At 40.9% G+C, this 144,179-nt stretch overlaps 3 protein-coding genes across 3 annotated transcripts; 1 reads left to right on the plus strand and 2 right to left on the minus strand.

Annotated features, from left to right (window-relative positions):
• Nucleotides 1-8,082: 8,082 nt before the first annotated feature.
• ZC3HAV1L (zinc finger CCCH-type containing, antiviral 1 like) lies at nt 8,083-21,666 on the minus strand. The gene is made up of 4 exons (XM_061165887.1): nt 21,177-21,666; nt 19,882-20,017; nt 13,966-14,224; nt 8,083-12,338 (listed from the first exon to the last, which is right to left on the minus strand). The coding sequence occupies exons 1-4, from the start codon at nt 21,563-21,565 to the stop codon at nt 12,202-12,204; spliced, it is 921 nt and encodes a 306-aa protein (XP_061021870.1). The 5' UTR covers nt 21,566-21,666; the 3' UTR covers nt 8,083-12,201.
• Nucleotides 21,667-25,790: 4,124 nt separating this feature from the next.
• On the minus strand, nt 25,791-81,314 carry ZC3HAV1 (zinc finger CCCH-type containing, antiviral 1). Its single transcript, XM_061165888.1, has 13 exons — nt 80,572-81,314; nt 54,399-54,534; nt 49,245-49,497; nt 46,347-47,102; nt 45,194-45,292; nt 42,100-42,223; nt 40,054-40,228; nt 38,124-38,244; nt 35,015-35,117; nt 33,042-33,132; nt 31,351-31,481; nt 30,845-30,975; nt 25,791-28,852 (listed from the first exon to the last, which is right to left on the minus strand). The coding sequence occupies exons 1-13, from the start codon at nt 80,877-80,879 to the stop codon at nt 28,590-28,592; spliced, it is 2,691 nt and encodes an 896-aa protein (XP_061021871.1). The 5' UTR covers nt 80,880-81,314; the 3' UTR covers nt 25,791-28,589.
• Nucleotides 81,315-102,619: 21,305 nt separating this feature from the next.
• IFT56 (intraflagellar transport 56) lies at nt 102,620-141,426 on the plus strand. The gene is made up of 18 exons (XM_061165892.1): nt 102,620-102,741; nt 103,240-103,377; nt 106,058-106,150; nt 107,767-107,881; nt 110,109-110,158; nt 111,833-111,978; nt 112,932-113,103; nt 122,830-122,904; nt 126,926-127,028; nt 128,324-128,379; nt 129,579-129,632; nt 130,727-130,790; nt 132,230-132,318; nt 132,537-132,620; nt 134,104-134,173; nt 134,965-135,071; nt 138,294-138,427; nt 139,844-141,426. Exons 1-18 carry the CDS (start codon nt 102,739-102,741, stop codon nt 139,953-139,955), a joined length of 1,665 nt encoding a protein of 554 aa, XP_061021875.1. The 5' UTR covers nt 102,620-102,738; the 3' UTR covers nt 139,956-141,426.
• Nucleotides 141,427-144,179: the final 2,753 nt, after the last annotated feature.

Raw genomic sequence — 144,179 nt, forward strand, 5'->3', positions numbered from 1 at the left:
AACAACACAGATTTTATTTACTTTTTCATTTATTTTTTAATTGGTGGAAAATTGCTTTATGATTTTGTGTTGGTTTCTACTATACAACAATACAATCAGTCATAATTATTTATATATCTATCCCTTCCCTCCGGAACCTCTGTCTCCTCCTCACATCCCACCCCTCTGGGTCATCACAGAGTGCCAGGCTGGCCTCCCTGCAACACAGATTTTAGATGAAGACAGATCTGACTTTGAATACTGTTTTGTCATTTAATAACCACATAACTTTGAGAATGACTTTTCTGAGCCTTGGTTTCTCTGCCTAAAAATGAAAAGGTTAATACCTACTTCATAGTGTTGGATGAAAAAGATAGAGAATTGGGTAAGTCACTCAGCATTGTTACCGGCATCTAATTATATACAGTAATTATTGTTGCTCAAGTCTTTGCTAGAATTTCATTGAAGAATGTTGTAACCATGTTCAAAATTGAAATTGGCTTCTAATAGAATTTTTAATGAATTTTCCTTATCAGTTTTAAGAATAGCACCTATTTAATGCACAGAATTAATTTGGGATTATGCCATATTTCTCACTTTTCAAAAAATAACTTTAATTTTTTATTACACATTGCAGAAAAGGCAGAACATACCAAAAAGCAAAGTTATGCCCTATAATCTCACCACTCCAAAAGAAGCACCATTAGCATTAGACCAAATATTCTTCCAGACACTACAAATGCATCTGTGCGTGTGCGCATGTGTGTGTGCACACACACACACACACAATACTAATATAAAATTGGGATCACGCTGTAGATAAAATTTTGTTTCACTCAACAGTATATTATGAATATCTTCCCACCTTAGTAAATACTTGCAGACATAATTTTTAATGGTGGCACTGTATTCCCAGATATGAACCTAAGTTGTTCAGGAGTTCCCTAATGTTGGATATATAGGTGGTTTCCAACATTTTACCATTATAGGCAATGCTGCATCAGACACTGTGGTCAATATTTTATTAGTCCATGTCCATCCTTCCCTCTCCACCATGCTATTTGCTTCAGGAAGCTGACCTTTGCCAGACTGCATCTTTGACCTTCCTTTTTCTCTGGCCTCCTGTGGGTTCAATCAATGGGAGCAAGAAATTAGACAACAGAGAAAAGGAAGACAAAGGTATTTATATCCGCAGGTCCTCCCTAAAGGGCTACTAGTTGTTCACGTCCATGAGTGAAAGAACTTGACTGTACCCGGTGGGAGGTTCTCTCAAGTGGCTACTCTCCCTGGGTTCCTGTAACAGGCCCTCGCCCCGCACCCTCATGCTCAGGTTGGTACCCTCATCACCGCAGGCCCATGTACCCCACCAACCCTGGTAGGTTTCCCTTCACCTGACCCATGTCTTTGTAAATAGTCCTTCATTAAATTCGCCCCACTTATCCAGTTTAAGCGTGCCATGTCTTTCTCACCATGACCCTAACAAACATAAACAACTTTGTCAGTAAATCCCTCTACATATTTTTTTATTATTATCACATGATAAATTTCTGACACTGAAATTATTTGATCAATGACATGTGTATTTTTAAGACCTTTTATGAGCTTGCCAACTTGTCTTCCAGTGGACCCTTTCCCCGCAGTGCCTGAGAGTGACAGCCTTCAAGTCCCTTGTCCAACTGAGTATTATAATTTCTTTATCTTTTGCTGCATTCATAAACGTTTCTATAATATGGAGGTCATCTTGTCTTTGAAAGTGTGTGTTGGGGTTTGAGATTACCTATTAATCATTGCAGTCTGTTTGTTTTGGCTGTTCTTACGTAACTTTCTGTGTTTCCCTCTGCTACACCTACTATAAATTGACATGCTAGCCCACAATCGGCATTTAAGAATTTGTTAAAATGTATGTGATTTCATCTTACCCGTTTGGGTAAGAAATGGGGGCCATTTCTGCCACGTGCTCTTTCAAAGGTGAATTTGTTTTTGTGTCATGTGTCTCTTTGCAGAATCTTGTCACTCTTTGGGTTTCAGTGAAGTTGATTGACTTGTGACCACAGCTCTCTTACGAGCTCAAGAAAGGTTATGGTGACTCCCTGGTGGTCCAGTGGTTAAGACTCAGCTCTTTCACTGCCAGGGGCCCAGGTTTGCTCCCTGTTTGGGGAAACAAGATCGTGCAAGCTGTGTGGCACAGTCAAAAAAAGAAATGAAAACTTAAAAAAAGAGAGAAAAGTTACGATTTTGTAGGTGATCTGACTTTTTCTTGTGACTTTCTGCATCATGAAGTGAAGTGAAACTCCCCATTCAATTTTTAGTTAAATTTAGTTAAATCTTAAGGATCCTTTATTTTTTTTTTCCTTTATTTTTATTAGTTGTAGGCTAATTACTTTACAGTATTGTAGTGGTTTTTGCCATACATTGACATGAATCAGCCATGGATTTACATGTGTTCCCCATCCTGATCCCCCCTCCCACCTCCCTCCCCATTCCATCCCTCTGGGTCTTCCCAGTGCACCAGCCCTGAGCACTTGTCTCATGCATCCAACCTGGGCTGGCGATCTGTTTCACACTTGATAATATACATGTTTCAATTAAGGATCCTTTAATAAAAATAAAACATCAAACTATTCAATACCCAGTTCAGTGTGCGTGTAATGCCTAAGGACTCAATATCTTGTCTCATATATTACATAGAAAACTACTTTATAAATGTTGAAGAGTAGTATGAATTGTTTAATAATGCAAAATGTTCCCCAGTCTCTGTGTGCACTAGCAGCAAATACTATTTAATTTGTGTCTGCAGAACTGCTGATTGGAACACAAAGAGGAAGGGAAATGGACATTGGAAACTACTGGGAAATGTTATTTTATTTCGAAAGATTCTTTCACATCCACTCTAACAAGCAGGACTTGACAAGTTCGTTTGTTTTTGCTTACCTGCATGTTTGCACCAGTGAAATCCTTTGCAAAGCCTAAAACCATACCTGTCTCCACTGTTGGCAGGAATACAACCCACAGACCTGTACAGCGTTCAGAAGCAATCACTTTGTTTTGGCTGCGACAAGTTAGTTGCTGCATCCAGGATCTTTGTTACGTCCTGAGGGATCTTTCGTTGCAGTGCCAGGATTCTCTAGCTGTGGCGTGTGGGCTCCATTTCTCCTCGGCATGTGGGATCTTAGTTCCCTAGCCAGGGATCAGACCCAAGTACCCTGCTTTACAAGGTGGATTCTCAACCAATGGACCACCAGGGAAGTCCGGCGATCACCTTTTGTGTTGAGGACATAGTTTAAGAGATGTAGAGAAAGATTTTCCTGGGACCTAAAAAGATGTAAATCGTCAGCAGAGAGGAACTTCTAAAGCCAAGGCCCAGCGCAGCGACCCCCTTGCCCGGGTCTAAGGGCAGTACTGATCTAACTCATCTCTGTTTGGATAATTAAATAAGGTCGCCTATTTAAAGAACTTAGGGACCTTCCCAGCCAGTCCAGTGGTTAAGACTCCGCACTTCCAAAGCAAGGGCGTGTGAGAACGTTAAGCCGCTTCAGTCGTGTCTGACTCTCTGCGACCCGTGGACTGCAGACTACCAGATTCCTCTGTCCAGGCAAGAATACTGGAGTGGGTTGCCATGCCCTCCTCCAAGGGATCTTGGTCAAAGTTTCAATCCCTAGTCAGGGAACTAAGATCCCACATGCTGGGCGGTCAAAAAATAAATCAAATATGTTTTAAAAAGGACTTAGGACTTTCCTATCACACAGGAAAGGTACAATGAAGGGAAGCTGTTATAAGTATCACTATTTCTTATCACCGATGAGACCCATTAGCTCAATGTATCTTAAAGATCCTGATTTCAGTCCCTGTGGCCTTTTATTTGCATTTCAAGTCCCCAAATAATTCTATTTGATATTTCTTTCCATGTTATCTACCCCTTCTTGGTTGCTTAAAGAATTCTGTATAAGTTCAGCAAGTTAAAATATTTATTCAGGTTTCTTATTTTAAATGATAGTAGTTGACAGGACCCCAGGTGTACTTTTGAACTTCAAGCACAACTTATTTCTGTTTCTAGCCCTAGGAAATGCTCTTCTATTACAATGCTGTTTATGCAGCTAGACTAGCACTTCCTCAGAAATTCTTTTGAACCTTCAATTGTATTTCTGTGTCTTGTTGCCTAGTTTTGCTAGTCATACTATAACTCTTCTTACTCAATCCCTCTGTCTTGAATTTGATTTTTAATTAATATTTAGCATTGCTGATTAGATATAGTATAGGTTTAATTATATAGTTATATACTTCTACTAAGCACAAAACAATTCAGTATTACCTTAATTTTTACAGCTCTTACAAATACATTAATATATTTTTCATCCTAATCTGTTTTTCCTCTAGCATTTTCATGAGATCCCAAGTAGATCTAACATTCTGCTTAAAATTTAATACTTCTACAATTAGTTTGGGTATTGTTCTTTTTGTAAGATAACTTTTTCCCCTCAGGCTATGTTCTCCCTTCCCTCATTCTTTGAGTGTTTTTCTACTGCTTTTTGATGTTGAGGTTTTTGTTTCAAATGCTTTCACTGGTATTTTAGGAGATCTTGTCAGTTTCAGCAGATACCACAAAAAGAGTGTCCTTGCATTTTATCGGTAGGGCACCCATTATATCTCAGAAACAAGCTTAAAAAATGTAAATTCACATTTAGGGCATCAACCATGTTAGAAGCCTTCAGTTCACATGATCAACCTTTGAGATTAAAAAAATAGTAACAAAAAAATAATAATAAAAAAATAAATAAAATAGTAACAAACGTAGAATCGTTACTGTATTGTTCTTCTTAATATTGACATAATTAATTCTATCAATATCTTTATAAAGTATTTTAACTAAATGAATATGAACCAAGAAGCACAGTTTATCAGTCAGCATCATTTGAATGAGGCAAATATTAAGGGAAATGTTTTCAGCTCTTTTCCTTTTAAGAACAGACTTAGTTCCAGAGAACTGGCTCTCTGTGCCACCTACTTGCACAAGAGCTTTTCCTTACTGAGAAGTTTCACCAGTAATTGGCCAAATATCAGACTGATCTTATTGACCTGTGGAAGGGTAATCACTGAGATAAATCTCTGTGTGCTCTTTGTGAACATCCTCGTTCATTATGCTCAGTAGACTGTGACTGCCAGCATTATTCTGGGTTTGGTTTCTTTTTTCCAATTTCATGTCATTAAAAAAAAAACTTTTATTGTGTTTATCAAAGTAATCATTATTATTTTTTTAATCATATAGATAATAAAGTAATTGAATCAATAATGAATAGTCCTCCAAAACAGAAAGCAAGAGACCCAGAAGGGTTCATCGGTGAATTATACCAAACATTTAAGAAAAAAATGATGCCAATTCTCCACAGTCTCTTTCAAAGAATAGAAGCAGAGGAAATAATTAGTAACTTATTCTATGAAGCCAACATTAACCTAATACCAAAACCATATAAAGATAAGAAAACTTCCTGGATGGCTCATTAGCTAAAGAATCTGCCTGCAATGCAAGAGATACAGGAGACTCAGTTTTGAGTCTTCCCTGGGTCGGGAAGATCCCCTGGAGAAGGAAATGGCACCCATTCCAGTATTCTTCTTTGGAGAATCCCATGGACAGAGGAGCCTGGCAGGCTACAGTCCAGTGGGTCGCAGAGTCGAACATGACTAGGCGACCTAGCACACACAGATCAATATCTCTTGTGAACGCAGATGCAAAAGTCCTCAACAAAATATTAACAAGTTGAATGTCCAAAAATGTCCAAAAAGAATTATACACCATGACCAAGTGGGATTTATCATAGATACACAAGACAACTGGGTCAACATTTGAAAATCAATTACTATAATCTATCACATTGACAGACTAAAAAAGAAAAATCATACTATATCGATAAATGCAGAAAAAAAATTTGACAAAATCCAACTGTCAGTAAACTGGAGTAGAAGGGAACTTTCTCAAGTTGATGAAGACTGTCTACAAAAAACCTACAGCTAACATCATACTAAATGGTGAGAAATTCAAAGCTTTAAGACAAGAATGTCCCTTCTCAGCATTTCTTTTCAACATAGAACTGAAGTCCTTGCTAGTGTGGTAAGGCAAGAAAAGGGTGGTACAGTCACTTTGGAAGACAGTTTGGTGGTTTCTCATAAAACTAAATATTCTTTCACCATATGATCTAGCAATTATACTTCTTGGTATTTACCCAATGATGTTGAAAAAGTATGTCCACACAAAAACCTCAACATGGACTTATTTAGCAGTTTTAGTCATAATTACAATTGGAAGCAACCAAGATGTCCTTCAGTAGGTAGATGGATAAACTGTGGTACCTTCAGACAATGGAATATTATACAGCACTATAAAGAAACGAGCCCCCAGAGACATGGAGGAACCTAAATGCATATTACTAAGTGAAAGAAACCAATCTAAAAAAACTATGTAGTGTACAATTCCAACTATATAACATCCTGGAAAAAGCAAAACTGTGGAAACAATCAAAAGATCAGTGTTTGCCAAGTTGGGGAAGGGAGATGATAGGCAAAGCACAGAGACTTTTCAAGGCAGTAAAAATATTCTGTATGGCCCCTGGTGGCTCAGACGGTAAAGAACTTGCCTGCAATGCAGGGGCCGCAGGAGAGGCAGGTTCAATCCCTGGGTCAGGAAGATCCCCTGGAGAAGAAAATGGCAACCCACTCCAGTACTGTTGCCTGGGATATCCCACGGATGGAGCAGCCTGGCAGGCTACAGTCCACGGGGTTGCAGAGTCATACACAACTGAAGAGACTGAGCACACACACATTATTAATATAATGATGGATATATGTTATTATACTTTTATCTAAACCTATAGAATATACAACACTAAGAGTGAACCCTAAGGTAAACTATGGACCTTAGATGATAATGATGTAAATTTTGTTGTTGTTTCAGTCTCTAAGTTGTGTTCAACTCTTTGCGACCCCAAGGACTGTAGACTGCCAGGCTCTTCTGTCCATGTGGTTTTCAGGCAAGAATACTGGAATGGGTTTCTATTTCCTTCTCCAGAAAGTAGGTACATTCTTGCTAAAAAATATACTGTTCTGGTAAGTGATGTTCATAATGGGAGAGGCTATGCATGTATGGGAGTGGAGGGTATATGAGACATCTCTACCTTCCTCTCATAAACCTACTCTAAAAAAAATCGTGTCCTAAAATGTAACAAATAATAAGTGCCCGACCATAGAACTATGATTAAATAAATGATACCTTAAAAATATAATGCAGCTACCAAATATGAGTGCTTTCAATCGTGTGGGGGAATGCTGACAAAATAATATCAATCCAGAAGTGATGGATATCAATCAATATGAAGTTGCACTTATGGTATACTCTCAATATTTAAGAGTATGTACATAAGGGACATCCTTGGTGGTCCAGTGGTTAAGAATCCACCTTCCAAAGCAGGGGATGCAGGTTCAGTCCCTGGTGGAGGATCTAAGATCCCACACGCTGCAGGGCAACTAAGGCTGCAGGCCACAGCTGTTGAGCCCATGTGCCACAACTAGAGAGACGCCCCTGCTACACAACAAAGAGCCCACGTCCCACAACGAAGGCCTGAGGCAGTCAAATAAACAAAGACTTTAAAAAATACTGTGAAAAAAGATTGAAAAAATATCCTAAATTATTAACAGTGATTGTCTCTACACAGTTGTATTATGGGTGCTTATGACTTCTCTCCTACTACTTAATTCCTGTACTCTCCAAAACTTCTACAATGATATATTTTCCCCCCAAAAAATCTTTTGGAAAAATATTCCTAATGATACGGTAATACATTATTTTAAAGTTAATAATGAATGTGAGGGGATGGATGTGCTAACTAGCTTTATCGTGGTAAACAGTTGGAAGTATATACATGTATACAGATGAATCAGATCATCTTGTACATCTTAAACCAACACAATGTTATACGTCATTCCATCTCAATAAAGCGCGACAAAAATTTTAATAAAAATTATAATAACATTACATATCAATTTACAAAAAGTCAAAACAGTACCTAGAATATTTTTTTCAGAATAAAGCAATAAAAGGAACTTACTACACACACATAATATGTAAATGAACTTTATTTATGAATGTTTAGATGTGTATACTTGAAAATTACCAAATAAGATAAAGAATACATTAAAAGGATATATACCATTATCAAGTGGAGATTACTCAAGAATTTAAAGATGTTTTAATATCATGAAAACCATTAATATAATCATATTAGGTGATTTAAATGATTAAAATTATGATTATATCAAAAGATACCAATTCCTACCAAAAGCTTCCAAGAAACAAGATAAAAGATGCTATTTCCCTTATCATAATAGAGAATATTTATTTAACACCAGCAATTAACTTCATATTTAATAAAGAAATATCCAAAATGTGCTATTACAATTTTATTTCACCAAAGATATAACAGAAATACATAAGAAAAGATAAATAAAAACCATCTAATACTGTTAGGATGAAGACAATTCATCTAAAGACAAATATTTTGAAAATCAATAGCATTCTAACGATAAAGAGTCCCATACTGAGTAGCAATACTGATATATTTAGCCAGGACAGAATTCATGCAATAAGGGATATTTAAGATCTAGACAAAAACATGAACAAATTATAAAGAAAGAAATCAAGAAATATGTCAATAATGTAGACTTTAGTCCTTGATGGAAGGAATTAGTGTCATAAACATAAGTCATAAAGAGTTAATTTTAGACCTAGATAATTCAAATTGAAGTATCAAAAGGATGTTTACTTTATATAAGACATTCCTTACGGGAAAAATATTTTTTTAATATTAAAAATATGTGAGGAGAAAGAGAATCAATGAAGAGCCATATGATACTGATTCAACAGATTAAAATGCAGAGTTTAATTCATTATATGGCAAAAAATATTTAACCACCAAGTGTATAATTTGCAAGAAGAATAAATAATGTCTTTGCTCAAAGCCAGGGAATAAAAACACAAGCACTGCAATGTAATGTAGTAAGCACTAGAGCCTGGAGAACACAAGGAGAACTGCCTGTCTTGGGGTCAGGAAAGGCTAACCTGGAATCTTAAAGAACCTAATTTCGCCAGGTTTTGGGGCTGAGGAAGGAAAGAGCATTACTTAGAAGGAGCATCACTTACAAACAGAATCACAAGATAAAATGGCACATTCCAAAAACTGCAAGTAGGTCAATTCGCACGATATTGACCTGCATTTTAAAAACTCAACTGAAAGTCAATATTTAAAACTCAGCAAACTGCTCATAAGAATTTCTGGATTTTTGGCTTCTTTTAACAAATTGGATGATATGTCAAATTGGGTCCTGCATCCCTACGTGGAAGCAGGTGGCAGGTGCCCCTTTCAGATGGGACAATATGGCACAGCACTTCCTCTCTCCTCCCATTCCTCTCACATCCATCTCACGTTGTCCATTTACCTCAACTGTCTAGTCCCTGTAGGGATTTGAGTTTTATGACTTCTCTCCTCCGTGATGGGGACTGATGAAGGGTATGGCAGAGAAAAGCGAAACCATTAGGTCTGCATTTTCAAAAGGTCAACCAGACAGCAAAGGGAGAGAAGGGTGGTAAGGAGTTCAACGACATCAGCAAAGGCCTACTATATGAAAAATTACAATGGTGCTACCATCCTTGAAGTGCACATTACAATGGGGTTACCAACTCCTACCACAAAATTCTAACAAGACATGACTTGAAAACCATGGAGTTATCCATCTCTAAAATAAATACAAGAAGTGATGAGGGCTTAGAAAAAGGCAGTGGGTTGGGGATGCAAAGAAAGGGGTGGAGAAGGACAAAAATTTGAGAGATTTTTTTTTTTTTTTGAGAGATTTTTAAGGTGGAAAATTCTCCAACACGGGGTAACCAATCTAACAATTTCTCCTAATAAGGAGAAAGGAAAAGTATAGGAGACTTTACAGGGTTTTCACTTAAGTCATTTGGTGGGGACACTTCAAAAGTAAGAACAAAAGGAGGAAGAAGTCTAAAGGAAAGTCAGTCATTCAATTTAGGGTATTTGGAGTTTAGGGAGCCTATAGATGTGCAGCTTCATCTCATAAGCCCTGATGAATTGCCAAAGAAAACTCTAAGCTGATAACTCTCCAACAGCTGACTCATCAAGATGAAATAAGAGAGACAGGTACGAGTACATAAAATGTTTATAGAGAATGACTACTAATGGAACAAAGATTAAAATGGAATATTATAGAATTGAATAAAATATTGCAACAAAGATTAGAGAGTCAATAACTTCATATATAAAGGCTTAATCATAAGAGATACAAAAATAAAATTTTAAAAAGGTATACAAAAAGAACACAATAATGTAAAAATCTACCAAAGATGTAAAGAATATGCTTTTATACGCTACACTGTTTCCATTAAGGATTTAACATGGCTTACAAAAGAAATAGTAAAATAATAAAATGTAAGTGATAATAAAATGTGAAAATTTTTCTTAAAAAATTACCACCAGGAGAAATCATAACAAAGAAAAAAGAAACAAGATATGCAAAACCTAAGAATTTTCAGAAATACTGTTGTTGGCAATCAAAGTGAAGGGATTAGCATAAGTTGCATGGCTCTTATTGTCCATCAGAAGAAAACACAGCACTTTCTCACTTTACAAAGGACATATTCACTCATCTCCCTCAACGGAAAAGAAAAATTTTCATGATTAAAAATTTTCTAAATTAAATAAATTTAGCTGGATGAAAAGCGCACCACTTTGGCCTATTCCTCAAATGTTATGTTATTGCCAGACAGTTAAATTAAAAAAAGAAAGAAAGAAAACAACTTTACACACCAATATTTGGGCTATTACTACAACAAACACAGGAAAGAAATTCACAAAGCTGATCTCTGTGGTACCCCTTCATGAAAACAAAGAATTAAACATGGGGTGTAACTCAACAGAGAGCTGGGTAGACAGGGGCAGAGAGAAAGGAGGAAGCAGGAAGTCAGTTCAGAATGGGCAAGGTATTTAGATTTCTGATGGTTCATCTTAATCACAGAAAGAATGGACACAGCTAGGAGGAATGTAGGAGCTACACTTCCTTCACACTATAGGAATCTGAGCTTTGGTAAAAGTTTAATAAGAAATGGAAAGTAGACAGAGTGAGGTAGAAATCTCTGGTGAGCACCCAAAAGTTAAATTCTCTGTGCAGTTGGCTGAGGGTAGATTCGCAAGGGCTGGATATCATATCATATACAGTCATCATCCTTTTACAAAAACTTTAAGGAGCCTAATTAAAGGCCAACTCACAGCAGCACAGAGGAGGGCTCCGGCAATTCAAGGGCACATACAAACTGTACAAAATAAAGACATAGAGAGAGAAGACACACAGAAAAGTATTTACTGGCATACAGATATAGACAATATATTTTTTACTCATGCCCCCTGCAGTGGAAACACAGAGTCCTAACCACTGGACCACCAGGGAATTCCTGCATATATTTTTAAAGAAATGAAAATCAATAGTATCGTTCAGCAACTATATAGGTGAAGCAAAAGCAAAGAATAACTTAAAAATTAATATTATGTGGATTTTAAGAAGAGCTGTATTCAAAATTTGTTGGGAAGAATCAAAATATCCCAGAATAATGGAACTAGTGAAGCAAAGGATGATATATGAGGGTATCTGTGCATAAAAATGATGATGCTTGATAAATGTGAACACATATGCAGAAATGCTTATGGACTATTAGAACAGAAAAAAAAAAGCAGCATAAAGTGTGTGTACTCTCTCAACACCACAAGATGAACTCTGTATACGGACGTATAGATAGGCACTTGGTTAGGTTCCAGAACAGGTCAGCAGGAGTCTGTCTCTTTAAGGGCTCTGGCCAGCTAGCCTGGGTAAGCTCTCCAGAACTGCAGGATATGCCCAGGACTGACCTCATCTCCCTCCAGGTTTTACCCTCTCTTATCCTGTTTAATGTCCAACCTCACCCCTAACCACTCAGCCCCAATTTCATCCTCCCAATCTGACATTTTCTCCTTTCCCATCTTCTTTCATTCTCATCACAACCTGTGAGGTAGGTATTATTATGGCTATCATTAATCAATGATTAAGTGAATGAACAGTTACAAACCAAATCTCAACAGAAGCCTTGTTTTCAGACCTTCCGACTGGACACTCTTCTTATCCTGCTGACGTCCTTTAAGGTCTGCCAGCACACGGCTTCTTGGCCGATGCAGCAGGGCCAGAGACCAGAGGTCGGGCCTCTGCAGCCCCAGCTACGTGCCCTCCTCGTTTCTCAAGGCCCTGGGAATGCTCAGCAGGAGAAGCTGAACCATCTAAAAAGAAGAAGAAAGAGACGAGGTTTCCTAAGATACTCCTTTATCACTCAAAATTTCATTTTATGTTGGGAGCATCAGCCCAAGTTAGTCAGATCTGTGATAAAACTCCCAACGCTCGGGATTTAGAGAGTTCATGTCTTCTGGATTAAAAAAATTACACATGTACTTATACGTCTCGACAGCAAGCAGAAAGTCACATTTCATAGTTAGGAGAGACCCATTAAATAAGACCAGATGAAGACAGGGGCAGGCCCTACTCATCATATAGGTTGGGAGGTCCCTGCCACCATTTAGGGACCCACTGACACAGCCTCTGAAACTGATACATACAGAGTCCCCCCTACCTTCAAGCCACCACTCATCAAGTCAGTCTCTACCATCCCAACACAAGGAACTTCCATGTTAAAGCTTAGAGACTCTGATTTTGGATATCTGGTTTTTCCGTCAGCAATTCTTCCAAGCCTACTACCCTCTGGTTTTCAGCTGTAAGCAAATCTCATGGAATAAATACCCTCACACTATAATTAAAAGAAGACCAAACTACACTTAGTTGTTGTTTAGTCGCTAAGTTGTGTCCAACTCCTTTTTGACCTCATGAACTGCAGCCCACCAGGCTCCTCTGTCCATGGGATTTCCCAGGCAAGAATACTGGAGTGGGTTGCCATTTCCTTCTCTAGGGGATCTTCCCGACCCAGGGACTGAATCCAAATCTCCTGCATTGGTAGGTGGATTCTTTACTTCTGAGGCACCAGGGAAGCCCACACTTTATAGACCTTAAAAAAGGACAGACTACGCAGCAATATGGGATGATATGTATGATGCTGTATAACATGAGAACAAAAGATACTAAACTGCTACAGACTCTGACCACCACTGGACTGGTATTTTCTAGTAATAGGACTGAAGGACCTGTAATTAAATGGTACCAATTATTGTGGATTAGAATGAGTCATATGTGAGTTTTATTTCCACTCTCTATTTTCCAAACTCTTCTGTAGTGTGCTTAAAATTTCCTAAAAATTTAAGAAAAAAAACTTCAATTTAAAAAAAGAAAGCCATCTCTACATTATCCTTATGTTTCCAGTATGGATAAGTATATATGTTTCTAGCCCACCTTCCTCCTTTTTTTTCCTGGTGGTTTAGTCGCTAAGTCATGTCCGACTCTTGCAACCCCATGGACTATAGCCTGCTAGGCTCCTCTGTCCATGGGATTCTCCCGGCAAGAATACTGGAGTGAGTTGTCATTTCCTTCTCCAGGGGATCTTCCCAACCCAGGAATCGAACCCAGGTATCCTGCATGGCAGGTAGATTCTATGCCAACTGAGCTACGAGGGAAGCCCTCTTTTTTCCTAACAAAGAGGTTAAGGTTGCTATTCCAACTTCCTGATCCTCAGCTTACCAAGAAGCTACACTGTCCAAACACTTGGGGGCAGTGCTGAAAATAAACTCGAACCTGAGCCTCCCTCTTTTGGTTAGAAGCACAGCTCAATATCATAGAACACTGACTGATGAAGCCTCCCAAGGACCCAGTAGCCATCAACCTATGAAATGCTTTTTCCCCAGACTCACTTCCAGCTCAGCATTACACTGTGGATAGTGTTTTGTTCATCTCTGATAGTCTCACCTTTGTTTTCTAGCATCTTGTGCAGCTTCATGTGCTTGTAGGTGGAAATGATCTGAAAATTCACAACACTTGAGATCTCCAGTTCTTGGTCCTGCAGCAGCTCCAGGGACGCAGCATGAATGAGTTGATGGGACCGCTTGCATTTCTGCAGCCTGCACTCTCCCCTGACGAAGGACTTGCACACGTGCAACTTGGTGCATTTATCCTTGAGGTTGCAGTAACCATAGAGGGCTTCACCTTTGTTGTAGAGCAAACAGACCTGGTACAGAAATGAAGCAACACTTAGGATGTTTGTTTTCACTGTATCTCAAGACAGTTAAGGGCAGTCTCTCTAAATGGCACCCTCTGATCATCGATGGCTGTTAAAGTCCCCATAGGTGAAAGGCAGATGGGTATATAATAGTTCCTCCACTCACATCTCTCCTGTGTGTACTCAGTGGCTCAGTCGTGTCTGACTCTTTGCCACCCCATGGACTGTAGCCCACCAGGCTCCTCCATCCAAGGGGTTTTTCAGGCTGGAGCAGGGTGCCATTTCCTGCTCCAAGGGATCTTCCCGACCCAGGAATTGAACCCACGTCTCTTGCACTGGCAGGCAGATTCTTTACCACCGAGCCACCTGGGAAGGCCCACATCTCTCCTAGTTCAACTAACATTCAGCTGCCCCTCTCTGACCTTGACTCTCAGTTGGCCTGCCCTCCTCTCCCGAAGCCTGTAGCCAATGAGTGACTTCTATGCAGGTACAAAAGGCTGGACTCTGCCTCAAAGCTAGAACCTCAAAGCTAGTGATATTTGCTCCCAAGCCTGTGTGTGAATCAAGTCAGGGCCATTCCATCTTGCCTGTAGCTCTCCCCTCCCTCTGTTTTACCTTACAGATTTTTCCCAAGGATCCCTCCATCAATATATCTCACGCACCTCAATCCCTACGTCAGCCTCTGCCTCCAGGGAAAACAATCTGGACAGGCAGCATGATTAGATAATTTATTATCCAGACAAGGGCATTTTTAAAGGAGCAATATTAATATTTGCATTGGGACCAGACATTGTATACCTCCTGACAATAGGAAATATGACTTTTTAGCAGGAAAGTCTGACAAGCCTGGAAACCCCTCAGTCCCAGGCAAATGGGGACCATTAGTCACCCTCACAATATACCACATGTACAAAAAATTCTTGCTACATAATTCAAGCCTAAATCCAATCAAAGCTCCAGATCAATCAATTTACAGTAAATTCAGGGGACAGAGGAACATGTTAAATGACACTAGAGGAACACAGCCAAACCTAAAATGTGGGCAGTTCTACCGGACACAAATGACCAGATGACCAGAGACTGATACCACAAATGGAATCAAAGAACAAGGGGGTGGTTGCCCAAGGACAGAGAGGTGGAGGATGGGTGAAATAGCTGAAGGGAATTAAGAGGTACAAGCTTCCCATCATAAAGTAAGTCACACAAACATAATATGCAGCAGAAAAATATGGTCGATACTGTATGGAGTGATGCCATCCAACACATCATTGATTCACTGGACATGAACTTGGGCAAACTTGGGCTCACAAAGAGTCAGATACAACTTGGCGACTGAACAACAACAACAAAAATTGTATGGAGACAGACGTTATTTGACTTACCATGGTGATCATTTCATAATGTATTTAAACATTATACATGTGAAACTAACTTACTACTTACTGTACATCAATTATATCTCAATCAATAAATTTTTTTAATGGCTTCCTACTTGCAATTGTGATGCCAATTTTCTGAAATGAACACACAATTTTAGTGCAACTCCTACTTCCCCCAAAGAATTCCTATAAAACAGTTTTAGGAATTTAAATGATTGCAAAAGCTTATCTGAAAAAGGAAACAAGTGAGAATGGATTAAAGGGAAAACATTTGAAAAAGAGTAAAGGCATAGAGACTCATCATATCTTAAAATATAACATACTTTCATTAAACAGTGTAATACTGGTTCCAGAATGTACAAGAGATCAAAGATCCCAGATCCCAGATCCCAGATCTAGCTCCCAAATCGGAATAATCTATTCCTTCAAGATATGTTAAAGCTGAGCAATAGATCCGTAAGAGCTTAATACTCTCTTGTAGAAGACTTACCGAACATTCTGATTTTGTGAGTTTTTTACATTTTTATTTGAATGCTTTTATTTAAAAAAAAAAAGATTCTGGTTTCCTATTTATTCTTGAATTAATATTGACTTGCAATATTTTTCTAGAGATTTGCCCATTTCATGAAAGTTTTCAAATGTATCAGCAAAGTATATTTTCATATTTCCAACATGTGTGTTTTCCAACACCACCAAGTGATTCTCAGCTGACACTGAAGAGGCATCCCACAAATTTAACTCAATTCTGACATAATCTCCAGGAGACAGACTTTGAATGGCATCAGATCGCACATGTTAAGGCCTAGGGCTTGGTCCCACAAGCCTAGGACTTCCCTGGAAGCTCAGTTGGTAAAAAAAAAAATCTGCCTGCAGTGCAGGAGACCCGGGTTCGATCCCTGGATCAGGAAGATCCTCTGGAGAAGGGAATGGCAAGCCACTCCAGTATTGTTGCCTGGAAAATCCCATGGAGAGAGGAGCTTAGCAGGCTACAGTCCATTGGATTCCAAGAGTTGGACACGACTTAGCAATTAAACTACCACCCACAAGACTGCCCTCACTTCAGATACAAATCATAAGTCCAGGTTGACACCTGTGCTTCTGATCCTCCAGCTACAGATTAGAAGTTCCCACAACCCCTTGCCTGTTTCAACTAATTTGCTAGAAAGGCTCACACAACTCAAAGACACATTTTGCTTGCTAAATTTCCAGTTTATTATCCCTGCAAACTGCAGCCTGCCAGGTTACTCTGTCCATGGGATTTCCCAAGCAAAAATACTGGAGTGAATTGCCATTTCCTTCTCCAGGGGATCTTCCTGACCCAAGGATCGAATTGGCGTCTCTGGCAGGCCAGTTCTTTACCACTAGCACCAGCTGGGAAGCACAAAAGGATATAACTCAGGAATGGCTGGATGGAAGAGACACAAAGGGCATGGGGGAAGTGTACAGAGTTTCCAGACTCTCTACGGCCACCACTCTGCCAGGACCTCCATGTGTTCACCAGCCTGAAAGTTCTCTAAAGCCCATCCTGTTGAGGTATTATGGAGGCTTCCTTGATTAAATCACTGGCCACTGGTAACTGAACTCAACCTCGAGGCCTTCTACCCTCCCACGACTGGGGATGGAACTGAAAGTTCCAACCCTCTAATCACGTAATTGGTTCTTAGGGAAACCAGTCCCCATGTCACCTAGGGACGTTGCAAAAGTCATCACATGAACATAATAAAAGTAATGTTTTATTGCTCTCAACATTCAGGAAATTTCAAGAGTTTTAGGAACTCTGTGCCATAGGCAGAGATGAAGAGCAAATATATATTTCTTATTATAAATCATAATATCACAATATTTGGGCTTTCCAGGTGGCACTAGCAGTAAAGAACCTGCCTGCCAATGCAGGAGAAATAGGAGATGCAGGCTCCATCTCTGGGTCGGGAAGATCCCCTGGAAGAGTGCATGGCAACCCTGGAGAATCCCATGGACAGAGAAGCCTAGCGGTCCACAGTCCATAGGGCCGTACAGAGTCAGACATGACTGAAGCAACTTGGCATGTCCATGCACACTGCGCTATGTGCCCCCTGTTTTTTTGGGGGGGGCATATGGCATGCAGGATCTCAGTTCCCCAGTCAGGGATGGAACTTGCGCCCCTTGCAGTGGAAGTACAGTGGAAGTCCTAACCACTGAACCACCGGGGAAGTCCCACCCCTTATTGATGTCTTACATACACTGGACCTGCACTATGTACTGAATCTTTGGGAGAGGGGTAAAAAGGGATCATCAGGTATTTTCACACATGAGATGCGAGGTACCGTTTCTGCCTCACCCAGCTGCTTGTCCATGGTCCCTGCTGTCTAAGTGGCCGTGTTTTGTGCCGCATGACTGTGCTGTGTGCTAAGTCGCCTCAGCTGTGTCCAACTCTTTGCGACCCCATGGACTACAGCCCCCCCAGGCTCCTGTGTCCATGGGATTCTCCAGGCCAGAATCCTGGAGTGGGTCGCCATGTCCTCCTCCAGAGGATCTTCCCTACCCAGGGATCGAACCCATGTCTCATTATGTCTCCTGCATGGGCAGGCGGGTTCTTTACCACTAGCGCCACCTGGGAAGCCCCCATGACACACACCACCAGCTTCAGATGATCAACCTGAAGGCAGGCTCCTGTCATAAATGCAGCCAACCCATCACCTGTTCACAGAACACTGACACAGACTAATACGACAAAATGAGGCTGGACCCGGGACACTCGGGGAGAAGCCACAAAGAAAAAAATTCAGTAAGTTTAACAATATAAAAACACTAAGTTTCTATTAGTCGAAAAAAAATCCATGAATGCTAAAGGTAAATAAAAGTGGCACTGTCTTTTCTCTTGGAGACAGGACAGACTGGACCCTGTCCCACAGGTGCCGTATCCTCCTCTCCCTTCCTGCCAAGAACCTGCTCCAGCTGCTGCTGGGATTGCATCAGGCAACATTGCTGGAATGAATCTGGCTCATGACATACCAAACCTGGCTTCAGAACCTGAAATCAGAAAGCACACGGATGCCAAGTAGAAGCCTGTCAGCTCCTAAGGCTGACTACAGACTTCTGAGTATAGACTGCTGCCTTGAGGGCAGCCTCTACCAACTACCAATTTTTTAGCTACCAAAGATTCTAGCTCAAACCCCTCGCCTTCTGAATTTCTTCCCTGTAGACGCTGAAATTACTCTGAGTTAAAGTGGGACCACAACCATGAGCTACTCTGTTTTCCTAACATCCTCCCTTCTTCCCATCCCCTTTCTGGCAAGGTGTGTGCGTGATAAGTCGTTTCAGTCATGTATGCTCTTTGCAGCCCTATGGACTGTAGCCCATCAGGCTCCTCTGTCCATGGGATTCTCCAGGCAAGGGTACTGCAGTGGGTTTCCATGCCCTCCTCCAGGGGATCTTCCCAACCCAGGGATGGACCCTGTGTCTCATTATGTCTCCTGAAGTGGCAAGCAGGTTCTTTACCACTAGCGCCACCAACATAGAAAGTGTCTATCATAGAATCATTGTGCTAGATTAGAAAACTCTACTTTTAATTGGAGGCCTCTTGTAATATCTTCTTTGGTGATTCCAACCCTTCTGTTTGAAAAATTCTTTGTGTATAGCTAAACAGATACAAGTGTGCTAATTTTGCCATTGTAGCAGTTATAATGAGTACTTTGTAAGCATTTGAAACTACATTATGGAGTTGCAAAGCAATTAAAATATCTAAAGCCCCCCAAAATAAATGGGGGCGAATACTTGTAACAAATGTGACCCAAAAAGGGATTTGTCGTTAAAGATACCTTATGAATTAACAGAAAAAGACAAATGCCTGGATAGAAAAATCAGCAGAAGTATAAACAGGTAATTTACAAAACCAAGGCTTCATAATCAGACAAAACGAAATTCAAATCTGTCATTTACTATGTGACCTTGGGCAAGTTATTTAATCAAACGTCAGTTGCCTCACCTGTAAAATGGGGACAGGCATACTTCAATCACCGGTTACTAATAGCTTAAGACAACTGAACTATCAATACTTAGCATTCAGTAAGAACTAAAAAAAAAATCCATAAACCATTATTATTATTATTTCTATCCCACACAGGTCCATCACTCCTTGTATGTCTAAGTGTATTAAAGCCCAATAAAATCAGAGAGTCCAGAAAGGTCACCACTGTCCACACCTGCCCCCTTCCCCTCAGGCTGTCTTGGGCAAGCAAACATTTGATGTTCTTCCCTGACTTTTTTCATGGATTCAGGCAATATGAGGGCGACTGCTTGGTGACTCACCTCTGGTAGAAGGCAGGGGTCATTCTGTAAAAGCAGGACCCGAAGCTGGGCCTCGTTGAGACCAAACAGTCCCTGTTTTTTCAGAACCTGGATGTTGACAGGCGTGTGGATATCATGAGAAAGGGTGCAGGTAGACCTAGAACCACAAAGGTCTGGATCAGAGGCCCAGATGAAGATGGAGCCAGATTGTCAAATCCCTATCCTAGGGTGGCTTTCAACTACAATCTAGTGTGTGTATCCTGTGTGTTAGTCACTCAGTCGTGTCCGACTCTTTGCAACCCTATAGACTGTAGCCCGTTGCCATTGCCTTCTCCAGGGGATCTTCCTGATCCACGGATCGAATCCGCGTCTCCCGCATTGCAGGCAGATTTTGCATTGCAGGCAGATTTTGCATTGCAGGCAGATTCTTTACTGTCTGAGCCACAAGAGAAGCCCTGGACCCCCTTACGGTCTAGTAAGCTCTGATAATAAGAAAGCTGGGATAAAGTAACTCCCCTCCCAAAGCCATTTCACGCTGAACAAAGACACTTTACGGCCAAGGGGACCCTCTCCCCCAGTCACCTGCTTTAACAGAGGGTCCCAGCGGGTGGTGTCGGCAGACGTCTGCACTGGCCTTCTCCACCCCAAACGGCTGCCCAGCCCACCATCCCCCAACCTTAAAAAGAATGCCTGCCTCCTCCCCCACCCACTTTGGGGCGCTAGAGTCGACAGAGGAAGACTGGAGTCAGGAGGCAGACTCAAAGGACCTCACACAAATCACCCCACCCTCCGTTTCCTGACGGGGGTCGACCTAGATCGCGCGTTCTAAACCCACAGAGCACAGACTCTCTTCTGCTAAAACTGTGTTTAAGTGGGAAGAGCCGATCTTTTCAACAAAGGATCCGTGAATTCCACGGGGTCCGCAAATGGCCGCAAAAGGGCCCCTGGAGGAAATGAACTCAAAAGTCCTGATTTATCCCGGCCCCGTTGTGGAGGATGGGGGGCGGGGAAGGAGAGAAAGCTGCAAATTTGGCGCGGGGGGAGGCGGAGAGAGGTGGTTGAGAATCCCAAATCGAGACGATCTTCCGTCCCGTTCCGCAGCTGGGAACGCGGGGGAGGCCTCCGCCCGAAGGACACGGAGGGGCCCCTTCCAGGGGCTTCCCTTCTGCCCTTCCAGAGGGGGTCGTCCGGCCCGGATCGACGACCCCCGTTCTCCTTTCCTTCTGGGTCCCGGTCCCGCCCGGACGGGTCAGGCCCGCGGCCCCCGCGCCGAGACCGTCGCGCCCCGCCCCACCCCGCCCGGCCCGCAGCCTCACCAGCAGTCGCGATTCGGGCACTTGCCCTGCATGTGGCGGCGGCAGAGGTGCAGCTGGTCGCAGGCCTGGCACTCGCCGCGCTGGTAGCGGGCGCAGAGGCGCGCGGAGGACACGGCCACCACCCGCCAGGCCGCCGGGCCGCCGCCGCCGCCGCCGCCGCCGCCGCCGCCGCCGCCCGCGCCGGCCGCCACCTCGGCCTCGGCGTCCCACGGGCCCTCCCGCACCTCCACCTCCTGCAGCAGGAAGCGGTCGGGCCCGGCCTGGCGCAGCACGTCCTGCAGCCGGGCCTCGGAGAGCTCCACGTGGCCGCGCAGGTCCTGCAGGAACATGCGGCCGCCGTGGGCGCACAGCACTTTGGTGAGGAAGGAACACACGGTGGGCTCCGCCATGGTCGCGGCCCGGCTCCCTGTGCGGAAATCCGAGGCGGGCAGACTCCTCCCAGTCACGTTCACGACTTCAAACCCGGTTGCCTGGAAGGGCCTGAGAAAGGGCGGGTGAGGGACGGCCGTGCAAGAGGACAACCCCGGGGCCCGGGTCCATCAGGGGCGCAGGTCAGGCGAGGACAATCCTGATCCGGTGCCTGCTCTGCGTCAGGCACCCTTCAAGCTTAAGTCCTCACCTCGAGGGCCTTGTATACTCGGAGGGAATTGGGAGATACTAGTAAAGGCTGCAAAGAAGATGGAACAGGTAATGTGGTAGAAGGTGAATAGCTGGAGGCCTTAGGGAGGTGATCTCAGGACTTAGCCATTAGCCACAGGTGGCTTTTGGGTGCTTGAAATGTGACCAGTTTGAGGTGGGATGTGTGAAATATACACACACTGGATTTGGAAGCTTTAGAATGCAGAAACTGTAAAATTTTATAGTAACGATGTTAAATTGATAATATTTAAATAAAACGTTATAATTTCATCTGTTTCTTTCACTTCTAAGGCAGCTATGAGAAAATGTAAAATTACACACGGGGCTGACTTTGTTTCTGTTAGACAGCCCTGGTTTAGACCTGTAGGTTTGCTAAGTGTTGGTGGCTTAGTCCTGTGTGTCTCTTTGTAACGCCATGGGCTGTAGCCTGCCAGGAATACAGTCTGTTCATGGAATTCTCCAGGCAAGAATGCTGGAGTGGGTTGCCATTCCCTTCTCCAGGGGATCTTCCCCACCCAGGGATTGAACTCAGGTCTCCTGCATTACAGGCAGATTCTGTACCATCTGAGCCACCAGGAAAGAGCTCTTTTGTAAAAGCTCTTTTGTTAAAGAGCTTTTTGCCCAAGGCGATGCTGATTTAATGAGCATTTTTTGAGCCAACTCTTAATGCAGCCATGGAGTACTGGGATGGATAAAACATGACTGAGGAACTCACCTGGTCGAGTTGCTGTCTTGCAAGGTGGTTGTGAAGATTAAATAAATTAATGGCATGTGAAGAAGCTAAAGAGAAAGTCCACTGGCCAGGTCCTCGAAGATCTTTTCTGCCATGTTAAGAAAGTTGGACTTCCAGAAGACTTTGGGAAGCAACTAAAGGAATCTCAGCTGGGGAGTGATCCCTCTGGCTAGAATGCTCCTCGGCATCCCCGTCTAGAAGTCTTCTTTTTGTCATTCAACACTGAGCTTAAATGTCTTCTCTTCCGTAAGGCCTTGCCTAACCTCCCACTCTAAAGTAGCACCCTGGTCTCTAGATGGAACTTCTCGCTCATGTTTTTCTTCTTATTTATTCATGTATTTGTAGAATTCTATCTTCTGGAGGCAGCAATTTTGTGTGTCTTGTTCCTTGCTGTATCCCCAGCGCTTAAAAACAGTGCCTGGCTAGGGGCTTCCCTGGTGGCCCAGTGGCAAAGAATCCACCTGCCAATGCTGGGGACACGGGTTCTCTCCCTGGTCCAGGAAGATCCCATGTGCCAACGAGCAACTAAGCCATGTGCCGCAAGTACTGAGCCCACATGTGGCAACTACTGAAGCCCATGCGCCTAGAGCTTATGCCCTGAAACAGGAGAAACCATTGCAATGAGAAGCCTGCGCACTGCAACTGAAGAAGGCCTTCACGCAGCAGTGAAGACCCAGCACAGCCAGAAATAAGTAAATAAATAAATCTTAAAAAAAAAAAAAGTGCTTGGCTATATTGGAGGATGAGTGTTTTTTATGATGATTTAATATTATATTATAAAATTATCATATATAATATTACATATAAATGTTATTTGATTTAATACTTATTTTCGGCTGCACTGGGTCTTCATTGCCACTCAAGGGCTTTTTCTAGTTGTAGCTAGCCAGGACTCCTCTTCGTTGCAGTACACAAACCTCTCACTGCAGTGGCTTCTCTTGTTGCGGAGCACAGGCTTCAATAATTTCAGCACACAGGCTCAGTAGTTGTGGCACATGCGGTTAGTTGCTTTTTGGCAAGTGGAATCTTCCCGGATCAGGGATCCAACCATTGTCCCCTGCACTGGCAGGCGGATTCTTAAATTCTATACCACCAGGGAAGTCCCAGGATAGGTGTTTTTTATTATGTGTTTTTTTTTTTTAATTAGTAGTAGACAATTTTTCAAGCAGGAAATTAGAAGATGGTGAAATAAGCACCCATATATATCGATTTCCTCGAGTTATAAAATCTTAACACTTTGTCCTATTTTATGTGCCTGATTGTTTTGGCTGAGAATTTGTAAGTTTCAATTTGTAGATATTTCTAGATATTTCAATCCTAAATATTTCATTAGGCATGACTTTTAAAAATGGTAGATTTCCCGACATAATCCTAACATTATTTTCATAATTAACAAAAGTACCTGTCATTTTCCTGAACACTTCTAATGTGGGATAGATGTTTTGGAAAGATCTCTACCCGTAATAAAGAATGGATTTCTAGAAAACCAAGACAGGATTAAGAAAAAAACAGAAGAGAAACAGCTGAGGGATTATTATCTTAATTTTTATTGTGTTGAGTTTGCAGTGGATGGTCCATGGGAAGATGCTCAGTGGGCAGTTGAATTTACAGGTCAAGAGCTTAAGAAAGATTGAAGAGAATATTGATTTGAGTGTCATCAGAGTATAAGGAAATTGGAGCTTTGATAGTTGATAAGCTCACTCAGCACAAATAAAGAAAACCAGAGGTGGGAGGATCGAACCTTGGGGAGTAGCAACATCAAACATTTCTGAAAAATTGAGAGCCTGCTATGACAAATAAATAAATAGAACATATAACTAAATGGAAAAACTCAAAACATTTGCTTGGTTTGATGTCACTTCTATATATTCTAGTGTGGGCGCTTTGACAGCGATGGGTTGGCTATATATTATTTTATTTCCATTGATGTCCAAATCAAATGGCAGTTTTACCTTCACTTTAATCATATCTATGGACATGAATTTGGGTAAACGCCGGGAGTTGGTGATGGACAGGGAGGCCTGGCGTGCTGCAGTTCATGAGGTCGCAGAGTCAGACACGACTGAGCGACTGAACTGAACTGAACTGAATGCTACCATATTTCCCAGGTGGCTCAGTGGTAAAGAATCAGCCTGCCAGTGTAGAAGACGCGGGTTCAGTCCCTGAGTTGGGAAGATCCCCTGGAGGAGCAAGTTGCAACCCACTCCAGTGTTCTAGGCTGGAGAAATCCCATGGATAGAGAAGCCTGGCAGGCTACAGTCCATGGGGTCACACAGAGTCAGACACAACTGAGCAGCACGTGCTGCCATATAGATGTTCTCTGTCTCCGTCCAAAGCTTTGTGATTAAAAACAAATGGGTGGGACTTCCTGGCAGTTAAGAAGTGCTAGTGCTAAGTCACTTCAGTCGTGTCCGACTCTTTGCGACCCCTTGGACTGCAGCCCGCCAGGCTCCTCTATCCATGGTATTCTCCAGGCAAGAATACTGGAGTGGGTTGCCATTTCCTTCTGCAGGGATCGAACCCGTGTCTCTTTTGTCTCCTGCATTGGCAGGCAGGTTCTTTACCACTAGCGCCACCTGGGAAGCCCTAGAAACTGCCTGCCAATGCAGGGCACATGGGTTGGATCCCTGGTCCAGGAAGATTACACATGCCCTGGGGCAACTAAGCCCATGCACCTACAGCCTGTGCTCTGAAACAAGAGAAGCCAATGTAATGAGATGCCCACGCTTTCTGCAACTAGAGAAGGCACACACGCAGTAACAAAGACCCAGTGCCACCAAAATAAATACAAATACTCCTTTAAAAAAAAAAAAAGAGTAGAGAAGGACTTTTGAAGGCGTTACTAATTGGACAACTCTGCTGATCATTTACATTTTTAGCTGCCTCCCACTGGCCCTGTTCCCACTCCTAAGGGGTGTCAGCAGTTTCCACTGTCTCCCTCTCCCCTAAACAAGATGTACCAACCCACTGCGGGCTTCCCCATCACCACCACCCAGTCTTCCCCTGGCAGTGTGCTAAAGGCTCCTTGGTCATTGAGTCCTGGAATGATGAAGCTGGAAGGGGCAACACACATCCTTTACCCCCCCATTGAAAAAACAGGTGTCTGCAGGTGTCTCCTTTTAGGAGATACCTGGAAATAGAGAAAATACAGGCAGTGGAACCAAAATTAATATTTATTTCCTTGTATTAGACAATCTCAAATGGAGCTGGGAGGAGAACAAGAAGAAATACAACTCAGCTGCTGAATTATAAGAAGCTGAACTTTATTCAACAAAATTTATCCAGTGTATCAAGCACTCAGCTGGGTATGCAGTGTGGCACAGTGAACAGGACAGGGTGACTTGGCTCTCATGGAGCTTACACTCTAATGCGAAAAGCGGACAACTATAAATCAGACAGGTGCTAAAAATAATCAAAGCAAGATGCAAACTGTTTTTAAAACCAGAGATTTAGGAGGCAAGCATCCAATTTAATCTATAGGAGGACTCCTTATGAAGGCTAGTAAGCTAATCTAAAGATGCTAGATATTAACTGAGTGAGTCTCATTGTGGTCTTTTGGAAATTGATGGGTTGTTGGTTTTGTAATAATTTCGGACTTTTACTGGCATTGGGTGGATCCGGCTAGGGATAAGAAATGTCCCTATGGTGTATGGGTTAGTCCCATACAAAGAAGACTTATTCGGTACTCTATACGACTTTCTAAGGTCCTACTAGACACTTATGTAGGACCTACAGCTCGCCTGAAAGGATATAATTCTTTTTTTCCTCTTAGACAATCTGTCATTTGTCTTGTCCTGCTAAACTTATTTCAATTAAGATAATTTCGTTCTTCCCCTAACTACATGCAGAAAAGGTATATGGTCTGTTATGACTTACCCTAATACTGGTTTTCATTCTGGTGTCACCTATACTTCTAATCTTTCCAGTACTTCTTTATAGGAAGTAGCCTCCGATCGACTCTTAAAACCAAACCTATTCATTATCAGTAGAAGTAAATATCTATTTCATGATGTCGTATAGCATGGTCATGCTGGAGCATTTACATATTGATATTCATTTTATCATTATTACAAACTTCTTGCCTTCTGTTTCTCCATTATAATAGTGAGGGCAATAAATTGATTTCTTAAGAAAAAAATTCATGTAGATTGTAGTATTTGAATCATCTCAGGACAGCAAAGGGGATGTTATCATACAAATTATTTGCTCTGAAGATGGTGACTAGATCTGATAAGGTTTGTGGCTGCCATCATTATGGGGGAGGGCGCTACAGACATGTAGTATGTGAGAGCCAAGTATGCTGACTATCTGGCAGTGCCCTGGGCAGCTGCTCACAATAAGGAATTACTCTGCACCCTGTACGAATGTAGAATGTCTCACTAGACATTCGTGTATGACCTACAGCTCGCCTGCAAGAATATAGTACTTCCTCATTTTCTCCATTTCGACAATCTGTAGATTTTTTTTTTTTTTTTTTTTTTTTAGGTTTTTTAACTTTTTTTGGCCAGGCCACGTGGCATATGGGATCTTGGTTTCCTGACCAGGGTTTGAACCCGTGCCCCACGCAGTGGAAGCTTGAAGCCTTAACCTTTGCACTGCCAGGGAAGTAAGTCCCTGTTGGAGCCCTTTCAAGTCAGAGAGTTGTAGAGATCTTTGCACCGATCCAAAACCTAATATAAAATCAACTCTAATGCTAATTAATTTTTATAACATATCTGCTGGAAGTAATTATAACATGAAATGTTGGCGACTGGTATGGAATGTTGAAAATTGGAAGGAAAGCCCTCATTCATAATAAGAAAGGAACTCTTGGTCCAGGCACCTCAGCTGCTCTAAAAACTGATTGTGCTACAATTCCACACAATCTGTTATATTTAGAAAAAGAAGCCCCTCGCAGGCGCGAGGCTTGTTTGCAGCACTGTTCCCTTCGTTTTGATTCTGTCTCCCTAGGAAACTAACCTCACCTCCTTAGGGGGCCCATCCTTTAGTAGAATGGCCCTAATTGCTTGGTGAGCCTCAACTAACATAGCGAACGACTACAACAGCACTCGGATTTATCAGTCGTGATTGTGTGAATCTGGTTACTGCAACTCGGTCCACCCAAAATACCAGCACTTCATGTATGTCTGACCTGAAAAAAGCCTTCTCTGTTAGTTAGAATATAAATGTCTACTTTGCCCAAATGGGCAGTTAATTACAGTTGGTTGCTGCGCTCTGAGCCATACTTAGCAGCTCTTTTTATTGCATTTCATAAAGCGTCAACTTGGATGGAGTACCCTAAATAAACGTAGAGATAAAGAAATGCATGCCCTCAAATCAGTTTCACCACAGAGATAAGGTACAGTACTGCAGTTATGTCTTGCTAGCATTTAAATTGCCCTTACGTTTCCACCCCCTGCAACTATATTCCTATGTATTTTCCCCCAGCTTTCCACAATTTTCCAAGGCTGTACTGTCTTATGTCCTTATTTCAATAGGAATTTTTAGATTTCACTTATTTTTATTTCCCAAATAAATTTTCTTTCAATTTAACCAAAACAAAACCAAATCACGCAATCAACTAAGAGTAGTTGGGGGAGAAAGGTTGCTGCATTAACAGAAGCTGTAGAAGTGAGTCTTTACCAGTTACATCTAAGGTAATGAGTGATTCCCAAACTTATGACACATTTCAATCATCTTCTTGGCTGTCAACCCCAAAAAAGTGATCTAGTTGGAGTGGGGTGTAATCTGGACAGCGGAATTTTTTTTTAAGGCTGCATGCACTGTGCAGCATGCCAGATCTTAGTTCAGGGATTGAACCTGTGCCCCCTACATTGGGAGTGCGGAGTCTTAACCACTGGACCACCAGGGAAGTCCCCTGGACAGTGGAGTTCTTTAACACTTACCAGATGATTCAGATGAGCAGCAAAGTTTGGGAACCACTAATCCAAGGCATTTATAGGAGAGAAGATGTAAGTTTAACTATTATCCTTCTGGGAGATTGGGTTCAGTAAGTGAACAGAGTGGTTATGGCATCCTTTATGACGCTGTAGCCATCATTTCTAACTAATCACGCAGGGTTTCTCTGTTTCGGTATATTCAATCACATATTCTGGGTAAATCTGATCTTTCTGAAAGATGACAAAAACAGAGGGATTCAACCTTGTATCCACAAGGCTGTCATACCGCGGAGGGGGTCTCTGGTAACTCATATGGCCTTCAATGAAATTTCCAACCAGGACTCGGGCTACAAACATAACGATGTTTTTGGAATCAAACGGGCAATTTTTATGGGAACTAATGGCATCTTTTGTGAAGTAGATTCCTAGAAATAATCAGAAGAAAAAGATTAAGAACTATTATAAAAGAAGGTATGTCATTTATAAGATTATTTACACATAATCAGGTGACAGGCATCGACCAAGTATATGTCAGCAATACCTTACTGATACTAATAACTTTTCTTTGTACTTAGGAAAATGTTTATTATGCAAGTACACTTGAATACAGTGTATAACCTGAATTAACTAACCTGAATTAATTCTGTTACTGAATTAACAGAAACATTTGCAACTCTGCAGAATTCACAGATACAATGTTGAGCCACTGGGTAGAATGACCAACTGTTGACATCACAGTGGTCCAGTTCATGCAAGCAAGTTGAGTTGTAACTAATAAACCAAAGATACTCCAACAGAGGCCATTTTATATTGTGTACATTTTAAGGAAGAAACATCATTTACTACTATGGGAAGGTCCTGGGCAAAGGAAAAGGGAGAGATGAGAGATGTGACATGAGCCAACAGTTGATCCTGGCAGAACTGGTCAGACACTCAATCTATCGTCCTCAACTATAAGACAACCTCTGATAGTCACTGATATCACCACACTCAAAAGAGCAACAACCATTTCCTGAAAAATTTAAATTTCCTATTTTTATTTTTATTATTGCCAAGGGAACAAAATAACCTCTTGACAAGGGTGAAAGAGGAGAGTGGAAAAGCTGCCTTAAAATTCAACATTCAAAAAACTAAGATCATGGCATCTGGTCCCATCACTTCATGGCAAATAGATGGGGAAAAAGAAACAGTAACAGATTTTATTTCCTTGGGCTCCAAAATCACTGTAGATGGTGACTACAGCCATTAAGTTAAAAGACGCTTGCGCCTTGGAAGAAAAACTATAACAAACCTAGAGAGCACACTAAAAAGCAAAGATAGCACTTGGCTGACAAAGGTCCATATAATCGAAACTATGGTTTTTCCAGTAGTCATGTATAGATGTGACAGTTGGATCACAAAAAAGCCTGAGCACTGAAGAATTGATGCTTTCCAATTGTGGTGCTGTAGAAAACTCTTGAGAGTCCCTTGGACTGCAAGGAGAGCAAACCAATCAATTCTAAAGGAAATTAACCCTGAATATTCATTGAAAGGACTGATGCTGAAGCTGAAGCTCTACTACTTTGGCCACCTGATGCAAAGCTCCGACTCATTGGAAAAGGCCTTGATGCTGGGAAAGACTGAGGGCAGAAGAATGGGGCGACAGAGGATGAGATGATTGGATGACATCACCGACTCAATAGACGTGAGTGTGAGCGGATTTCAAGAGATAGTGAGGACAGAGGAGCCAGACATGCTTTGGTCCATGCAAAGAATTGGACATGACTTAGCAACTGAACAACAGCAAGTGTCTTTCTGCCCTTTGAAGGAAAGGAGTTTATATTGCAAAATCTGATATTCTGCACAAAAATTAATTGAAATTGATAAACTATTATTTGTTGCCTTAAGGTGAGTGATTCTTTGGTTTTTGTTTGGTTGGGTTTCTGAATTTTGAGTTGCATGAAGAAATTTAGGAACAAAAAGAAAGAGCTGAAAAGATTTGGTGTGACCAGCATGGCCTGTGATGGGAAAAGACCTCATCTCCATCTTTGATTAGAACCCATCAGAGGCAAGAGAAGGGATGGACACAGGTCAGGAAGAGCCATGGCCAGAACTGAGGAGCAATGGTAGACAAAGTCATCAACAAGAGGGAAGACTCTGCAAGATATATGAGGTGCTCTGGTCTCTGCACCCCACCCTTCCCATAAAACACAGAAGACAGGAAGGAAGCAGGGCTAAAGTGCAGGAATCAAGTCCCACAGTGATTTCCCACTCTAATGTGGAAATTTCAGATTAACATGAGCTTATTTTTCTCCAGGAATGCAAAAGCCTGGAGGTGCTGGTTAATACAAAATAATTACATATATCTCATAATAGGAGCGTGTATAGTAAAGCTGAGTGTTGGCTCTACTAGTTCAGTTTCTCTATTCCATACAAACCTTTTCCATATTTGGCATCATGACTTCCATGTGAGAGACAGTCAAAATTATTCTTACAGATAGACGACACGTTGCTGCGTCTTGCTGCACAAAATAGGATTTGCTCGTCTCTCTTCATCTCCTTTTTCTTGCTAATATGGAAAACATGAGACTTAACACGGAGAACATTCCTCACCCACTCCAGTTAATAATGTAAATCCCAACTAAAGTCTAATTATCTTAAAATTGTATTCCACCAGCTTTCAGAATGGAGCTACTAACATTAAGGCAATAGCTATAAAAAAATAAATACATATAAACTTTTAAATGACAGACACATGAAAGCACTAATTGTAAAGCTAAAACTGAAAGAGAGACATTTGAGCTTACACTATGAAAATACAACTACAGACTGAAGAAACTGTTGACCGCTACAATGAAAAAGTGAATATAAATCTTCAAAGACAGGTCTTCACTAATCCTTTCAAACTTTATGTCAAGGGAAGCCTGATAAGGTGGCCACTCACCTTTCAAAAGCCTTCAAGAGCTGTAGGTTCTGGACCTTCTTTATCTTTTCAATCTTGAAATTTCTCATGGAAGCTTTAAAAAGATCACTTACTTCAACATATTCTGGAGTATTGTTATGGATTTCAAGCAACTGAAAGAAATTTAAAAATATGTAAATGTGAAGCAGGAAATATTTAAGGCATGATGGGGCTTCCCTTGTGGCTCAACTGGTAAAGACTCTGCCTGCAATGCAGGAGACCTGGGTTTGATCCCTGGGTTGGGAAGATCCCCTAGGGAAGGGAACGGCTCCCTACTCCAGTCTTCTGGCCTGGAGAATTCCATGGACTGTATAGTCCATGGGGTCACAAAGAGTCAAACACGACTGAGCGACTTTCACCTTCACATCATGTCCCTCTGTGGGCTTCCCAGGTGGTGCTAGTGGTAAAGAACCTGCCTGCCAATGCAGGAGATCCAAAGAGACTGGGAGTTCGATCCCTGGGTCAGAAAGATCCCCTGGTGGAGGGCCTGGCAACCCACTCCAGTATTCTTGCCCGGAGAATCGCATGGACAGAGGAGACTGGAGGGCTATAGTCCATAGGGTCGCAGAGTCGGACACAACTGAAGCACATGTCCATGTGTGTGGCCATCTATGCCATGGAGTATCCTTGCCAGGCCTCTGACAGCAGGTAGGATAAGCTGGCTTAGGGTTTCCACATCTGATAGTTCATTCCAGTGATGAACTAGATGGCCCGGAGGCCATCTGTCCAAGGCTAACAGAGCATTAGCCTGAAGGCAAACGGAGCACACACTCCTCCCCTCCCCAACCCCCAGGTGTGTGATTCAGTCCAGTGACCTGGTGAGTTCTTTGTTTAAAGCCAGTGCAGGGGCAGAGGCAATGCAGGTACCCAAGGAACCCAAGCAGAGTTGCCTGCACCCAAAGCTAGCCTCTGATGTGGCAAAATGATCCAGGAAGAATCTTGCCCCAGGACTTCCCTGGTGATCCTGTGGTTAACAGTCCACCTGCCAATGCAGGGGACATGGGTTCAATTCCTGGTCCAGGAAGATTCCACATGCTGCAGGGCAACTAAGTCCAGGCACCACACCTACTGAACTCGTGTGCTGCAACTACTGAAGCCTGCATGCCCTAGAGCCCATGTTCTGCAACAAGAGAAGGCCACTGCAATGAGAAGCTTGTGTACCGCAGCTAGAGATTAGCCCCTGCTTGCCACAACTAGAGAAAACTAACAACAAAGACCCAGTACAGCCAAAAATAAATAACTAAATAAAATGTTTTTAAAAAGAGTTGCCCCAACCAGGTAAGGTGATGAGCTGAGGCCCACTTTGAGTCCCATAGAAACCTGTTTTTTAACTCCAATTAATGGACAAGTTGCTCTCACTGTGAGTTACAGTTTGCTAGTCTGTAAGGTAGAGAAGCAAATATCTATTTTACAAGTTTGTCATGAGCATCTGTCCCAAGGCGATCGTGTGTGCCAGAACTCTGGAAACAATGAGGTGCCCTTCTCCTTTGGGAAAGTGGTACATGACACAGCCACCATTTGGATGTTAGCCTTTGAATCTTGTTTCAAGAGTTTTGCAGAAGTGATTCATTCACTTCTTTCACTCATTCATTCATTCAACTACACACATTTGTAGCAAAGTACTTTGTTCCATCTTTAAACAATTCACCCACTACAAAGTAAAAGGCCAGTACCTCAAAATCATTTGAGAATGAGACGCTTGTGTCCGGTTGGGGAAGATGTATCTTGACGTAAGGTTCTGACGAGGTCTGCCCCTGCTGATGTCTAGAAACAAGAGAGAGAAAGAAATTCATCTGGCTCCCTGCTTGATACACCCAAGTGATTTTCTGTGCTTCGATTAAGCTGAGGTTCCTCTGGAAATTTTCTAAGTCCTAATGTGTTAGCATTAAGTAAGGCTAGGGGACTTCCCTGGTGATCCAATGGTTAGGAATCCATGCTTCCAATACAAGGGGGACATGGGTTTGATCCCTGGTGGGAGAACTAAGATCCCATGTGCCTTGAGGCAAGGCCAAAAAATAATATTTTTAAAAAAGTAAAGTTTGTCTTACAGCTTCTTTGCCAAATGATAAATATTTAAATACTTTAGTGGTATAGGGAAAAGAACCCTGTCTTTCCTGTATGAACTGTATTCAGAGTAACCATACATTTGAGGGTTCTCCACCCTGAAATAGAGAACCCCTAACATGTACATAGGGGTTTATCACATAATTTTCTTTAAGTTTGATATTTTCCATTATGAGAAAATTACATTTTAAAAAACGCTTTAAGGAAAAAACTCTTTAAAAACATCCTTTCATAAAATGAAAATCCTTTTGGAATGAAAGAAGCTGGTCCCAATTTATATGTTAAGCTCTGATTTTCATACTGTACTGCTGCTGCTGTTGCTAAGTCGGTCAGTCGTGTCCAGCTCTGTGTGACTGCATAGACGGCAGCCCACCAGGCTCCTCCGTCCCTGGGATTCTCCAGGCAAGAACACTGGAGTGGGTTGCCATTGCCTTCTCCGTCATACTGTACTGGCATAGTGCAAAACAGATTCAAGTAATCTGTTGTAAGGTGCTCATCAAAAATGCTATCATTCACTTCTCTTCAGATGGTTCACAGTAGCACTCACAGCCTTTATTTTATCCTAAAGCCGTGTGTCTCCTCTGGGTATGTGATAGTGGGATTTAAGCTCAGTTCAATTCAGTCAATTAGTCATGTCTGACTCTTTGTGACCCATAGACTGCAGCATGCCAGGCTGCCCTGTCCATCACCAACTCCCGAAGCTTGCTCAAACTCACATCCGTGGAGTCGGTGATGCCATCAACCATCTCATCCTCTGTTGTCCCCTTCTCCTCCTGCCTTCAATCTTTCCCAGAATCTCGGTCTTTTCCAATGAGTCAGTTCTTTGCATCAGGTGGCCAAAGTATTGTATTCAAGCTACTTCTTTCCACAACCACCCACAAACAGTTTTCTCAGTTCATTTTACTTTACATTTATTTGGTTGCACCAAATAGTCACGGCATGCAGGATTTTTAGCTGTGGCATGTGGGATCTAGTCCCCAGACCAGGGATCAAACCGAGGTCTCCGCGGTGGGAGCATCAAGTCTTAACCATTGGACCACCAGAGAAGTCCCAGCAATGTAGTTTTTGACTGGATTTCATGAGCAGACAGAGCTGTCACACTGAATCCCTTACAACAAAATTTCCTTCAAAAAATCCATTTTCATCAACTTTATCTTTCCTCAAAGGCTTTACTAGACAGCTGCTACATCCCTTTTTTCTCTCCATTTCTCCTTCAACCTCCCACCCCCTGTAAATCCATTCCACAAAACTAAAGATACTCAGAAGAACCCAGAGCAGAACAAAAACCCAGTAATGGTGCATCTGATTCTTTCCTAGGCACAGCCAGCCATTCTCAGCTGAGGAAACAGCCCAGAGTAAGAGGTCTGCTCAAAGTCCCCCGTGAACCTAAGGAAAAGACAAACTTCCTACTCTAGAATGCTTTTAGTCACACTGTACTACTTAGCCAGTACCTTACTCATAGTCAAAGCAAAAGGGAATTGCAGTGTATGTGAGCATGAACATTTCAGAAACCAGGGTCCCAGATTCATGAGTGACTTGAACATCGAAATGTGTGCCAGCAAGCAGTGTTTCAGACACTCACTCTTGTCTGCGTTTCACCTGCTCCACATCCCAGTAAGACACAAATGTTGGCCTTCTTATGACATCCTTTTGGGTCTTGGAAACTATGTTTGTCTGAATCATTCCTTTAGACAGAAAAACAAGGAGAAAACACAAATCATGAATTGGTCCTAGGAAATGATTTATCTTTATTTTTCAGAGACTACTAACATAGCTAATATTCATGACTCAACTATACATGCATGAATCGAGAAAATCCTTTTAGATGGAAACTGCTCATGATAAAAATGAATATCCTTCACTGGCCTTGGTATAAGACCCAGAAAACAAAGAGGTAAATGGGCAAATTGCAATTAATCAAATCTTTCAATCAAAGTCAGGTGGGAAAGAGAACTAGGGCAGCCAGATTACCTCACCCATGACCACTGTCCTCAACCAGGCATCAGTGATTATGGGTTGGAACATGGTAGCTATATTTTGAAAGTATTTTCCTACCTCAAATGTGAAATGTTGTTTTTAACTCATGCAGGTTGTACACCTGGGTCTACGCTGCAGCATGAGTTCTTTAAAAAGTAAATCATCATACATTGCTAGTAAAAGTATATAATGGCACAACCACTTTGGAAAAGAATTTGGAAGCTTCTTACCAAGCTAAACATACACTACCTATACAATCCAACAAATCCACTCCTTAGTATTTATCCAAGAGAAATCTACATCCACACAAAGATTTGCATTTCGGTGTGTCTAGTAGCATTATTATAATAAGCAAAATGTGAAAACAATCCAAATATCCATCAACAGGTGAGTGGTTAAAGAAACTATGGTATATCCATGCAATGGAAGATTACTCAGCAATGAAAAAGGACCACTTTACATGCAATAATATAGATGAGTGAAAAACAGTATTCTGAGAGGAGTCAACCATATGAAGAGCACACACCACCAAGTTCTATTATATGAAGTTCTAGAATAGATTAAATTAAATTATAATGACAGAAAGTAAATTGGCTGCAGAGGGGAGACTGACTACAAAGGAGCATGAGAAAACTTTCTGGATTGATGGGAATGTTCTAGGTCTTGATTAGGATAGCAGCTGCATGCATTTGTCAGTACTCATCCAACTAGACACTTTAAATGGATATACCTGATTGTACCAATTATGCCTCACCGTAGGTTTACATGCACATCAACAAAACAAACAACAAGGAAAAGAGATCCTGCCTCAACTCTGCTCAAAACCTTCCGGACGTTTCCAGCTTGTAAAATATTTAAGTTTCAATGTCTGCTCTCAGTTCTTACACACACCTCCTTCACATGCGTGGGCTGCCCACTCCCTTCCAAAGTGTCCTCCTGAGATAAAAGCAGGCACCCTCCCACAAGCCCTCCATTCTCTTGGGGATTCATCACATTGCTTCATCTTGCCTGAAGCTGTCATTATTTTCAGAAGGTGCCTGGTTTGCCAGCATTCAGATTAATGCCTGGCAACACAGCTCAAATACTAGTTTAATGAACAAACAGCATATTAGAAATAGAAAGGAAATAGTCTGGAACACTGAAAACTTCTCTGGACTGGCTTCTATGAACCAAGGGAACAAATATATGGAATTAAAATTTCTCCAGATTCAGGAACAAGATATATTGGTTTTCATCTCTCCACCACCTTTTTAAACAGTCAGAACAATAGAATACCACTGCAAAAAAATTTAATTTAAGTCCATTTTTAATTTGACCACCCAACAGAAGAAATTTTTATTTTCGTCTATTGCTTTCTAGTCTTGGTCCATATGCACACATTGTTGCATGTACCACACACATTAAATTTTAAAAATTCATTCCTAAAAAAAATATTCATTTATGTTTTAATTACAGAAACATAAACTTGGGGTTTGGCTTTCTTCATTTAACAGTATCAAATTTTGCTTTTAAGGCACAGTTTTCACAATCATAATTTTTAACAACTACCTAATACTCCACTGAAATGTAATATTTTAATGTGTTCAGTCACAATCCTACTGGTACACAGGCTATTCCTATTTAGTACTATAAGGAGGCTTTAATAAAGACCTTTATGTCTATAGCTTATTTTTTTTCTTGTTGTGAATTATTTCCTTAGAAAGATTCCTGAGAATAAAAAAGTAAGCATATTTTAATATCTCTTGATATGTACTGCCAGGATGCTTTCCACTGTAGTTAGTATAATGCTCCCTCAAAGCTATGTGACTTGGGGTCTTCCCTGATGGTCCAGTGGTTAAGACTCTGCACTTCCAATGCATGGGGCACAAGTTCAATCCCTAACTAGGGAGCTAAGCTCCCACATCCCACATGTTACAGCCAAATAAAAAGAAAAGGCGTGAAAAGTTACGTGACTTAACACAGTAATTGGTACAGGGCCCAAATCTCGGGTACCACCTGGGAATGTCAAGGAGCTGAAAAAGTCTCCTTCATCTCTTTCAAAGCATCTATAAGGATAGTCCTGAAAGGGCACGTATCTGACCATATACGGGGCTGGCAGGGGTGTGGGGGCGGGGGCGGGATTTGGGGGCAGGGGGCACAGAGGCAGCCGATGGGACAGTACATTCAGAGGGAGAGCAGTTTCTGCCCTGGTTTCTTACTAAACACAACAGGCAGATGGGCAGAAGGTAACCAAATCTTTTTATGGGGGCTCCAATAAACATGGCAGAACTCAAAGTCTTTAGAAAAGGCGACGGATAAAAGCATTGACCTAGATGACGAAGCCTAAAAGGAACAGCGTGGCTCTAAAATTCTGAAGGACCCACAGTCGCAAGGTCTCTCCTGCAGTCGTTAACACCTGAAATCTGTCTCCGGGAAGCAGCCCACCTAGAATAAGGAATTTGGAATGGCAGAACCGGAAGTGCCCACAGAGGCTATGTAATCCAATCCCCCCATTTCACAGGGTGCCAGGTGCTGTTCCCAGCTACTGTGAGTCACAGTCAGGGCTTAGAGCGCAGCCCTTCAGACTGCCATCGCCTCCCACCCGCCGGTCCTGCCGTGCTAGAAAGAACCCAGTCCTGGGTGCAGCATGCCCGCGGCTCTGTTCCCATTCCTGCGTGGATGCCACAGGCCAGATTCAAAGGACAGGCACCACACTGCCAAATGCAGACACTTACCTTGGAAACTCAGCTCGTAGTTTTGTGAACCCGCCTGAAACGGCACAACTCCCCTCGGACAGGATAGAAAAAGAGACTCCAGGTATGAAGAGTCAATGTTTGAAATCTGCTCATTGTCTTTCTATTTAAAAAAATAAAATAAAGAGGTAAAGACTTCAGGGTAGGGTTTTAAGAGATTCCTATCATGATATCTTATTTCTTAACTTTATTTCAGCCATGGGATTTGGACAGGAATGCATCCTGCCACCCAAACCAGATTGTAAAGGCTTCTTGGGTGGAGTCAAATCACACCCTTCTTTAGTCTCCGCTGTATGGAGTCTATGTTACTGAAACTGATGATACCCTAGGTGGAGGCCTGAAAAATAGAGCTGTTTTACAATAGCCCATTTACATATTCCATAAAATATGACCCAAGTGTACAGAGCAACTTGTACCCGATACAAGATGTCTAACCACATCCAAAACGTTGTCATGAAGTAGACCATCACAGCTATCGTCTCATCACACAATGAGAAAGAACAGTTAAAAGCTGGAGTGAAGGCACATAAAACTCCAACAGATGCATTGTTATTTAGTTGCTAAGTCATGACTCTTGGCCACTCCATGGACTGTAGCCCACCACTCTCCTCTGTCCATGGATTTCCCAGGCAAGAATACTGGAGTGGCTTCCCATTTCCTTCTCCATCCAATAGGTATATCGCTGTCCAAATGAGAGTGATGGGGCAAGGAACACCCCCAAAATGTAAAGATATAATCTCCAGGACCTTCCTCTAGCCCATTCAGAACTCCAGTTCTGAATGAGTGAGTGAGTGAATGAATGAACACTAGAGCCTTCAATTACATATTCTCCAAGACTTGAATTTATACCTCAGTCTCAGTAACCAGGTCTTGTTACCTTTGCCTTGTGCCTACATGACAGCCTTGATTTTGGCTTTCTAGAGCTACGGCTTGCCCTCACCTTGGGCAATTCCTTCAGGTCATACACTCCTGCCCCTGAAGGCGTGCTACTAAGCTTGACTGTGTGCTGCGTGCTGAGTCGCTTCAGGTGTATCTGACTCTGTGACCCTATGGACTGTGGCCGGCCAAGCTCCTACTGGAGCAGATTGCCATTTCCTTCTCCAGGGGATCTTCCCAACCCAGGGGTCGAACCTGCAGCTCTGGCATCTCCGGCATCTCCTGCATTGGCAGACGGGTTCTCTAGCACTGAACTACCTGGGAAGCCCCAGGTATCTTGTAATAGATTGTATTTCTTTGATTGCTTTGGCAGCTTGGGAGCTAAGAACCAAATGTATGGCCCAGCAACTTATGCTGGGATATCCTCATCCCTTTTTTGCCTTTGGCTTCATTTCCATCTCTTGCTTTTCTTTTCCTTTCTCTTTCTCATCACTCCAATTTCATTGCCTATGTTAGCTGCCTCCCTCTCTGCTTAATCATCTGAATCAAAAGGAAGAAGGGACACTAGAGGGAACCTCTGCCTGTCTAAATTTCTCTCCCCTATTACTATGTCCCTGTGGGGGTTAGTCTAAACCTTCTAGTTCATCTGAATACAGACTCTGACTAAATCCTAGCAACCATATGTATCAATTTTCTGATTTCTCACTCTTGCCTACTTTTCTGGCTGAAACGGGTAGTCTCTGCCCATTTATGGACTAGTGAATAAAAAGCTCTCTCAAGGTTCTGCCACAGTCCCCGATAATGAAGAAAGAGGGATATTTGGCTGGCTCATATATCAAGTAGTTTCTTAAAAATAGTTATTTTTTATAATGTAGTCGGAATACATGCTTGCTGAGTATAATATTAAAAAACACCACTTTCTCTACCACATCCATGCTCCATGGGTAACCACATAGGTGTCAGACACTGTACTACTAGATTCTTCTGAAGTTGTCAAGTTTATACAAGAGTATGCACAAGAAGGAATGTTACTCACCTTCTCCCCATATGGAACCCATTTGTCAGTTCTATCCCTCCAGTACCAAATCCATTTTGTGGTAAAGAGAGAACTGGCCAGCTTTGTGACGGATGAAGGTGTGGAGATACGTCGGACAGGATTAAAATCACAAATCATCTTCTGGAAATTGATGTTATAATTGCCAACAGAAACGCTGAGAGGGGAAAGTTTAGCATTAATAAAATGCTTCTCTGAAGCAAAATGGTTCTGTTTTCTCTACTCTGGTCTTCTTAATAAGAGGGAAGAATTAAAAACTGAGTTGAAAGGGGTCTCTGAATTCCATTTATACAGCTTACGGTCTTACACACAAAAGAAAAACTGAAATACAGAGAGGTAACGTAACCTGCCATATATTTAATGGAATCACAAAATGTGTTCTTCCCTCAAAAAATATCCCCAAAAGAAAACAATTGATTGGCTCAATGTTAGAAACTCTGAAACTCACAGTAGGTCAGTTTTTTCAATTATTGTACATTATTTAAATAGTTGGGCTTCCCTGGTGGCAAAGATGGTAAAGAATTGCTTTCAGTGCAGGAGACTGGGATTCAATCCCTGGGTCAGGAAGATCCCCTGGCGAAAGGAATGGCTACCCACTCCAGTATCCTTGCCCGGAGAATTCCATTATCAAAGCGTAGTTCGAGCCCTTTTCAGGGTCTCCTTTGCAGGGTCTCCTGCAAGGTCAAAGTTACTTTCATAATAATATTAGAACATTACCCACCTTTTTCACTTTCATACCCTCACAGGTACACAGTGGAGTTTTTCAAGGCTACACAATGTTTGATTTTACAATAAAGAGATTTGCAAAAATATAAAACAATGTCATTCTTCTCAGTGAATTTGGTTTGGTTTGGTTTTGGAAAAGTTATTTTTATAGTTATACTTACATACGTTCATGTATGCATGTAACTATATATAATTATCTTTAAATGTTATGTTAACACAAATGAGTTTATCATTATTTTTAACGAATCAGTAAATAATTTTTCTCAGTTGTGACTTTTAACATGGTAAATATCAATACTATAAATCCACATAAACTGAAATCTCTGGGATCCTCAGTACATTTTAAGAGTATCGAGGGCTCCAGAAACCAAAAAGTTTGAGTTACTGCTCTACAAAATACCTCCTAGATCAGCAATGTTCAATCAGGAGTGATATTAGACCCAGGAAACATTGACAATGTCAAAAGACATTTTCGTTTCTCACAACTGGCATGTAGTGGGTAGACACCAGGCATGATGTTAAAATACTCCAGCAAACCAAATAATTATTTGGGCCCCAAAGTCAACAGCGCTAAGGTTGAAAAGCCTTGCTTCAGATTTACCTGGAGCGAGAAACACACCTAGAAACAAAATGGCTGACACCACCCTCTAGTGGCAAAATACAGAAACACACTCTCCACCAGACATTCACTAAATTTCAAGACGGTGACAAGTCTGTATTTTCCCTCCTAAAGTATTTCCTGATAAAGTAGGATGCAGCTTATAAATATGGTCATGGGTAGCATCACCCATATCAGCCCTAACAGAAACAGAAATATAAAGAAGCCTTTTAGAAACCTCCAGGATAGAGAAAATAGCAAATATAGAGGCAAGTATAAAATGCTAAAGTATATAACAAAATTCTGCCTTAGCACTATATGAAATGACTCATATCATTTTCTCAAACAATGAGATTAATTAAGCCAAAGGCTCTTCTGAGCTCATAGGTTTGCAAACCAACCTATGAATTTGGTTATTCAGACAAATATTAACTGAACAAATATTTGTGTCCCTGTTTATTTCACCTGAGTTAGCAAATATTCCCAGAGTCTCTTGTATTAGCCAGGCTCTGGGTGACTTCAAATCTGCCCCACTTATTCCTTCATCTTTATTAACTCAGCAGTCATTTGCCATTTTAATCTCAAGAGTTAACCTGAATGGGATTCTGAAGGAAAACTGCTTTTTCTTCTTCCCATAAGCACAGCACTAGGGTCTCCTTTGATGATGATGTAGATTTCACAAGCCAGACCCACCACCAACTTACCTGCAGTTTTTGGGGTCACAAAAGGCCTTCTCAATATCCTCCATGAATGGAATGTCCACCCAGCTGTTGGCAAGAAACATCTGCCACCGGTAGGGCAGGTGGAAATGAACTTTGTTGCAGCTCTCTACAAAGATAGAAAAGAGGTCTGAGCAATTTGACCAAGTTCACTGCTGACTCTCCCCATCAAGGCCCGCGTTTCTCACCCTGCCAGCCCGGTAGGCACATTTTCCAGCTACACCTGTGCTCAAGCCGGCCCCTACCTGCATTGTCTCCAGCTCCTATCTCCAGATTCATTTACTACCCATGGAGACTCGTCAGAAACAAAATTCCCCACTCCCCCAAAAGCCATGTTCAGCTCAGTTCAGTCGCTCAGTCATGTTTGACTCTTTGTGACCCCATGGACTGCAGCACACCAGGCTTCCCTGTCCATCATCAACTCCCGGAGCTTGCTCAAACTCAAGTCCATTGAGCTGGTGATGCCACCCAACCATCTCATCCTCTGTTGTCCCCTTGTCCTCTCACCTTCAAAAAAAAGAGCCATATTACCCACATGGAAATCTGAGGTCATTAGAAATTTACAACGATCCTTTCCGCACCTCCCTCTACATTCATGTACTGAGACAAACTGCTCTCTATTGGAGGCAACTGCCTGTGTGTTTCCTAGGAAGCCCTGGCCTAGAATTCATCTCTTCCAGAATTCTCTCACTGATCTCGTGCTCTTCTGACCTGACCTGTGTTTTATGTTCCCTCAACCAGTGCTCTGGACACAGTTTGTGCTTTATTAGTTATGTATTTACTTATTTTATGCAGTTCTCTAATTTGTGGATGTTCTATTAGTTTCGGGCCACACTGCACAGCTTGTGGGATCTTAATTCTTTGACCAGGGATTGAACCCAAGCCCTTGGCAGTGAGAGTGCACAGACTGGGCTAACCACTGGACTGCCAGGGAATTTCCAAATTTGTGGATGTTTTGATACCCGGCTTTAATGACAAACTTGGGCTTCCCTTGTGGCTCCGCTGGGAAAGAATCCGCCCGCAACGCGGGAGACCTGGGTTCAATCCCTCCGTGGGGAAGATCCCCTGGAGAAGGGAAAGGCTACCCACTCCAGTATTCTGGCCTGGAGAATTCCATGGATTATACAGTCCATGGTTGCAAAGAGTCAGACACAACTGAGCTACTTTCACTTAATGACAAACTTACTGAAGAAAGGCCTGCATCATTATTTAGCTTATGTCTCCTCGCTTCACTGGCAGAGGAGTAGGCATGCAGAGGATGCCCTTTCAATGAATGCTTGCTGAATAATGAATTAATGTTAGAAGCTCATAATACAGGAGGACAGAAAACAGTTCTATTTTTCACAATTTGCATTGTTTAAATCATTTTGAAATGTCACTGCCAGGAATTTAACTGATTTAAAAATATAACCTTCCTCACACCCACGAGAATGCTGCTATAAATAAACAAACAAAAACAAATTTACAAGTGTTGGCAAGGATATGGAGAAATTGGAACCCTTGTGCATTGCTGATAAAAATGTAAAGTGATACGGCTACTAGAGAAAACTGTGTGACAGTTTCTTAAAAACTTAAACACAGATTTACCACATAATCCAGCAATTCCACTTCTGGGTATATACCCAAAAGAACTGAAAGCAAGAACTGATATTTGTACACCTGTGTTCCTAGCAGCATTATACACAATAGCTAAGAGGTAGAAGCAACTCAAGTGCCAATCAGTGGATGAGTGGATAAACAAAATGGGATAGAATACAATCTAATAGTGTTCAACCTTCATGAGGGAGGAAATTCTCACAAAGCTTATAATATGGCTGAACCTTGAGGATACTGTACTAAGTAAAATAAGCCAGTGTCAGAAAAAGACAAATATTGTGTGAGATCACTCATATGAGGGACATAGAAGAGTCATATTCGTAGACTGAAAGCAAAATGGCAGTCGTCAGGGGCTTCCCTGCCAGAAGGCGGAAATGAGGAGTTGTTGTTTAATAGGTACAGAGTTGTTTTCAAGGAAATCAGTACTGAATATCCATCAGAAGGACTGATGTTGAAGCTGAAACTCCAATACTTTGGCCACCTAATGCGAAGAAGTGACTCACTTGAAAAGACCCTGATGCTGGGAAAGATTGAAGGTGGGAGGAGAAAGGGACGTCAGAGGATGAGATGGTTGGATGGCATCACCGACTCAATGGACATGAGTTTGAGCAAGCTCTGGGAGTTGGTGATGGGCAGGGAAGCCTGGTGTGCTACAGTCCATGGGGTCGCAGAGAGTCAGACAAGACTGCGGGACTGAACTGAGGTACAGAGTTTCAGTTTCAAAACGCGAAAAGAGTTCTGGAGATTAGTTGCACAACAATATGAATGATGTAATCAACAGTACAGAGCAGTATACTTAAAATGGTTAAGATGGTAAAATCTATGTTATGTGTTTTACCTTAGTTAAAAATAAATTTTGTGGAAGTTAAAGATTTTTGATTTAGAGAACACAGGGCAGAATCCGCTCCTCAGACACAAGGCGAATGACTCTAAGACCATTAAGTGATCAAATAAATGAATCAGACATAACGCATAGGCCTGGGGCAGAGACATGAAAGGAACAGGGTGGTGCAAGAGTGACAGGGAAGTGCTGTGACCCAAGCAGTCCTGTGGGAAACAGTTCTACAGGAAGCTTGGTGAGATAGAACAGTAAACAGATGCCGGGGAAGCCTGGCTGCTGCAGCCCCTGGGGTAGAAAGTTAGACACATCTTAGTGACTAAACAACTGCTACTGCTGTTTGGTTTTAGTATGTAAAAAGAGGGGTCCCTGATTAAGTGTAAGAGTTCACCTAAAACTGAACTGTAAAAGGAGAAAGTATAATATCATGCAGTGGTCAAGTGGTTTGGGGTGAAAACCCAATTTCTATTTGTGCATCTGTAAAATGAATTAACAAAAGAACCTAAAGTTGACTTGAAGGTCAAAGAAGATGCATGTAAGATTCTCAGCACTGCACTCAACACATAGTAAACATTCAATAAATGCTAGCCATACTACTATTAATAATGTTTCTGCTTCTAGAAAGTCCTTAAGGTAGTTACTCACTAAGCTGACAACCCTTATACAGATGGTCAAGACAAATTTCGTTTGAGCTGTGTTCATTCATCGTGGAAGATGTGGGACTTGCAACGTCAGGTACAGAATCTATAAAACAGAAGAGGATGCATGTAAGCGAATTGTAACATTTAAACCAAAAAAACAAGATACCTGGTCTAACAGTGGGAAAGAATATCTGAAATGGGGGCCAGGTTCAAGAAAATTCTTACGATTCATGTATTGCTCATGAGAACCCAGACATGAAAACAAACATGAAGTCAGGGTTCCTTAGTGTGACGCTGCTTTCTTAAACCGTGGCTGAACTATTCCTGTTCTCAATAAATAGAGCAACTTACTCTATACAGTTCTAGGGTTGGTCCTTCTGTCTTCGTATGTCCTCATCAGTACCACTCCTTAACCAAAACCCTTTAGTACTGTTAAGGAACACCCAAAGAGAAACCACCAGCCGTGGCCACTCTATGCAGACCCTCTTTGTCCCTCAGTGATCACACAGAACCCAGCCTGGAGCCCCCCTTGTCATCTCACTGGAGGGGGTAACAAGGATTTGAGCAGAGTTCTGACCATGGGTCCCCTAGACTGCAGCTCTGTTGCTTAAGGAAGGTGTAAAAGAAGGGACCTTGGTAAAAATGATGTTTATGAATCCTTGTACCAAGGTGAGACATGTTAAATTATAAATTAGTAAAAACTTTATGTAACATAAAAAATTGCTTGTGCAATATCATCTTAGCTATGAACAAACTAGATATAGAAAAATGTTAAAGAATATAAATGAAATGTTCATTGTACATGTCTTTGTGTTAACTACAGTGTCTTTACGTACGTTAATATCAATTAATAATAACATTCTAACATCCTTGTATAAAATATTTTGTTTATAGAAAAGAAAAAGAAGGGACCTTGGGGAGAGCAAGTGCTGCCTTGTGCGGGGGCAGAGGGCTCCCCACGTGTGGGCAGGACCTGCTTGTTAACCCCCGAATTCCAGAGTGTAACACATCTTTCTTCCCTTTGACTGCCGCCATGAAGCCAAACCCAGCGGCACCAGTTTTACCTACAACAGTAGTTTTATCCATCACTTAATCCATCCTTCTAGTGGCACTGTGGACAGACTGACTAGCCCAGAAGGGCTCTTCTGTGTGTTTACCATTAACAAAGGCTGCAGCTGCATCCCCAGTCATCTTGCCAGCGGTGGGCAGATGACTCCGAGGTGTTCCAGTGTCCGGATTCCCAGGTAACGATTTTTCTCTCTGTCTACTGCTTGGGGTTTGGTAATTCGCCAGTCTCGTGGAAGTGGTATCTACGGCCATGCCATCAGCGTTATTATCAAAAAGCGGGAAACGCTGGCCATCTTGACTCCCACTCCTGCGCTCCGCGTTCACGTGGTCCGAGGAAACGACAGCGGTGCTCTTTCTGGTGGTGATGGTTTCAGGTGTTCGCAGAGAACCAGGAGAGGAGAAGGCTGGACTGGAGGAAATCCAACTCTTTTTACCGGTGTCCTGGTCATTCTGCCAGGATGCAGGGAGCCCCCATTTGAAGGGTGGTTTCACATCAAAATGGAAGAAACCATGGCTATCATTCCCATAGAGAAGATCCTTTGCACTGCCGTTCTCTGCAAGACTCTGGCTTCCTCCTCCTTGACTGGTTCCTCCAAGACTGGCAGCTGCAGACGGGACAGAGGCAGGTGCGGGGCACTCCTGACTTCCCAGATGCGAGAATTTGTGGGCAAGATCCTCGACAGACCCATCACTCGGGACAGAGCCGCGGTGGCCGGCAGGCTTTGGGCTGGGTGGGCAGGACCTCTGGGCAGGAGCTGAAGCTGCTGGATGAAATTCCTCGCTGCCCCGGTCTCTGCTCCTACTCCTCCCTCTGTAGGCCGGGTCTCTACGATGGGGAGGAGGAGCTGGGAAAGAAAAACCAAACAACAAAAGTTAGCTTTAATGTCACTAACTTTGTACCCACCTCCCATCTGGACTCAGAGGGGCTGGGTGAAATGAGAGTGGGGTAAAGCAGAAACAGTATCAGCAGGAGAGAAGAAAAGGAGGGACTTCGTCAGTGGGCAAAAGAGGTTCAGACGTTTTCGTGGGTAAGTATATTTGGAGGTCTAAAACTCTTTTCAGGAATTCCCCATGACCACTCTTAGGGATCTCACTCTTTCCACCTCAGAGCCCTAAACTTTCATGCTGGAGAAGCAGTGAATTAACCTGGCACTACCATTCAGCAATCCTGCAGAGTCAAACGCCGCCACTGCTTGCAACAGCCAAGACACGTGCTGTGCTGTGCTTAGTCGCTTAGCCATGTCCGACTCTTTGCAACCCCATGGACTGTAGCCCACCAGGCTGCTCTCCATGGGGATTCTCCAGGCAAGGATACTGGAGTGGGTTGCCATTTCCTCCTCCAGGGGATCCTCCCGACCCAGAAATCGGACCAGTGTCTCCTGCATTGCAGGCAGATTCTTTACCCGCTGAGCTACCAGGGAAGCCCAGCCAAGACATGGAGCAACCTAAATGTCCATTGACAGAGGAATGAATAAAGAAGATGTGGTACATATATACAATGGAATGCTACTCAGCCATTAGAAAAGAACGAAAAAAAAAAAAAAGAACAAAATAATGCTATTTGCAGCAACACAGATGGACCTAGTGTCATACTACTTCATACTAGAGTAAAATAAGTCAAATAGATGAGAAATATCCTATGACATGCCTTCTATGGGTAATCTTAAAAGAAATGATACAAATGAACTTATTCACAAAACAAAAAAAGACTCATAGACTTAGAGAAGGAACTTAATGACTACCAGCGGGGGAAGGATGGAAGGAAGGGATGGTTAGGGAATTTGGGATCAACATACACACACTGCTGTATTTAAAGTGGATAACCAACAAGGAACAAGTATAGCACAGGGAACTGTGCTCAATGTTACACGGCAGCCTGGATGGGAGGGGAGTCTGGGGGAGGATGGATACATGTATATATAAGGCTGAGTCCCTCTGCTGTGCACCTAAAACTATCACAACATTGTTAACTGACTATTCTCCAAAATCAAATAAAAAGCTAAAAAAAATTAATTTGTGTGAAAATCTTGACAAGGTGGTTATGACAATGGAAGAATCCCCCCTTCCTGCCAGCCCAGCAGAAAACACCACCTTTGGCCTAGGATAAAGCTTGAGCCAACCCTGGCTCTTCTAGGCTTCTCTCATGGGACTTAGATGCAGCTCCTAAATGCCCGCTGTCTTAGGTGGGGCTGTCCACAGTCCTCAAGTTCAAGTCCCAGAGAGACAGACTTCAAGTTCAAATCTGGAGAGACAGACTAGTGCTCATCAGAGATGAGTGCCCCAAATCACTTAGAGTTCACCCATATTGTGACATAGGTGTACCTAAGCTAAGAAGTCACAATACTTAAAACAACAACAAAAAAAGAAAATAAAGAAAGGTCTGATTTCACTGAAGCTTGGAATTATCCAGAGTTTTTCATCTGGCCCCCAAATGCCCAAGCTTAAGTCAGTGATATCCAAAATTAAAAAAAAAAATTGACCTCTTTCTAGAAACATGTTAAGTCACAGCCCCAGGAAGCAGAGAGAAGGGATGGAGTGAGCATGTGTGTTCGTGTGTGCAAAAAGTGTGGTGTACTTGTATGTGATGTTTATATGTGGGGTTCATATATGTTTATATGAAGTGTGTGCATGTGTGTGTGTGATATGCATACATAGTGGATATGTGAGGGGTGTATGTGTGTGTACGTGAGGTTTGCACATATGGCGTGTGACACATGTTCCTTAGTGAGAGGTGCATATGTTGGCAACATGCCCGAGTGTGAAGTGTGTCTGTGTGGTGTGGATGCACGGAATAGCATGAAATCAAATTGCAAAATCACACATATACTATGATCATAATTATGTAAAAATTGTGTATGCGTATCGACGAGGTCTGAAAGGGAAAGTAGTTTTACATGATGAGGTAGAGTGAGTATAAGTAGCGATTCCCTCTCCTTGTGATTTCTGTTTATTTCCGTTTATCCTGTTAAGAAGGCCCCCAAGCTTACCTCTCCACGCTGAGGGCTTCTTCCGGTGGTGCCTGCTATTACAGATGTCCTGGATGTTCTGTACCACACTTGAACTCAGCCCGTGCTCCCTCATGACGGCCAGCACCTTTCTGTCCATCAGGTTATGGGACCGGAAGCAGTTGGCATAACCACAGTTCCCTCGGGTAAAGTGTTCACAGACGTGGAGTCTTTCACAAGGGGGCTGCTGGTTACAAACCTGTCTTCCACCCTCACCCTTATAATTCTTGCATATCTACAGAAGAAAGAAACAAGATCCAGAAAGAAAACATGTTTCTCTATATGCCACACGTTAAGGAAAGTTCGTGTAAATATAATGATCTATATGGGAATAGAATCTAAAAAAGAATGGATCTATGTATCAGTTCAGTTCAGTTCAGTTGCTCAGTCATGTCCGACTCTTTGCGACCCTATGGACTGCAGCACACCAGGCCTCCCTGTCCATCACCAGCTCCCAGAGTTTATTCAAACTCATGTCCATTGAATCAGTGATGGCATCCAACCATCTCATCCTCTGTAGTCCCCTTCTCCTCCTGCCTTCAATCTTTCCCAGCATCAGGATCTTTTCAAATGAGTCAGTTCTTCACATCAGGTGGCCAAAATATTGGAGTTTCAGCTTCAACATCAGTCCTTCCAATGAACATTCAGGACTGATCTCCTTTAGGATGGACGGGTTGGATCTATGTATAGGTATAACTGATTCACTCTGCAGTACACCTGAAACTAACACAACATTGTACATCAACTGTACTCCAATAAATATTGATTAAATAAATAAAAATGCATTTTTTTTTACTTCCTGGTAAGAAAAAAATGCATGTTTTCTTATTTCCTGAAAGAAAAAGAAAAAACAGAAGCAAAGATATAAACTTCCCTGATGGCTCAGCAGGTAAAGAATCTGCCTGTAATGCAGGAGCTGCAGGAGACGCAGGTTCAATCCCTGTGTCAGGAAGATCCCTTGGAGAAGGAAATGGCAACCTGCTGCAGTATTCTTGCCTGGGAAATCCCACGGCCAGAGGAGCCTGGTGGGATACAGTCCATGGGGTCAGACACAACTGAGCACGTGAGCACAAGCAGAGATATATCTTAGGAAAAAAATGTATGTGTATGACTCTATAATCTTTGTTGAGTTATATTCAATCAGTGACTTATTTGGGGTAGAAGAGGCCTACAAACTAACTAAAAGAAACTTGACTTTTATTAACTTCTTTGGGAAGAATCAATATAAGACGGCCAGCTATAGATAGAACAAAACAGGACCCAAAGGGACCCCTACATATAAAGGAATCCCAAAGAGGAAGGCCCACCTTTGGATATCAACACATCTTCAATTAAAAGACCATCTTCAATTAGAAGAACACTGCAGGGGGCACGGGTTATCCTGCGTGCCACGTGGTGCAGTCAAAAAGAGAAAAAAAAAAACAGGATGTGAGGTCTTACCTTCAGCTGCTGGGAGCTAGGCAGAATGTGGCAGTTTCTCAAAAGACCAACTGATAGCTGATCATTTTTATATGTAAATAGGTGTATCTACATATCTAGCTCTACAGAGATGTAATTCTTACTGAAAGGAGAGCAGGAGAAGCATCGTCAGGAAGGCCAGACCCTGTGATACAAGACTAGGGGATGTTGGTTGAAGTCTGCAGCTAGAAGGAGCTATACGTGACTTCACATCTGAGTTACTTACTTACTCCCAGCCTCTTGCCCTTGCTGTAAAAGACAAAAATATTTGCTCCCCTCACCTAACCATGTTGTGGAGCAGGTTAAATAATAAAATACATAATGTGCACAATACAAAATGTGATGCAAATGTTTGAATCATTACACAAAGAGGCTTAAACACGAAAGCATTTGTAAGTTGTTTCAACAGACTCTGAGTAAACCAGATCAACATGGGCCTCTGTGATGTATTGAGGTGGAAAAAACAAGGATTAAACCATGATTGAGTCATACAAACAACTTCTAAACCTGACGCAAATACCTATCATTGTGATAGAGTCTATGAGCCAGAATCAAGACTCCTGGCCAACAGTTCTCAAAGTGTGGTCCCTGGACCAACAGCATCTGCTCCAACCGAAAACTAACTAGAAATACAAATCCTTGGGCCCTTCCCTGTATCTACAGTCAGAATGACCAGAGGAGGAGCCCAGCAATCTGGGTTTGACAAACACTCCTGGTGATTCTGACCCACACTAAAGCTTGAGACCCAGAATTATCGAGGCTCAAGTAAAACAAGGATTATTAGCAACTTCACAGATGATACTTCGGTTAACATTCCTAATACTATTCTGATGTTTAAGAAAGACTGCTCCTGCCAGAACAAATGAGACCCATTTCTCCCTTTTAATAAATGAGCTTCAATTATCCATGTTTATATACCAGGAAGTTCATGCTTTTATGGTCTCACAGGTTAAGGCAAAGTGGAAAAGTGTGAACGTGTTCGGTATTTGAGGGCAGGTACGTGCCTTGTCCACCATTGGCTTCAGGATTTAACTCAGTGCTACCCTTGCAGGCACTCCTGAGTGTTAGCTGAATGACTGCAAAGCAAACAGTAAGTAAAGTGAGACCCTGAAAGATGAAATGCCTTGTCCAAGATCACATAGGTAGTTGGTGGCAAAGACAGAATTTAGAGACACGGAGGGACCATCCTTGATCAACTATCCTTGGAACTAGCTGAACTCTGGCTGACCACTCCCCTCCCCTGCTAAAACCTTGAAAATACTCCACCCTCCTCCCCCAAGTTAAGACACTCCTTTAGAGACAACTCTTGCCCAGAATGGTCAAACACAGACTTATGTCATCAATGCTCTAGTTGATTTCCCATCAGAGGAAACAGCTTCTCAGACCTCTGGTCCCAGGAAGCAGTGCAGTCTGCTAGTCTGTGATCCTACCCCTACATGTGGTGAAAGGCAATTAAGTTATTGGCTAAAAATAAACTTCAAGCACAAACAGTTCCACCCTACCCTCTAATCACGGGTACCAAATTCTTAAAATCCATGGGTACTGTAAGGGAGCCTCAGGTGACACTTCAGACTCTCTGTGTGATTAAGGTCAGCCTCCTCCTACGAGAAGCCTCCCAGCGCTTTTGTCAATGGGCTTTTACTGGGCCAAGTCAGCAACAGCACCATCCAGTAGGTTCTTTCCTAGAGAAAGGAAGAGCCGCCACTCCTCTTATTCTCCAGGGACGAAATATAGCATGTCCTTGGTGATTTGGAGAACAGCAGCAGAGAGCTGACCTGGTGAGTGACGTTTCCAACCCTGCAAGTTTAACACCAGGTTGGACCCCGGGCAACACTCTCTCAAGAGTCATGACAAGCTGTCATCATTCTTTCACATGAGAGGGAAAGGAGAGGGTGCCTCTGTTAGTCAATGGGACCTTTAATGAGTTAGGGTGTAAGGCATTTTCCCCATACTGGTAGCCAGGAGGGACTGGGCTGGCTGGCACATAGGCCAAGGGCCACAGAGATCCTAAGATAAGACCTCTGAACCTTGGGTTCCTGGAAACAGAGAGAGAAAGAGAAAGAGAAACTCAAGTACTTAAATGAAAGAATGCCTGGGGAAGTGAGTTATATATAGTTAAATATTCCTTCCCCACCCTTCCTCTCTGAAGACATTTTTACAGATGTCTTGCATTCCTATCTTGCCTGAGCTCAGTAATCAACGCAAAATCAACCCACGTGTCCTAAGTTTTCCTAAGTCCTCAGGGAAGCACACTGAACTTAGAGTCAAAAGATGTTTAACCCTCCAGATGTCCCTAATAGCTATCTTGTCATACATAAAAGCACGACCGAATTTCAACCTTGTTATCTTATCTCAGTCCCTTCCACCCTCTCAACTTGAGGCTTCCATTACATTTCTGGGCCTCTCTTCCAGTGTGAGGCTAACTTCTTTACCCAAGGATTTTTCTCAGCTCATTCTCAGATACCATTTTTTAAGCAGCATCCTCTGATTTTCAAGTCAATATTCCTATATGGATGAGACTGTTAATTATCTGAGATCATTCTTATCCTTCTTTTAATAATAGAAGCTTCCAAGTTTTAGCTGGACATGTAGTTACCCAGCCAGAAAACTACCTTTCCCAGGCTGCCTTCTCCCTAAGTGCAGTCACGTGATAAGTTCTGGCGAATGAGATGGAGCATACAATGAATGAGATACAATATCCAAGTCACATCTTTTTTTTTTTTTTTCTTTTTTTTTCTTTTTTTTTTTTTTTTCCAAGTCACATCTTTTTAAAAAGGAAGCAGCTTGTCTTTTACTTACTCCTTCTCTACGTTCCTGTTGGCTAGAAAAAATGATAACGCTGAGAAGAGCCTCTTTGTACCGTGAGGAGGAAGCCATATGTTAAAAGAGAACAGACATATCTACTGGCCCAGTAATAAAACAGATCTATTATATATAAAATAACAAGGCTGACCTGCTGGCCTGAGTGCCTACATGACATCATGGAATTCAGCTGCCTGACCATCAGACTACCTGCCTGCCTACCTCTAGGCAAGACCAAAAGTCAGCAAACTATTAGCATAAATGATCAAATAGTAAATATTTTAGGCTTGGCAGGCCATCGATCTCTGTTGCAAACACTCAACTTACTCTTGTATGAGAAAGTGGCCATAGACAATATATAAATGAATGAGTGTGGCTGTGTTCCAATTAAACTACAAAAACAGGCGGCAGGTGGGATATGGTCCATGGACTATAGTTTAGTGACCTCAGATCTAGACTACCAAGAGATGGAGAAACAGTAATATTTTATTTGAATCCCTGCATTTTGAGATCTCTTTGCTACAACTTAGCCTCAAGCAATATACCCTGTCATCTTCCAAAACCTTGCTTCAAAGCCCACCTCTTCCAGGAAGTCACTCGGCTGTAAGGTCTCATTGCTAGTTCTTCAGATCACACTGCTCACACAGGGTTCCCGAGCAGCCCAGGGGAGGAGGCATTCCAGGCTCAAATACTTATTAAACTTCAAATAAGAAGGAAACTGTTGGAATCTCCAGATCACTTAGCAACAGCCACCTGCTGACTGCCACCTGCAGAGCCCCGGTGCTGGGTTTTCTCTGCTCCCATTCCAACACACACAGGACACCACCCTGCCAAAGGCATTCTCCTTGCCTTTCAAACTGAGGAATCAGAACTTACCTCGGGCATAAAAAAAGGGTCACTCTGGAGAAGGAGCACAGCTAATTCCTCTTGGTTCAGTCCAGAGAGCCCATGGTTTGTCAGGACCCTGAAGTTATCTTCGGAGAGAACCTCGTGAGAATATTTGCATAAATTCCTGGAAGAAAATAACAATGGTCAGCGTTTCCACTTCACAGAAAATAAAGAAAAAGCAACCATCCAGGAAACCTTTCAAATGAAAATCAATGCCCACATCCTTGGGTAACGAACACAAGGTTGGTCCAGCTTCAAAAATACACTTTAAATAAAAATATAAATTGATGAAACACCTAGATAGGAAAAGAGAATGTGAGGATCTCTTTATAAATTATACACATGTATTCTTTTTTTTTAACTTTTTATTTTGTATTGGGGTATAGCTGATTAACAACATACACGCTATACTTTAATTTATTGCAATCCTTCTTTAAATGTCTCCTCTAGTATATGTTAATTACGTAAGACGAGTAAAAAATAGCAAAGAAACTGAAACCAGTTTAGTGGAAATGATTGCCCATTGAGAGGCAAATGATAATTAGGATAACACATCTATGGAATGACAATAAAATCAATGGGATAAAAGAATTTTATTGATCAAACTAAATTAGATAAAACTGTCCCTTGCTTCATCACTTCTATGAATGTATACCTATGTGGTTTATGACCACAAAGGAATGGAACAAGCTTGTAATCGCATATTTCAAACAACTTTACCAAGAAAGTGATAAAAATCCCCTTCACTTTAAGATTGATGATTTAAGTCTGACAAAACTTTCTGTGATGATGGAATTGTTCTATAATCTGAGCTTTCTGGGATGTAAGCCATACATGGCTAATGCACACTTGAAATATAGGTAATAAGACTTAGGAAACTAAATTTTCCATTTTATTTCAATTAATCTAAAATTGAATAGCCTCATATGACTAGTGTCCACGAGACTGCATGGCAAAGATTTAAGCATTTGCTCTTAAAATTGAGGTGGGAGGAGTAACTTTACCATTATCATAAATTTAGAATATCCCAGGCTCCACCCCAGTTCATGTGAATCAAAATCTGCCTTTCAACAAGAACCCCAAATTATAATCACACTGACATCCCACAAGCACTGACTTATTAGACCTAGCATTGAGACGCTGACAGCACTGATGTTTTCATTAGACAAACATAATTTGACAATTACCAATGTTCACCTAACAAATGTCTTCTACTTCTTAACTTATATACGTACATTCCCTATAATATCACCAACATCCTCAGGTTTATGGTTTTAACAGTTGCTAATGTGATGGGATGTTAATATTTTCCAGTTTGTACAACCATTAACAAATAGTCAGGTGGTTAGGTAATGGCCAGAATTTCACTATATAACCTTTATAAGCCTTTCCTCTTTCACATTATTTTCTTGAGATTTATTTGAGAGTATTGCCTAAGTGGTGAGTGTTTCATTTTCATCTCCTGCTCTGCAGAAAACATACTCATAAATCTAGAGAGTGTGTCTATTTCCCTCCAAGCACAGGAACATACAGTTTTATCACTTTTGCTACTTAACTAAGAAATAGAGTCATACTTTTAATTTGCACTTTAATTATTAGCAAGACTGAAATATTCCAAATGTAGGTTTGATGCTCGTATTTCCTCTTATACTATTTGTTCATATCTTTTAACTGTTTATCTATAGATTTATAATTGTTCTTTATATTTTTAATACTAATCTTTACCAGCCTTGTTTATTCCAAATAGTGTTGCACTTTTCCCTTTTTATCAAGAACTTATCAAGCTTGCTGTTGCTCAATTTTTATACAATCAGATCCTTCCAATTCACCACTTGTAATTTATCCCACTGTTTTAATACTCAAGAAATTAATTCCTCCACCACAGCTGGATAACTATAATATATCACTTTGTTTCACTTTTAAAAGAGATATTTTCAGCTTTAAAATATCTGGAGCTCATTCTGACAACCAGCATCAGAGGAAGACAGAAGTGCTTTATATCTTTTCTCAGTAAGGTCTATTAAATAGGATTCCTTTCTTACTATTTTGTTGTCCAGAACTATTGTTTGTTAACTTTTTAGCAAATTTAGAATGCAGGGAATCCTTATGTTTTTATCAATCTACTATTCTGCTTTGCATCTGATACCATACAATATAAATGTCCTTCGTACCACATTTTAAATATTAACAGAATAATTTATCCTATTATTGGTTCATTTCTTCTCAAAAATTTTCTTAATGTGCTTAACCATTATTTTCTCTATAGAAATTGTATTATTGTTTTGTCAATTTCCACAAAATATCATATGGAATCTAATTTGTGTTAACTCCATACATTAGATTAGATATTATGTCATCTTACTATTTTAAATCTTCTGATTCTAGGACAGAAAATATCTCTTCATTTATTCAAGTTTTATTCTATTTTTCTTACTGAGAATCAAAATCTTTCTTTTCACAGTTCTCTTTTGTTTTCCAAATATTAAGCATAAATCAATTGTCACTACTGTTTTTCGTTGTCACTGTAGACAGAAATGCAACTGACTGCAAAATTATCTTATTGAAACTGACAGTGATTTTTGTAATGTAAACGTCTACAAAAAGTTATTCTCTAAGACTTGGTCTTTGAAAGTCACTATTCAAATGCCATTGTCTGTGTGTGAGGCATTTCTGAAACACTCTAGCATTGTTTTTGGATCTAACTGTAGGAACCCCAAAAGAAAAGTCATGGCAGCCACCGCCCGAGCCCTTAAAACCCAGCCAGCCCTCCCACACTCCCTGCTTCATGCAAAAGTCAAGGGCAGGTGGTCAGGCTCAGTTGACAGCCTGTATCCTACCCATTTTCTAGGGCGTGCATTCTCCTGGTTTTCTTCACCAGGAGTCCTGGCTTTTAGTGTGTTTCTGGCACTCCCTGATAGAGCTGACATCAGCTCTCTGCTTGCTCTTGAGGTTTGTGGTTTCAGATAACTGCTCCCCCACAGCCCCCACTCCCCAGAGCTCTCAGGGGCTAGGCAAAACTATACCTTATCTCTTTCCCAGCCATCATGGGAGGGGGGCATCTATGAAGAGATTCCACAGCAGGAAGGGGCCCAGCCTCCACCCCAAAGCAGGAAACCCCTCCAGTACAGCTTTTGCCAGACATGTGTGAGCCTCCTTACCTCTCTAGACCTTTCACTCCCCTGCGCATTGCCACTAGTGACCCTCTCAATCTGGAGCAGAAAATGAGCTCACTGAAACACCCCACCCCTGGGCAGCTTCTACCCTCTGGCTCAGAGCGGGGAGGAATTAAGAATCTTTCTCTCCTTTGAGCTTCAGTCCAGATGCTGTGGTCACAATGCCAAGACATCATACCTCCCCTATGGCAGGATTACGGTCATACGTGAAGACCCAGCCCCTCTCCAGATTCCAGCAAGATACAGCCTCGGTCTTACCTGTCTAGCACCTGCTCTGCCCTTGCCAAGGGGCAGTGGGGCACTTCCAAGGTCCTGGAAGTCAGCATTTCCTCTAAATAACTAAAGGCAGCCAGGCAAGCCAAGGAGAAGCCCTCTGCCTGGAGCCCCAAGAGTCTGGGCTTTCCCAGCCCACCTAAGACACTCATGCCCATAGGAGGAGCCCTTCCAGCACACGTGGTGCTGGCTGGGTCCTTGATGCTGCCTGTCTGAGGGCCAGATCACTCTTCATTTCTCATCTCCATCCTCAGGCAAACTACTTGTTCCTCTAGATTCTATAATCCTCACCTTGAACCCAGCTTCAGTCAGCAACATGTCATATCCTGCCTTGGGTTCTGACCTGCAGCTCCATCCCTGGGAGGCCCTGTTCTGTTTTCCCACATTTCCTAGACTTCTCCAAGCTTCTTAGAGGATTTATCTCCACCTTAATTTCAAAAAAAGTGGGGCAGTTCTCACTCACTTGTCTGAGGAGTAATAAGACCAAGGATTTCCCATGTGGCGCTAGTGGTAAAGAACCTGCTTGCCAATTCCGGAGACACAAGAGACTAGGGTTCGATTGCTGGGTTGGGAAGATTCCCTGAAGGAGGAAGTGGCAACCCACTCCAGCATTCTTGCCTGGAGAATCCCATGGACAGAGGAGTCTGTGGGCTACAGTCCACAGAATCAGACACAAATGAAGTGACTTAGCCCGTACGCATGCAAGTAAGACCAGAAGTACGGACACTAACACTTCTCACACATTTTCTGAGTGACAGGAACTGGATCTGTTTTTTATAACCTATGAGGAAATATTTTACTTTTTATTTTGGGAAACTGAGGCTAGGTAAATTGAGAAATAAAAGGTTACTCAAATAAGGGGAAGAGCTCATAACTGAACCCAGAACGCAACATAAGAAAATTAAAAACATAATCTGGAAAAATAAAAACAGACAGGACTGAAAATTTTCCAAACCAAAAAGAAAAAAAAGAAAGCCATGCTAGATTATTATCCCAGTCACTGTTTCCCTATTGCTGTTATGTTTAATAGCTAAGCCATGTCCAGTTCTTTGCAACCCTATTGACTGTATCACACCAGGCTCCTCTGTCCACCGGAGGCAAGAATACTGGAGTATATTGCCATTTCTTTCTCCAGGAGATCTTCTCCAGGGATAGAACCTGGGTCTCTTGCACTGCCAGCAGATTCTTTACCATCTGAGCTACCAGGGAAGAATATGGTGTAGGAGGAACACAATAAATGATAGAAACTGGTTCTTGCGACTTCCCTGGCAGTGCAGTGGTTAAGACTCCATGCTTCCACTGCAGGGGTCACAGGTTCAACTACTGGTCAGGAAACTAAGATCCTGCATGCATCGCAGCGAGGCCAAAAGAAAAAATGAAACTATTTCAGGCTTTCCAGGCAGTGCCATTTGGTGAAGAATCTTCCTGCCAATGCAGGAACCATCTTTCATTGTTAGGAGGATTCTTTACCACTGAGACACCTGGGTCAGGAATATCCCCTGGAATAGGAAACGGCAACGCACTCCAGTATTCTTGCCTGAGAAATCCCATGGACAGAGGAGCCTGGTGGGCTACAGTCCATAGGGCTGCAGAGTCAGACACGACTGAGCACACTCACTTATGCTAGTCTATTTTCTATGGCAGTTCCCAGATCCATAAAGGCTATGTCTAGTACTTCATCAAGCAAACATGAACATTTAATAAATTATTTTTTTAAAAAGAAAAGAAACTGTTTCTCATGATTGGCATTGAGGAAACAAGTTCAGCAGATGACTGATTCAGCCTTCAGCCAAACCTGTCATGGTCAGGGCTTAATGGAGGTCATGCTTAGGTTTAAGATGCAGAAGCTTCCTTCTCACTTTCTTCTGATCACTCTGTCTCAGTTCCAGGCCCCTAATACTGGCTATGAGGCTTTAGCCAGGAAACAGTGTGAAAATCCCCCAAGGCCTCTTGGGGTTCTCAAAACCAGTGGTTCTCAAAGTGAAGTCCTCCAATCAGCATCACCTAGGAGGTTGTCAGAAATGCAAATGCTCAGGCCCTGTCCCAGACCTACAGGGAGAGTCTCAACTTTCTAGCTCACATCAGAATCACTGAGAAGGTTTGTTAGAACACAGAATGCTAGACACCACCCCCAGAGTTCCTAATCAGGAGGTCTGGGATGAGGGCTGAGTGTACATTTCTCACAAGCTCCTAGGTGATGCTAATGCTGCTGGGCCAAAGAGCACATCTGGATAAGCATGCTCAAGGTGACCTTCTCCAACAAAGGGTTGACTCACAGCCATGGGACTCCCCACCTCCCAGCGCAGAAAAGAGCTCACCCACAGCCCTTATGAGCTGCCCAGGGGGAAACAAGCATTTGCAGAAGGCTGCCTGCCCTTGGAGTAGATAAACTTCAAACAGCATGAGTTGGGATAGGAAATGATAACTTTTCTAAAAAGAGCGAAGATGGCCTTGGGAGAGGCAAGAAGCTCTCTCAAGAATCTCAAGCCAAAAGCCTAAAAACAAGGCTTTTCATTCTTTTCTTCCAGCCACAGAATGAAAGTTTATTTTAACCCTGGCAGTAAGTGCTCGCCCAACCACAGATGAAGTCTAGCCTGCAGAGAGGTTCTCATCCCTGGCTACACATAATAACCAACTGGGCAGTGCTGAGAAATACCTAAGCCTGGCCACGCCCTCAGAGATGGTTATTTAATTTGACAAGAAGTGGGACCCCAGATGATTTCATTGTGCAGTCAGGGCTGAGAGTTGCTGGTTGGACCTGTTGGATGAAATTCTAAGCTAGGTTCCTGAACTAGATATTCACACGTGTGAGCTCTGGCACTTCACAAATCAGTAAACATAGGGTCAACCCTAGGCTCCACAACCAGACCAATGAGAAAAAGATAACCTTAGGGAGAGTCTTGGTTTTAGTTTATTTTTATTTTTTAAAATAATTTTATTTCTCTCTCTTTTTTTTTTTTGGCTGTGTAGGTCTTCATTACTGCGAGCGCTTTTCTCTACTTGTGGTGAGCAGAAGCCACTCTCTAGTTGTGGGGGATTCTTAATGTGGTGGTTTCTCTTGGTGTGGAGCACAGACAGACTCTAGAGAGCCCAGGGTTCAGGAGTTGCAGCTCATGGGCTCTGGAGCACAGGCTCAATAGCTGAGGCACACGGGCTTAGCGGCTCCGAGGCAATGTGGGATCTTCCCAGAGCAGGGATCAAACCCTTATCGCCTGCTCTTTATTACTGAGCCTCCAGGGGAGCCCCGGTTTGTTTTTTTAATTGGAATACAATTGCTTTACAGTGCTGTGTTAGTTTCTGCTCTATAACAGCATGAACCAGCCATATGCATATCCTTCCTGAGCCTCCCTCCCAGGCCACTCCTGGAAGTCATCACAGAGCCCTGAGCTGAGCTCCCTGTGTGACACAGCAGCTTCCCACTAGCTATCGAATTGACACGTGGGCGTGTATATATGTCAGTGCTTCTCTTAATCCATCCCAATCTCTCCTTCCCCCACTGTCCACACATCTACTCTCTAGAGAGTCTTATTTTTCAACCATTGTTTGTATCAAAATACCTCTTCCCTTCACCTGCTCTGCTCCCCAACACCTCATGGGGGGAGGGTGGACAGAATCAAAGAGCTAGCCAGTTTGTGTAGAACACAGGAAATAGCTCACCACAATGCCAGCCAGGCGAGAAAGAAACCAAGGCCTGTGAAAGATAAAAATCTAGAGAACATTAGTCTACAGAATAAAATGGCGTCAATCACACCAGCCCTGAAACGTGTCCAGGTCATGAGACTCCTATTCTCTATATGACTGTACCTCTGACGTTTGAGATTCAGTTGCCGGTTACTAGAGGCAGGAGTGATTCACCATATCGGGAACCCCTAGTTGGGTGGGGGAAAACCAGAGTAGACCAGCGGAGAACACAGGAGCAGTCTAAGGACCAGCGAGCAGGAAGGGAAAGGGTGGAGCCGAAGGAACCGGTCTGCTTTAACTGCAACCGTGTTACGCAGAGTCTACTGGGTGCAGAGAAGAGGCACCCCTGAGTGCCGACTGTGGTGAGCCCCAGGTGCAGATGGCCAAGTTTCCCAGAAGGGGAGCGGTGCAGGGTGGAGGAACTGACTGTAATCTATAACTGTACCAAAAGTAAGGCAAACCATACAGGTGCCACAACACTTTAGACCAGCTCCCCAGATTGACCTACTTCTCTGGTCCTTTTAATTAGGGGGGTTCTCAAACTCTGCTGCCCATTAGAACCACCCATGGCCTTTTTTTTTTTTTAATAATTTCATTTATTTATTTTGGCTGTGCTGGGTCCTGGTTGCTGTGCAGGCTTTTCTCTAGTTGCAGAGAACAGAGGCTGCTCTTGAGTTGCGGTGCGAGAGCTTCTCATTACTGTGGCTGCTTTTGTTGTAAAGCACAGGCTCTAGGGTGCAGGCTGAATAGTTGCAGTGCGCAAGCTTAGTTGCTCCAAGGCATGTGGGATCTTCCCCGACTGGGAATTGAACACCTGTCCCCTGCATTGGCAAGGCAGTTTCTTTACCACTGAGCCACCAGGGAAGCCCCACCCATGGTCTTTTAAAAAATCCCAATGCCCAAGTCATACCCTATATCAATTAAATCAGAATGTCCAGGAGTAAGATCTGGGCACCAGTATTTATAAAAGATTCCTCAAGTGACTCCAATGTGCAGCGAAAGTTTGGCATCATTGCCCTAAGTCCACATCAGGACCAAGAAAAAGCATAGCAAGTGAAGACAGTGAAGAGCAGGAAGTACTATGTAGCATGTGGGATCTTAGTTCCCTGACCAGGGATCAAACCAGCCCCCCCTTGCAGAGGAACCCTGGAGTCCTAAACACTGGACCACTAGGTAAGTCCTAGGTCTGAAACATATTAATTTCTTCTCAGTGAGGAAGCATTCAAAGATCATGAATGAGGTCTCCACTTTCTTCTCCCAAACTGAGTCCAACTTTTATACCCCAATTTGGTTAAATTGATTTCTCATTGGACTTGAGATCTGAAGTTCTTCTTTTATTCCTTTTCTAAAACCATCTTGGGACCTTGCTAATTCTAAAGTAGTCTGTAGGAGGAGGAGCCAAGATGGCAGAGGAATAGGATGGGGAGACCACTTTCTCCCCTACAAATTTATCAAAAGAACAATTCAACGCAGAGCAAACTTCACAAAACAGCTTCTGACCGCTAGCTGAGGACATCAGGCGCCCAGAAAAGCAGCCCCCACTGTCTTCAAAAGGAGGTAGGACAAAATATAAAAGATAAAAAGAGAGACAAAAGAGCTAGGGACGGAGACCTGTCCCGGGAAGGGAGTCATAATAGAGGAAGTTTCCAAACACCAGGAAACCCTCGCACTGGCGGGTCTGGGGGAAGTGTTCGAATCTCGGAGGGCAACCTAACTGGGAGGAAAATAAATAAAACCCACAGATTACACGCCTAAAAGCAACTCCCAGCAGAAAAGTACCCCAGACGCCCGCATCCGCCACCAGCAAGTGGGGGCAGAACGGAGAGGAGCAGGTGGCATTGCTTAGGGTAAGGACTGGGCCTGAGTGTCCTGAGGGCAATCAGAGGAAGCTTTTGTGAGAAACCAACTTAAACTGTGGGACAGCAAAAGAGAGATAGAAAATTAACCAGCCCGAACACACTGCCGGCCGTTCGCAGAACAAAGGGTCTGAGCAAGTCCAGAGGAGCTAGCCAGCTGCTGACCGGCCCAGCCCCACAAGAGGCAGGAGGCAGGGGGGAGGGGAAAGGGGCAAACTCGGCCCCAAAGGCGGCATCCCCTACCACACTGCAAACAGGCCTCCAGTTTCTAACCAAAGACTTCCTGAAATTCTGGATGGTCGACATCCGCCGGGAGGGTCGCGGCTAAACACAGGGTGCACGCACCCCACCGGCGCGAGCTGAAACTGAGGCTGGGACCGTGGAGGGGAGAAGGCGCACCGCACCCGGGGAGAGTGTGCCCGTCAAGCTCCTGGCTGCCTGAGCTGCTCCGGCGGGGAAGGCACAAAACGCAGGCGCAACCGAGTCCATGCTTTTGTGGAACACCCGAAAACTGGAACTGCACGCAATGCAGGGCGCCCTCCATATAGAGCAGCCGGGAGCCTGAGCAGCGTAGACAGGGAAAGCAGAGCCCCCACTCCCCGCAGCACGACGGAACTAGCGAACCTGAACAAGAGGCCACCGCCGCCCGCCTGTGTCAGGGTGGAAATTAGGCACTGAAGAGACCGGCAAACAGAAGCCAAATAAACAAAGGGAACCTCTTCAGAAGGGACCGGTGCAACAGATTAAAATCCCTGTAGGTAACACCAACTACACCGGAAGGGGCCGGTAGATATCGAGAAGTGTAAGCTGGAATGAGGAGCTATCTGAAACTGAACCGAACCCACACTGACCGCAACAGCTCCAGAGAAATTCCTAGATATATTTTTACCTTTTTTTCTTTATTAAAAAAATTTTTTTCTTTTCTTTTTTATTTTTTCTCTTTTATTTTCTTTTAAAATTCCCTATTACTCCCCCATTACTCCTTAACTTTCATTTTCACATATTTTTACGATTTTCTTAATTAGGAAAAAATTTTTTTCTTTTTTCTTTTTCTCTTATTTTCTTTTAAAGTCCTCTATTACTTCTCTACTACTCCTTAATTTTCATTTTCATTTCACTATAACCTTGCAAAAAAAAAAAAAAAGAGAGAGAAGCCCTATTTTTAAACTGAACTTCATATATATTTCTAAAATTTTTTGTGTTTTTGTTTTTAATATTGTATTTTTAAGAGTCTAACCTCTACTCTAGATTTTTAATCTTTGTTTTTCTGTATATGATATAAACTTTGGACATTTAAGAATCCAATATTCAGTTCCCATTTTTATTCAGGAGTGTGTTGATTATTCTCTCCCAATTTTGACTCTCCGTTTTCTACCTCAGAACACCTCTATTTCTTCCTTTCCCCTTCTCTTCCCAATCCAATTCGGTGAATCTTTGTGGGTGTCTGGGCTACGGAGAACACTTTGGGAACAGACAACTGCGTAGATCTGTCTCTCTCCTCGTGAGTTCCCCTTTTTCTCCTCCTGCTCATCTCTATCTCCCTCCTCCCTCTCCTCTTCTTCATGTAACTCTGTGAACCTCTCTGGGTTTCCCTCATGGCAGAGAATCTTTTCACCATTAACCTAGAAGTTTTATTATCAGTGCTGTATAGTTGGAGAAGTCTTGAGACTACTGGAAGAATAAAACTGAAATCCAGAGGCAGGAGACTTAAGCCCAAAACCTGAGAACACCAGAAAACTCCTGACTACACAGAACATTAAGCAATAAGAGACCATCTAAAAGCCTCCATACCTACACTGAAACCAACCACCACCCAAGAGCCAGTAAGTTTCAAAGCAAGACATACCATGCAAATTCTCCAGCAACACAGGAACATAGCCCTGAGCGTCAACTTACAGGCTGCCCAAAGTCACACATAACACATAGACCCATCTCAAAACTCATTACTGGGCACTCCATTGCACTCCAGAGAGAAGAAATCCAGTTCCACGCACCAGAACACCGACACAAGCTTCCCTAACCAGGAAACCTTGACAAGCCAATCGTCCAACCCCACCCACTGGGTGAAACCTCCACAATAAAAAGGAACCACAGACCTCCAGAATACAGAAAGCCCACTCCAGACACAGCAACCTAAACAAGATGAAAAGGCAGAGAAATACCCAACAGGTAAAGGAACATGAAAAATGCCCACCAAGTCAAACAAAAGAGGAGGAGATAGGGAATCTACCTGAAAAAGAATTTAGAATAATGATAATAAAAGTGATCCAAAATCTTGAAAACAAAATGGAGTTACAGATAAATAGCATGGAGACAAACATAGAGAAGATGCAAGAAATGTTTAATAAAGCCCTAGAAGAAATAAAAAAGAGTCAATTAAAAATGAATAATGCAATAAATGAGATAAAAAACACTCTGGAGGGAACCAAGAGTAGAATAACGGAGACAGAAGATAGGATAAGTGAGGTAGAAGATAAAATGGTGGAAATAAATGAAGCAGAGAGGAAAAAAGAAAAAAGGATCAAAAGAAATGAGGACAACCTCAGGGACATCTGGGACAATGTGAAACACCCCAACATTCAAATCATAGGAGTCCCAGAAGAAGAAGACAAAAAGAAAGGCCATGAGAAAATACTCGAGGAGATAATAGCTGAAAACTTCCCTAAAATGGGGAAGGAAATAGCCACCCAAGTCCAAGAAACCCAGAGAGTCCCAAACAGGATAAACCCAAGGCAAAACACCCCAAAACACATATTAATCAAATTAACAAAGATCAAACACAAAGAACAAATATTAAAAGCAGCAAGGGAGAAACAACAAATAACACACAAAGGGATTCCCATAAGGATAACAGCTGATCTATCAATAGAAACCCTCCAGGCCAGAAGGGAATGGCAGGACATACTTAAAGGAATGAAAGAGAATAACCTACAACCTAGATTACTGTACCCAGCAAGGATCTCATTCAGATATGAAGGAGAATTCAAAAGCTTTACAGAGAAGCAAAAGCTGAGAGAATTCAGCACCACCAAACCAGCTCTTCAACAAGTGCTAAAGGATCTTCTCTAGACAGGAAACACAGAAAGGTTGTATAAACGTGAACCCAAAACAACAAAGTAAATGGCAACGGGACCATACCTATCAATAATTACCTTAAATGTAAATGGGTTGAACGCCCCAACCAAAAGACAAAGACTGGCTGAATGGATACAAAAACAAGACCCCTATATATGTTGTCTACAAGAGACCCATCTCAAAACAAGAGACACATACAGACTAAAAGTGAAGGGCTGGAAAAAAAATATTACACGCAAACAGAGAACAAAAGAAAGCAGGAGTCGCAATACTCACATCAGATAAAAATAGACTTTCAAATAAAGGATGTGAAAAGAGACAAAGAAGGACACTACATAATGATCAAAGGATCAATCCAAGAAGAAGATATAACAATTATAAATATATATGCACCCAACATAGGAGCACCGCAATATGTAAGGCAAACACTAATGAGTATGAAAGAGGAAATTAATAGTAACACAATAATAGTGGGAGACTTTAATACCCCACTCACAACTATGGATAGATCAACTAAACAGAAAATTAACAAGGAAACACAAACTTTAAATGACACAATGGACCAGCTAGACCTAATTGATATCTATAGGACATTTCACCCCAAAACAATCAACTTCACCTTTTTCTCAAGTGCACACGGAACCTTCTCCAGAATAGATCACATCCTGGGCCATAAATCTAGTCTTGGTAAATTCAAAAAAACTGAAATCATTCCAGTCACCTTTTCTGACCACAGTGCAGTAAGATTAGATCTCAATTACAGGAAAAAAATTGTTAAAAATTCAAACATATGGAGGCTAAATAACACGCTTCTGAATAACCAACAAATCATAGAAGAAATCAAAAAAGAAATCAAAATATGCATAGAAATGAATGAAAATGAAAACACAACAACCCAAAACCTATGGGACACTGTAAAAGCAGTGCTAAGGGGAAGGTTCATAGCATTACAGGCTTTCATCAAGAAACAAGAAAAAAGTCAAATAAATAACCTAACTCTACACCTAAAGCAACTAGAGAAGGAAGAAATGAAGAACCCCAGGGTTAGTAGAAGGAAGGAAATCTTAAAAATTAGGGCAGAAATAAATGCAAAAGAAACTAAAGAGACCATAGCAAAAATCAACAAAGCTAAAAGCTGTTTTTTTGAAAAAATAAACAAAATTGACACACCATTAGCAAGACTCATTAAGAAACAAAGGGAGAAGAACCAAATTAACAAAATTAGAAATCAAAATGGAGAGATCACAACAGACAACACTGAAATACAAAGGATCATAAGAGACTACTACCAGCAGCTCTATGCCAATATAATGGATAACTTGGATGAAATGGACAAATTCTTAGAAAAGTATAACTTTCCAAAACTGAACCAGGAAGAAATAGAAGATCTTAACAGACCCATCACAAGCAAGGAAATCGAAACTGTAATCAGAAATCTTCCAGCAAACAAAAGCCCAGGACCAGATGGCTTCACAGCTGAATTCTACCAAAAATTTAGAGAAGAGCTAACACCTATCTTACTCAAACTCTTCCAGAAAATTGCAGAAGGTAAACTTCCAAACTCATTCTATGAGGCCACCATCACCCTAATTCCAAAACCAGACAAAGATGCCACAAAAAAAGAAAACTACAGGCCAATATCACTGATGAACATAGATGCAAAAATCCTTAACAAAATTCTAGCAAACAGAATCCAACAACATATTAAAAAAATCATACACCATGACCAAGTGGGCTTTATCCCAGGAATGCAAGGATTCTTTAATATCCACAAATCAATCAATGTAATACACCACATTAACAAATTGAAAGATAAAAACCATATGATTATCTCAATAGATGCAGAAAAAGCCTTTGACAAAATTCAACACCCATTTATGATTAAAACTCTCCAGAAAGCAGGAATAGAAGGAACATACCTCAATATAATAAAAGCTATATATGACAAACCCACAGCAAGCATCACCCTCAATGGTGAAAAATTGCAAGCATTTCCCCTAAAATCAGGAACAAGACAAGGGTGCCCACTCTCACCACTACTATTCAACATAGTTTTGGAAGTTTTGGCCACAGCAATCAGAGCAGAAAAAGAAGTAAAAGGAATCCAGATAGGAAAAGAAGAAGTGAAACTCTCACTGTTTGCAGATGTCATGATCCTCTACATAGAAAACCCTAAAGACTCTACCAGAAAATTACTAGAGCTAATCAACGAATATAGTAAAGTTGCAGGATATAAAATTAACACACAGAAATCCCTTGCATTCCTATACACTAACAATGAGAAAACAGAAAGAGAAATTAAGGAAACAATACCATTCACCATTGCAACAAAAAGAATAAAATACTTAGGAGTATATCTACCTAAAGAAGCAAAAGACCTATACATAGAAAACTATAAAACACTGATGAAAGAAATCAAAGAGGACACAAACAGATGGAGAAACATACCGTGTTCATGGATTGGAAGAATCAATATTGTCAAAATGGCTATTCTACCCAAAGCAATTTATAGATTCAATGCAATCTCTATTAAGCTACCAACGGTATTTTTCACAGAACCAGAACAAATAATTTCCCAATTTGTATGGAAATACAAAAAACCTCGAATAGCCAAAGTAATCTTGAGAAAGAAGAATGGAACTGGAGGAATCAACCTGCCTGACTTCAGACTATACTACAAAGCCACAGTCATCAAGACAGTATGGTACTGGCACAAAGACAGAAATATAGATCAATGGAACAGAATAGAAAGCCCAGAGATAAATCCACGAACCTATGGACAACTTATCTTCGACAAAGGAGGCAAGGATATACAATGGAAAAAAGACAAGCTCTTTAACAAGTGGTGCTGGGAAAACTGGTCAACCACTTGTAAAAGAATGAAACTAGAACACTTTCTCACACCATACACAAAAATAAACTCAAAATGGATTAAAGATCTAAATGTAAGACCAGAAACTATAAAACTCTTAGAGGAGAACATAGGCAAAACACTCTCCGACATAAATCATAGCAGGATCCTCTATGACCCACCTCCCAGAATATTGGAAATAAAAGCAAAAATAAACAAATGGGACCTAATGAAACTTAAAAGCTTTTGCACAACAAAGGAAACTATAAGCAAGGTGAAAAGACAGCCCTCAGATTGGGAGAAAATAATAGCAAACGAAGCAACAGACAAAAGATTAATCTCAAAAATATACAAGCAACTCCTGCAGCTCAATTCCAGAAAAATAAATGACCCAATCAAAAAATGGGCCAAAGAACTAAGCAGACATTTCTCCAAAGAAGACATACAGATGGCTAACAAACACATGAAAAGATGTTCAACATCACTCATCATCAGAGAAATGCAAATCAAAACCACAATGAGGTACCATTACACGCCAGTCAGGATGGCTGCTATCCAAAAGTCTACAAGCAATAAATGCTGGAGAGAGTGTGGAGAAAAGGGAACCCTCTTACACTGTTGGTGGGAATGCAAACTAGTACAGCCGCTATGGAAAACAGTGTGGAGATTTCTTAAAAACTGGAACTAGAACTGCCATATGACCCAGCAATCCCACTTCTGGGCATACACACCGAGGAAACCAGATCTGAAAGAGACACATGCACCCCAATGTTCATCGAAGCACTGTTTATAATAGCCAGGACATGGAAGCAACCTAGATGCCCGTCAGCAGATGAATGGATAAGGAAGCTGTGGTACATATACACCATGGAATATTACTCAGCCATTAAAAAGAATTCATTTGAGCCAGTTCTAATGAGATGGATGAAACTGGAGCCCATTATACAGAGTGAAGTAAGCCAGAAAGATAAAGACCAATACAGCATACTAACACACATATATATATGGAATTTAGAAAGATGGTAATGATAACCCTATATGCAAAACAGAAAAAGAGACACAGATGTACAGAACAGACTTTTGGACTCTGTGGGAGAAGGCGAGGGTGGGATGTTTCGAGAGAACAGCATCGAAACATGTACATTATCTAGGGTGAAACAGATCACCAGCCCAGGTTGGATGCATGAGACAAGTGCTCGGGCCTGGTGCACTGGGAAGACCCAGAGGGATTGGGTAGTGAGGGAGGTGGGAGGGGGGATCGAGATGGGGAATACATGTAAATCCATGGCTGATTCATGTCAGTGTATGACAAAACACACTGTATTATTGTAAAGTGATTAGCCTCCAACTAATAAAAATAAATGAAAAAAATAAAAATTAAAAAAAAAATAAAGTAGTCTGTAGGTAAAGATCACTGATTCTTTGTCACCCCATGGACTATAGCTCGCCAGGCTCTTCTGTCCATGGGATTCCCCAGGCAAAAATATACTGGAGTGGATAGCCATTCCCTTCCCCAGGAGATCTTTCCAGCCCAGGGATCGAACCCAAGACTCCCACATTGCAGGTGGATTCTTTACCGTCTGAGCTACCAGAGAAGCCCAAAGGTCACAGATACCAGTTTGGAAATAAATGTGGTTAGGAGTAGTAATCCAATTAGAACTTTTTTATGTAAACAAATCTATACTTACCTTAAATATTTAATTCTGTCACCTCTACATTAAGTAAAAGGCAGAAAATATTTTGTTATCAGATACTTTTTTTTTGTCACTTATTTAAAATTTCAGGAAGACTCCATGGACAGAGCACAATTAGTAACAAAGGGAACTTTCAAGGAGATTCCTTCTGGGTATATACCCCAACAAAAGACATGTAACATGCAGAAGTAAATGGCAAACTGTGAAGACATTATGCTAAGTGAAAGAAGCCAGATACAATAGGGAAAATATTGTATGATTCCATTTACAGGAAACTTCCAAAACAGCCAAATCCATGCAAACAGAAAGTGGATTAGAGGTTACCAGAGGCTGTGGAGAGGAAAGAATGAGGTGTGCCCATGGATGGGTGTGGGGTTTCTTTTGGGGATGATGAAAATGTTCTGGAACCAGACAGTGGAGATGGTTGCACAACATCATGAATGTACTTATTGCCATTGAACTGTACAGTTTACAATAAGAAATAAAATGCAATAAAAGCAACTACAGGCAAAAATAGATTGCTAAGAGGACAGAAAAAGAAAAATGAAAATAAGAACCAACTTCCAAGAATCAGACACCACATAAGACAAACTTAAAAAACAAGCATTGGGCCATAGCAATATTTTTCTTGGCTCTGTCTCTTGAAGCAAAGGGAATGAATGCAAAAAGTAACAAATGGGACCTAATTAAATGGAAAAGATTTTGCACAGCAAAGGAAACCATCGACAAAATGAAAAGACAACCTACTGAATAGGAAAGAATATTTGCAAACGCTATGACCAATAAGGGATTAATAACCAGCGTATATAATATCCAACATATATAAACAGCTCATACAACTCAACATCAAAGCAAAATCAAACAATTTAAAAATGGGCAGAACTGAATAGACATTTTTCCAAAGAGGAAATACAGATAGCCAACAAACACATGAAAAAATTCTCAGCATCACTAATTATCAGAGAAATGCAAATCAAAATCACAGTGAGATAGCACTTCACACCTGTCAGAATGGTTATCATCAAAAAGAACACAAACAACAAATGTTGGCAAGGATGTGGAGAAAATGGAACCCTCATACACTGTTGGTGGGAATGTACAACCATTGTGCAACCATTGTGGAGAATAGTATGGAGGTCTCTCAGAAAACTAAAAATAAAAACTACCACATGATCTATTAATTCCACTACTGGGTATATATCTGAAAAAAGGAAAAACACCAATTTAAAAGGACACATACCCAGTATTTAGAAGCGCTATTTACAATTGCCAAGATATGGACGCAGCCAAAGAGTCCATCAACAGACAGATAGATAAAGAAGATGTAGTATACTTTGGAATACCACAATGGAATGCTACTCAGCCATAAAAAAACAAAATTTTGCCGTTTGCAGAAACACTTATTACACTAAGTGAAATAAGTCAGACAGAGAAAGAAAAGTACTGTATGATATCACATATATATGAATCTAAAAAAATACAACAAACAGTGAATATAACAAGAAGCAGACCCGCAGATATACAGAGAACAAACAAGTGGTTTCCCGTGGGGGTCGGGGGAGGAGAAATGTAGCAGTGGGAGATATAAACTATTAGGTGTAAGATAGGCTCAAGGATATATTGCACAAAATGAGGAACAGGGCCAATATTTTGTAATAACTATAAAGGGAAAGAAACTTTTTAAAATTGCATAAAATTTTAAGAAAAATTTTGAAACAAGCAGTATGACTTAAAGGTGCTAGAGACTAACAATATATAAACAGTCGAAACTATAATGAGGTACAACTTCACATTCCTTGTATTGGCACAATTTGTAAAAGGCTGATGACATCAATTGGCAAGGATATGAAACAAAGGAACGTTCATATTTTCCTGGTGGGACTAAAACTTGGTATGCACACCTGGAGATTTGGTATTGGCCCCTAAAACTTAAGCATGGGAATTCTGCTACTAGATACCTAGGTAATTCTTCCATGTGTACACAAAGAAAGATATTCTAAATTATTAGTTTATAATAACAAAAAACTGAAAACAACCTCTATTTTAATAACAAAAAAATTGATACATAAATAGTGCACATTTGTACAAAAGAAAGCAACTGTTTATAAAAGAAAGAACTAGAGCAGTCCCTCTCTTAAAATGATGGGGTTTGGAGGCCAGTGTTGTTGTTGTTGTTGTTTAGTTGCTAATCGTGTCTGACTCTTTTGTGACCCCACAGACTGTAGCCTGCCAGGTTCCTCGGTCCACAGGATTTCCCAGGCAACAATACTGGAGTGGGTTGCCATTTCCTTCTCCAGGGAACCTTTCCAATCCAGGACTCAAGTACCTAAACACTTAGAAGTAATTAATCAAGCTAAGAAATGGTTCAATAAAATATGTTCCCTCTTCCTATCTTGACAAACGCACTTTCATAATGACCTGGAAGGCCAAGTTCAAATTTAGAATGCTCAAACTCCTTTGAGTTCTGTGATAGAATATATTAACAGTAGAATGAAGAAAGCCAGCCCTGGATCCCACCTCCAGCCCATCACTTCTCTTCTCCCCATCAGGCTCTGTCCCACATTGCTAGTGCCATCAGACTGAGGAAATGAACATGCCAGCCTGTACATCCAAATTCCTTCCGCATGTCGGAAGACCCAGGGAAGAGGCCCACTCAGGCCCTGGAAATGGGCTTGGGAATTCTAGGGTTCTGGGAACCCACAGCATAGTCTAGAACGATGAGGGGGTGGGGGAGGGCCCCGGAGGGAGGTTACAGGGTCTAGATGAGCACGATTCCTTAACTCCACAGACTCCTCAAAAGGTGACTGGGTATACACTTGGGCTAGAACTAGGACCATACAGCAGAGGGCACAGGGCAGAAATTTGTCTTGCCCAGGTCGCAAGGTGGTATAGAAACAGGGCTTTGTTAGCAGGAGTGAGTCTCAAACATTATGCTGTGCAAACAAGACGAAATAAAGCCAATATTTGCATACCCAATCACTGATGTAATCTACAGCCTTGAAAACAGGCAAAACAATCCTAACTATTGCTTAGAAATAAATACATGTGTAGAAAGACAATAAACATGTGGGGAAAATAAATATCAAACGCAGAACCGTGTTGTGGGATTGTAAACTGGTATGGCCATTATGGAAAATGGAATGGAGTTCCTCAAAAAATTAAAAATAGAACAACATATGATCCAGTAATCTCACTGCTGGGTGTATATCCAAAGGAAATGAAATCATTATCTTGAAGAAATATCTGCACTCCCAAGTTGATCACCTTATTATTCACAATAGCCAAGACATGAAAACAACCTGAGTGAGCATCCGCAGATGCATGGATAAAGAAAATGTGGTTTAGATGTATAAAATGAAACGTTATTCAGTCATAAAAACAAGGAAACTGCCATTTGTGACATGTGTGAACCTAAAAGACCTTATGCTAGATGAAATAAGCCAGACACAGAAAGACAAAAACTGCGTGATCTCAGCTACATACGGAATCTAAGAAAGTCACACACATCGAATATGAGAGTAGAATGGTAGCTGCCAGGGATTTGAGTGGAGGAGGAGGGACGTCGGTCAAAGGGTACAAATTTTCACCTATAAGATGAAGAAGTTCTGGATCTCTAAGGTACAGCATGGTGACCATGGTTGATGATAAATATCGGCATACTTGAGACTTGCTAAGAGAGTTGTTATTAAATGTTCTCATCATTTTAAAAAATGGGGGTAAATAGGACTTCCATGGTGGCCTCAGTGGCTAAGATTTCCCACTCCCAATTTACAGGGCCCTGGTTTAATCCCTGGTTAAGGAACTAGATCCCTCATGCCACAACTAAGAGTCTGCATGTCACAATGAAGATCTAAGATCCATGTGCTGCAACTAAGGTCCCAGTGCAGCCAAATAAATAAATAAACTTTTTAAAAATGGGTGTAAATAGATGAAGTGATAAATAGGTTAATCAGCTTGATTGAGGGAATCACTACACAATGTATACATATATCAAAATACTACATTGTACACCCGAAATATGCACAATGTTTATTAGTCAATCATACTTAAAGCTGTTATGTTTATCACTAGTTATCACCTCTAAAATGGCGACGATAATCAAAGATGATGCCATGCAACCATCCCATGGCATCACCGACTCGATGGACATGAGTCTGAGCAAGCTCCGGAAGTTGGTGATGGACAGAGAAGCCTGGCGTGCTGCAGTCCACGGGGTTGCCGTGAGTCGGACACGACTGAGCGATTGGACTGAACTGATCAAAGGTGAGAATTCTAGGGCTTTTAACTGGTAATATTTTATTTCTGAAGCATATTTCACTGTATGTATATAGTGTCATAAGCAAATAAATAACACATATTAAAAACTTTCATAAGAAAATAATTTTAAAATTAAAACAATGAGATACGATTGCATACCCTTCAGATTAGCACAAATACAAAGTGTAGGCAGCGGTTCAGTCCCTGGTCAGGGAATTAAGATCTCACATGCTGCAAAGTACAGTCAAAAAGTTAAAAAAAAAAAAAAAGAGACTTCCCCGGCAGTCCAGCAGTTAAGACTCTGCGCTTCCACTGCAGGGGCTGCAGGTTCAATGCCTGGTCAGGGAACCAAGATTTTTATCTCACAAGCTGCATGGTGCAGTCAAAAAGTTAAAAGGAAAAGAAAAGAAAAAGTCTGATAATACCAAGTGCTAATTGTCTATAAAATCAGGAAAGTGAGACTACCAAACATAAAAACGTAAATTGGCCCCATGGTTCAGATTGCAAAGAATCTACCTGCAATACAGGAGACCCAGGTTCGATCCCTGGGTCAGAAAGATTCCCCTGAAGATGGGAATGGCAACCCACTCCAGTATTTTTACCTGGGAAATTTCATGGACTGTGGAGCCTGGTGGGCTACAGTCCATGGGGTCACAAAGAGTCAGACATGACTGAATGACTAAGTACAGCACAGCACACTGATATACCTTGGAGAAGCTTTTGCCATAAGCACCAAGAGACAAGTAGCCTCTTGGCAGCATGCTTCTTTGTAGCAAAAACTTAGAAATATTCTAAATGTCCATTATTGCAGGGATAATCATATGATTATTATGTACAAATCATATGATGAAATGCTATACAGCTGTTAAGATGAATAAACTAGATCCTTATAACAGCATGAATCAATCTTCAAAACATAACAATGAGTAAAAATTCTAAAACACATAAAGCAACACTATATTTTGTCTATGAATAAAAACATAGAGGAGAGGAAATTTTAAAATCATGGACACACACCAAAATCATGACTGAGATTTTGTTTCTGGGGAAAGAGGTAAACGAGACTACAGAAGAGAAAAAAACAATAACTTTAGGCATATTATGGTTTTTATTTTATTTTAAAATAAAAGAAGCAAAGATGAAAAATCGTAAATATTTATTGAGAGGTGAATTATAAGCTTATTATACTATATATTGTTTTATATAGTGTAGCTTTTGTAATATACTCAGAATATATAGACTCTGATGCTTGTTATACTATTCTTTGCATTTTTTTTAATTTATGAAATAATCGATTCATTCTCTTCCTGTCTACCCACCCCCACCCAAAGTTTCAATTACGCAAACAGGAAAGTCATACAAACAGGAAGAGCCCAGAGGATACACCCACAGCAGCAGAAACCGCAAAGCTAGTTGAAGGCACTCGGAGAGCCTGCTTTAAACAGTTAAACAGAAACCATGCTTACAAAAAAATGTCTTGAACCTGAATTAATGAAAGATCAACCCTTCCTACAGCTACTTGACAACACCAGTAGCTAAGTTAAGTCCTACAGGGGACTACCCTGGTGATCCAATGGCTAAGACTCTGTGCTCCCAGTACAGGGGGCCTGGGTTTGATCCTTGGTCAGGGAGCTAAGACCCTGAAGGCTGCAACTAAGACCCACTGCAGTCAAGTAAATAAATAAATATTTTTTAAAAAAGAAGACGTTCTGTGGATCTGGGTTCAACACTAACTTTGTCAGCTATCTGCTATGCGACCTTTGGTAAAATTCTAAACAGTCTAGGCCTGAGTTTCCTTACATTAAACTGAAACTGAAACTTAGTCACTCAGTCGTGTCTGACTCTGCGAACCTGTGGCCTGTAACCCTGCAGGCTCCTCTGCCATGCGATTCTCCAGGCAAAGATACTGGTGTGGGTTGACATTTTCTTCTCCTGGGGATCTTCCAGGGACCAGGGATCAAACCCGGGTCTCCTGCATTTCAGGCAGATTTTTACCATTTGAGCCACCAGGGAAGTTCCTAACAGTTAGATGGAGTTTACAACACCTACCTCAAGAGTCAAGACAGAGACTGACTTGGATACCATCTCTGAAGTGCTTGTCATAGTGCTTGGTACACAGTTATTTGTTCAATACATGGTGGTTATTACTTGTGTCAGAACTGAGATTAGAACTCCAAGTGTGGGTGTCTATTTCAGCAAAGCAAAAAGAAATACCCACAACAAAGGACCTAAACTATTTTCCAACGATGAAGCAAGCCCTGTCATCAACTAAAATGTCTAGCTAAAAGCAATTTAAAAGGAAAGACTAGAACTGTAGAATTTATAGGAGAAATCCAATCCATAAATAATAGTAATACAGAGGAAAATTTAGAAGTCCAGCAAAAGGCAAACAGTCCTCATACAAACAGAGAACAGTTACTGAACTGAACGGTAATCTCAACATAGGCATCGATTGGTCAACAGAGCCCATCACCCTGTAATCCACAAAGAAAGCCCTTAGACTCCCTTGTGTCAAACCCATCTTTTAGAAGATGAGGTTTTATAAGTTGCTAAGAAAAGGAGAATATTTTAAAACATACTTGGGGAAAATAATATATTTTCTAGGCTTTGAGGCAAAAGAAAAAGAATTCTCCCAATGGTCCTTATTATGAGGACATGATTTACATTAATGGATTAAAATTTTTTGATCCTCAAACTCAAAAATTATATAAAAACAATTTTAAAATATGACTAGACCAATACATTTAAGAAATAAGACTTTATCACTCAACGAAAAAAAGAAAAAAGACTTTTATTAATTCTCCAGAAAATCCACCCAAACTTGCATAAACTAAATTATTCCTACAGATCATATTATTTATATAGAACATACTATTCCACCTTTAAAATATAGAAAAGTGCAGGTCAACTACCCAACTTATGAACTTAAAACAGTTTTGATGTTTCAAACAACAAAAAATAATAATTATAAAGCAACAAACTAAAGTTTCTAAATGTACTGTGTGTAATAAAACTAAGTTTCTAAATATATTAGATATATTGCAACATATTAAAATGATTATGGATTATGTCTGCACAGGTTTTATTTCCTGTAAATGCAAGTCTGAATATATGGCAGTCAGAGAAATTTGAAAACCAACTTGATATTATATGATATTAAAGTTATAATTGTAGAAAAAGTGATCACTACACTGCAGTTATATTAATAGAGTCCTTCATCTTTGGAGATACTAGAGTATTTACAAAGCAACTAAACTCTGGCATTTGGCTTAAAATAACACATTGGTGTTGAGAATAGGGATGGGAAGGGGAGAATAAATGAGCCAAGACTGGCCTTACTTTGAAAACTGTTGAAACTATGGGTACATAGGGGTTCATCATTCTCTCTTCTCTACTTTAGTGTATGTTGAAAATACTCATAGTAAAAAAAATTGTAAAGACAAGAAGCCTATGTATTTAAAACTAAAAGCCAGCACTAACTGGTGAAGAATTTTTCACAACAAAACAGAAAAGACCACAAAGCCTTTCATCCCTGTTGTTATTTGGTAGAGCACTAGAATGTTCCTTCCTTTTTTTTTTTTTTTTTTGGTCTTAATCTCTACCCTCTTTTCCCCCTTCCTGGTTTCATCTGTTGCTGACTTAGATGACTTCTTCCAAACTCATACCTTCCTAAAACTCAGAAACAGACTTTCAAATTGTTGCCTCGCAACATAATAAATATTTCTTTTTAAAAACAATGGAGTATTTTGAAAATTCTGCTCTAAACGAATTAAAAAAAATCATCTAATCTCATCCATTTACAACCTCTGTCTTGTATGTTTTATCACACAAATATTGGGAGTGAGAAATCTAAAGTTCTTGGTGAATACGTGCTGGCTGAAAAGTTTGAAGACCACCATTTTGGACACTAAGACACCGCTAAAAGTTTTTAAGGAGGCACGAAGTGTGACAAGTGCTACATCAAGAAAAACAACTTAGCGGAAGTACATACAGATAGGAAAGATGGGGGGAAAGACTGTGGTCAGAGAAAATCATTCACTAATTCAACAAGACATTCATTTAGAAGTGAGATTGAAAAGTAGGAAATAGATAGGGAAGGCTCAGGAGTGCCCAATGAAAGGACTTACTGATTAATGGTTAAGGTAAGGTGAAGGAGGAAGAAGAGGTTGAGGGGAGTGTCAGAAACCCTGCCCTGGGGGAAAGAAAATGGGTTTGACTCAGATTGGCAGGATATTTAGAGGCAGATACTTCTCAGACACCTGGAGATGAAGAACCTAGAGTCTACTAAAGGCCTGGGGAAGTACACAAGGCAGCCATCTTTGTAGATGTGACAACAGAACCCAATGGAGTCAGGGCTTTCGGGGAGAGAAGTGGAAGACAGGTCCATCAAAAGGGTTAACCCAAACGTTGGGGCACACCTATATTCAGGAGACAAAACAAGTGAAAACACAGAAGCGGCTGCCAGGGAGATACTGCAGCACTGTCTCAGAGTGGTCCCAAGAGTGGTTTGGTCAAAGGGTGGTTGGCCAAAATGCAGGCCACCGTGGCGACCACGAGGAAGGATTTCTGAGCGGACCCATCTTAGGTAACCTCGAATAGGACCATTCTGGTCCGGTGGAGCGGTCTAGAGTCAGATATCAGAAAAGGGATAATGAGATGGGGGAGAGAGGCGGCTAGGAATGGAGGGCCAAGCAGAGCCCCTCAGGCGCCGCGATGGAGACAGATCCCGCGGGTCAGGCGCGCCTGGGGGTCTGGGAAGACCACACAAAATCCCCTAGCGGGTAAGGTAGCAGAGAGGGAGAGACTCTAGTTTCCAGAGAGTGGAGGCATTTTCGGTTGTTCCCAAACCTGCCTCCAAACCCTCTAGAACCTGGCATGCCCCAAAGAACTTTATTCTTACGAGAAAAGCGAAAGTGTTAGCTGCTCAGTCGTGTCCGACTCTTTGCGATTCCATGGACTGTAGGAGTACTGGAGTGGGTTGCCATGCCCTCCTCCAGGGGGGATCTTCCCGACCCAGGGATCAAACCCGGGTTTTCCGCATTGCAGACAGACCCTTATGGAAGTGGGAAGTTCATCGTTAGTCTTCACCGGGGCAATAGCGCCCTAGCCATATTGGAGGAAAGGTCCGACGGCGCTGGAAGGGAGGAAATCTCCAAGAGAAGAAGCGCGGGCTCCGCGAGAAGCGAGGCGGAGGCATAGAGCGCGGGGTCCCAGCGAGGGCGCGCCCCTCCCAGAGCAGCAGCCTCGGTCCTCCCAGAGCCGGGACCCGGGGGAGCCGCCCCTCCCGCTCAGGGCACTCACCGCTCCGACTGCGAATAGTGGCACCGGCCCAGCAGGTTGAGCTTGCAGAGATGCAGGTTCCCGCAGGGTTTGTTGCAGTATTTGCGACGGCAGACCCGGGCTCGAGTGGTGGCCACCACGGACCGGGTGACCCCTTCCTTGCCGCCCATCTCCAACACCACGAAGCGGTCGGGCCCGGCCTCCGCCAGCACCTCGCAGAGCTGCGCCTCGGAGAGCTGCATCTCTCGGAGCAGCGCTTCCAGGGCCATGCGCCCCCCGTGGGCGCACAGGATCTTGGTGATGAAGCTGCACACCCCGGGGTCCGCCATGGCGCGCTGCACCGGCCTGACCTCCGCGCGGGACTCGGCTGCTGGGAGAATCGAAACTTACTAGAGTCCCCGGGGCGGGGGGCGGGCGCCGCGCGGGCTGGGCGCGCCCGGGGACAGCGAGCGAGCGTGCGCTGTCCGCCGCCCGTTAGCCGAGCCGGGCGGTTTCGGTTTCCGAAAAGCTCGGGTCGAGAGGCCAGGTCTCACCGACCCCGGTCCCTGCGTCAGATCCAAAGCCGATCGCGACAGCCACCTCGTGCAAAGGGAGCGAACAAGTGAGGTCTTGTCTGCAGGCGACCGTGGAGACCACCGGACGGCTGCCCCCTCGTCTCCAGTCTCCTGGAGGCTCAGATTCCCCAGCTGAGCGCCGAGAGGCTTCTTCGGAAAGAAGAGAAACTAAAAGGGGGGGAAAAAAATAACCTCTGGGCTCTGGCAGAGCTTTTATAAGCCAGACGTAGCGGCGAATGACGCGAGTCTTGGGAGCCCTCTTGAGGAGCCCTCTGTTCTCTACCCCACCCATCCCCGGAAAGAACGGACCCAAGAGAGCGCCTGCTCTGAGCCCCGCGCCCTGCCTCCGGTATTAGTTGTTGTTTGTTGTTCAGTTGCTCAGTCCGATTCTTTGTGACCACATGGGCTGCAGCCGGCCAGGCTTCCCTGTCCTTCACCATCTCCTGGAGTTTGCCCAAACTCATGGGCATCGAGTCGGTGATGCCATCCAACCATCTCGTCCTCTGTCTCCTCTTTCTCCTCCTGCCTTCAATCTTTCCCAGCATGAGGGTCTTTTCCAGTGAGTCAGCTCTTCGCATCAGGTGGCCAGAATATTGGAGCTTTAGCTTCAGCATCAGTGAATCTTCACAGCTCCACGAGTTAGATAGTATTATCCTCACTCTCCTTCAGGAAGTAATCTGAGCAAACAGCCGACAAGCTGGAGCCGGAATACAACCCAAGGTTTCCCAAATCTGCCCCCAGACTCCAGATTGAGGTCTGCCTGGCCAGGACCGCTGGGTAGTGTCTCTGTCAGCACCGGACCTTCTCCAAGAACAATCATTATTGCTCTCCCGCTTTTTCACCTTCTTTTGAGCTCTTTGAAGAACCACTTCTTGAGGCATTCTTGCTTGCCTATAACCTTAACAGAGGTGCCCCAGACACGGCTTAATCTCAGATAGCAATTAGTCACAGCCTGGCATGCTTAGACACATCCCAGGACTTCAGCTAGATTTCCTCTCTTTGAATATTTGGACACAATCTTTTCCGCTTCAGTGGGGACTCCCTTAAGCCCCCAGAGTTGGTATAAAAGAAAAAAGTGAAAGTGAAAGTTGCTTAGTCTGTCTGACTCTTGGGGACCCCATGGACTGTAGCCCACCAGGCTCTTCTGTCCATGGAATTCTCCAGGCCAGAATACTGGAGTGGGTAGCTGTTCCCTTCTCCAGGAGATCTTCCCAACCCAGGGATCGAACCCAGGTCTCCCACATTTGCAGGCAGAGTCTTTACCATCTGAACCACCATATAAAGATTAAAGTGGAGACGTTTGAGCTACAGAGGATGCAGAAAGAAATTTATCTGAATTTCTCTTAATATGAGTAAAGCAAGGGCCTCCAGAAAATGCACCTACCTGTCACCCCCTTCCAACGGAGTTTCCTGCTAACTCAATTGCCCTGGAGACAGAATATCCATTGCAGTTAGCATCAAAAAGCCAGACAGAACCTTCCCTACCCTTCTACTGAAGTCCTAAAAAAGAAACCCTTTTGTTAATTGAGATATATAAAGTGATTTCAGGCAATTCCAGGAGGTTTCCATTACTGAAAGCTTCCCCCCACCAATGCTAAATAAATCTCTTTTCTCTTTTTATTTTTTTTCCTTTCTCTTTTTATTTTTATTTATTTATTTTTTTCCTTTCTCTTTTTAATCTGTCTACTGCCAGTTAATTTGCAAGACCCAATGACTGGATTCAAATTGGAATAGGAAAAAGGTTTTCCTCCCAACACTCCTGAGTGGAACGTCATTGCTCAGACAAGTCATAAAGCTTTTTTTTAATGACAGAGCTCAATAGTCAAACTAAAAATTCTTCAAAATGATGAATGGGCATTCTCAGGTTGGTAATTCATGACTGATGAACAGTGTCTTAGAAATACAGTACTTTGGTATGAAAACCAGCAAAATCTGGGTTCCTTTTAGCTGTTACTTTATAGTTGCCTTTGATTCACTTGGCCTGATTTATGGTCTGACAGGTTCCCACAGACTGGGTTTTCTTTTTTCAAGTTTATATTGGAGTATGGTTGGTTTACAATGTTATACTAGTTTCAGGTGTACACCGAAGTGAATCAGTTTTACATATATCCACTCTTTTTTAGATTCTTTTCCATATAGGCCATTATAGAGTATTAAGTAGAGTTACCTATGCTATACTGTAGGTCTTTATGATGCTTTTGAACTGTGGTGTTGGAGAAGTCCCTTGAACTTCTCAAGTCCCTTGAGAGTCCCTTGGACTGCAAGGAGATCCAACCAGTCCATCTTAAAGGAGATCAGTCCTGGGTGTTCACTGGAAGGACTGATACTGAAGCTGAAACTCCGATACTTTGGCCACCTAATGTGAAGAGCTGACTCATTTGAAAAGACCTTGATGCTGGGAGGGAATCGGGGCAGGAGGAGAAGAGGACGACAGAGGATGAGATGGCTGGATGGCATCACCAACTCGATGGACATGAGTTTGGGTAAACTCCGGGGGTTGGTGATGGACAGGGAGGCCTGGCGTGCTGCGATTCATGGGGTCGCAAAGAGTCGGACACGACTGAGCGACTGAACTGAACTGATGTTATATACAGTAGTGTGTATATGTCAATTCCAATCTTCCAATTTATCCCTCCCCCCTTTACCCCCTGATAACTATAAGTTTGTTTTCTACATCAGTAACTCTATTTCTGTTTTGTAGATAAGTTCATTTGTACCTTTTGTTTTTTTTTTAGATTCTACATATAATCATATGGACTGGGCTTTCGATATGAAATCAAATAAATTCACCACAATATCTTCCCTGTGGCTCTTTACTTAGTCACTCTGAATGTTTCAAAGAAGAATCAATTCTGACTCCATGTTGGAACTGATTCTTCGACTTGCTTTTCATTGCTGTTGTGATTCTAATCATACATAATGGCCTGCCTCAATGGACCCTGCCCCTCTGCCTGACTGTTAAACTAAAATGTCTTTGTTCAGCTGATAGATAATCCGACCCTGCCCAACTGTGAAAAGGAGATTAACACATCTCTTCCAAAGGCTGGCCAGTCCCATTCCTGTAGATGTTTTCCAAGACTGATGGTCTTTTTTACTTTACTTCCTCACCACCTCTCCTCCTCTGTTCTGCCTCCTGACTTCAGTTCCTCAGTGCTTCTCTCTATAGTTCTATAAAAGAACTTGGCATCAAGACCCCAAGAAGAAGGTTATTTTGAGACATTAGTCTGCCATCTTCTCAGCTGGCTTTCAGAATACAGTCATATTCCTTGCCTTAACACCTATCTTTTAGATTCATTGGCCTGTCATGCGAGAGCAGAGCGAGCTTGGACTCAGTAACATGAACATATAGAAGTTTAAAAAATCATCACTGTAGTCAAGGACCTTATGTTTGGAAAGAGATGAACAAACATTGAAACAAAAGGGAGTCCATGGTTAAATGCTGGGACAGGTATATAGGAGACTGGAGAAGAATAGAGTTTGGTAAGAGTGGTTGGGAGTAGAGATATAAAATTCCCCTCAGTTTGAGGATCTGAGAGACAAATGTAAGGGGCTGTGGAGAGGAAAAAAGCAGAGATTTAGGAAATTTGTGTTGTCACAGATTGGGTTCTCCAGGAAGCAGACACTGTTATGGAGTTAAGAATACAGAAGATTGCTGGGAGGGTAACACCAAAGAAAGTCAAGGGAAGAAGCCAAGATTGGTCTATGGGAGCCATCAGGTTTCATTGTAGACATCACCAAGTCTCTGCCAGTCCAACTTGAGCAGGAGACTAGGCTCAGGCAGGTAGCCTAGGCCCTCATACCACTGTCCCAGACGGCCATTAGCAGAGGCCACTGGAGAAGTGTGTGACTTCAGCTCAGCTGCTGAGGTGAAGCCTGAAAGAGTGCAAGCTGGGTGCTCTCAGCTAAACACATTCCTTGCAGCCAGGGAGCAATCCTGGCTTGAAGGGACATCTGAGTGATGCCATGTCCACCCTTTGTGACATGTGGATCTTGTTTCTCCACCTGTAGTCAGGGAACAGCTTCTTCAGGGCTCACTGGGCCACTCTTCCTGAAAAGAAACTTAGAAGAGGGAAGTTGATGAAGTGAAGGGCTTCCGTGGCGGGTCAGATGGTAAAGAATCTGCCTGCAGTGCAGGAGACCTGAGTTGGATCCCTGAGTTGGGATGATTCCCTGGAAAAGGGCTTGGGCCCACTCCAGCGTTCTTGCCTGGAGAATTCAGTGGACAGAGGAGCGTGGTGGGCTACAAGTCCACAGGGAGGCAAAGAGTCAGACAGGACTAAAGTGACTGAGCACACACAATAGCTTCTGCCACTGCAGCTGGTTGTAGAAACCACAACTGACCCTCATCATGTCCCTCCACCACCATCCATTTCTTTTTCTTTTTACTTATTTTATTGAATGTAGTTAATTTACAATATTGTGTTAGTTCTAGGTGTACAGCAAAGTGATTTGGTTATACATATGTATATATCTATATTCTTTTTTGATTCTGTTATTTATTACAAGATATAAAATATAGTTTCCTGTGCTGTGCAGTAAATCCTTGTTGTTTATTTTACATATAGTAGTGTACATCTGTTAATCTCATACTCTCCATTTATCCCTCCCTCCCTTCCCCATGAGTAACCATAAGTTTATTTTCTTTGTCTGTGAGTATGTTTCTGTTTTGTAAGTAAGATCATTTGTACTCTTTTTTAGATTCCACATGTAAGTGATATTATATAATATTTGTCTTTCTCTGACTTAGTATGATAATGTCTAGGTCCATTCATGTTGCTGCAAATGGATTTATTTCATTTTTTTATTCCGTTGTATGTCTGACATCTACTTTACCCATTCATTTGTTGATGGACACTTAGGTTGCTTCCGTGTCTTAGCTATTGTAAATAGTGCTGCTAAGAACATTGGGGTACATGTATCTTTTCAAATTAGAACTTTCATCTTTTCTAGATATATGCCCAGGAGTGGAATAGTTTGACCATATGGTAGTTCTATTTTTAGTTTTCTAAGAAACCTCCATTACTGTTTACCATAGTAGCTGCAACCAATTTATTTAATACATTCCCACCAACAGTGTAGGAGGGTTCCCTTTTCCCCACACCCTGCCCAGCATTTGTAGACTTTTTGATGATTATCCATTTCCAATTCCCCTCACCCTAGGTGAGGTGAGTCTCAGTAGTCCACCAGGGTGGGTACCCCAAACCCTCATTCCTAAGAGGTCCGAACACCTTCACAGACCACTGTTGCTGCTCTTTTCTTGTCCATTCTCTGTCACAGTTGGGCAAAAGGTACCAGCTGACACCCAAATAGGTCACTGGAGTGCACGCAGATTCCTCTCTCCCCCTTCTAAGAATAGCCCTACTTCCTTCTGCTATCTCTGATAAGGCAGTCATTTCTTATCTTACTTCTGGTCTCTCACCACCAGGAGGTCAAAGTGTCTGGTGGTAGCCATAGTGTACAATCCAGTGGGACATCTGCTGTATCCTCAGGTAAGAATGTGCCCCTTTTGGGGACCAAGACCTCTAATTTTGCAGAGCCTAGATTTGTGAGGAACAGTGGAAGACCAGTGGGTTTGTAGAAGACCTAAACTTGACACCCCCCAAAATATCTCCTTAGTTTGAGAATCATTCCCAGCTGAATGTAATTAAGATCCAAAAGACTCAGGAAGAAACTCTGACCTTCCCACAACTGGCTAAAAAAATTTCAGTTGAGGGTATGTTCTGGAATAGAGCTATCACCAGAGGTACCTGTAAAGAATCCAGGTTGTGGGTGGTGGGGGAACTCTAAACAGGGCCTAGAGATCAGAGTCCATTCTGTGACCCTTTGTCTCTGTGTGACCCAGCAAACATTTATTTACCAAATATTTGTCTTTCCATCTCCATGTGAATTGCCTTCCTCCCCTTTGAAGTTCCAAACCACCACCCTCAACATCCTCTTTTATCTTAAGCTAAAGATGGTATTTGAGGTGAGGGATTCAGCTATTTGGAGGAGTTACTTAGTGTTCCCAAGTCTCTTTCAAGGCATCTTCCATATATGCATGCGTGCTAAGTCACTTACTCGTGTCCAACCCTGTGTGACCCCATGGACTGCAGCCCAGCAGGCTCCTCTGTCCGTGGGATTCTCCAGGCAACAATACTGGAAGTGGGTTGCTGTACCCTCCTCCAAGGGATCTTCCCAACCCAGGGATGGAACCCAAGTCTCTTATGTCTCCTACATTGGCAGGCATGTCCTTTACCAGTAGCACCACCTGAGAAGCCTAAATCCAACATATCCATGTTATTAAACTTTGCTTAATTTTCTTGGGGGTTTCCATGACGGTCCAGTAGTTAAGACTTTGCCTTCCAATGCAGGTGATGTGGGTTCCATCCCTGGTCCAGAAGCTAAGATCCCACATGCCTTGTAGCCAACAAATGAAAATTTAAAAAGAGAAGCTATATTGTAGCAAATTCAACAAAGACTTAAAACAAGCAAAAATGTTCAATCAGTTCAGTTCAGTCCCTCAGTCACATCCCACTCTTTGCAGCCCCATGGACTACAGCACTCCAGGCCTCCCTGTCCACCACAACCTCCTGAAGTTTACTCAAACTCATGTCCATTGAATCAGTGATGCCATCCAACCATCTCATCGTCTGTCATCCCCTTCTCCTCCTGCCCTCAATCTTTTCCAGCATCAGGGTCCTTTCAAATGAGCCCGCTCTTCACATTAGGTGGCCAAAGTATTGGAGTTTCAGCTTCAACATCAGTCCTTCCAATGAACATTCAGGACTGATCTCCTTTAGAATGGACTGGTTGGATCTCCTTGCAGTCCAAGGGACTCTGAAGAGTCTTCTCCAACACCACAGTTTAAAAGCATCAATTCTTTGCTTCTCAGCTTTATTTATAGTCCAACTCTCACATCCATACATGACTACTGGAAAAACCATAGCTTTGACTAGACGGACCTTTGTTGGCAAAGTAATGTCTATGCTTTTTATTTTTATTTATTTTTTTTTTCAAGTGGGAAAAGGGTGATTTTTTTTTTAATGTCTATGCTTTTTAATAGGAGCAAGCACCTTTTAATTTCATGGCTGCAGTCACCATCTGCAATGATTTTGGAGCCCCCAAAAATAAAATCTGCCACTGTTTCCACTGTTTCCCCATCTGTTTGCCATGAAGTGATAGGACCAGATGCCATGATCTTAGTTTTCTGAATGTGGAGCTTTAAGCCAACTTTTTTCACTCTCCTCCTTCACTTTCATCAAGAGACTGTTTAGTTCCTCTTCACTTTCTGCCATAAAGGTGGTGTCATCTTCATATCTGAGGTTATTGATATTTCTCCTGGCAATCTTGATTCCAGTTTGTGCTTCATCCAGCCCAGCGTTTCTCATGATGTACTCTGCATATAAGTTAAATAAGCAGGATGACAATATACAGCCTTGACGTACTCCTTTTCCTATTTGGAACTAGTCTGCTGTTCCATGTTCAGTTCTAACTGTTGCTTCCTGACCTGCATACAGATTTCTCAAGAGGCAGTTCAGGTGGTCTGGTATTCCCATCTTTTTTGGAATTTTCCACAGTTTACTGTGATCTGCACAATCAAAGGTATTGGTATAGTCAATAAAGCAGAAATAGATGTTTTTCTGGAACTCTCTTGCTTTTTCAATGATCCAACAGATGTTGGCAATTTGATCTCTGGTTCCTCTGCCTTTTCTAAAACCAGCTTGAATATCTGGAAGTTCACAGTTCATGTATGGTTGAAGCCTGACTTGGAGAATTTTGAGCATTACTTTACTAGCGTGTGAAATGAGTGCAATTGTGCAATAGTTTGAGCATTCTTTGACATTGCCTTTCTTAGGGATTGGAATGAAAACTGACCTTTTCCAGTCCTGTGGCCACTGCTGAGTCTTCCAAATTTGCTGGCATATTATTGAGTGCAGCACTTTCACAGCATCATCTTTTAGGATTTGAAATAGCTCAACTGGAATTCCATCACTTCCACTACCTTTGTTCATAGTGATGCTTCCTAAGGCCCACTTGGCTTTGCATTCCAGAATGTCTGGCTCTAGGTGAGTGATCACACCATCATGATTATCTAGGTCGTGAAGATCCCTTTTGTCCAGTTCCTCTGTGTATTCTTGCCACCTCTTCTTAATATCTTCTGCTTCTGTTAGTTCCATACCATTTCTGTCCTTTATTGAGGCCACCTTTGCATGAAATGTTCCCTGGTATCTCTAATTTTCTTGAAGAGATCTCTAGTCTTTCCCATTCTATTGTTTTCCTCTGTTTGTTTGCATTGAGGAAGGCTTTCTTATCTCTCCTTGCTATTCTTTGGAACTCTGTATTCAACTGGGAATATCTTTCCTTTTCTGCTTTGCTTTTCACTTCTCTTCTTTTCACAGTTATTTGTAGATCCTCCTCAGACAGCCATTTTGCTTTTTTGCATTTCTTTTTCTTGGGGATGGTCTTGATCCCTGTCTCTTGTACAATGTCACGAACCTCCGGCCGTAGTTCTTCAGGCACTCTCTCTATCAGATCTAGTCCCTTAAATCTGTTTCTCACTTCCACTGTATAATCGTAAGAGATATGATTTAGGTCATACCTGAATGGTCTAGTGGTTTTCCTTACTTTCTTCAATTTAAGTCTGAATTTGGCAATAAAGAGTTCATGATCTGAGCCACAGTCAGCTCCTGGTCTTGTTTTTGCTGACTGTATAGAACTTCATCTTTGGCTGCAAAGAATATAATCAATCTTATTTCAGTGTTGACCATCTGGTGATGTCCATGTGTAGAGTCTTCCTTGTGTTGTTGGAAGAGGGTGTTTGCTATGACCAGTGCATTTTCTTGGCAAAACTCTATTAGCCTTTGCCCTGCTTCATTCTGTACTCCAAGGCCAAATTTGCCTGTTACTCCAAGTTTTATATATATATATATACATGTATATAAATTTTTGCTTAATTTTCTCATGAATTTTTCTCCTGTCAGTTTAATTATTAGACCAACCAAAAGACCCTAGAAGGGGAGGGGAAAGTTTCTTCCTCCCCAGTGGGTCACTGGGATGATACTAACTGGGGTCACTCACACTTCCACCCATTGTGAAAGATACAAGTATTCTTTCTATGGTGGACACAGCACCATGCTGTTATCTGATCGAAGGTGTATGCTCTGATGTCCTGGAGGAAATGTCATCATGATACGGTGCAGAGCTCTATGGGGCTCCAGTGCACAAGGCCTTTAAGCCCCTGTTTCTTTGATTATAGGAAACAGCCTTCAGTCAGCCTCCATGACCTTCCCTGAGCTCCAATGGGCAGAGTCAAGCCATTGTTAATTAGGGAAGGAAGGGAATGGGAGACCAAGGAGAAGCAAACAGTCACAAGCAGCCTTGGAGCAAAGTCCTATTTCCCCATCAAAGGATACACACAAAAATATCTGAGCTATTTTGCAAATACTGAAACCCCCTCCAGGTGGGAGAAGTTAATGATTCATGATGGTATGGTGCCCACAAGCATATAGACCCAGACTAGTCAGACCTGAAGGTTGACAATGTGGACTCACTTACCTCACCGCCAACTCATCAGAAGAAAGTCCACCAGCTGATCACGCCCTCTGTGAACAATTGCTAGAAAACTTGTCACTATCTTCCCCAAGTTGAGACACTTCTTCTTGAGGGCATTAGCTCCTCTTTGCCTGGCAAAGCAATAAAGCTATCCTTTTCTGCATCACCCAAAACTCTGTCTCTGAGATTTGATTCAGCACCAGTATGCCAAACACCTGAGCTTTTGACATCAATCACTGCAGTGTATCACCTATATGATGGAGCTTCCGCTGCGTCTCTAACTTGCTATTCCAATATTTCATGTATATCCAGCTGCTTTGAGGTTACACAGTGATGTGACCCGTAGATCCCATGTTCATAGGCCCCTCCTTCTACTTCTTGTGATGAAAAGAGTTTTCTGGTCAGATACTGTGTTGTGTGGGATTCCATGTCTGTGGATTAAGCACCCAGAGAGTGGCACTACTGAAGTCCTGCCAGCAGAAAAGGCAACCCCCATACCTGGAATCAGTGTCTGTTCCTGAGAGAGCAAACCTCTGGTCCTTCCAGAGAAAAAGAGATCACAGTGCAGTCAGCTGGTCACCATGTATCCCATTGCTTTCCTCAAGGAGTAGAATTTAGCCTCAGTCTTGATGGCCAACAGATTGGACATCTGGCAGTGGCAGTAGCTATATTCGGTACCCATCATTCAGCAGTGGTGGGAGAGTGGCTCTGAGAAAGCTGGCCAAGTTATTTTGTCTGCTTGGCACATCTTTTGGAATAGATATTTACAAATGGGCTTAACATGGGATACGAACAACTTCCTATGTTGTGTCCACTCCTTTACATCCACCTACAAGCCTCTGCACCAGCTCTTGTCTCTCAATTTTACAATCTTTTTCTCTCAGGTCCTCCACCCACCAGCCAGGCCACACATCACTGTCCATGAGTCCATACGTGTTCAAACCTTAGGCCATTGTCTTTACACACAACTCAGATGACCAGGCGCACATCTCAGGGTTCCTCCTATTGGAGAGATTTTCTGTCACCACCATCTTTCAAGGGCCCCCCGAGTGTGACTGTAACGCAGCTGCTTTCCATGTTCAGCTTATACCCACATGTTGAGGTGACTCATACTCCCAGCTTGGAATTTATTGGTTATATGGGAGCCTTCTCACATGGCCATAGGTAAAAGCTGGTGTATCTGGGGGGGCGGTGGTGCTGGTGTAAGTGTAATGAGTGATATAGAGATCTGGGTTACTTGTTCATACAGCTTCCTTGGAGGTGTAAGTGTTAGTCGCTCAGTCGTGTCCAACTCTTCGTGACCCCCTGAACTGTCTCCTGACCGGCTCCTCTGGCCATAAGATTTCCCAGTCAAGAATACTGGAGCAGGCTGCCATTCCCCTCTCCAAGGGATCTTCCTGACCCAGGGATGGAACCCAGGGTCTCCTGCATTGTGGGCAGATTCTTTACCATCTGAGCCACCTGGGACAGCTTCCTTGTACCCCCTTAAATCCCTACATCCTGAGAGAGTGCTCCTCTGTCAATAAAGTCTGTATACAGTTTTATATTCCAGTTTACTTGATGGAGGCGATTTCTCAGATTGGTCGGGTTAGAAATCAAAATACATCACTCATTTTAGAGGATTGATAAGGAGAGGAGAAGGGAGGAGAGGAATTATTTGGGTAGCCAGGGAGATTTTTTTTTTTTTTTTTTTGACTGAACTCAGTCTTCAGTGCTTCTCACAGGCTTTCTCTAGTTGCAGTGAGTGGGGGATACTCTCCAGTTGTGGTGTGTGGGCTTCCTATTGCAGGGGCTTCTCTCCTTGCAGAGCACAGGCTCTAGGTGTGCAGACTCAGAAGCTGTGGTGCATAGGCTGGCTTAGTTGCCCCAAGGCACGTGGAATCTTCCTGGACCAGGGATCAAACCTGTGTCCCCTGCATTGGCAGGCAGATTCCTAACCACTGGACCACCAGGGAAATCCCTACAGAGACTTCTTGTTTGCTTGCTTACATATTGCTGTTATTTTACTGGCAGATCTGGGGTGAGGGTGAAAATTTCAAAGAAATACATCTGGGGAGGGAGCAAAGCTACAGTTGCTCTGACACATTAACAAGAAATCAGGCTACGTGAGTCAGTTGAACCACCAATCGGGGAGGGAAGCAAAACATACACCAGGCAGTGATGAGTCAGCTATGCCAAGTCATAGAAATGTAAAGTACATAGACCTTGGAGGGTTGAGTCACGTGCCATGTTCAAAGTCCATGGCAAACAGGTGTTCTCCAGGAGATATGGGAGTCAGAGGAGGTGTTAGTCAGCTAGACAGGGGAAGGCAGAGGGGATTTCCTTGGGTTGAACCTGCAGCAGCAAGGACCTGGGAAGGGATGAAGCTGGCATAAACAGATGGAGGGGTAACTTCAGAGTAAGAAGGGTCATTTCTCTCTCTGAGAATGAATTTCTAGGCTTTGCTTTGGTGGTGTTAAAATGAGGAACTTCAGGCTGCAAATCTTGTTGTTAAGACTGGTTTGAAAGCACAGGCAACAGGCATTTAGACAAGGGCCTGATGGGACAGCCAGATAGTCCCCAGGGAATCTCAACTCCTGATATTTGCACCCTCCCACACCGTATAGGACTCATCTGCATAATTCATCAGTGGGTTAGGACAGTAATGACGGTGTGAGTTTCAAAGCTATGTCGTAAAAAGCATTGTGACTTCCTGATTCACTCTTAGCACTTGCTATAGGGAAGCCAGTTGATACATCATGAGGACCCTCATGTGGAGAGGTCCATATGACAGGAAACAAAGGCCTTCTGTCCACAGCCAGCACTAACTTGCCAGGCATGTGGATAAGCCCCATAGAACATAGAATGGGACCCTTCAACTCCAGCCAAGTGGTTCAATGACTAGAGCCCCCAACTAACAGCTTGGCTTGAACCTGAACAGACGCTGGGCCAGAACCACCCAGCTGAGTTACTTAGCAGTGCAGGAACTACAAGGTAACTACAGGAGATAAGAATATTGATTGCTTTAAGCTATTAAGTTTGGGGGAAATTTGTTATGCAGCCATGGATAATTAATATAATATACCCAAACATACAAAGTAACAAAGGTCCAAAACAGAAAACAGTGTGGACTGTGGAAGGCATCCGGGGCGATCATCAGATCCAGAGGAGGAACGAAAGAACAGATTATTGAAGAGCAGATGACAGGGAGTGGGAGTAACAACAGGTTATCAGGTTGTGTGTGGCTGGGAAGAGACAACTGGGAACTGTGATTTCTAAGAACACTATATGGAAGGTCAAGGCAGAACTGGGCAAGGCGGGCTGACAGCCCAACCGGCTGTGTGGGTGACCTTTCACAACCGGGGCCTCTTTCTTGAGTGCTAATCCACTTGGGATAAAATAGGGCTGGAGCGGTACCCTGAACCCTATGGTATCGGGCGGGATGCTGATAAGACCACCAGGCCCTAAGCATTTGCTGTGTTACGTGCTTTAGTGAATATGACATAGTCGTACTGTGGGATATTATTCAGCCACCAAAAGGAATGGACTATAATATGCCCTGTAACATGATTGAGACTGGAAAACATGACTCGAGTGAAAGAAGCCAAAGATAAAGGGTCATACACTGTATGATTCCATTTATATGAAATGTCCAGAGTCAGAAAATAGGTAAATGGTTGCCAGGGGCATAGGATAAGAGTGAATGTGGAGTGACCACTAATGGTTACAGGGGCATTTCTCTCAGAGGTAATGAAAATGTTTTAAATTAGATAATAGTGACGTACATTCTTGCAAACACACCAAAACCCCATTAAATTGTACACTTAAAAATAGTGAATTTTACGGCATGAAAATTATATTCCAGTAAGAAAATAATATGAAGATGGAGGCACATATAATAGCACTGACCATGAACCAGACGTGGAACAAAAGACTGGTTTCAAATAGGAAAAGGAGTACGTCAAGGCTGTATATTGTCACCCTGCTTATTTAACTTATACGCAGAGTACATCATGAGAAATCCCAGGCTGGATGAAGCACATAGTGGAATCAAGATTTCCAGGAAAAATATTAATAACCTCAGATATGCAGATAACACCACCCTTATGGCAGAAAGTGAAGAAGAACTAAAGAGCCTCATGATGAAGGTGAAAGAGAAGAGTGAAAAAGTTGGCTTAAAGCTCAACATTCAGAAAACTAAGATCATGGCATCCAGTCCCATCACTTCACAGCAAATAGATGGAGAAACAGTGGAAACAGTGTCAGATTTTTTGGGGGGGGGGCTCCAAAATCACTGCAGATGGTGAACGCAGCCATGAAAGTAAAAGACGCTTGCTCCTTGGAAGAAAAGTTATGACCAACCTAGACAGCATATTAAAAAGCAGAGACATTACTTTGCCAACAAAAGTCCATCTCGTCAAAGCTATGGTTTTTCCAGTAGTCATATGTGGATGTGAGAGTTGGACTATAAAGAAAGCTGAGCACCGAAGAATTGATGTTTTTCAACTGTGGTGTTGGAGAAGATTCTTGAGTGTCCCTTGGATGGCAAGGAGATCTAACCAGTCCATCCTAAAGGAGATCAGTCCTGGGTGTTCATTGGAAGGACTGATGTTGAAGCTGAAACTCCAATACTTTGGCCACCTGATGTGAAAAACTGACTCATTTGAAAAGACCCTGATGCTGGGAAAGATTGAAGGCGTGAGAAGGGGATGACAGAGGGCGAGATAGTTGGATGGCATCACCGATTCGATGGACATGAGTTTGAGCAAGCTCCGGGAGTTGGTGATGGACAGGGAAGCCTGGCGTGCTGCAGTCCGTGGGGTCGCAAAGAGTCGGACACGACTGAGCGACTGAACTGAACTGTGTGCACAGGACTATTCTAAATGCTTTCTGTGTGTAATTTAACTTTCACAACCAATGGACCTAGGAGGTAAGAACTGTAAATATTATTATGATTTTCCATTTACGAGTGAGAAAACTGAAGCCCAGAGAGGTTAAGTGATTTGCCCAGGTCACACAGCTAAAGTAAGCTCTGGAGCCAAGAACTAAATGTAGGCAGTCTACGTCCTGACAGACTTAAGCATTACATCGCCTTTCTCAGGTGAATTTTAAGCAAATCAGCAAGGCGGGTTTTAGTGTAGTGTCTCTATTTACAGAGGATAAAATTCAGAGAGGTTAAGTGAACTGCTCAGGGTCCACAGGTAGGAAGCAGGGAAGGCAATATTCAAATCCGAGTCTTGCTGACTCCAGAGCACAAGCGTCTATGTCACCTTCACTTCTTGCTAGGAGCTGCCTTCAGCACTAGGTGCTAAGTCGCTTCCGTCATGTCTGACTCTTTGTGACCCCCTGGACTGTAGCCTGCCCCCCTCCTATGTCCATTGGATTCTCCAGGCAAGAATACTTGAGTGGGTTGCCATTTCCTTCTCCAGAGGATCTTCCTGACCCAGGGATCGAACCCACGTCTCCTGCATCTCCTGCATTTGTAGGTGGATTCTTTACCACTAGCATCACCTGAGAAGGCCAGCCCTCAGCAGTAGGGAATGAACTAAAATGGACAATCTGAAGAGGATCCCACATCTCAGCAGCTGGCCAACACAAGAAGTACCTTCACTAAGGATCATGGAACTGCAATACCTGGTATTTTTCCTTTGTACACGTGATGATGTCTATATGGCTTTCTGATTTTCCAATTATCACTTCACCAAATAACAATTACATTAGCAATCAGAAGCTGAAAATCAGCTTGCCTAGTATCATCACATAGACTTAGTTTTAACTAGTATAAATGCAAGTTACTTTTTATATTGAAATAAATATTGATTCCTATGTCTTTAATTCATTTCAGTTAAAAATTTAGCCATACAGAAAATTTTGGGAGTTTTCAAATGTCTTTTTTATTTTTGGATTATGGAAAATTTCCGTATAAAAATAGAATAGTATAATAAACACTCATTACTCATCACCCAGCTTCAGCAATCATCACATATAGATTTTAAAAAATATTTATTTATTTGTTTGGCTGTGCTGGGTCTTAGTTGCAGCAAACTGGATCTAGTTCCCTTACCAGGGATCAAATCTGGGTCCCCTACATTAGGAGTGGGGAGTCTTAGCCACTGGACCACCAGGGAAGTCCCACCTACAGATTTTTTATAACTAGTTTTCCAGTTTATTAGTAGCTCAGCCATGATTACATTATCCTTAGTACTAGTTGAATAAATCACTTTTTAAAAGGCAAAATGTTAGCAAGTGTTAATAAGTGGTTATAGATCATTTATACTTTCTTCATTTTAAGTCTTAGCATCTTCACTGCATGGTGAATATGTAGTACTTTTGTGATAAGGAAAAATGTTACTTTTTACAAGTCCTCAGATATTGCTGCTCTATTGCAACTGCGGTAAAGTTGCAAATTCCAACTTTGCCTCTTAACCACGCAACCAGTTTTCATGTATCTATGTTATTAAGTGTTTCACAACACCCTAGATTCTTAGAGCTATATCTGGGAATAACAGATTCTTCTCAACTACACTCAACTGCCATATTCTGACCTTCATAATTACAGGCAGAAGAAAGACAGAACGCTGTACTCAGTCACGTCCAATCCTTTTCAACCCCATGCAGCCCGCAGAAAGTGGGCCCCATGGAGCCCACTAGCCTCCTCCATCCACAGGATTTTTCAGGCCAGAATACTGGAGTGGGTAGCCATGTCCTTCTCTAGGGGATCTTCCCAACCCAGGGATCAAACCCAGGTCTCCTGCACTCTAGCCAGATTCTTTACCAACTGAGCAACCAGGGAAGCCCTCATCATTACAGCTACAGTTCAAACAGCCCCTAAAGGAACTTACAGGTTGAAAGCAGTGTCACAAACTGCTGGGGATCGTTTCAATGGATTTAGCAAAATCAACAGGGTTGTTTACAGTGTAATCAGCAACACTGCCCTTAGACCTTGGCGAGCAGAGCCCCTGCCCTGGGCTCCATGCCCTGACTGCACCCTGCCCCAGGTGTGGAGAGGCCATGTGTGTGGCTGAGGGGTTCCTGCAGCACTCTCACCATGCTATGGTGCCCAATCCTCTGCCCATAACACCCCAGGCCTGCTTCCATGCCTGAGCAAGTCTCCTCCCTTTAGATCTGCCAGGATGATTGCTCATTAGAGAGTGGGTGATTATGCTTGCGCTGCCGGGCAGGGTGTCCACCCATGTGCACAAAGCCCCTTGTGGGGCAGGATGGAGCCTGGGCTGAGAAGGGAAGGGCTGAGTGATGGCTGGGGGCAGCCCTCTGCACGCTGTCACCTCCCCCCACAGGATTCCAGGAAGTCTGAGAATTCTACATTGGAACGTGACCCTGTCCATCATGGTGTATCTGTCAAGGTAGGAGGATAAAATATTTTAACAGTTTGCTAGGATGATTTTAAGTTTTTCAATATTTAGGCATAAGCTATATGGACCTCTGTATGGCTTCATTTTTATGAAATGTCCAGACTAGTCAAATCCACAGAGAGAGATGGGTTAGTGGTTGCCAAAGGCTGGAGGAAGAAGGGGAACTATGCATATGCCCATTGTATGTGTCTTTATCCATGTTTGGGTGTGTGTGCCATGCTTAGTCTGGAGAAGGAAATGGCAACCCACTCCAGTGTCTGGAGAATCCCAGGGACAGAAGAGCCTGGTGGGCTGCCACCTGTGGGGTCGCACAGGGTCGGACACAACTGATGCGACTTAGCAGCAGCAGCAGCACCCGCGCTTAGTCACTCAGTCATTTCTGACTCTTCGCGACGCCATGGACTGTAGTCCTCCAGGGTCCTCTGTCCATGGGGATTCTCCAGGCAACTATACTGGAGTGGGTTGCCAAGCCCTCCTCCAGGGGATCTTCCCAAACCAGGGATCGAATCCAGGTCTCCCACCTTGCAGGCAGATTCTTTACCATCTGAGCCACCAGGGAAGCCCATGAATACTGGAATGGGTAGCCTATCCCTTCTCCAGGGGAATCTTCCTGACCAAGGAATTGAACTGGGGTCTCCTGCATTGCAGGTGGATTCTTGGGAAGCCCTGTTTGTGTGTATACAAAGCTGTATATATCAAGGAATGAAGACAAGTAGACACTCATTTACTCTACAAGTGTTTGGCGATGGGATGGGGGGCAAGAACTGGAGCACAATGAGGATGAAGAAGAATCTAGGAAATCATACATTCCTTCTGTAAGCTTATGGTACACCCGAGTCTTTAAATAGGCAAGTTATTCAGGGGGGTATGTAATGTAATTCAACTATAACACAACAGTCTATACACTTGGGAGAATTACTTCACTTCTCCAGATGTTAGTTCCCTAGTCTGTTAATTCTGAGGGTTGGACTAGATGTCCTTTAAAGGTCCCTTCAAGCTCTAATATTCCATGATTTAGTGATTTTAGATTACCCTTGCAGCTGTGTTTACTGGATTTGTTCCTGGTGAATATGAGGTTCTTGCTTCATCATCAAAGAATTTGGAGATGAAATGATAGGTAAGAAGTGGATATATTTAGAGAGAAACACACTCCACAGACAGAGTATGGGCCCTCAGAAGGTGCGAGAGAGCTTCGATATATGGCATGGTTAGTTTTAATGAGTTGGATAATTTCATAGGTTAATGAGTGGGAGGTTTATTTCAATTATTTTGGGGGAGGGACAGAGACTTCCTGGAATTGGGCTACCACCCACTTTTTAGCCTTTTATGGTCAGCCTCAGAACTGTCATGGCACTAGTGGGTGTGTCATTTAGCTTATGTTAATATAATAGGACACAACTTAGCAACTAAACAACAACAGCGTATTACAGGAGCAAATGATGAGGTTCAAAGGTCTACTGGAAGTCAACTATTTCATCATCTTGGATCCAGTTGGTTCTAACCAGACTTTGTCATGTCCTATGGCTATATCATTCTTTTAAAGGTTGTGCCCTGCCCCCTTCCCGCCTATTTCAGGTTCAGGAGTAAGATAAATTAAGTCACCCAAACAACACATATTATAGTTTCTTACTGTGTGTGGGTGTCATAAGACAAAGCAACAAGGCCAGGTAAGAATCATGGGATTGAGGAGTCATAAAATATGTCATGAGCCAATTGTGTAAGAAGTTCAAATCACTCAGCTTATTGCACTCAATAAACTCAAATTAGTCACACCCAATAGTAAAGAAAATACAGGAACCACTCTGAAGAGGTGTCAGGGACAGGAGGCATTCTCAGTGCAGATGGCAGGCACAGGTTCTGCATGTCAGCATGGCAATCAGTGTGGCACTGGCTTTTCTCAGCAGTTCTTTCTACTCCGGCAGCTTCTGACACGCGAAGTCTCCACCTTAGTGTGTGTGCTCCACTAAGACCCTTCTCCAGCAAATGTGTTCAGTCAGTTCAGTCGCTCAGTCGTGTCTAACTCTTTGTGGCCCCATGGACTATAGCACACCAGGCTTCCCTGTCCTTGACCAACTCCCAGAGCCTTCTCAAACTCATGTCCATTGAGTAAGTGATGCCATCCAACCATCTCATCCTCTGCTTCCCCCTTCTCCTCCTGCCTTCAATCTTTCCCAGCATCAGGGTCTTTTCCAATGAGTCAGTTCTTCACATCAGGTGGCCAAAGTATTGGAGCTTCAGCTTCAGCATCAGTGCTTCCAATTAATATTCAGGGTTGGATTTCTTTTAGGAGGGACTGGTTGGATCTCCTTGCAGTCCAAGGGACTCTCAAGAGTCTTCTTCAACACCACAGTTCAAAAGCATCAATTCTTTGGCGCTCAGCTTTATGTGTTCAGACCCTATCTTTTGTAAGGTACAGTCCCTTGGGTGCAACAGTTACAATCCCGGCTACAAGGAGCCTTACCTCTAGACAAAAAAATGTTGTCTTCTATTTCAGTAAACAGAGTGCTCTCTGCCATCAAACCAACAGTCACTGCAGCTGTCTTGACAGTGCCTCTTAAGTGGAATTCAGAATGGAGAAAAAGAGGACACTGGCCCTGGATAGTTAAGATGCATATCAAAGGAATAATTTCAACGAGCCCAGTCACTTCCATTTTCCCATACATAAAAAAGCACTGAAGTCCTTAAGATGTTGGGTATTTTTTTTTTTTTTTTGTAATTAACAGTAGTCTTTTGAAGTTTGACTACTTCTGTTCTCCAACAAAAATCCCTATATACCCTGGCTCCTCTCTTATCTCTTTGGAACAGTTCCTCAGAGCCATCGGAGAGGTTAATTCCCAGGCTATAGTCCTTAGTAAGTTTCCGTGAATAAACATAACTCTCAACTTTTAGGTTGTGCACTTTTTAAAGTCAACATATAAGCATGTGTCTGTGCATGTGTGTGTACATGTGTGTTTTAGTTACTCAGTCATGTCTGACTCTTTGCAACCTCATGGACTATAGCCTGCCAGGCTCCTCTGTCCATGGGATTTCCCAGGCAAGAATACAGGAGTGGGTTGCCATTTCCTTCTCCAACATACAAGCATGCTGCTGCTGCTGCTGCTAAGTCGCTTCAGTCGTGTCCGACTCTGTGCGACCCCATAGACAGCAGCCCACCAGGCTGCTCCATCCCTAGATCCCCCCCAAAATCAGGATGGCTAAGACAAAGATCATTGCTCACCACCCATTTCCACAAGGATTCATTTGTAAACTCACCACATTTGCAGACTGACAGTAGGACTCTTGGAAGAATTTAAGGTAAAAACAGGATGACGCATCTGTGCTTTGGATGCACATGTGTACAGACAGGTCCCAGGCTTTGGGTAGCTCAAACAGTAAAGATCTGCCTGCAATGTGGGAGACCTGGGTTCCATCCCTGGGTCACAAAGATCCCTGGAGATAGGCATGGCAACCCACTCCACTATTCTTGCCTGGAGAATCCCACGGACAAAGAAGCCTGTTGGGCTACAGTCCATAGAGTTGCAAAGAGTCAGACAGGACTGAGTGACTAACACTTTCACTTTCATAGGTAGTCAAAAGTGTATCTCCGGAAGAATTTTAATGACTCTAGATTCTTCCATCCTCCATACATAGAAAAGCTAAAAAGATTAACTGGAAACATCTGTTCTTTATGATTAGCTGTAATCTTACCAAGATACATGCTTGACTGCAGGTATCCCCCAGCCAAAAGTCATGCATGAACTGACTTTTCCCTTACTTCTACTGAGTGGTTGCTTCAGAGTGCACCAAGTGGTTCTCTTGGGCTTTAGTTCTTAGAAAGACCCTGACTAAAACTTAAAACTCACAGCTCTTACGTTATACATCTTTAAACCCTTTCTCCACACCCTTAAAAACAATTTCCTGGAATTTCCTGGCGGACCAGTGATTAGAATTCCCAGCTTCAGGAGGGTCCCGGCTCCACCCGTTTGGGTAACTAACAGCCCACAAGCTCCGTGACACAGCCAAACAACAACAAAACTTACACACACACACACCCCAGCCAAAACAAATTTAATTATTTCACTCCAGTTACCTTAATTTACATATTCAAAATATTGCATCAGACCTTTAGAAACAATCAAGATGGGTGCTGCATTGGCCACTGTGACTTAATCTTGTGTTTCCCTATTTCTAACGAACGAGAGGTTCTATTCTAAATTCTAGGTAGGAATTATAATGTCACATCATAATGGAGATGTATCTACGGAAATAAGAAATCGTATTCAGGGTAACTCCCGCCTCCAAACATCAGCATACTCGCTCCGGGAGAAATTTGATTCTAAGCCGCACAGCACAGGAGACCCGCGATCACGTGCCAGACAGCTCCCAAGGCAGCTCCGGAGTCCAACGCGGTCCAAATCGGAAGTGGTCCTTGAAAATTACTTTCCCGGGAAACCTGTTTTTGAAAAACCGTGTCACTTTTAATTAGCTTTTTCCTAATGTAAACTCACAGAAATACAGACAAACTCTCGCTCTCAGTACAGAGAAAGACACTTTCATGCGGAGAGAAAACCTTTCACGCCCGGCAGCAGCGATAAGCCAATGGGAACCAAGATGCGCAGGGTACCAGTTCTCCGGCGAGCGCTACTCCGGGAGGGCCAGTCTCCTGGCGGGGTTGCCGTGGAGACCAAGCGAGCTTTGTGGATGCTGAGGCGCGCTGAAGCCAGGCTTTCTGCTGTCTGTCTGCAGAGGGGGTTAACAGGACCGGCGCCAAGATGGTTAGTGGCGTTGAATAGTGAGGAATAAGTTTGAGTAGGTCCTGGGACTGGAGATTAGAGATTCCTAGCACACTTCTGGTTTAAGTTTAGGAGTGTTAACGGAGGCAGATGTCTGTGCCCTCCCCCATGTACCCACCGAGGACAGGGCTGCAACTGTAGAAACATCGTTGCTTTCTTCTCTCCTGCTTCTCCGTTTTCCCACTCCTGAGCTGCGTGTGAGATGGGAAGCGGACCAAGGGAAGGCTGAGATGACAATAGCTACCCGAAAGCATCTCTTACCTCATTCTTGTTGGAGGAGATGAAGAAGTAGGGGATAGCGGTTTCGTTCAGCTCAAGCACCGCATTTTAGTAAAATGCGTGTTACGGAAAGAGTTTAAATAGGCTTACAAGGGGTTTGTTGTTCAGGATTTGACTTATGAATCCGGGAGCTGTCACTCTCGTTTTTAAATTGACCCCGGGAATGGGATCATACAGCTATCTTTGTTGTTTCTTTCACAGATGCTTTCAAGGGCCAAACCTGCCGTAGGCGGGGACCCACCGCACACTGACAAAAGAAAGAAGAAAGGTAGGAAGATTCCAAAGCTGGAGGAGCTACTTTCACAAAGAGATTTCACTGGAGCTATTACCCTGTTGGAGGTAATGTCCAAAGAAAGTTGTTTCTTAGAACGTAAATAACCATCATATAGAGGAATGCATGGGTGAATGCTGGTTGCTATGCATTGAACAGGTGGGTGCATTCTGGGACTTCCTGTAAATCTAGTCAGGCACAGATTCAAGGTTAACTATAAACCTGACTAAAAATGAACTAAAAAGATAGACTTCTTTCTGTCTCTCTCTCTTTTTTTACATGATAGACTTATTTCTTGAGAGACACTTTTAATTATGTCTAGTTCCACTGATGGCAAATCCAGCCTAAAAATGTAGAGGGGCATTTAATACAGTGTCAGTTCACACATTGCCTATTCCACCCCCTGACAAGTTTATGATTTATTCCTATTAATATGTAATAACATTTTGATCAAATTTAAATAATTCTACCATGTTTCATGCTTATTGTCTGAAATACTGTATCTTCAGAAGATATTTCAAATCTCTCTGGCAGTAGTTCTCAACTTTTAATACTCATAAGAGTCACTTGTGGTACTTGTTTAAATGTACATTTCTGGACTCCTACCTTGTGTGTGTGAGTTGCTCAGTCATGCCCAATTCTTTTTGACCCCATGAACTATAGCCCACCAGGCTCCTCTGTTCATGGGATTTCCCAGGCAAGAATTCTGGAGTGGGATGCCATTCCCTTCTCCACGGAATCTTCCCGACCCAGGGATTGAATCCAGGTCTCCTGAGTTGCAGGCAGGTTCTTTACTATCTAAGCCACCAGGGAAACTCAAGAACCCAATATTTTGGGCAAATAGCCTAAGTGTTGATGTAGATGGTCCACTGATACTGCACTTTGGGAAATGGTTTTGTGGGAAGAACATGTTATAGAGAATGAAGGGGCGCACCAAAGAACAAAGAGGGGAGGAGTTTTGACAGCACAGCCAGTTGTGTTGTGCCATAATCATTTCTCTAAAGCACTACAACAGCCGTATTACTCTATCAACAATAAGTGTTGTAATCAGCTTTATATATCTTTCTCAGTCTTGCATGTAAAGTCCTGTGTTTCTTGCTAGTGTGCTGGTGTTGAGCACATTGCTTAAACTTTTCTGGTGTCAGATTTCTTATCTTTAAATCAGGGGAGCTGCCTTGGAAGGACCCTCTAGCTCTGTAAATCAGTGGACTGAGTGGTAGATACATGTGTGATTTTTGTTAGTCTCTTTTTCTCTTCTCTCTTTTCTTTAAGGAAGTGACCACACTTTCCTTATTGTGTGATCCCATGCTGCCTTTAAGTTGTCCAGGGAGGCTCAGCTCTATGCTTTCATTCTTAGGTAGCCAAAGTGCCATGATGGATCGGAATGGGAACTGCCCTGGTGTGGGATGAGGAAGGGCCTGTGAGCTCTGCTGTGGCTCCAGGGAATTCCAGGGGCAAATTCAGGGAGACCTCAAATAAGAGTTTCTTCCGACTTAAGGCACTGCACTCAAATTCACAGTATTTGGTGAGAGGTTGTTATTGTTTAGTCGCTTCAGTCGCGTCTGACTCTTTGTGACCCCATGAACTGTAGCCCACCTGGCTTCTCTGTCCATTGGGTTTTCCAGGCAAGTATACTGGAATGGGTTGCCATTTCCTTCTCCAGGTGAGAGGAGAATTTCTAATATTATAGAGTTAGCTATAAGAGTAAGTTTTTATTTAGACAAAGTATCAACAGATATCTTCTTCTTGTACTGGTCAAGGCACCTGAAGCTTTGTTAACAATGATTGGTTTTTTAAAATTTTATCTTATTTTTATTATAGTTGCTTTACAATGTTGTGTTAGCTTCTACTGTACAGTAAAGCGAATCAGTTATACTCATAAATATTTCCACTGTTTTTTAGATTTCCTTTCTGTTTAGGTCACTACAAATCAACAATGATCTGTTTAATTTTTACTTTTTCACTTATGCTTTTGACTTATTCCCACATAGAGTGGGAAAAAAAAAAATCTCCTTTTGCCAAAAAAACAAAAAACCTCATGGTAATTCAGACTTCTCCTTTAGGATCTCACACCTTTCCTCCAAAACAGGACTTTTGTTTCATTGGATGATGAATTCATGAATATTTTTTTACAATGGACATAAATGATTCAGTGGTCTTTTAAAATCTTTAATTCTTGTAGGCCCTGGCAAGCCTGTTCAAGGGTGATAGAATGATTTAATGCCTTGTCTTCAGTGAAAAGTTATAACCTATGAATAAATATATGTGTGTGCTCATGGGACAGGTTTGAAGTGTGAAGTTAAATGCAGTAGAACATGGGATAGAGGGTGAAAACATGGGCTTTGGAATCAGTTGGCTCCGTGGTCCCTAGCACCACTCTTAACTGGCTGTGTGTGGCCTTGAGGTCACTGCTTAATTTTTCTAACCTTCAGTTATTTGGCATTAAATATTTCACAGAGTTCTTATGATCCTTATATATCATCCAGAATTGTTATGAGGCTAACTCTTAGATACTTCCTGGAGTAAGGTGTCAGTAAACACAAAAACAATTGTGAAATATTTGAGGAAAAGGTAGTTAATTGTGCTGAGTTCTGTGGGTATCAGTTTGATTAAACTGAGATTATCTTGCTTCCATAACTTGCAATTTCCTATTGTTTGTTAATAACTTAACATAGCAGTTTTTTAAACAAGGGCTTACCATTCAAAGTATTCATGATTTTTTTTTTTTCATGAAATTTTAACGTGAAGTTCAAACGTCATGTTGGGGAACAAGAAGAGGATACTAATTTGTGGATTGGATACTGTGCTTTTCACCTGGGTGACTACAAGAGAGCTTTGGAGGTTAGTTAAATTTTTTTTTTTTTAAAGTAACTGTAGGGTTTTGAAATGTTACTAAGTTTCGTATTATAATAATACATGCTCATGGTAAAATTCAAGCAATATAGAAGGGAACAAAGGAAAAAGGAAAAAAGTCACCCTGTCTGCCTTCCTCCATCCTATTTCTTTGTTAACCAAAGTAAGCATCGGCTCTTTTTTGATATATTGCTTCAGAAATCTTCTATATATGTTCAAGTATATGTAGCAATGTTAGTTTACTTTTTCCTTTTAGATATATACTAATGAGATTGTTCAATATATTAATATTAGTCTTTCTTAAGGAAATCTTCAGGAGAAGAAAAATAAGCCCTTTTGATTAAAAGTTTTATGATTCTTTTCTCCAAAATAGTTCGTGGTTATTTTGCAAGGTTAATTTTAGACATAGGAAAAATTATTTTATCTTTATATTTTTTAATATATTATTTCTTTAAATATTTTTAAAAGTATAGTTTTGAAAGTTGTTTTTCTTGGTCATTGTAAACCCTACAATGTAATTAACAATCTATGGAATTATGGCTGTACATAAAAATTGTAGATGCCTTATGTCAATAATTTTTTTTTATGTCTATAATTTTTAACTCATAAATGAAATCGTTTTGACCTTTCTTATGTATTCTCACTCTCAAAATGTAATTTAAGGATATTAAAAGCCTGCACTACTAAAATGAAAAATATCCGAGATCAGGTAATGAGAAACAGATATGAACAAAAGCAACAAAATCAGTGAAAGAAAAGTGAAGGTGTGAAGAGGGCAGAATAGAAGCTGGTAGTATTTGTGAAAGATTTAGGAGAAGAGAGAGTAGTTCAAATGGAGTAAGAAAGAAAATAGGCATGTGGTGAAGACTGATAGTAAAACAGTATATGGAAAATGTAGTTGACAAAGTGAATTTCAGAAACTGTCCTTAACAGGGAAGGGAAAAACCCTCAAAGACCAAATTTTTAAAATGTAAAGCCAAGTAAACAAAGCCAGAAAACAATTAGAATGAAATCAAATTTGTAGCATATTAAGGTTATCGGATTTTAAGTTAGCTGAAACTATGCATTTTAAATGTCTTTTTAAGTTAGCAAAAAGAAAATATTTTAGTTGTTTTTCATTTCTGCAGTTTGTTAGCCCATATCAATATTAAAAGGGAAAAAAAAAAACTAAGTGTAGGGTTCTATGGGCCACAGTCCCACATGGGTAGGCTTGAGCCCTAACTGCAGTATTTAATATTACAGGTATAGAATATAAGGAGCACATGTGTGTACATGGTAAGTCACTTCATTTGTGTCCGACTCTTTGCGACTCTGGACTGTAGCCTGCCAGGCTCCTCTGTTCGTGGGATTCTCCAGGCAAGAATACTGGAGTGGATTGCCATGCCCTCCTCCAGGGGATCTTCCCGACCCAGGGACTGAAATTACATCTGCATCGGCAGGCGGGTCCTTTACCACTAGCGCCACCTGGGAAGCCCTAAGGAGCAAATAGAATTCTCCTAAATGTGAAGTTGCCCAATCAAGAACTCCTATTCCATTATACATAAAGGAATGGCCCATTGATTGCTTTACTGCTATAAGGGATCACTGGTTATTGTATATTTCAGGAATATGAAAATGCAACAAAAGAAGAAAATTGCAATCCTGAAGTCTGGGTGAACCTAGCCTGTACCTACTTTTTTCTTGGAATGTATAAACAAGCTGAAGCAGCTGGATTTAAAGGTAAATGAGCCCTTTTAATATCTGATATTCATCACTAATACTAAGAGTCATTTTGGAGATTTTTAAACTTACTTAATACCTTTCTCGAGGAAAAATCAAGTGACATTAGAAAGCTAAAAAAAAAAAGAAAGAAAGAAAAGCTCTACTCTTCAAAGAATATTGGATCTTAGCAACTTTATGTTTAACAGCAGAATTAATCTCTGTGTGCCTTACCCTTAACCCTCCCCACTTACCTCCCCAGAAGCTAGAGCCAAAAAGCAGAAGGATGAGAGAAGAAAAAGACAAGGTGCCTTTCTTAGGCCCTCCTGTGGTGGGACATTCATGCTGGTGGGAGGAGTTGGGTATAGTTGTTCAAGCTCTCATGAATGTGGATTTTATAGCTTCTTGCCCTACTTGTAAATGACAAGCCTAGTAATCTCAGCTTGAAGAATCCAAATTTCTTCCCTTTTGTTTGACTTATGAGGTCAGTCATCTTAGGAGAAGTGAATTCAGATTTGCCAATCAGTGTAGGGCAAAATGGAAATATGGGAGGAAAGATTAAGAATAATTAGAGTATGAATCAAATTAAAATCAAAGAAAAATAGAGAAAGTGGGCAAAAGAATGTTTGTTAGGAAATATGGGAGCGACGAGTGTATTCCAGGGTAGAATTCTTAGAGAATTAACTGGTAAATACATATTTAGATAGAATTCCAGTTCAAGGTCATGGAAAATCTCTTGATTTGTACCCAAGTTGTTTCAATTTACTGATGTAGTTTTTCCCAATTCGGTTATAACGGTCTTTGAGTTATTTAGCTCATGTTTCTAGACTTTGTGTGTAGAACAGTTAGATGCATGTAAGGTGATCAAGGTAACTATCTCTCTTTCCATATATATTTTTTCTTTTTTAACATTGAAGTATGACTTTTTGTTGTAAAGAGATATATTAATAATATTGAGTGCCCAGAATTAGGAAAATTCTCCAAGAGCACAAAGGGGATCTGGAATTTAAAAGATGTTAACCGTTTTGCTTGGCTACCTCTTTTAGATGGCAGATTATCATGCCAGATCTGTGGACAATGGGCTAGTATTTAGGAAAATGCGTGCGAGTGTGCTCAGTTGTGTCTGGCTCTTGGCAACCCCATGGACTGTAGCCCACTGGGCTCCTCTGTCTATGGGATTTTTCGGGCAAGGATATTGGAGTGGGTTGCCATTCCCTTCTCCAGGGGATCTTCATGACCCAGGGATCAAACCTGCGTCTCCTGCAATGACAGGCAGATTCTTTACCACTGAAGCACCTGGGAAGCCCCATTTAGGAAAACATGGCAGTGTAACTATGAAAAGAAGAGTTCAGAGGGAATTGACAACACTGAAAGGTTGTTGTTGAACACGCAAAGACGCTGGGATCCTTGGCCTCCGGAGGAGAAGAATTCAATCCGGGGCCAGAGACGAGGCTTGATCACTCAGAGCTTTTGTGTAATAAAGTTTTATTAAAGTATAAAGGAGATAGAGAAAGCTTCTGACATAGGCATCAGAAGGGGACAGAAAGAGTACCCCCTTGCTAGTGTTAGCAATGGAATTATATACTCTCTAATTAGTTTTGACAGTGAATCAAAAGAATGTCTGGAGGTTGTAAAGACCTCACTAGACTTACTCCCATAATTTACACCTTAAGATAAGGTGTAACGGTGTAAGATAAGGATTAGCCAGAAGGTTTTTTCTGGAGACTGTCTTCAAGCAGGATACATTATTGTTATATGATCCTAAGGAATGTTGAAGGACCAAAAAAGTTTGTATTTTCTTGCTTCTTGAGAATTCCAGACCCCTCTCTCCTTGGGGACCCCTAGACTTCTTATCAACCTGCCTAGGAAATGACTCTCTCAACTGGATTCCTGTATGTACTGATATGACCACAACCATTTGCTTCGTGTTTGGTCCCGCGTGTGAACTACGCGGGAGGGGCTGCTGCTGGCACCGTGAAGAGTGCAGGCTGTGCTTTACCACGACAGAGCCAGGAAAACCAGGGTGGGCACGAGCAGAACTCTAGACTGTTTTCCTTCTGGTCCTTGATGATGTTCTTTCTACTGCAGTAGGACTAGACTAAAATATATTTTATAGCAGAGACATAGCAGGATCCCATGGGTAAGGATTTGGGAATATCCTTATCTGAGTCTCATGTCACTCCTACAAGGGACTAAGTGCCATAGACAATTGAGGTCTTTAATAAGCACCTTGGATTTTTTTTCTCAGCTCCAAAAAGCCGACTTCAAAACCGCCTCCTCTTCCACTTGGCTCACAAGGTATTTTTGTGCTTATTTCACCTTTTTTAATGTAAAATCTTGTTTTTCTTTTTTAATTGACATAAATTAAAACTTTTGTTTTTAAAATATTTTTCTCTTTCTTTCTTGTTACCAACATGGGTGAAAGAGAATTAAGTAGAAATTCTTGTTAATGATATGTTTAGAGCAAGTAGAATACAGGTATTAGTTTTATAGGATTTTTCTTCCCCATTAATGTTTTTCACCCTGTTAATTTATTCCGAGATGTTAGGTTTTTGTTCTTCTTAAGCAATAGTCTTTTAAGATTAGTTTGTTTCCACCATCTTATTGTCTCTTAGGAAGCAGAAGCAAAGATGCCTTGTCCTGACTCCTGAAAATAAATACGTACTTTTCTGAATTGCCTGCCTTATGGCAATAATTTTGATTATCATCATAAAATTATTTCTTAATACTTTTTCATATTATAAAATCACACATTCTAGTAATCAAAATATAAATATGCAATAAAAAGATATTTTTGTTGTTGTTCTGTCGCTAAATCATGTCTGACTCTTTGTGACCCCATGGACTGCAGCACACCAGGCTTCCCTTTCCTTCACTATCTCTCAGAGTTTGTTCAAACGTCTACCATATTTAAAGTTAACTATATTTCAACCTTTTGGCATATCCCTTTAAGGATAATTATTTTTTATATGCATATTTGTATTTTTGTTCATTTGTTTTGCAGAATGGGATTTATGTTAAATATATACTTTTGTATTCTACAACTTACCTTTAAATTGTGAACGTATCCCTGAGTCACTAGTCTTCAAACCCATCCGTTTTAAATAACAATCCATTATATGCATGTGCCACAATTCTTTCAGCATTTCCTAGTTATTTGGCTTCAAGATTGATTTTGATTTTAATTATAAAAATGTAATTCTAACATCCTAGAAATATACTTATTGGGTTATTGAGTATGAACAATAAAAATTTAAAGCTGTTAATTGATAGTGCTAAATTATTTTACAGGGAGTTTATCTGTAGATAGTACTTGAAAATAATTATTTTTGGTGTATTTAAAAATTTCATGCTGTAATTATCTCTCTTTGTTTAGTTCTTTCAATTTTTGCTTTACATGTTTTGCAGACTCTCATTAAGTGCATACAGATATAGAATTGTTATGTCCTTTTGGTGAATGGAAACATTTATCATTATCATTATGAAATATCTGTCTTTATCTCTAAAACTCTCTCTTCATGTAAACACTACATTGTCATGTTTGTGTAGCTCTATCAGCTCTCTTTTGGTTAGTGGTTGCCTATTACGTCTTTTTATATCTGTTCATTCTTTACTTTTCTATGTCCTATTTTAAATGTGTCTCTTATAAACAGCATATAAAAAAGATAGAAACATAGAAAATAAAAAGGGAGGGAGAAGATATAAAGAAAGAAATAGAAAAGAAACAGAAAGTAAGAAGAGGGGGGTCAAGTAATTAATGGGTTGTAACTAAAGACTAAGACTCTGCCTCTGGAGACTATTTTATTCTTTGTCTGAAGGCGAGATAGAGAACACTGGGAGCTGAAGGGAAACAGGGAGAACAGGCAAGTGGCTGAGGAAGTGGGGAATTAAATTTGTGTTACATAAGTGTTGATTTCTCTAACCATACTCTAACATGAATTTTTATATGTCTTTTTTCTCTTACAATTTTAGTTTAATGATGAGAAGAAATTGATGAACTTCCATCAGAATCTTCAGGATATCACAGAAGATCAACTCAGTTTGGCCTCAATCCACTATATGCGATCTCACTACCAAGAAGCTATTGATATTTACAAGCGAATACTGCTAGATAACAGGTGTGAGTCCTGTTGTGCCTCCTTGAACTCTCATTTTGTTACTTTCTTCTGTACCCAGTTTGGCTGAGGACCTAGTGTCCTTTGGTTCTAATATCACTGTGTGTTCGAATCTGTTTAGCCAATAATCTGGTGAGATTAAGATCTCCTTATTGTCTAGACTCCTTATTGTCTAGATTGTCTTTCCCCCTCTTAATTGCCCTCCCATTAAGTTTCAGTACCACAAGTATATTGTATATCTGGTTATGTACTGTATGTATATCTGTATACAGATATATGTATATGTACTGTATGTATATCTGTATGTATGTATATATATAAAATAAATATTATGTTTAATCTCTCCATAAGAACCAATTTTCACCCCTTTGGGGGTGATATCACTCCTGTTGAAAATGCATGGTCTAGGTGTATCATTGTTCAGTGTTGTAGTTACATTGAAGGTAATTTGCTAACAAAATTAGAAACAAACTGTTCTGAAGAACTAGTATTCCAACTTTATCACTGACTACTTAGTCTCTCTTCAACATCCCAAAATATCTCATCCATCTCTCTTCTCCCTCTTTTGCTTTACGTTCATAGTCTCCCACTTGTTCCCATTCTCAGTCATCAAATCCACTTGCCTTGTCTGTCCATCTTCTGTATGGTGTCAGCTTATTTGCATTTATACGTCATTATGGATTATATTAGTTTTGTTTTTTTAACATGAACAGGTAGTGGTTGAACTTTTCCCTTTCTCCTCTAGTCATCATCTTTTACTCTACTTATATCAAAACACTCAAATACTATAACACAAAAAGAAAAATGCTACACTGATCATATTGCCTTTTTCTTTAAAAAAAGAAATGTCCTCTTTGTCTTGCTGTCCAGTTGAGCCAGTAAGAAATGTCTCTAGTTTGACAACATTTTTGTGAAGTAGACTTAAATTGTGAATCCTTAATTTTTTCTTCTAATAGGGAATACCTTGCCCTCAATGTTTATGTGGCCCTATGTTATTACAAGCTGGATTACTATGACGTGTCTCAAGAAGTCCTGGCTGTTTATCTTCAGCAAATTCCTGATAGCACCATCGCACTCAATCTCAAGGCCTGTAACCATTTTCGCCTTTACAACGGCAAAGCCGCTGAGGTAATGATGAAATCTGTTCTTTTTTTTTTTTTTTTATTAGTTGGAGGCCAATCACTTCACAACATTTCAGTGGGTTTTGTCATACATTGATATGAATCAGCCATGGATTTACACGTATTCCCCATCCCGATCCCCGCTCCCACCTCCCTCTCCACCCGATTCCTCTGGGTCTTCCCAGTGCACCAGGCCGGAGCACTTGTCTCATGCATCCCACCTGGGCTGGTGATCTGTTTCACCATAGATAGTATACATGCTGTTCTTTTGAAATATCCCACCCTCACATTCTCCCACAGAGTTCAAAAGTCTGTTCTGTATTTCTGTGTCTCTTTTTCTGTTTTGCATATAGGGTTATCGTTACCATCTTTCTAAATTCCATATATATGTGTTAGTATGCTGTAATGTTCTTTATCTTTCTGGCTTACTTCACTCTGTATAAGGGGCTCCAGCTTCATCCATCTCATTAGGACTGGTTCAAATGAATTCTTTTTAACGGCTGAGTAATATTCCATGGTGTGTATGTACCACAGCTTCCTTATCCATTCATCTGCTGATGGGCATCTAGGTTGCTTCCATGTCCTGGCTATTATAAACAGTGCTTCGATGAACACTGGGGTGCACGTGTCTGTTTCAGATCTGGTTTCCTCAGTGTGTATGCCCAGAAGTGGGATTGCTGGGTCATATGGCAGTTCTATTTCCAGTTTTTTAAGAAATCTCCACACTGTTTTCCATAGCGGCTGTACTAGTTTGCATTCCCACCAACAGTGTAAGAGGGTTCCCTTTTCTCCACACCCTCTCCAGCATTTATTGCTTGTAGACTCTTGGATAGCAGCCATCCTGACTGGCGTGTAATGGTACCTCATGAAATCTGTTCTTAATTCACTTCATTCCAGTTTGAATTACCCTACACTTCCTGGGTTATTGATAAAACTATTATCTGTTACTCTTGATTAATATCCCTTTGTTATTGCCAGTGTGATTCTGTAAGAACCCAACTGTATAAATATTTATACTTACCAGATATTCTAACAAAGAGTGTTGACTTCTGAATTCTCTGTGTGCATCTGATATACTGTAGATGATCTTTATCTATGTCTTACATTACCTTAAGTATGTTAAAAACCAAATATTTTTGCTTCTTTCTCTGAAATATGTTTGTGGCTCAGAGTCATCAACATGTAATCAGAAACCTAGAGTATCTATCACTCTCTTCTCCTTCATACGCAGTCTCATTTTCTACCAGTTCCTTTCTGTTCTGTTCTAGATACCTCTTTTCTCTGTTCTTCTCCTTTGCCGCTGCTCTAGTTCAGGCATTCCTTACCTTTTCTTTCAACTCCTTAAATAATTTTCCTGCCTTTAGTCTTTGCTCTCTTCAGTCCAGTCATTGAGTTTTTTTTCACACGCTCATATCCTCCTAGTGCCATGGCTTTGTACGCAGCATTCTGTTTCCTGGAGTGCCTTTCTCTGCTTAGTGATACTTCAGTATCTCTTTAAGGTTACTCCCAGAAGCAGTAGTGGGGGGCATTTTATAAGTAGTTAGAAAGTGGTTAACTTATAGGCACTGTGCAGAATACTTTGTATCCATTTTTTAGTTTCCCTCACAATCCTGTGGATAAATTCTGTTAATATAGCTCTCTTTTTTTCTTTTTTCCTTGTTGTTATAGCTGTCATTTTATTTGAAACTCAGAGTATAGAGAAGTCCATACATCATGATCTCATTTTATTAAACTACTCACAAACACATGCATACACATATATATACATATAAACATAGATATAAATAGATCTATAGATATATAGATAGCATGTTCTATATCTATACAGATTCGGTATATATATTTGAATATACTTTGTGTACAGATATGTTTAGGTTAACCCTATGAGGGGGGTCCGTGAGTACAAATTACTTCCTTGGCCATTATTTTAGTTGATGTTGGAAGCCACCAAAATTTAAATGCAAAATTTCTTTATGTGTCAACACTCTGCCCAAAAGATAGTGTAAGTGGCATCATACCAGCCTAGAGTAGGGGAAGGAATGATTGTGCTCAGTCATGTCTGACTCTTTGGTGACCCCATGGACTGTAGCCTGCCAGACTCCTCTGTCGATGGGATTTTCCAGGTAAGAGTATTGGAGTGAGTTGCTATTTCCTCCTCCAGGGGGTCTTCCCAACCCAGGGATCAAACCTGCATCTACTGCACCTCCTTCATTAGCAGGCAGATTCTTTACCACTGCACCACCTGGGAAGTCCAGAATAGGGGGAGAGAGTAAGAAATTGAAACTAGAAAATTAAGTACTATATCAAAGCAAAATTTATTGTGTAATAGCAGGAAGCACTATTAATATACTTCACACTAACAGCAGATTGAGTTGCTGAGTGAAACAGCATTTATCAGCTGGTGGATGGAGAACACATATCCTTAACATTTGCTCAGGTTCACTTTTCATGGCTTATGTTGATAAAGATGCTCACTTGAGGCAAAAGAAATTCTTACAATTAAATTGCTTAGTATGCAATGGAATGGTTGCTTTATGTAATGAAATAAAATACATTCTTGGATATCCTCATTTCAGCTAGAGTCCCTGCCTAATTGACTAGTTTCCAGCATCAGCAGTTTAATAGTAAACTGGATTTGCAATTTGATCTTTAATTAGAGTTTAGGTTAAAATAAATAAAAGAAGTATGTTTTTGTCTTTCTATATTGAGTCAGTCTTGGGGGCTTTGCCAATTTTGGCATAAGGCCCAACCTTTTAAATGTTTATATTTTGTCTGCACATGTTCTTTCCATAGTCTGGAGTGGGTGACATGGCTAACCAATATGCTCTAAATGTAATGCTATCCAACTCAGGACAGCAAATTGTACTTCTTGTTCACTAAAAGCATGCTTTTTCATTTGAAATTGTGCATGTGCAGATTACATATTGATTGTATAATGTTCTCCAGCAGTGGATAACTATAACAAATGTACCCTAAGGAGCTTTCTTTTCTTTTTTTTTTTTTACAGCAATAGGATATAGTTTGTATTTACTTACGATAGTTTTATTAAACCTTTTAAAAGCAAGCATTCCTCTAGTATCTTTTATAATGGGCTCTGTATTGTATAATTCATTCTCTCCCCAAACACCAAAACATTCTGCTTTTCTATAGTAAGCATGAAATATTATGTAATGATTCATTCAATTCTTAAAGTCCTTTGAACAACTCACCCAAAGTTGTACAACTAACAAGTGAGAAATTCAGATCTCTAAAGCCCATAGGTGGCTGATTCATGTTGATGTGTGACAGAAAACAACAAAATTCTGTAAAGTAATTACCCTTCAATTAAAAAATAAATTTAAAAAAAGAAACAAAACAAAACAAAAAATAAAGCCCATAGACTTAACCACTAAAATTTAATGTAAATTTAGGTGTGCAATTCTTCTCTGCTCTTAACTTATATATATATATATATATATATACACACATTCACAAGTAATAATACAGCTACCAAATAACAAGCATGATTATATATATATATATATACATATATGAAATCAAACAATATGGTTATTATATCTTACCAACAAATAATTGGTAATAATATGGCTATTATATATGATTTTATATCTATATAAAATCATGCTTATTGTTGCCTAATTACCTTTTTTTTTTTTCCTGGACAAGTTTTATTATTCACAGAGAGGAAGGAGCTCTGCACTTGACTGTGACTTTCCTCGTGATTACCAGGACATTACTCAGCTCCTCTCCCTTCTTCTTGGCATGGATGTGTGTCCCCACCCTTTTCTTGATGAACTTGAGGCCTGCTCTCAGAGACCTTGAGCAGCTCCATGGCTTGCCACTCCCCTAAGGGGTGAAGCTGCAGACCTCTCAGATCATGAGGCTTGTTCTTGGTGAGGTGCCCCCAGTAACAGTGGCCATAGCTCTGGTGGCTCACGTTCTTAGTCATCTTGTAGGCCTTGCTGACACCCACGATCATGGGGTAGCACAGAGCCGTGGCACTGAGCTGCATGGGGGCCCTTAGGGTCCAGATGGTGGTGGGTCCTAATGGAGCAAGGCCTCATGAACCTGCTTTAATTATCTTTAATCTAGATAAGCTTACTGAGGGTTGAGCCTTGTGGCATTTGTATCCCAGGACCTGGCACAATGTATATACAAAGTTGATGCCAATGAAGTAATGGTTGAATGAGAAATTTAAAATATGACTAACAGGTTAAGGGAGAGTCATGTTTAAAAAAGGAGGAAGTTCAAAACAGGTCAATAAAGATGAAGATTAAGAAAAAGCCATTGGATTTCATAACTGGGATTTCCTACACTGGTTGGGGTATCATTATTATTGAGTGTTGAAGCTAGATGTCAAGGAGATAAGGAGTGAATGAGTAACCTCTTGGACTGAGAAACGTCCTAAGGGATATGGCAGAAGAAAGACAAGTAGATGATGAAGAAATAGAAGCAGTGAGTATAGGATGCTTGTGAAAGGAAGGAATAGTTTCAGAGGACAAAGAAATTTTATCCAAATTCCAATCTTAGGTTACTAGCTATGTGGTTTCAGTACAAAGTATGCAAAATAACAATACTGAATTATTGTAGGTTTTTGTGATGTATATAAAGTCCTTAACTTTATATACATAGTAAATAGTGAACTGAGCAATTATCAAAGATTTTATAGGCTGAAACATAGTTAGATTTATCTTTTTCTTTATGTTTAGTGCTTTTTGTATTTTATTTAAAAAAATATTTCCTAACCCAAATTTTGTTCTCTGATATTCTAGAAGCTTATTGTTTTGCCTTTTACAAATCCAAATTATCTGTAATTATATCTAAAAGGTTTTATTTCTCAATTAATGACAAAGATTGACAAGTTAGATTGAAAAGACCAAACCCTAATACATGTTTTAAATATTATTGTTGTTGTTGTTGAGTCATTAAGTCTTGTCTGACTCTTTGGGACTCCATGAACTGCAGTACTCCAGGCTTCTCTGTTTTATCACCAACTCCTGGAGCTTGCTCCAACTCATGTCCATGAGTCAGTGATACCATCCAACCATCTCATCTCTGTTACCCCTTCTCCTCTTGTTCTCAGACTTTTCCAGCATCAGGGTCTTTTCCAAACAGTCAGCTCTTCACATTGGGTGGCCAAAGAATTGGAGCTTCAGCATCAGTCCTTCCAATGAATATTCATGGTTGATTTCCTTTAGGATTGACTGGTTTGATCTCCTTGCTGTCCAAGGGACTCTCAAGAGTCATCTCCTGCTCCACAGTTCAAAAGCATCAGTTTTTCGATGTTCAGCCTTCTTTATGGTCCAACTCTCACATCTGTATATGACTACTGGAAAAACCATAGCTTTGACTATGTGAACTTTTGTCGGCAAAGTGATGTTTCTCCTTTTTAATATGCTGTCTAGGTTTGTCATAGCTTTTCTTCCAAGAAGCAAGCATCTTTTAATTTGGTGGCTGCAGTCACCATCCACAGTGATTTTGGAGCCCAAGAAAATAAAATCTGTCACTGTTTCCACTTTTCCCCATCTATCTGCCATTAAATGATGGGACCAGATGCCATATCTTCATTTTTTGAACGCTGAATTTTAAGCCAGCTTTTTCACCTTCCTCTTTCACGTTCATCAAGAGGCTCTGTAGTTCCCCTTTGCTTTCTGCTGTTAAAGTGGTAGCATCTGCATATCAGAGGTTATTGCTACTTCTCCCGGCAATCTTGATTCCAGCTTGTGCTTCATCCATCCCTGCATTTCACATGATGTACTCTGCGTATAAGTTAAATAAGCAGGGTGACAATATACAGCATTGATGTACTCCTTTCCCAATTTTGAACTAGTCCATTGTTCCATGTCCAGTTGTAACTGTTGCTTCTTGTCCTGCATACACGTTTCTCAGGAGGCAGGTTAAGGCGGTCTGGTATTCCTATCTCTTTAAGAATTTTCCACACTTTGTTGTGGTACACACAGCCAAAGGCTTTAGCAATGAAGCAGAAATAGATGTTTTTTTTGAATTCCCTTGCTTTTTTCTATGATCCAGCAAATGCTGGCAATTTGATCTCTGGTTCCTCTGCCTTTTCTAAATCCAGCTTGAATATCTGGAGGTTCTCAGTTCATCTGCTGCTGAAGCCTAGCTTGAAGGATTGTGAGCATAGTCTTGCTAGCATATGAAATGAATGCAATGGTATGGTAATTTGAACGTTCTTTGGCATTGCCTTTCTTTGGGATTGGAATGAAAACTGACCTTTTCCAGTCCTGTGGCCACTACTGAGTTTTCCAAATTTGTTAGTACATTGAGTGCAGTACTTTAACAGCATCTTCTTTTAGGATTTGAAATAGCTCAGCTGGAATTCCATCACCTCCACCAGCTTTGTTCATAGTAATGCTTCCTAAGGCCCACTTAACTTCACACTCCACAATGTCTGGCTCTAGGTGAATGACTACACCACTGTGGTTATCTGGGTCATTAAGACCTTTTTCATTCAGTTCTACTGTGTGTTCTTGCCACGTCTTCTTAATCTCTTCTACTTTTGTGATTCCTTGCCATTTCTGTCCTTTATTGTGCCCATCTTTGCATGAAATATTCCCCTGTTATCTCCAGTTTGTTTGAAGAGATCTCTAGTGTTTTTCATTCTATTTTTTTTCTCTATTTCTTTGCATTATTCGGTAAAGAAGGCTTTCTTATCTCTTCTTGCTGTTCTCTGGAGCTCTGCATTCAGTTGGGTATATTTTTCCCTTTCTCCTTTGCCTTTTGCTTGTCTTCTTTCCTCAGGTATTTGTAAAGCCTCCTCAGACAACCGCTTTGCCTTCTTACATTTCTTTTTCTTTGGGATGGTTTTGGTCACCACCTCATGTACAATGTTATAAACCTCCGTCCATTGTTCTTCAGACACTGTCTACCGGATCTAATCCCTTGAACCTAGTTGTCATCTCCACTGTATAATCATAAGGGATTTTCATTTTAAATATAGGAAACAGAAAATTTGAATATGAAAGCATGTGTATCATGAGGAATATTTCTTACATGATTTCTATCATGTTTTTGTACTTTTAGACAAGTCATTTTAACTCTAAATTAAGATGACCTACGTCTTCTATTTATACCTCTATGTTTTAACAGCTTTATTGAGGTATAACTAACGTACCATGTAGTCACCCTTTTGAAACATACAATTCTGTGGGTTTTAGTGTATTCACCACTGTGTTTAATCTTCACCACAGTCAATTTTATTCATTTATTTACTTATTTTTAAACACTACCCCCCCCCCATTTTTGACTACACCATGCAGCCTGCAGGATCTAACTTCCCTAACCAGCGATTGATCCCACACCCTTGGCAGTGAAAGTGCTGAGTCCTAACCACTGGACTGCCAGGGAATTCCCACCACAGTCAATTCTAAAACATTTCCATTACTTCAAAAAGAAACTCCGTAATCTATAGCTATCAGCCCCCATCCCGCCAACCCCAAACAGCTACTAATCCACTTTCTGTTTCTATAGATGTGTGTGTTTTGGATATTTCCTCTAAAAAGGAGTCACATATTAATACTATATAATCTTTTATGACTGGCCTGTTTTACTTTAGCTTAATATCTATGAAGTTCATTGTGTTATAGCATGCTTCAGTACTTCATTCATTTTTATCACCAAATAATATTCCATTGTATGGATGTACCACATTGTATTTTTCCAGTTGTCAGAGATGGATATTTGGATTGTTTCCACATTCTTCCTACTATGAATAATGCAGCTGTAACATGTATATACATGTTTTGGGGCTTGTTTTGAATATGTGTCATTTCTCTTGGGCATATACCTGGAAATGGAATTCCTGGGTCATACGGGAGTTATATTTAATTGAGGAACTTTCAGACTATTTTCCAAAGTGGCTGCACCAGTTTCCATTCCCACTAGCAATGTGTGTAAGAGTTTCAATTTTTCTACATCCTTACCAATAGTTGTTATTCTCTGTCTTTTTTATCCTAGCCATCCCAGTGGATGTGGAGTGGAATCTCACTGTAATTTTGATTTGTATTTTCCTGATAGCTAGAATGATGTTGAGCATCTTTTCATGTGCAATGAGTGCTGCTTTAAATTTTATGCCCTGAACATCTCACTTGCCTCCCCTTTCGTCCTGGCTGGCCCTGTCTGAGATCAAAGCTAGCCTCATAATACTAAAAGATTTCACTTTCATTCATTTTTGAATGTGCAGTGAAGTTTTCCAGAGACAGCATGATTTCAAAATAGATTGATTGCAGGCACAGATATGCCAATCAAGCTGTCAACAGTTAAGGCAGACATTGAGGAGACTTGCAACAATACATAACAGTACCACTCTTGTCACTAAATTTTTTTTATTGGTAAATACAGTTTTTTTTTAAATGAAAAATATGTTATTTGTGTTAATGTGTAGTAAGTTTATTAGTACTTTTGATTAATTGAATACTTTAAATTTCTGTTTTAATTTCTAATATAATATATATGAATGGCTATAACCCACATAAACAAAAACTCTTTGGGATGCTTAGTAATTTTTAAGGTTTAAAAAAGATCTTGAGATCAAAAAGCTTGAAAACTGCTGAACTAGCCTAATATTACCCAAGACTTTGGAATTCCTGCTATAGACAAGAGGAGATTAGTAAAAGGTTGCTAAATAAGTGTGCATTCCCATATGACATCAGGTAGAACAAGTTTGTAGTGCTTAGTGAGAACAGTCAAGAATTTAATTATTTTATCCAGAAAATCTTAGGTATCCACTGATGGAGGTAGAAAAAGAAGGTGAGAATTAGAAAACTATAGATTGGCAAGAAGGAATAGCAGAAAGCTGAGGAAGTGGATAAATAAGCCTCAGACATTACTAAAGACACTGTAGAAATGTCTGACCGTTTGTTCTAGGGGAAGTTAAAGAAGCAGGATAAAACAAAAGAGATCTGATAGTTCTAATAAATAGTAACATAGAAGGGAGAAGGTACATTAATTGCATCATGTAAATAAAGGCCAATTCAGCAGGAGGAAAGTATAGGAAAGTTCAGGACACAGGTGGAATGGTCAGATTGAAGAATCAACCTTAGTGGACTTCCCTGGTGTAACAGTGGTTGAGAATCCGACTGCTAATGTAGGAGACACAAGTTCAATCCCTGGTCCAGAAAGATTCTGCCTGCCATTGAGCAACTAAAGCCTGTGCGCCATACCTACTGAGCCTGCGCTCTAGAGCCCTTGACCGCAACTACTGAACTAATGAGCCCGAGTGTTGCATCTACTGAAGCCCAAGTGCCTCAACCCCGTGCTCTGCAACAAGAGAAGCCTACACACTCCAATGAAGAGTAGCCCCCCCTCACAGCAACTACAGAAAGCCCACGTGCAGCAGTGAAGACCCAGTGCAGTCAAAAATAATAAATAATACATAGGTTAATTAAAAATGTTAAATAAAGAAAAATAACCAACCTTAGTTGTTAAAAGTTTATCACCTGAAAGGAAAGACTAACTCTAGGAGTCTTCAGACTTGGGTTCACCAGTTTCAGACTTTCTGCTTAGAGGTTCAGTCATTTAATGTTTATAAGCCTTAAGGTTCTCTTCTGTAAAATGAAAATAATAGTTACATTGATTATTTCTCAGAGCTCTGCAGAACAAAGGAGGCAGCATGTTAAATTCTTTGTAAGCTATAAAACTTTGTAATTCTTACAGGTGATGTAAGAACTATACACTTGTCATTTTCATAAGTCTTTCCTTTTTTTAATTTCAGGCAGAACTCAAAAGCTTGATGGACAACACTTCTTCTTCCTTTGAATTTGCTAAAGAGCTCATCAGGCACAATCTGGTGAATAAGAGTTTCCAGTCTTGATTTGAGGCCTACCCTCTTTTCAGTACATCACAGTGGTTTTGGGAAGATGAATGAAGGGAGATATCTCAACAAGTATTTCTCTACTCCAAGTGTTGTTGAACTTGGAGTTCAACAAGGAGAGAGAATGAGTTTAAGATATCAGGTTCTTTCCTTACTGGGAAGGCAGTAACACATACTTAACATTTAGAAGTGTGAGGCAGTGAGATCCACGTGTTCATTTTGTTGGTGAAGACAAAGGAACATATCCTTTACTTTCTGATGAAAGTGAAAATCCTTTAATTTCTGATGAAAGTAAAACTTGAGCTGGTCTTTGAAGAATTACTTGGATTTAAAGGGTTCATTTGTGGCAAGGACATTGGATGAATGAATGAAGAAGATGTATGTGAGCTGACTGAATTTACTGGAACAGAAATTTGCACTGGGATGGTTGCTAAAAAAAAAGATTCCGATGACGTTTCAAGTTTGATTCAGTTGACTCAGCAGTAAAGTGGGTGCAGAGCAGCTGTATTCAACTCAGACACCTGGGGACCCTGAGCAATTTACTCCCTATTGTTGAGTTTCAGATTCCTTGTGTGCATATGGCAGTAATAATAGCTACACATTTTCCTTCTAATTTCTCTGTACCTTCATTAGCACTAAGTCTCCCAGTACCGATGCTGAAAACTGTAGCTGGTTTAGACTCTCTCTTCCCCCTTATCTCGGATACTCAGTCACTTAATGCTATTAATTCTTCTTTGGCAGTGTCTCCTATACATATCCCATTCCTCCTCTAACTTAGGCCTCCATCACAGAGTTTTCTGAGGTTATTTTGCATTATGAGCTTCTGCCTCTAACCTTTTCACTTCTAATTTAGTCTATAAATTAAACCCAGATTAATTTTTGTGGAGAATGATATGTTAGAGTAGTCTGGAAATTAACTTGGAAAGAGATTAAGACTGGAGGACAGGTTTAGGAGTTTTCATAAGAGTAGGGATAGCCAAAGAGAAGTTTAAAAAGAGAGAAATATGGTTCCAAGAGAGTGTTTGTATTTAAGGAGCTGGAAGAGGAGAATAAGAAAATAACGCAAAAAAGGGCAGGCAAGAGAAAACACTTACATAATGTACAACTCCTTCTGCAGCACAGGTTTGAAATGCATGGGTCCACTCATACACAGATTTTTCTCAGTCATAAATACTATACCATCTGAGGTGGGTTGAATCCTCGTATATGGAGGAACTCTGTATGTGGGTGGCTGACTGTAAATCATATTTGAATTTTCAACTGTGTGGAGAGTCAGCACCCCTAAACAATCCCCCTCACCATTGTTCAATGGCCAACAGTCATTTTATAAAATTTTTCTAATTTTTATATAATTTTTAAAAGTTATACTCCATTTGCAGTTATCACAAAATATCAGCTCTGTGCTCTCTGTTGTACAAATACATCCTTATATCCTATCTTACCCCCCGTAGTTTGTACTTCCCCAAACCCCCACAGACTGCCCTCCCCACTGCTAACCACTAGTTTGTTCTCTGTATCTGTGAGTCTGTCTGCTGCTTTTCTGTTCTATTCACTGGTGTGTTGCATTTTTTTTAGATTCCACATATAAGTGACATCAAATAGTATTTGTCTCTCTGTCTGACTTATTTCACTTAGCATAATGCCCTCCAGGTCCATCCATGTTGCAAATGGCAAAATTTCATTATTTTTTATGGCTGAGCAATATTCCATTGTCTATACAGACCGCGTCGTCTTTGTCCATTCATCTCAGCTGTTGATGGACAAGTAGGTTACTTCTGACTTAATGTCATTGTGTTGTGCTGCGCTTAGTCACTCAGTCGTGTCCGACTCTTTGCGACACCATGGACTGTAGCCTGCCAGGCTCCTTTGTCCATAAGGATTCTCCAAGCAAGAATACTGGATCGAGTTGCCACACCTTCCTCCAGGGGATCCTCCCAACCCAGGGACTGAACCCAGGTCTCCTGCATCGTAGTGGATTCTTTACTGTCTGAGCCGCCAGAGAAGCCACCACAGAAGTTGTAATGTCATTACATCTACACATTTTAATCACCCAGGAGATTTTTTAAAAAATTAATGTGTGAGATTTTTATTGAATGGTTGGGCTAAAGTTCAACTATCAATACTTAAAAGTTTTCCAAGTGGCTATAATACATAGCCAGAATAAAGAACCTTTATATGTACATATAACTGGAAGGTGCATATCAGCTAGTGATGGGAGTTATAATTGGAGGGTGGGATTAAAAAGAAAAGTGAGAAAATGGTAATTTCCCTTTTGTCTGTTGTAATACTACATGTAAGTTTTTTTCTAGTAAATACAGATTAATTTTATAGTTTAAGACAAAACCTGAAAAAAATATTAAGCACTATAAATTGTTACTGACATCAGCTTTTGCAGTCAGACCTGATGTCAAAATCAAGTACACCATATACTAGCTTTGTAACTTTGGGTAAGTCACTAAACACTGATGAGTCTCTATGTTCTCTTATGTAGAACAGAGGAAATCACACACCTACCTTATTTCCTTGTGAAGATGAAATGAGGTAATATATGTAAGGTACCTTAGCAGTATACAGCGTATAGTAAGCATTTAGTAAATAGCACTTTTATTGTCATGCTATGGCCACCGGTGTCAAAACTGGAGATGTGTCATGGAGCAAGAAGAGAGGAAAGTCTATTGAATTTGGTCAAAGGGCTTGATATTTGTGACTTGTAGAATGGGTTTATTAGTGTGCAGAGAGCAGCAGCAAGTTTTCTGGGCAGTGAAGGAGTGAGAGGAAGAGAAAGTTGAAACAGCAAACCACTTACTTTGCAAGTGTGGCATTGAAAAAAGGAAAAAGAGTACAGTGCTCTTCATAAGGAACAGTGACACCAAGTGAAGTGAAGATTTTTCAAGACAGCAGAAACCTCTGTGCATATTTAAAGTTGAGAAGTGGGACCAGGATTAATGAAATAGTATATTAATACAGAAACAAAATCCATATGGAGTTAAAATCATGACATCAAAGAAGACAATTGTAGGAATTAATCTTGGCAAGGGAAAGGAGCGTCTTAGAAAAGGAGAACCAAATAAGATGACCAGATGGATATTTTGATATAGAAAGAAGAGATTAGGTAGTTTATGCTTGATTGCCTTGATTTCTGTATATTTGTGAAATAACAAATGTGTGTATGTGTCAGAAACTGTGCTAGGCTCTGGGTACAAAACAGCATGTTAAAACCATCCTTTCATGGATGGTATTTTTGTTTTAGCTATTCTCTGTAGCTTTTATTATCATATGACAGCATACTTAAGTTTGCTCTTTGAAGGTCTCTCCCCATTTGAGTATAGACTATATACAGACAGGAGAATGACTTTTTCCTGGTGTAGCCCTGGTATTACAATACCAGGCATATAGTAGATGCTAATAAATAGTTACTAATATTTTAATAAAACAAAATATAACCTACAATATGCCATGCATGTAGCCCACTTCAACTTATTTTATCCTTATGGTAACTCTAAAAGGTGGACATTACTAATGCCTTTTAGAGATGAGGAAATAATCTCAGAAGGATTTCATAAATTCCTTTATGGAGTTTTTAATGTAGAATATCTGTCTAGAAAAAAGTTTCATTAATTATTGGGTACTTTAAGAGTTTCGTACAATTCCTATGAGGAGAAAAGGAAATATATGCAATAGGACCATGCCTTTATTCTATTTCTTACCTTTAGGATGACTTTATTTTTCTGGCCGTGACACACATGGGACTTAGCGCCCCAAACAAGGATCAAATCTGTAGCCCCTACATTTGAAGCACAGAGTCTTAACCATTGGACTGCCAAGGAAGTCCTTAGGATGGCTTTTTTTTTTAAATGAGGTCAAGGTTATGTGTGTATAGACAAAGCTTCAAAAATATATACTTCCCTTCAAAGAGTAACTGTGTCAGCTCCGTATGTATTTCTACCAATAAACATACTCATATTTATTGCCATAATAATAGTTTTTCTGTCTTTAGGTAGTTTTCCGAGGAGGAGAAGGGGCTTTGCAGGTTTTGCCTCCCCTGGTTGATGTCATTCCTGAAGCTAGGCTAAACTTAGTGATTTACTATCTTCGTCAAGGTAAGAGAAATGTGTCTTGGTCTTGCCTATGGAAGATATTTTAGAACATTTACTCTCTAACTGAACTACTTGCTTAACCTTTAAAATCACTTCATAATACTTCCAAAAATGTATTTGCAGCAGGTTCACAGGACAGAACAAATTTATTCATATTTATTTGTTGTGCCTTTTCTCTCTATCTCCTCTTTCCTCTTCTGTTGCTTCCAATCTCTCACCCATTCTTTTCCTCTTATTTTTCTGCACTTTGTCCTGTATTCATTTTATTTCAGGTTTTCTGTTGTTTTTCCTTTCCCTCCCTCGTTCCTTCTTTTTTGTGTGTTCCTCTGTGTGTAATGTTCATCTACACTTCCTTGTGTCTTTTCTTTCTCATCATTAACTGTATTTGCTCTAATTATCTGTCTTTCTGTTTGCTTGCACCCCCAGCTTCTGCGAAATATTAAGATGCGAAGTGAGCATGGTATTTGTTGCCTCTAAGTAAGGATAAATTGTAGACACAGGCCCAAGCAGTCTGTTATCTCGCAGTTGTGGACACAGGGTGGGAGCTCCCATGCAGTGGTGCTGGCACTCTGCCATGGGCCTCAGACTAAGTGTGGGCCTTTGAAGGTGCATGGTGGGAACCAGCCAGACAACATATTCCTCATTGAGGGAAATGTGAAGTGTTTATTAACAGGAGACCATGAACTTGCAGATGGTGCTCTCTAATTTGATACATCAGCACAAAGAAATAAGCTTTTGGACAAGAATTAAATAAACACCTTGTGTATTTTATAAACTAATTTTTATTCTAAGAACTTTCAAACATAAACAAAACAAAAGTTAATAGTATGAACACCCAAATAATAACCCCAGATACAACAGTCTTGTAGCTATTGCCAGTCTTTCTTCATTTATCTGCCCTCTTCCAGTTTTGTTGTGAAATATTTTAAAGCGAATCCCAGCCTTAGTGTCATTTTACTCCTATGTACTTTATATATATATATATATATATATATAATACACATATATATATATTTTTAAATGGATGTTTTTCTTATATAATTACAATGCCATAAGCATATACTTCCCTGTTCCTTATTTTTAGCTTGAACCTTTAAGTGCTTCATGGCTTAATATGGATTTCCTACAGGTATTTGGTTATCTACTACTAAGCATTGAACTTGATGGAGAGTTAAGAGACAAGAAAAGCAAATCATACTTCTCATGAATGTTTGAAGGACCTTATCATTTGGGGCAGCTGTTTCAGAAAAGTTTGCTAGGATACAGACTAATATGGCTACTTATTTCTTATATTTCAGATGATGTACAAGAAGCTTATAACTTAATTAAGGATCTGGAACCTACTACTCCTCAGGTAATTGACAGTATGTTACATTTTTACTAATCAAGTTCTGTTGAAGGTGGAATTTCTGTTGAAAGGTAGTTGGAAGGCTTATTAGGGAAGATTCCTGCTTGTAGACTCTCAGGAAAGTTGTGTATGTTGATCTGGGAATATTACATGAGACTTTTGATATGAGAATCAATATTCTGGTTTTTTTTGATATTTGTAAACTTCCATAAATGTGGTCATTTCCTCAAAAGGGTTGAGGTTTGAAAATACTGAAATCTAGAATTCTGATGAAACTAGACATGGAGACTTCTGTCACCAGTATGATTGTCTGTACTGTGTCTTTGTCCCCTGCTGGTGGTTCGCTCCTTGAAGTCAGGCACCGTTTATATTGTGTCTCGAGCACTATGAACTCTAAGCATGTACTGGGGCATCCCACTATTGAGTGAAAGATTGAAAAATATTTCCAGGTCTAAGTTGGTATATTTCTCAAGTGTATTAAGAGCTTCAGCATCTTTTGTTTTATTCTTTTTAAGATCTGTCTTAAATAAAAATAGTACCCACATAAAAACCAGAATTCCTGGTGCTCCGGTCATTAGGATTCCGTACTTTGACTGCACGGGACATGAGTTTGATCTCTGGTCAGGGAACTAAGATCCTGTGCGGTGCAACAGCAACAAAAAATTCATAAAGCCAAGGAGAGTATCTGTTAATGAATAGAACCCAGTCTGAAGGGGTACAGGTAAGCCCTCAGGACTCCAAAATGAGAATACGTTACAAATGAGAATCAGAGGATTTTTTTTTTTTTTGAGGAAAGGAAGGTTAATACGTCATTAGAAAGGGATAATTCTATATATGTGATATGATCACAGAGAATGGCAGTGGCTGATAAAGTGTAAAAATTGTTACATAAACATTTTATGGTTAATTTTTTACATTGAATTGAAATAAAAATAAAACTCCTGTGAAGATCCATTGAGTTTTTCTGCTTAAGATTGAGAATTTACAAATATGATGAATTCTGTTATATGCACACTTTCCTGAGAACCAAATAAAAGTCTCCTAATTCTTGCATTCTTACCAGGGATAGAACAGAGCAAAGTGACGTTGGGTAACTTTTGATAATATATATAAAGCATTGAGTTGATGCAAATGATTTTTTTTTGAGAGATATCTCTTAGTTTTATATTCCTTTTAAATTAATTACTGATATTCCATGTTTCCAGGAGTACATCCTCAAAGGAGTGGTCAATGCAGCCCTTGGCCAGGAAATGTGTTCAGTGAGTATAAAACCACTGGTACCTATAGTTTGCAAAGTTACAGTGTGTAGAAAAAATAAAAATGAATGTCAAAGTTCAACTAGTAATAAGCTTACAAATAGGCTCCTCTGCAGTTCCTTTTATTTCTCCATATCCCCCAATCCATTTTCCATTGTGACAAGAATTCTGTGCTATTTGAAGACAACAAAGGGGAATTCCCCAGTTGTCCAGTGATTAGGACTTGGTGCTCTCATTGCCAAGGGCCCAGGTTTGATCCCTGGATGGAGAACAAGATCCTGCAAACCATGTGGCTTGTCCAAAAAATGAGTAGAATAGAGTAAAAATTAAAAAAAATAATAGAAAGCTATAGCCATAAGAATTACTGCTTTTTAAGGGAAAAGAAAGGCCAATTGTTGAACAATGTGTTTATCTAATAACAATAGCAAATCATTGCAAAACTTCATTCTTACTTTCACTGGCTTTTTTTTTTAACCTTACATACCTCTGAGCTATAATTTTGGCATCTATAAGATGAGAATAATTGTTTCTTTGAGAAAGTTTTTTATAAATACAAAACACTGACTAAAATTAAGCTCTTATTCACCTGAATATGGCATAGTAAGTTCTTTTTGGAATGAAATGGGATGTAAATAAATCTTTTTATCTGCAGCTCGGTCCAAATTGCCTCAAATAGGAAGTAAATTGCTATTGAATAAATGAATGATTTTACTTACTAAATTACTCCTTGTTCTAGCCATAGCTCCTACCATAAGGTCTGATATATGATAAAAGCAATAAATATTTGTTGAATGAATGAATGAGTGAGTTCATTTAATGAAGGTACTTTTTTTTTTTTTTTTATGAAGGTATTTTTAAGATAGAATTTGGGAATTGAATTTTTTTTTCTCCTCTTTTCTATCTGATCCTAACTAGGTTTTAATTCAATTATAGATTGTCATTTTCTAGTTTGTGATACTAACAAAAAAATTAGTACTGCTGATTTGAGGAGAATTTAAAATATGTTAAATCCTGACAGATATATTGAAACCATAAAGTGTAATACAAATAATATATTTTCAGTTTATTCCTCTTATCAGTTCTCCTTGGTTTTTTAGAGGGATCATATGAAAATTGCCCAGCAGTTCTTCCAGTTGGTGGGAGGATCAGCTAGCGAATGTGGTATGTTCGAATCTGTACATGTGAGCATGATTTATCACTGGAGTTGGTCGTATATTGACTGGTGAAGTTTGATTCTGTGTCCAGGGATATATCTGTTAGGTTTCCCATTGTAAAGTAGGAACTCAGACGCAGGAGAGAATATTAGATTAGCCCTTGTTAACAGCTCAGCTAAAATGGGATGAGAGGATACATAAACAGAGAATAAGTATATTCTCTAGTTCATAAGAGTTTTAAAAATTTGATTCTGTTTTTTATTTGGAATTTTCACTTTGATCCATTTCTCAAGAGCTCTTTAGGTATAAAACTTTGTCATGCTATAGTTATTTTTTCAGAAGGTCATTTGCTTTTAATTTTGCCTATGGTATTTTTCCTATATGAAAACATTTGTCATATATCTTTTCTATAATGATTTATTATATGGGTATCAAGCTTAGAAAATACTTTTTTATTTCTGAAGTTATGTAATATTCACCTATATTTTGCCAGTAGTTTCGTGGCTTCATTTTTGTTATTAAACTATTGATCTTATCACTCCAGATTGAGTGTAAATTTTGAAAACAGCATCTAAAATGGGCTGATAGTTAGCCAGTATAAACTAGTATGGCTGGCTGTACCTGTTTTCAATGGCTGGCATCTATTCTGACAGTGTTCATGCTGAAGTGATTATTAAATATTCTGATCACTCCTAGGAATTCATTTTCTATCAAATGTTCCACCAAAACCATTTATTGGATAACATTTTCTTTCCCCATTTCACTTCATTCTTACAACAAAAATTTATTGAGGTGTGGGGATACAGCAGTAAACAAAACAAACCAGTTCCCCTACCCTTGTGCAGTGTTCATCTAGTGAGAACAAACTATAGACATAAGAAATAGATTATATAATATATCTGACTGTGATAAGTGTTATAGGGGGAAAATGGAACAGAGGAAGGAGGATCAGGAGTGACCGTGGTGAAGGTAGGGTATTTTACAAATCCTCTGCCACTTCAAATAGGAATCTGTTATCAGACAAGTTGGTCAGAATCAGGATCAGATGGTTCCATGGCCAAATATTTCTCCATTTGAGATCAGAAGTGTTAGGTTGTCTTAGGTGAGGAATGATGGGTACTAATTCATATTAGTTGAATGTGCAGGTGTTGGAGCTGAATGAGAGAATCAAAGCCCTGGAAAAAAGACCTGGGGAAAACTGTAGCCTGAAGGACACATGCTCATGTGGGATTTAGAGTTAACCGCAGGAGAGATTATTGGTTATTCTTGAGTACTGTGACTTCCACATGCCGAGGTTCTGTCCACTGAACAGAATCTAATTTCAGAATCTAGAGAGATGTCTTGGAATACATTTCTTGTCACTAAATTATAACATAACTCAAATTTCAGCTAAAGAGAACTTTTAGTTTCATGAACACACCTGTTTTTTTTCCCATTCCATTTCAGATACAATACCAGGAAGGCAGTGCATGGCTTCCTGTTTCTTCCTGCTTAAGCAATTTGATGATGTCTTGATTTACCTCAACTCATTTAAGGTCAGTGTAGAGTTTTCTAGGTGATTTTGTATGCAAAATACTCTATATAATATGTCACAGATAAGGTACTTTTGGAGATGACCCTTTTACTGTGGGAGTAGTAGTGGTATCTATCAGCTAATTCCTCAAAATTGTTTTTATGTTTATCTGGTATAACTGTTGTTTTTATATTCTATATGTTAAAGCTCAATGTGACCTGTTCTTGGGATGTTTTTCAGAGTTACTTCTATAATGATGACATCTTTAACTTTAATTATGCCCAAGCCAAAGCTGCAACTGGCAATACCAGTGAGGGTGAAGAGGTAGGTACCTGCTTTTGAAGACTTTTGAATGATTCTATCTAAAAACATTATCTTTTTCTCACTGAAATACATGTTTAAAGCTAAAGGATTATTGAAAGTTCCATTGTTCTTAGGTTACATTAAAAAGTACAATATAAATAAATATATAGATTTTATGACCACATTCATGTTTTCCTTTTTTGGATAAATTTTATGGGGCTTCTCAGGTTGTGCTAGTGGTAAAGAACCCTCCTGTCAGTGCAGAAGACATAAGAGATGCTGGTTTCGATCCCTGGGTGGGGAAGATCCCCTGGAGAAGGAAATGACAACCCACTCCAGTATTCTTGCCTGGAAAGTCCCATGGACAGAGGAGCCTGGTGAGCTACAGTCCATATTGAGAGACATACACATATAGCCACATTCATGTTTTCCTTTTTTGGATAAATTTTATAAAGACGTAACATACCTGGAGAAAAGTATACAAATCAAAGTACACAGCTTGATGAATTTTTAAAGTGAACATACCCAAATAGTCAGCACCCAGATCATAAAATAGAATTTTATCATAAGCTGGGGAACCCTCTCATCCCCTTTTGGAGTCAGTCAGTCCCTTTCCCACAAGGTTAACCACTATCTTGATTTCTCACTCCATAGATTGCTTATCCAAATGATTCAAAATGCTTCAGTTGAGTTACTTAATTCAGTTTTGTTATTATTCAACAAATGACTCAACTTATTATTGTTGAAATTCTAAGTGTTTTACAATTTCCATTGTGTTTAGAAATGATCTTTTCATTATCTTTAACTGTGAGTTATTTTAAAACATTTTTCATGATTTTCAAGTATGTACGTTATCTTTTCCAGGTTTTTTTTTTAATTAATATATTTTTTATTGAAGGATAATTGCTTTACAGAATTTTGCTGTTTTCAGTCAAACCTCAGCATGAATCAGGAGGGGAAATATATATATCCAGGTTATTTTGATTTCTAACTTAATTGTAGTGTGGTCTGTATAACACGGATTCTTTAAAATCTGTTAAGACTTGCTTTATTGCCCAGTAGCACGTGCAGTTGTTAATTATTCTGTTCAAATCTTCTATATCCTTACCAACCTCATGTCACCTTGTGATATCAATAACTGAGGGCTCATCCTGAGTCACTTTGCAATCCCATGGACTGCAGCCCATGTTCCTCTGTTCATGGGATTCTCCAGGCAAGAATAATGGAGTGGGCTGCCATTTTCTTCTCCAGGAGATCTTCCCGACCCAGGAATCAAACCCAGGTCTCCTGCATTTCAGGCAGATACTTTATTGACTGAGCTACGAGGGAAGCCTCAATAACTGAGAGAAATGTGTTAAAATCACCACGATTTTATCCCTCACTTTTCTTAGCAGCCTGTGTAGAATTTGGTCATTATAATGCTCATTAGCCTAAGGCAAGCTGCTGTGGATATTTTTACTGTAAAAGCATCTGTATGTTTGTTCCCTTTTCCCTCCTCTTACAGGTTTTCCTTTTAATCCAAAATGAGAAGATGAAAAATGACTACATTTACCTCAGTTGGTTAGCTCGGTGCTGTGAGTTCTTCTTTTAAACGTTATAGAGGAATCTTCCTTTTATTGAGTATTTTCTAATTTTGTTTTGTAGAGTGGTTAAACTCTGAGATTGTGTTGTTAATACTATTCAGTAAAGGTGGCCATGTGTACGTATGTATATAAGTGTGCCCTGTGGTTAGTTCTTCCATATGACAGTGACCTAGCACCAACAGTCCTAAAACATGCCAAGTTCTTTCTTTAGTGTGTTCCAGCTTCCAGAGTCTCAGTTTACTTTGCTTTTTTTTTTTTTTTTTTACTAAATGATATTATGTTAATTTTACCTTTTCACTATGATGCAGGCCTGAAAAGTAGTAAAATGTCAAAAACATAATTTTTGTGTGCACAATATATATATATGTATATATATGGCCTATCATCTCTGTCTGTCTTTCTCTGTCTCCAGTGTTGTTTGTTTCTTTTTTCACTTGGACTTAAAATGTTCAGTAAGTTTTTGATGTCTTAGGAAAATTTTAGCAATTAGATCTTCTAAGTGAGGCTGAAACTGTATGGGTGGGATTGAATGAATGATAGATGACTTTTTAAGCATATGAGCAAAGTGAGAACTACTGAAAATCAAGTATTTTAAGCACTGTATGTAGAGTCCTGATGGGAAACCAGCTTAATGCCAACATTGCAAGCTTTTCATGTAAAATGTTCACTGTTTTCTATTACTTAGTATGTTTCTAACATAAAAGCAAATCCATAGACTAGCAAGATGCAGAAGTGTACTGCTTGTACATTTAGAAAACATAAATCTTTGTTTCTCTTTGTAGACATTATGAATAAGAAGCCAAGACTAGCCTGGGAGCTTTATCTCAAAATGGAAACCTCTGGCGAGTCCTTTAGCCTCCTACAACTCATTGCTAATGACTGCTACAAGGTGAGTCTGAGTGAACTCTAAGGGGAAAGTGAAGATAATTATCACATTGGTGCATTGACTAAATGTTAGGGGAAAGTGTCCTGGAGACTAAATGGTCATAGGTGAGAGAATTCACATAGTGATATCAGAAATGTCATCCCTTTTATAGATGAACTAAACTCGAGATAGGCAGGATTTTATGTGTATATAAAATATGTATACATATAAATGAAATGTGAAAATAATGTGTACAGAAATAGTGGTTTAGAGAGGAGGTTTTAGATTTCTAAAGGCTATGCCTCTTTAGGTATCATGCAGGTAGAGATATTCATCGGGCAGTTGGAAGTTTCGTTCTGAAGCTCAAGAATGATGGCCTCTGGACTTCCCTGATGGTCCAGTGGTTATGAATGTGCCTGCCAGTGCAGAGGACATGGATTCGATCCTGGTGTGGGAAGACTTCACATCTGTGGGGCAGCCAAGCCCAGGTGCCACCACTACTGACCCTACCTGCTAAAACAGCTGAAGCCAGCTTGCCCTAGAGCCAGTGTTTCACAATGGGAGGAGCCATCTCAGTGAGAAACCGGCACACTGCAACTAGAGAGTAGCCCCTGCTCATGCATAGCAATGGGGACCCAATCCAGCCAAAAATAAATACATTAGAAAAAAAGAACAGTGTCCTCTGACACTGAGAGACAGATTTGGAGAAATCACCACTTCAGTAGTAATAGATGCCCTGAAAAACAGTGAAATTTCCCAGATAAGGGAGTCAAGTAAGAAGAACCAAACCAAACCTTTGGGAAACGTTGGTGCAAATAGTGGACAGGAAGGACAAAGGAACCAGAAAAAGTGGAGTCAGATTTAGTAAAAGAGGAGCTTTGTGTGTGTGTGTGTGTGTGTGTGTGTAGGGAGTTGGAAAGACAGGGAAGAGTTTGGGGCCCTATCCTATAGATTAAAAGATTTTTGCAAAACTAACCTCAAATTCTGAAAACTATTTGGGGACTATTTCTTCCTGTTCAAAAGACAGGAAAACATTAGGTAAAGAGAGTCTAGTATCAACTTAATCAATAATAGCTCATTAAAAAAAACTCTTTAAAAAACTGATATATGATTTCATATATATATATACACATATATATGTATATATATATATATAAAACATTCTTGAAATGACAAAATTATAGAGCTGTAGAAAAAATTGATGATTGCTAGAGGTTAGGAATGGTCAGCTGGGAGGAGAGTACAGCTTTGTGGTGATGGAATAGTTCTGTCTTGATAGGGGTGGTGGTTACATGAGTCTGACACATTTGATGAAATAACAAAAGTGCACACATACATTGTAGTGATGTCAGTTTCCTGGGTTTGATGTTCCATGGGACCACCATGGGATCAAAAAGGCTTTAGCAAATGACCCAACTAGGGCTATATCCAACAATATAGATAAATTGTAAAAACATATACAAAGCCACAAAAGAATATTTACAGCATTATTTCATATAGTTAACGTACTAAGAGGCAGCATTCAATTATGTTGTCTAAACATATATACAAAGCTGATACAACTATACAGTCAAAGAACTGATGACCGTAAGAGTCAGACTAGTAGTTACTGAAAATAGGGGGAAAGAGGGCTGTGGTATAGAAGTGAGACACAGCTTTGGTTTTGCTGTCCATGTTTTGTTTCTTGACATGGGTGGTAGTTACACGTGTATTGACATTATAGTCATTAAACTGTGCATGTATGTTTCTCACATCATTTGGTGTGTTTCTTTACAAAATAAATAAATATATATATATATACTTTAGGTGAATATAGGAAGAAGGATTAGCCTTGAAAAGGAATAAGAACACTTCTTTCTGTGAGATAGGCAGAGTAATGAAGTATAATTTGAAGGGAAGGCAGGAAAGTTGTGTCTTCCCTATGAAGTAGAGAAAAAAGCTAAGCTAAGAATGCAATAGAGATCTTAAGGAAATTGGCAAAGGTTTAAAACAACAGTTTATGGAAAAGGAGAAGTAATTAAACCACACTAAGTAAGGGAGGATTTCCCAGCAACTTGAAGACTTCAGTGAAATTGGTAACCCTGTACATTTATGAGACTGCAGCCATGAAATTAAAAGATGCTTGCTCTTTGGAAGAAAAGCTATGACAGACCTAGACAGCATATTAAAAAGCAGAGACAGCACTTTGCCGACAAAGGTCCTTATGGTTTTTCCAGTAGCCATGTACGGATGTGAGAGTTGGACCATGAAGAAGGCTGAGCCCCAAAGAATCGATGCTTTTGAACTGTGATGCTGGAGAAGACTCTTGAGAGTTCCTTGGTCTGCAAGGAGATCAAACCAGTCAATCCTAAGGGAAATCAACCCTGAATAGTCATTGGAAGGACTGATGCTGAAGCTGAAGCTCCAATACTTTGGCCACTTGATGCGAAGAGCTGACTCTTCGGAAAAGACTCTGATGGTGGGAAAGATTGAGGACAAGAGGAGAAGGGGGTGACAAAGGATGAGATGGTTGGATGGCATCACTGACTCAATGGACATGAATTTGAGCAAACTCCAGGAGCAAGTGAAAGACAGAGAAGCCTGGTGTGTTGCAGTCCATAGGGTCACAAAGAGTTGGACAGGACTTAGCGACTGAACAACAACAACATCTAAGCAAAATTTAATGATAGCATACTGTACAAGGCCATGGAAGTGTAGTGTGTTTGGGAGAGACGTTTGTCAAAATGAATTAAATATTTAAGAGGTTTGCTATTTAGGAGTCAGTATACATCTAGGCATTCTGAGATGACAGGGCCAAGGTCAGGGAAAGACCATCCTCTTGGGTGAAACATGATCAAATTAGCAGAAAATGAATGAAAGTAGTCATCTATAGAATGCATTGAGGAAACTTAAAAAGTAACCAGTTCGGATCAGTCATCAGTGTTTATCCTCAAAAATAGAATATAATTAGAAGAAATGACAAATGTGTTGATTATAGCATAACTTGACTATATGTAGAAGAAATGTTGTATTGCTGAAAACTTAATGAAGGTAAGAGGATTTAAACGGAACCCATGTATAAAAACTGTGATTTCCCTTCTTGTTTTAATAAGGAATAGAAGTTAATTTGCTAACTAAGAATGTTGTCATTACCCAAGCACTTGTTTTATGTACTATATAGTTCTGTTTCATGGTATCTTTACATTTAGTTTCATTCTGTGGGATCTTTTGACTATAAGTATTACCACAATACTTTCTTTTATTCAGATGGGCCAGTTTTACTATTCAGCCAAAGCATTTGATGTCTTAGAGAGGCTGGACCCCAACCCTGAATACTGGGAAGGCAAGCGGGGTGCCTGTGTGGGCATATTCCAGATGATCTTGGCTGGGAGGGAACCCAAGTAAGTAGACAGACAAGAGACACTATTCTGTGCACTTGCTGCTTTCCTGGGGGGTGACAATTGTTTTCCTGGGTAACGTCCTCTGAAAACTAAAAATTAATAATGACGTTTTAGAATGATGAATGAAAATTTAAGTTTTATACTGCCATTTTCACAAGCAATGTCCTTTTCAATCTCTTCTGCTCTTTTCTTTGCCTGTTGGTTTTTTTCTTGTGTCTCTTAGTTTAGACCTCAAAGAATTAGAAATGGAGTGAGTATGGTTAAAAATTAATTTTTTTTTGCCTTCTCGTATTTCAGGAAATATTGAGACATTAGACCACACAAAATTACATGGTATATAGTTCCATTTGTAATAAAAGTTAAACTACTGAAAACTAAATTCCATCTTCTGAAAGTAATTTGTTTGGAATGTATTTGTTACTGACATATGATAGAAGATAATGACTATTTTATAAGTAAATAATCTATCAAAAATAAGTTCCTACCTTGTATATATTTCTAGTACTATTAAAAGTTTAAAAGAATTTGGGTAGTTGAAAGAAGATACTTTGGAGAAGGAAATGGCAACCCACTCCAGTATTCTTGCCTGGAAAAATCCATGGACAGAGGAGTCTGGTGGGCTGAAGTCCATGGGATTACATGACTGAGCATGTGTGCACGAGGGTGGAGGGAGATGGGTTGGTAGCAATAAACTGGTAGAACTAAAAAAAAAAAAAGGAAGATACTTGAGGGAAGAAGGAGAAAATATGAGAGAACCCTTAGGGAAGAGGATCAGTAGGCAGTCATTTATAGATATGATGATGTAACAGGGAAGATTTAGTATGTATTACTTAAAACATGAGTTTTAATTTTAATTAAATTTAAATTAGTTAGATATAAATACTGCATATTTGCCAAATCTTGGTCCTTAACTTTCCCCTCTTCTGTATTTATTAATGTGTCACTTTTCTTGAAGAGATCCTATACCCCGGCTTTCTGACATTTTCCATTTATGGCAGTGACACCCAGTTTGGGGTGATTACCACATTAAACAAAGGAGAAGTCTGGGACTCAGTCAAGTTAAGTGACCTGTTAGCACAGAGCTAGAATTTGAACCCAGCTCCTTAATACACACTTTCTATTCTGTCCTACAGAATAACCATAGAAACAGAAATATTTATGTCAGAATAGACAAAGAAAACATATGTGTATATGTGTGTGTGTGCACGCAAACAAGGAAAACAGATTGATGAGGAGTTCACAGAATTTCCATTTTACTATGGCACCGTAAAAATAGAAAGCTAGGAAGTCTGTGATTGGTTTATGAAAACTCAGGAAAAGAGTCGGCAGATATGCCTGCTAGAAGGATGTGAAGAACCGTCACAAGTTATTTTAGCTGTTAATTTGCATTCTTGTCCTTTCACACCGTTTCCTCAGAGAGACCCTTCGAGAAGTGCTCCACTTACTGAGAAGCACGGGTAACACGCAAGTCGAGTACATCATCCGGATCATGAAGAAATGGGCCAAGGAAAACAGAGTGCCTGTCTAAAACAGCCCCCAAGTCCTCCGGAACCCATCAACACTCTGACATAAAATTGGAGATCGTTTCCCTCAAGTTTATGTGAGAGACAGGGCTCTGTTGATTGACATCTCCTTCCTTGGTCTCCAAGCCTCCAGATCAGTGACTGGCTAGCTTAGACCAAGCGTCCTGACTGAATTAAGAGCTGTAGTCTGGGCTGTGGTTCCCATGTGATCCCACGAGCAATAAGACTTTGGACTTGTCCAGTGCCTTTATTCTAAAAATACTCAGAGCACTCTTATGTAATTTACTGACTTTAAGGAGAATGACATAAACTTTTTTTATTTATTAGCATTCCATGGCATTTTCTCCAAGTTGCAATAACAGATGCCTTTACTGCTCAAGGGTCACATTTCTGTCATCTTAATTTTAGCCATCTGTGTACATGATACTGTGTTACTGGGGAAATCCGTAAAAAGTTTTGTAATGCATCTCTGAATCTTAGGAGAGCAGAAGTTATAAATAGCTACATGGTTCTAAGAATGGCAGTAAGATCCTTTATCAAACTGTCCAGGCATTCATAGATAATAGACTTATGGGGTTATTCTTTTGATAGTTGAATTGTTGATGATAATAACATGTTATAGAAGAGTAACATGTATATTGCAGTTTTTAAAAGGTGAGTTCTATGTGAAGAAAATCTGTGTGGGACATTTTAAAGATATTCAGGAAACAAAGTATACAGGTCTCATCAGTCACTTCTCCATTATATTTTAGGTAATCTTACAGGTTAGGTATTCCTTCCTATATCTCACTAAGTAAACATCAATTTTTGAAAGTAGGGCTCCAGAGATTATTTTATTTATTAATGTAATGATAATAGAATATGAATCATGTAAAGTTCTTTGAGGGGGATTCCCTAATGGCTGGACTTTGTCCTAAGCCATATTCCAGCCCAATGTTGCTGAGCTCTCGCAACACAACTTACACAACTGAGCATTTTTAGGCTCACAACCTATTTTCAGAAGATAGAGCTAGACGTTTTATGTACCAAGTTACTTTGTTTCTGTATTACATACTTTGTTTCTACTAGTTGAAGGTACCAGCATTACAGATACAGAAAGTGCAGAGCCATTCCTACCCAGCGGGAGAACTCAAAGTCACAAGTTCTTGAAGCACTAAAGACAAGAATTCCTATAAGCACTGTGTCAGGTTTTCCACCACCCGCCCCAGCATCCACTGTGGACGAAGGAGTTGTATAGGATGGAGATGGGAACATGGCGGGAGTCGGCGCAGCGGAGGTGAGAAAGTCAGTGATGGCAGAGGGTTTTGCCTTCTGGACGATTATGAGGGTTCTCCCATCTCCACTCAGGAAAATGGCCAGTTCTCCAGTCTTTTGTTAGACCCAGATCTAATCAAGTCAAAGCACAAATCAAAATAAACTGGTCCGAATAGCTGAGTTTTGAAAACAAAATTACACCACCATTTTTTATATACAAAAGCTGTTTACTGTTTCTGTTTTTTCACTCGTTGGTTCTCAGTATCTAAGTTACTAGGTGGATCAGATCTGGACAGAACCTGCCATAATCTTTAGAATCCTTGTGATTCTTACTTACCTCACTCAAAATATTAGGAAACGTGACAGTAGAAAAAGATGTATGGACCTCTTCAGTGGTTCTTGCAAATGAAATTTGTCTTCCAGTTAGTTGCTATTATTTTCAAATTTCCTATACTTGGAAAGCTTTTTCATGGATGGCAATTTACTTTTAAATGAGCTCTTGTTGATCTTCACACTCCAGCTTCTCCCTGCCATTTTTCTGTCTCCTGGAAAAAACAGATATTCCAAAAAGAGCAATTTCCAGAATTTCAGATTAACTTTTTAAAAAGTTTTTTATCTATAGAACTGACCGCCCCCCCCCCCCCCCGCCACAATACCCCATAGAGACTAGTTTAAGAGAGATACTACCCAATTCTGTTATTAAGGATAGCTACTTCTGAAGCAGCTTGGCCCTTTGGCGGGGCCTGAAGATTGCAGAGCAGTGTTGCATGGAGAAGAGAGGGTCCAGGCTTGGGAATGCAGTGGTAACGTGTACAATTCATAGCATCAGTGTGCTCCTTACACTCTGCAGCAGAGACTACTTGCAAATGGAAAAAATGTTATTTTTATACTTCAAAAGAATTGTTATGTTCCACTGTAACATATTTAAATTAAAGCTTATTATTTGGTTATTTATAGTATTCTGTTAAGTGTGGTGAGTATGGGCAGTGGGTTTATAATGTGCCTTCTCCTCTTTCTTTCCTGACTTCAGAGTGAAGGGGGAAACACCAAGTTTTACTCTCCACAAGTTACTCTTTCTGAGAGGAAAATAGACAGCCCTAAGCAGCCTTGTCCACTAAGGCTCGTATTTCCTGCTTAGCCATGTTAGGTTGGGCTCTCTATTATGTCACAGTGCATTCCAGAAGTTCGTTATACAATGTTAACAAACGTTACACAACACTATACAAGTCTCATGTGTAGAAAGCTTCCAAATACTTGACTGAATAAGTAAACATAGTAACTGGAAGAGCAGGGTACTTGTGAGATCTGACCTCATGTATTCTTGTTCCCATCTAATTTTTCTTTTTTTTCTTTTGAACTTTTTATTTTGTACTGGGATATAGCCAACTGACAATGCTGCGATCGTTTCAGGTGAACCGTGAAGGGACTCAGACGTGCATGTACATGTATCCGTTCTCCCCCAAACCCTCCTCCCATCCGGGCTGCCACATAACATTGAGCAGAGTTCCCTATGCTGCACAATGGGTTCTTGTTAGTTATCCATTTTAAATATAGCAGTAATTGTTTTCTGGTGTGCCAAGTATATACTGGGCTTCCCTGGTGGCTTGGACGGTAAAGAATTCACCTGCAATGTGGGAGACCTGGGTCTGATCCTTGGGTTGGGAAGATCGCCCAGAGGAGGGCATGGTAACCCACTCCAGTATTCTTCCCTGGAGAATCCCCATGGACAGAGAAGCCTGGCGAACTACAGTCCATGAGGTTGCAAAGAGTCGGACATGACCGAACAACGAAGCACAGCATAACGCAGCAAGCATATACTAGGTTCTAGAGATGCAGAGAGAAATAACGCACAATCCTGATCCTTAAGAAACTCAGTCTAAGAGTACACCCACCAAAACACAGTAACGGGATTGTTGCCTCAATAGGAACAAGCTGCTGAGAGATAAAATAAGGCAGTGGGAATGTTTGTATCCATGTATAGGGGACACCTCCTTCCCCATTTGGGAGAAGCAACCAGAATGGACCCTGGAACTCGACAGCTTCCAAGGCGCCCAGACCTCTGCCACATGTGCAGCACATGCAACGTATATCCAAGTACACAGAAGCCAAAGGACTGCTTTCCTTCTTTATGGCTTGATACACTTAAAAAGTTTCAAGCTAGTGGGCATTAAATCACAATAGTTATATCTACTTTCTAATAACAAAAATGAATTTGTGATTTACTTTTGTTGTTGTCATTCAGTCACTAAGTTGTATATGACTCTGAGACCCCATGGACTGCAGCACACCTGGCTTCTCTGTCCTTCACTACCTCCTGGACTTTGTTCAGACTCACATCCATTGAGTCGGTGATGCCATCCAACCATCTCATCCTCTTTCGTCCCCTTCTCCTCCCGCCTTCAACCTTTTCCAGCATTAGTGTCTTTTCCAATGAGTTGGATCTTCGCATCAGGTGGCCAAAGGATTGGAGCTTCAGCTTCAGCATCAGTCTTCCAATGACTGTTCAGGGTTGATTTCCTTTAGGATGGACTGGTTTGATCTCTTTGCTGTCCAAGGGACTCTCAAGAGTCTTCTCTAGCGCCACAGTTCAAAAGCGTCAATTCTTCAGCACTCAGCCTTGTTTATGGATTGACTCTCACATCCATACATGACTACTGGAGAAACTATAGCTTTGAGTATACGGATCTTTGTTGACAAAGTGAAGTCTGCTTTTTAATACACTGTCTAGGTTTATCATAGCCTTTCTTCCAAGCAGCAAGCATCTTTTAATTTCATGACTGCAGTCACTGTCCACAGTGATTTTGGAGCCCAAGAAAAGAAAATCAGTCACTGTTTCCAGTTATTCCCTTCTATTTGCCATGAGGTGATGGGACCAGATGCTATGATCTTAGTTTTTACTAATTTTACTGATTTACTAGTTCCTGTATTTATGACTCTCTTAATATGATTTAGATAAATAGTCATCTTTCTTCTTC

Source organism: Dama dama, chromosome 18 (assembly GCF_033118175.1).
Source record: "Dama dama isolate Ldn47 chromosome 18, ASM3311817v1, whole genome shotgun sequence".
In the NCBI taxonomy this organism is placed as follows: domain Eukaryota; kingdom Metazoa; phylum Chordata; class Mammalia; order Artiodactyla; family Cervidae; genus Dama; species Dama dama.

Coding starts and splice junctions, on each gene's coding strand:
- ZC3HAV1L (XM_061165887.1), bottom strand. CDS start 21,565: ATGGCGGAGCCCACCGTGTGTTCCTTCCTCACCAAAGTGCTGTGCGCC. Junction 20,018..21,176: donor TGCCCGAATCGCGACTGCTG/GTGAGGCTGCGG, acceptor TTGTGGTTCTAG/GTCTACCTGCACCCTTTCTC. Junction 14,225..19,881: donor ACCCCTGCCTTCTACCAGAG/GTGAGTCACCAA, acceptor TTTCTGTACCAG/GTCTGTTTGCTCTACAACAA.
- ZC3HAV1 (XM_061165888.1), bottom strand. CDS start 80,879: ATGGCGGACCCCGGGGTGTGCAGCTTCATCACCAAGATCCTGTGCGCC. Junction 42,224..45,193: donor GTATAAGGGTTGTCAGCTTA/GTGAGTAACTAC, acceptor CTATCTTTGTAG/AGAGCTGCAACAAAGTTCAT. Junction 30,976..31,350: donor CTCTTGAAGGCTTTTGAAAG/GTGAGTGGCCAC, acceptor TTTCCATATTAG/CAAGAAAAAGGAGATGAAGA.
- IFT56 (XM_061165892.1), top strand. Junction 103,378..106,057: donor GAGCTATTACCCTGTTGGAG/GTAATGTCCAAA, acceptor TTTAACGTGAAG/TTCAAACGTCATGTTGGGGA. Junction 128,380..129,578: donor TGGAACCTACTACTCCTCAG/GTAATTGACAGT, acceptor CCATGTTTCCAG/GAGTACATCCTCAAAGGAGT.